The sequence below is a fragment of the Crocodylus siamensis genome, chromosome 9 (genome assembly GCF_052110815.1).
Source record: "Crocodylus siamensis isolate JL-2025a chromosome 9, ASM5211081v1, whole genome shotgun sequence".
Taxonomy (NCBI): Eukaryota; Metazoa; Chordata; order Crocodylia; family Crocodylidae; genus Crocodylus; species Crocodylus siamensis.
This window is the reverse complement of record NC_143403.1, coordinates 7,285,061-7,400,380: the sequence shown is the minus strand read 5'-3', so window position 1 is coordinate 7,400,380 and position 115,320 is coordinate 7,285,061. Positions and strand designations below refer to the sequence as shown.

General features: G+C 44.4%; 2 protein-coding genes across 2 annotated transcripts; one reads left to right on the top strand and one right to left on the bottom strand.

Annotated features, from left to right (window-relative positions):
• Window positions 1-14,916: 14,916 nt before the first annotated feature.
• PLCG2 (phospholipase C gamma 2) lies at window positions 14,917-101,567 on the top strand. Its single transcript, XM_090062969.1, has 33 exons — window positions 14,917-14,955; window positions 19,465-19,703; window positions 41,141-41,281; window positions 44,691-44,784; window positions 46,661-46,708; window positions 52,393-52,477; window positions 53,297-53,380; window positions 55,013-55,056; window positions 56,361-56,433; window positions 59,907-60,008; window positions 60,186-60,304; window positions 62,712-62,797; window positions 64,183-64,303; window positions 65,397-65,565; window positions 68,207-68,311; window positions 68,530-68,619; window positions 72,481-72,659; window positions 73,388-73,588; window positions 74,436-74,555; window positions 76,119-76,299; window positions 76,730-76,798; window positions 77,952-78,061; window positions 80,092-80,188; window positions 81,699-81,765; window positions 82,431-82,588; window positions 85,186-85,288; window positions 86,496-86,705; window positions 87,730-87,875; window positions 91,177-91,291; window positions 92,515-92,682; window positions 93,586-93,674; window positions 96,181-96,365; window positions 97,974-101,567. The coding sequence occupies exons 2-33, from the start codon at window positions 19,508-19,510 to the stop codon at window positions 98,014-98,016; spliced, it is 3,798 nt and encodes a 1,265-aa protein (XP_089919095.1). The 5' UTR covers window positions 14,917-14,955; window positions 19,465-19,507; the 3' UTR covers window positions 98,017-101,567.
• A 3,564-nt stretch (window positions 101,568-105,131) lies between these two features.
• SDR42E1 (short chain dehydrogenase/reductase family 42E, member 1) lies at window positions 105,132-110,826 on the bottom strand. The gene is made up of 3 exons (XM_090063321.1): window positions 110,691-110,826; window positions 108,965-109,076; window positions 105,132-108,021 (listed from the first exon to the last, which is right to left on the bottom strand). The coding sequence occupies exons 2-3, from the start codon at window positions 109,030-109,032 to the stop codon at window positions 106,914-106,916; spliced, it is 1,176 nt and encodes a 391-aa protein (XP_089919447.1). The 5' UTR covers window positions 109,033-109,076; window positions 110,691-110,826; the 3' UTR covers window positions 105,132-106,913.
• Between the last annotated feature and the right edge of the window lie 4,494 nt (window positions 110,827-115,320).

Sequence of the window (115,320 nt, the reverse complement as noted above, 5' to 3'; positions counted from 1 at the left end):
ACACAAAATACAGAAGCACTTTCCAGAGATGGTTTCTACCTTTGGCTTATATCACTCGCAACTCCTTTTTTGTGTCATCAGTGTCCTGTGTCTGCAATCTTCCCCTTCTTCCCATCTCTTTTGAAGTCTGTGCTTATCATTGTCCAATGGCCTTTTCCATTGTCTCCACTTTTGTTTGCTGTGCCTTTTTGTCTGGACATTTGCAGTACAAGATCTGTGGCTTCCCCATGTTCCACCTCCTCTAACCATTTTCCCTGTCTTCACACACATGACTGAAAACAGGTCATCTCGCCTTCCTCCTCTTTAGACACCTCCACAAACTCCCAGCACGTGCAGATATTTATACATCAGGAGAAACTGAGAAGACCAGCACTATATAGATTAGGAAGTAGATGAAAAAGATGCTAGTTGGGTCTCACTCTCTTTTTTTTCCCCCCTCAAGATAAAAGAACAAAGTGACATCGAATTGCTTTCAAAGACGATGCATTTACAATTGATAAAAGGATTTTTTCCCCTTACACAACACTTAACCTGTGGAATTTATCACCACAAGATATTGTTGAGGCCAAGAGCTCAGTCAGATTAGATATTTCTATGGATGAGGAAAGCCACAGGGTACATCAGAGGATAAAACATTTATAAGGGATATAAGGCCTCATGCGTTGTAGATGATGATAAGGATTAGGAGGAAGGTATCCCTCCATTAGTCTGGCTGTCCCATTGTAAGGTTACCTGCATCTTTCTTTGCAGCATTTGTTACTGGCTGTTGTCAGATTCAGGATACAAGGTCTCATCTTAAATGGGTCTTACATTCCTATGCATTGCAGGATCCAGTTAAAAAAGGTCCCATTTTTTTTTCAAAACCATCCATGACCCTGTTCTTCATCCCTTTGGTCCTCTCTATATTTTTCCCATTCCTTTGGTACTAGCCTCCTTTCGATTGCATACGGCACAGGCCATTAGCAGAATCTGGCCCGTGTTGCTAAGCGCTCCCTCCTTTCTACATCTTTCTGGGTCACCGATTCTACCTCCTGTCTAGCTAGCAACACATCTTCTCACCTTGCCCAAATCTTTCAAATGTGTCTTGCCAGTGCTGGTATGGTTTAACTTCATAACTTTACAATGTGATGGGATTTGTCCTGCACAGAAAATGATATCCTAAAGAGGTTGTGCAGTCCATAACACTTACAGGAACCAAGTTGTCAAAGTAGCACGCAGAATTGTTCTGAGACTTATCTTCTGGACTTTCAGTTTGTTTGTCCAGGTATCGCGTCTTTCCTAAGTTTGTACTTTAGTTACACTGACGTTAAAGACATGCTGATTAGGGCTTTGTGTTCCAACCGTGCCAGTGCTTGAGAGGATAATGAGCCTAACAGCTAATCTTAACAGTGTGCATTTACCATGTTTTAGTTTATATGGCAGCACAGAATCGATGCCGTATACCGTCAATACCATCGGTTGAGACTGGAACAGGCAGAGTCAAGGTCAGCTCTTAAATGGCTTTAAACAGTATACAAGAGTATACTTCTTCGTACGAAGTTCCTCTTTTGGGCTGTGCTTGAGTTGATAACAGATGTACCAATATTAAACGGGACCCTTGTGTTTGCAACACTTCCTCTGTATATCCTGGTAAGGCTCCCTAACTTACGATATGATATCTTCAGTGGATAGCATACCTTCTCCCAATCCTGCCCGATGCAACGTTATTCTCAGTTTGCACAGAGGCCAAGCCATGGATGTAACATCAAACATTTATTTTTATTACAATCATAATAAATAGAGATATAAGATACCACAAGGGGTGAAAATAAGGCAAAAAAATTGAAATGAGGCCCTTTTTTACTCTCAGAATTTTGTCTCTGTTGGTAAATTAGGAAAACTTCTTGGACTACGTGCAGTCCCTGACATTGGAGATGGCAACTGGAGACAAGTGAATCTCAGAGGCCCATAGCACAGCTATGCATACAAAACTCAGGCAAATATATGCAATGGGCCTGGAGAGCGCCTGGGGGATACTGTGGTATGAGGTTTCCACTTCTTCCTGGCCTGGTCAGACTGGGGCTATCTCACCAGTAATTATTCATTTGATACTTGTCCTCCTGCTCCTGCTTGGAATCAGGTGCCTGAAAATTTGACAGCAATTTTCAAACCTCCGTGATAGTTCTGGGTTTGGGATTCATTTAAAGGTTTAAGCTCACTTGTATTTCTGTGCTAAAAATATGCCCTGACCTGAACTCAGCCACATTTGGTAAAAGGTGAGCATAGGCACAAGAGATGCAAGGCATCTTTCCTTTCATGCAGCCCTCTCAGACAAGATGACATCTGAACCAAATATAAGCCTTGTAAAGCATGCGCACCCTCGTAGCAACGGGCCCTGATGGGTACAGATATTAAGAAAATAGCAATTGTTGCCGAGCCTTGTAGTATTACCCAAAGTCTCATGATGTCTTGTTTCTTCCCCTCCCCCTTAAAAGCCCAGTCGTTGGATGTAACAAGATCCATGAGACTCTCAGCTTTATTCCAAGAGGTAATTTTCTAACTCTCCTGATTGCAGAGGGAAGCTTGAAAACAGGAAGCAAGCTCAGGAACCAAAAGCAAAAGATCCCCAAATCTGTTGTTCCAGGAAACCTCTCATGACTTCTTTTTTTGTCTTGAAACCTGGTTTACAGTGTTTGGGGTTGTCAGGACAGTAAGGAATGCCAGGGCCCAACCTGCAAGGATGATAGCAAAGGGGAAATTATTACTGGTTGGCTGGACGTGCCACGCTTTGGGATTAGTGATATGGTCTCTTTTTTATCACTTCCTCTTTTTCTGTCTTAGCAACAACCATAACAAATTCTGTCTTTGGTGAACACAAGTTTTAATCATGTGGAGCAGCACAAACGGTGGAAGTGTCTGAATATTTTAAAACACTTTAACACAAAGTCCCCAGTCAGTGAAGACATCGCAGGTCTTGTGTGCTTTGACAACAACTGCCATGGGGAAGTTGGGGGTACAAAGAGGAGGGAGCCTCTCTAAGGATATCTCTTTAACTTCTTGCTGCAGGGGTTGGCAACCTGCAGAGGTTCATCTGGCCTACAAAGATGGGATATCATCTATGCTCATTTGGCACTGGGTTGTAAGCAAGGCAGTGGCAGCTTGGAGCTGGGGAGAACTGGCAGCATGTTGCAAGTGTGCTGGTGGCAATTCAGGAGCCGAGAGACTTCACGGCAGCATTGGTAGTTGGCTCTCCAACCTGCCTGGGACCAAGTTGCTTCATTTTGGCTTGCTGCTCCTAAAAGGTTGCTGACCCCAGGTCTACAGTATCTCAGCAGTACATTGTTCATTATTCTACAGAGGATGATGGGAAACTCCCTGCCTTTTGACTCAATAGGGCAGTTATCTCTTAGGAACTTGGTTTAAGCAATTCTTTGTGGATGGCATGAAGGTGTGGCAGAGAAGACAGCTGAATTTGGATTACATGGTAAAGTGGAATACCTCCCATGTGCCCCACTCTTCTGGCCTTTATTCAACGTTGTTCAAAAGGGGAATTCTAGATGGAGGCGGTAAGGTTTGACTCATGAAGTAAATAAAAGTCTCCATGGAAGACACCCACATTCTTAGAAAATGTCTAAAAATCATGGTGGTCTAGAAATGGAAATGTGACTGCATGCACTGGGAAACCAAGTGTTTTGTGGGATTGTTGACTACTGTCCAGATTCTTGGGAAACGGTTCCCTTACAAATAGCAGCAGCCTCTCCCAGAGCTGCAAAGTTCAGTTTGCTCAATACGGTATGACAGTGGACCAGGGTTTGAATGCAGAGAATTCACAGCATCAGCAGAAACCAAATATGCACGTCCTGTCCACCTTCCAGCCACGGGACGTGACCATAGCGGCCACTGCTGCTGCTGTTTGCACGGCTGATACAGCTGAGAACAAAGCGTCCAGGCTATGTAAGCTGTGCAAAGGCTGGTCCCTGCCAACAGCCTCTGAATCCTTTAAACGGAGTTGCAATGCAGACCTCACCTGCGATAACTACTTGTCCTGTTGCTCCCCACTAAATGTTACTTCTTCCAGCTACAACTGTACATGATATCATGCCTCTTGCAGTTGCTTTCCTGTATCAGCTCTTCATTATGTTAAATATTAAGTGAGATTGAACTTGATGCCAGTGACAGTGGACCATGACTATTTCCTCCCAGTTCAGAATAGAGAAGTTTAAGGCCCCTAACTATTTTATATAAAAACATTTATCATTATGAGCGAAGCTGAAGTTGTTGGCCCTTTTACGTGCCATTTTCAACAGTGGTTAGGGTGCAGCAGTGATGTGATGGCAGCTCCAAAAACGATTTGCATTGTACGCAAATGTGCTAATCATACAGTTGGATCAGACGGGTTCTGCGCTTCTTTCTCCAGCACCTCTCCCGGGACAGAATAACCAGGGCTGGCTTCAGCAAACTATCCCTATTCAGAAAATGACTCAAATACAATATATGCATTACTCTAAAGTAATGTTCCTCAAACATGTGCTGAGTTTTCAGGAGAATTACGGATGACATGCAGAGCTATCGTCTGTAGCTAGTTCCAAAACTGTACTGTGGCTGCCTGCTGTTTCTAAACCTTTCGCATACTGGGAGGTAGACAAGGCCTTTGCACATGGGAGGTTATAGGGCGATGCAAAGACCCTTCCCCTCACTCCCGTCTGTGCCCTGCAGGAAGGCCAGACACAGTCCCAGTCCCTGTGACCAGGGGAGCAAAGGGACCGTTTACCCTGGAGAGAGCCAGCTATAGGAAAGAGAGCATTTTCTGCTGTCCCAAAGCATAGTGCCATGCATGTCTACGGATAACAAAGCACTTGAAAGGCACGATCCTACCCCAGGAGGGTGATTCTATGTTGCCCTTGGTGCAGACTAGTGGCCGTATGTCACGGTGGGGCGTTGCTTGTTTCCATTTGTCCTCCTGTACTAAATACCCTCTTCTGGTGACTCAGCTGGATAACGTGCAAGAGCAATTCCCACTCCAGAACGTCCTTCCAAGGCTAACAGCTAAGAAAGGAAAGGATTGAGAGGTTAGAGAGGGGAAGATGTCACCACATGCCTGCTGAGTTATAAGGCAATCAGGACTCAGAGTAGAGATGATATCTTTTATTAGACCAAGAACAAGATTTTTGCAAAAAAAAAAAAGTCTTTAGATTGCTGAGTTACAAAGTACTTTACTGGAAAGTACCGTCAAACTTTCTAGTCATGGCCATCTGCCTCCACTTTTGTTTTTATGAAAAGGTTTTGCTTTGCCAGCTTTAATAAATGAAGGAGAAAAACATTTGCCATGTCCTCTGAAAGGTTTTTATCTACCTTTGGTCACTGTGCTCTTCAAAAACCAGGGTCCAGTTCTCTCGCAGCCTGTCTGGGGAACGCTCCTTTTGAACTCCCACACCTTTGTCTAGAGAGTATGAGGGTTAAGGAGGCAATTACTTATTGATTCTTTAGAAGGCTCCGAGCCCTGATCTTCCCCTTTTTGATATCCTCCAAAAGGCTCAGGCTATCTGAGTTCATTCAAAACTGCCTGCTGTCCTTCAGTGCTCTCATTCTTCTTCCTTTGAGGCCTTGATTTTTTTAAAACTTAAAATAGCTTACTGTTGATGCTACCGGTGGCAGCACTAGTAGAGAGCACCAGGAGCTGGTTTTAGCCGTTGTGGATATCTTACCCCAAGATGAAATTGCAGCTCATATACTCATAGAGAGAGTTTGAATTCCAGCTGTCATCCCATATGAATTCACCTTACCATTGCACGCTCCGCGCGACAAAACTGAGTAGAAACAGTTAGAAGAGAACTGACCGTATGTGACAGCAGCCCTTTCAAGAAGAAATAGCCACAGTGAGATCACATTTAGGTGTGAGCAGGTAAAATGTTCCCATACTTCTCCGGAGGTTGCACGAGAAGCAGAACCCACAGAACCACAGCAGTGGGTTCACTTAGTCTTATTTGGAGATCTGTCTCTTTGTGCTGGCTGTCTCAGGTGGACAAAAGGTATGAATTGTAAAGGATGTGTATATGTGCTGATACACAAACCTGGCAGCAGGCCTTGTTAGGTTACTAGGTTTTCCATACTGTAGTAAAACCATTTGTGGTGAAACCCTGATTTACTTCACTGCATGTTGTTCTACCTGAAATTTTGGAGGTTAACAAATTTCAGCTTGTGGATAAAATCATTTGCTTTTATTTATTAAAAAAAATATATAAAAGAACTCTTTGACCTAATAATCTTTACTAGATAATGAATACTAACAATGCATAGATAAGTGGAACACGGGAGAACAGGTGTGACTGTAGGCAAGTCCTCTTACTTCTTGATGCCTCATTTTCTCCATCTTGAAAATGGGGAGAATAAGTATCATCCTTTATAAACCGCTTTGATATCTGCTGAAAGAAAGTGCTACAGAGGTGCTAAGGATCATTACGTTGTGTGAATACAATGTGATCATGAGCATTTGTACAGAGGACAGGCATTCCCCAAATTTTTATGGGAACAAGAAAACCCCAAACCTGCTCTCATGAGTGTTTGTAAGTAACAAGAAGATGGATGAATTGAGTATTTAGGATTTAGAGCAGAGTCCCAGCAGGCAGAAAGCCAGTCACTGAAAAGCATGGCATCTATTCTCTTTCATGTTAACATTGCCCTTACATGACTTGAGTAGTGTACTTTAAATCAATATTTACTTTCCAATATTATGATTGAGCAACAGAGATTTTACCAAGACTGAAATGTAACTCTGATAAGCACAGAGCCAAAAAATATTAGAGCACTTTAAAATAAATTTTCTTTTTTGTTGGACACCTGGATTCGTTCCTGGTCAGGAAGAGTGGTGAGAAAGTACTGTAATATCCCAGGTTATAAGCACACTGACACGTGTGCAGTTGGCTCCTCTCAAGATACCTTGGTAGAGGTCCAGCTGACCAGAGACATTATAAAGATTGCTAGGCTATAAAAATCACAGTGCTCAAGCTTTTAAGAGAAGCCTGTGGATGACAATAATATGTGATGTGGGGTGGAGGAAAATGAACATCCAATAAGAAGGATGTTCATTAGAGAGGTAAGAAGTCACAGGACTGATGGCAATGCAGTTATGGGAACAAAGAAACCCTGAAGTGAACGAGTACATGGACCATAGCTAGAAACAAACCATGCACCTTTGGTTGTTATTGGCACCCAGGATCCGAGTAGCACCAAGCAATTCTGCAAAAAGATCCTACTCTCTTTAAGGACTCTGACCCCAAATAAGATTATCAGATCTCCTGAGTTTCTTGCTCTGTCCACCTGCTAAGAGATTTTTTCCCCCTCATTTATTGTAACTCTCATTTTTTGAGATCATGACTTGGGCAGAGGGACACCAGCCATCAAGAAGTCACCACCCCCCGCTGTATCTCAGAGATTCCCCTTATGTCTTGGACCTTTCCAAATAATGCCAGATATGGGGTCTGAGTCCCTTGTGACCGAGTCAAGTTGCGTGACAGGCCTGCTTAAATGAATTGCTGACCTTATTGACAAGCCTTGAGCTTTGCTCTTTGCTGTCACCATCCGTTGCCCTGACTAGGCTATCTTTCTCCTGGATGTTTGGATAGGATGGCCAGACATCAGACGGCTCCCTTGATTCAACCATCTCCACACTCTGATGCAAAGCTGGATTTAAATTTCTCCCTGAGGTCCATGTTGTATTTGGCAAGGGTTTTATAAAGCGAAGAAGACTCTTTTATATACAAGTTCCAAAGTAAAGCAACTTAAAAATGAAACCGTGGCTGTACCTTTTGCTGCACTAATCAGACTGAAGATCTAGCTGAGCTAACATATGCCCATTTGGAGGCTCAAATCCCATGGCGGTTTGCAAATACTTAGATTAGATAGTCTATCACTGGTCTTCTCTAAAAACATGTGGTTTCTAACTCGCATTTTCATAGCACTGGCTATGCCTCAAAATAGAAATTGATAGGATGAGGCTATTCAACTTCTGTCTTCTACATAAAACCTATATTTTCTTTATAACTCCCATGAGTAAACGGTGCCAATTTTGTGATGATAGTTTATTATATCCATTGTGCCTCCTAACCACGGCCCTGAGATTCTCTTTCACGTTTTACTTTATTCTTCAGGTGAAGTCATCAGTATTTCATACTGAACACTACAATGGGACAGAACTGACGCTTGTAATACTGTAATTATAGAACGTGTCATGATATACACTTTAAAGCCCTATTTCTGAGGGATTTATATCTCAGATACAAGTATGTGTTTCCAGCTGAAAACAGCCATTCCAGATTAATTTTGGTTAATTTTCTTTCAAATTGGCTCATAGATTTTTTTTTTTTAAGTCCTAGGAAGGGGATTAGGCTAGTGCATACTGACTTATTTATCTTGAACTTCAGCAGCTACCTTCTTTCCTTTACTCTTCTCCTTAAACACATGGATTAGACCAGAGGTGGGGCAAATGTGGCCCATGGGTAGCCCCTAAAAAAAATTCAGAAAATTAATATTTATCTGCCCCTGGCTGCATGTCATGCAGCCCTCGACGGCTTGCCAGAACTCAGTGAGTGGCCCTCCACCCAAAATAATTGCCCACCCCTGGAGTAGACACATTCCGGACCTAGATTCCTCATCTCCTTGCATTTTTCCTCCTCTCATTGAAAGCCAGCTGGCATGTAATGGGGATCTTGCCAATAGGTATATCGTTGTCCTCTTCTAAGTCTTCACTGATATGAACAGGAGGCCTAGTGCCCAGCAGTGCAAAGGACTTGTTAAAAAGTAGCAATAAGAGCTAGAGATATTGATTTAGAAAACTGTCTCCAGTCGGAGGAATAATAGGAGGACAATTCGGTTTGGAAAATACCAGCCCCAGAAGCTAACGATTCTGAGCGAAGCTTAGAACAATTTTTTTTCTTTGTAGGACAGCCAACATCATCTTCATCTTAAGTGTCATAGATATGCTGGTTAAGGGATGACTGAGGGTTAGGGGAGGGGTTAATATCACTGGTATGAGTGGAAGGATTGTCTGTTTTTTGAGTGATGGAGAGGCGATGCTAGTATTTGGATGCACACGTATATCAAAAGCAATAACAACATAAGTAAATGGAGTAGAAAACCCTGCACTAGCTCATTCTGCAAGTCGGGGAGTTGTTCCGTTTTGTCATTTGAAACTGTATCAGTTCTAAAAATACGTGTTCTTTTGAGAGTCATCATCTCTATGAAATCTCATCTTGGTTTCTGATTGATAGGGTTGAACATTTTTCTTCACACCCAACAAAGCCAAAAATCCAGCATTATCATTCTCAGTGTAGCTATGATTCGTCTTTCCTCATCACCTATTGTATTTTCTCTGACTACATAATAACTTTTCAGCCTTCAGACAAAGCATAGATGAAGTATAGTGGGAGTGTTATCACAAGATAAGCAGGGAGAGAATGAACCAAATGCTTCTGCAACCAACGTTGGTGATTCAATGGGTGGTAGTCTTTCTTTTGAGCAACTGAAACTGAATTTAATTTATTTTCTGCTACTCCACCAGTTTCCATTGTTTACATCTTGCAGATTTTTTGCACTGATAATGTACAACTGCATCACAAGATGTTATCAAGGGGAAAACTAGATTTTGGCAGCTGGAAAAATGTAGGAGGCAATTAGCTGAATGTTTCCGGTCAAATTGTCATCAGTAATACAATGAACAATAAATAGTGAGTTTTCAGTGCTAACTTGAAATTTTGCAGTTAACACCCATAGCCCACACCTCACCTAGAACACATTTGGCATCCTCTTGTCTGCAAGAGACAGTGGATATTGCAGCCTATGATGTAGATGGTTTGCAGTGTCTCATGTGACTGAATAGTTCAATCTGAGATTTACATGATCTGGGGCAGCAGTTACAAGAATATGCATCATGGTTGGGTGGTTCAGGAGCTTTTTGCTTCCTACAGACTCTTTTTCCTTCAAGATGTTGGAGCCAATTCCTGTTGTGGACCTTGATACCCTGGTGGAGACACTACCACCACTTGCTTGCCTGCCGAGGTTTCCCATTGATCAGGATCATTTCCAAACGCCTTCATATATCACTTGTGTGTGTCTTCATAGCAAAGCTCGGGACATCCCGTTATTCTTGTTCCCTCCGATAGTTTCCCATATAGCATGTCCTTGGGTATATATCCACCTTCCAGTCTGCTCAGATGGTCTAGCCAGCGCACTCGTCTATGTTTGAGTAGGGCTGTCTCCTAGATTCTGTTTCAGGATGGCCGTAACTTCTGGGAGGCAACACTGCATAGGTTTATTTAGTTCAAAGTTTTTAGGTATTCTTCTTTTGTTGCAGTTTTGTTTGTTGAAGGTTATACAGGCATACCTCGGAGATATCGCGGGTTCATTTCCCGACCACCGCAATAAAGCGAGTCACATGAATTTTTTGGTTTCCCAGTGCATATAAAAGTTATGTTTACCCTATACTGTAGTCTATTAAGTGTGCAATAGCATTATGTCTAAAAAAACAATGTACATACCTTAATTAAAAAATACTTTATTGCTAAAAAATGCGAAGTGAGCAAATGCTGTTGGAAAAATGGCGCTGATAGACTTGCTAGACGCAGGGTTGCCACAAACCTTCAACTTGTAAAAAAAACGCAATATCTGCGAAGCGCAATAAAACGAGGTATGCCTGTATAAACCATAGACCCAGAAGCATAATTCTGCAGCAGAGGAGGAGCAATTATTGAATGCCACAGTAAATGCTACACTCAGAGGGCCCTGTGCTTTGGGGTGCCATTTTTGAATGAAATATCCAATAACAAATAGCCATTAGACCTCATCTAATGGGTTACTGGCCAAGGGGTCTAAGACATATTTTCTAAATTGTTGCCACAGTTTTATTCTTCTTCTTTTTCTGACCTAAACTTCTGTATAATATCGCTGATGGTGCATGTTCTAGGACTGCTGTGGTGTCCCATTGCAAAGATAACTGTATTTCAGTGGTAGGTGAATGATTTCTGCATGAATAGGAGACTGCAGATGGAAAAAAAAAATCAAAATAATTGTTCAGTGATTTTTATTCAGCTATGCAGTGCTGGTCACAGTTGAGATAAAATGTTCCCTCAATAATTTAGGGTCAGATTGTGGTCTTGCTGGTACAGTTATATTCCATTACTACTTTATGCCAGCTACCTAGGCCATGAGGATGGATGACATGGAGAGAGAACTGCTGAGCTACTAGTCAAAGGAGTAGCAAAGGGCAGGATGAATTCTGGCTCTGCTTCTACAATGTCCTGGGCGGCCCTCAAAGTTCATCTGATTTGGGAGACGCTGCTGGATGTTCCCAAGGCTTCCACGAGCTGATGTAAACACTGAGCCCCAAACATCTTGCTTTGGTTGCTGGGATTGGGCACAGTTTTTAGCACTGTTTTGGTTTTGAGCAACTAGGCACCCCTACTCAGATCTTGTGTCTAACCCCATTTTGAAAGAAGGGACCCCTTCAAATCCTTATGCCCTAAAACAAATGTCGTCCTTCTCAATACTCCCTGGCAGCTCTTGCTCGTTCCAAGTTCAACTTTGTTTTATGCTTGCAGTTTTCTCACTCCCCAAAAGCCAGCTCTGTTGCAGAGATGTTTGAAGACTTCAGGCACCCCGTTGTCTTAAGGTGGCCGGGACACACGGCTGAGACTCTGTTGGGAGCTATTTCATTACATTTTCCAATGAAGGGCTACGAGACACGTACACGGTCTGGCCAACGTGCCAAGGCATAAATGCAGCTGGCTGACTTGCTGGGCCACTGCTATTCCCCCCGGAGGCTGCATGCTGCCTGCGGTCCCATATGTTGTACACCCCTGGCCTAAAGTTTCCACATGAACAGACGACCATTAAGGTGATAACAATTCACTTTTGTCCCCAGTCTAAGATGGATCTGACACAGCCTTCACCGGCAGTGCTGGATTCTGTGTTCACATACAAGCAACAACAGATTTTCATTAAAATAACTTTATCACTTTAGCTGGTCTTCCTAAAATGTACGTAGACAGATTCTTCCAATCATCCTAACGGCAGAGTTATGTCGATGTGCACTGCAGCAGATATTATGGATATGCAATCCTGCGGTTAATATCCTCCACAGAGTGGTGGGAGAGTAGGGAATGAGATTGTGGCTCTTTGATTAATATCAGGGGAGATGGTTGTCTCACAATCTGCCCCTTATTGTATTACAGCAGGCCAAAATCCATCACATTTATCATTCCTAACATATAATTCATTCTCTTCTAATGAAAAGTTAGAGAAGCATTTGGTTTTTTTGGGTTTTTTTAACCTGGAAAAGCAGCAAATAAGTTTAAGCTAGTTTTTATTTGGTATGAGAATGGAGTTTTAAATTTTGGGATTGGGCAGGCATGTCAAATCAAACCCATAATCTTTAACTATCTTTGCACACTGAATTTCCTTAATATAAGGAAAGTGGGAAAGGAAAAGAGGAATAGTAAATCCTTCACTGAACTAAGCTGCACTACTCAAATGTCTAATTGACTAAAGACCTACTATAATATGGGCCCTTCATAAACTCCAGTGATAAAGATGCCTGCAAAGGAGACTATTACCTAGTTGTCCTATCCCATATCGTTCCTTTCTCTCTGCATTTTTCCACTCCTGCAAAAAGGAAAGGTATAATAAAAAAAAAAGGATGTCTTAATGTATGCACGCAACAGTAGTTTACTTGTGAAATGTTTGTGGGTGGAGGCGTAATTAATGTGTGACAAACTGGTACTGGTTAGAGAGTGATCCTATTTCCCAGCTTTAGTCACATAATATGGATTCCATGAATTATTCATAGCATTTTTTGGTTAACTCGTTCTTTGCCAGTGTCCTGATGCTGCTAAGTTATTAGGCTAAACCACCGAAAGGATTTGATGTGGAGGGATACAATAACAAAGTGGCCAAAATGAAATGCCTGTTATGACTTTCATAAGGAAAAAAAGACCAATCCACTAATTACCAGTAATTTTTTTCAGCTTATTCAAGCAAATCTGGGCCAGACCTGAGCTATAGGTGATCCAAAATCCCAGGTTGTTCCTCATCCATCCTGTTTCTTCCACATATTGCATACTCAGGACTTTAAATTTCATGTCCGTGTCCACACATGGCCAGAATAGGGCATCTCATGCTGTGTTCCTACACTTCTAAATACCTGATTAGGCATTATATTTAGTATTTCTGACTCATCTGTGTGCAGCATTGGGGCATAATGTCCCTTGTACTGGATTCCAGCATCTGACGTGTTTGTCATTCTAGTTGCAATACGTTTTTGTCTTTTCCACTGGCCTTGTATTTAAGGAACCTTCGAGCTTTTCTTCAGTCATTTGTGATTCTCAATTGAGCTTGTCAGATTTCCTCTTGAAGATGAACAGCACTTGAAACGCATGTACTTTAAATCTCTGCTCCTATTTCTTGCTTTTACTAGTATAGGTTCTTTTGAAAGCGCATCTGTTCTGTTTTAAGAAGCTTCTTTCCAGGCCTGCGTTTCACAGTTAACAAGCATGGTGACAGTTTACTGATTGCTTGCGGAAGTCCAGCGACTGCTGTCCAAAAAGAGTCTTTGTAATATGACTTCCACTAATTTACGGCATGTTTCTACCTGACACCATTTAGGCCTATAAACATATTGTGACGAATCCACTATGGACTAGGATGGGCTAGTCTGACCAATGCGCTAGGGAGGCACATGCAGCTGTTCTCCTGCTTACGCTGCCAAGTCGAAAGTTGAGAGACGCAGCAAAGGCTGCAGACGTCTGAAGGCAAGTAGAAGGCAGGGTCGAGCTGCGCTTTATGGATTAACCGAAGTAGAGAGAGAGACCGCCAGCTTTTGTAGGACGAAGCTCGCGTCACTCGATGCATCGGCTTGCAAAACCTGTCTGTCCATCTCGACCTACCTACTCATCTGTCTGTCCATCTCGACCTACCTGTGTCTTTCTCTACCTGTCTATCCATCTCTCACTTGCTACCTGTCTATACCTTTCTTTCCATCTTCTCTACCTTGCTACGTGGCTATTTACTTTAGTCTACAACCTGTCTATCCATCTCTACCTGCCTGTCTGCCTGTCTGTCCATCTCTATCTACCTACCTACCCCTCTCTCTATACCTCCCCACCTGTCTAACCATCTCTCCCTCCCTCCCTGCCTGTCAGTGACCCTACAAGCGTTGCCCAGGCTGTGGGAGAAGGATGGTGGACAGCTGAGGCAGCATCCGAGGCCATGAGGGGACTGTGGCAGCTAGCCTCTTCCTCCCAGGTGCCTCCAGAGCATGGTGTAAGTGCGGGGGCACACTTTTACCACATTCCCAGGTGCCTCCAGAGCGGTGCAAATGCGGAGGCACACTTTTACTTCATTCCCAGGAGCCTCCAGAGCATGGTGTAAGAGTGGGGGCACACCCTTATCGCATTCCCAGGCGCCTCCAGAGCGGTGCAAGCACGGGGCACACTTTTATCTCATTCCCAAGTGCCCCCAGAGCGGTGTAAGCGTGGGGCCACACTTTTACCTCATACCCAGGCGCCTCCAGAGCGGTGCAAGCAGGGGGCACACTTTTATCTCATTCCCAAGTGCCCCCAGAGCGGTGTAAGCGTGGGGCCACACTTTTACCTCATACCCAGGCGCCTCCAGAGCGGTGCAAGCAGGGGGCCACACTTTTACCTCATACCCAGGCGCCTCCAGAGCGGTGCAAGCAGGAGGCCACACTTTTACCTCATACCCAGGCGCCTCCAGAGCGGTGCAAGCAGGGGGCCACACTTTTACCTCATTCCCAGGCGCCTCCAGAGCACGCTGTAAGCGGCCGGCCGCGGGGCTGCGGCCCCAGGTCCGGGAGTCGCGCGACGGGAGCCCGCCCTGCCCCGCCCCGCCCCGGGCGGTCACATGGCCGCGGCCTCCTACTCCCCGCGCGGCAGCGGCGGCGGGAGCAGCGCGGCGGAGCCGGCTGAGGTGAGGGGCCGGGGCCGGGGCCCCTGGCGGGTGGCCGGTGGCCCCCGTGTGGGCTGCAGGTGCGGCGGGGCGTCGGAGCAGGGCGGGCGGCGCGGGGCCCGCGTCCCGCCAGCGAGACGTCCCGGAGCAGGTCTAGCGCCGCGTGTCTGGTCGGGTTCATACGTGCCCGAGCTTCATGCGTGTCCAAGCATCCCGGCTTCGTACGTGGGTTTGAAGTCCCGGGCAAGCCGGATGCCCTGGTCTGTGCCGGGGAGAGTGGGGCGCCGGAGGGTCGGGCTGTGCGGGGCGATGCTGGGCACCCTGGGGCCGGGGGGAGGGTCGCCTGTCCCCGAGCCCGGTGTCGTGTCCGTGGGCCTGCGGCGCAGGTGGCAGAGATGCTGCCGTGGGCGCCGCAGGCTGAGTTTTATTTCTGGGGAGCTCGCATTGTGCAGCGTGGTGGGCACGTGGGGCCGTCATGGGTGTGTGCAAGAACGGGGAGCCTCGGGGGTCTTTCCAGCTTGTCCTGCGTGACCAGGGACAAGTCCTCAACCGCGCCTTTCCTTGCAGTACGCGGCTGTAAAAGCATGATAGCGCTGCCTTGCATAAGAAGGGTGTCCGATGCTTGCGTCCATTGAGATCTATTTTTTGAGGTACTTGGATGCTGGGGGCGACAAACATGGATTCTTACATTACGATGGGGCTGAGGATAACAAGGCCGGGGAAGACTTTGGCATAGGGTGTCTTTTGCCCACAAAAAGCTATTTTATCAGTACTTTAAACCTCAGAAATAAGTTAAGCGTGGACATGTGTGAAGCCTAACGTACCAGCTACAGACTTTGTACAAGGGACTGTTCTCACTAGACCGTTTTCTGTATTAAGAGACCAACCCCAAGCCATCCTTCAAAATGATGCTTCTCCATTTCTGGTTGAAGGCCACTTCTGTTAAGCCTCAGGTTTGGTAAGTCCCTTGCATGGACAATTAAGCCAGATTTCAGTTTACAGATAGCTTGTCTTTTCCTACGGCTTAGGTCTGCGTTCTGTTACGAGAAGGGCACTTATTTGGACGTCAGACTTTATAGACTGCCGTGGAAAGAGAGCGCGCACATGGGTCAGCAATGCAGATCTGAATTGCAGACTGATCCATAATAACGCAGCTATTAATGAAGGAGGGGAAAAAAAAGTAAGAGCATTAGTTCATTTTTGAAAATCAAATCCAGACCCAGGATTTCCTTTGATGATTTTTCTCCCTATGTCTTCTGTCACTTGAAGACGCTGTAACAAGGGGTTATGACTAGATCATTAGATGCGACTGCAGAGTGATTTAAGCCATGAATTATATGATTAGTCCTGTGGAGACAAAAGGATAAGTTAGTTGCACTTCCAGCTCTGCTCTGGCTATACAATGACCCTCTAAATAATTGGCCACTTGTTTGCTGAGGATCTGCCATTAGAGTTAATACGGGAATTTTTCCACTCATCTTTTATGTGCCTCCAGCATTAATAAGTAGGTGCTGGACACCTATGTAATACTTTGAAAGCAATGGACTGCAACCTGGTTGTTGCTCTGCACAATTTATGATGTACCACAGGCAATATAAGAGAGGGCAGCAGCACAGGAAGAAGACTGTTTTCTCTACCGGCGTGCTATAAGGAGTCATACACAACTAGGGGGAAGTTGGCAGACCAGGCACCATGGAAATGAGTAAATGGTGAGATTATAAAAGTTAGCCAGTGCTGGTAAATGTGAGAGATAACAAAGAAGTGGCCTGAAGGATGATCAGCACGGAGCAGGTCAGAACATGGTGACTGGGGGAATTAGGAAGAGGTTACAGAAGAGAAGTGAGAAGCAGCGTGATCAAGTTGATTATCAATGTGGAAACTGAAAGTGTTCTCAGTGAAAAGTGCTGGACTCAGGAGAGAGGAAGGAGAAGCGGAGGAGACGGTGGCTAGTGCTCGAGTGCGTTTTACTGCTTTCTGCTCTCGGGCTCTGGCCTGGGAGGGTGGTTGGGAAAGATGTTGCAGCAGTCACTGCTACTTCGTATCGTTTACACACACTTCCTCCTCCGCTCCTGGACGACAGGATTGGCACCAGAGCGTCCTTCCTGTGCATGAGGCTGAGGGGGAACCCCGGGGTGGCGTCAGTCTGCTGCTGCAAGAATATCTGGGAGACGCAAAAAAATCTGCTGGGTTCACGTTTCTAGGAGCATTTCACTTCCTGTGCCCTCGCTGGCTTCTCCAGTCGAGGGCTGCCTTAAATTGAAATGTGTCCCCTGTCGCAGATGTGAGAGGAGAGCGGACTGCGTGCAGATGCAGCTACCATGTGTCTGTGGAGCCTTCACAGTGCAAAGGCTGATTTTTATTGCAGTATTGCTATGTGCTTACATTTTCTCTTGTGGACTTTCATACTCCTTTCAGGGCTTGGTGATTACCAAAGCCCGGCTAGTGTCATCATCTGCCCGCGCTCCGCTGACTTAAACAAAGCTCTGGCTATTGACACCGGTTGAGATTCTGGCCTGTGATGGCATTTTTCCTTGCATCACTATCAGGCCTCAGTCGCTGTTCTCTCTGTTTGTTGTCACGGGAGAGCAGCTGCAATACTAGCTGTCATGTCTGGTCTTTCCTGGACCTCTTACATAGAGATCAGAGATCCCTGCAAGTGACGGTTCAGAACTTCTTTATGGGCAAGATCAGGGACAAGACTTATTCCACTTAGAAATAATTGAAGCGTTTGTCATGGTAATTTGGAGGCAACCTATGCACTGGGAAAAGTCTGGACTTATAGCTTAGGATCATTTCTTTAAGAGTGGAAAATTTGTGGATAAATTTGAATCAGTTGCAGATACCTGCTCTACCAGATCTAAGATGGTGTGCTGTGGTACCCAGATTATAAAAAGAGCTTGGAGATTTCTTTCAGGAGTAGAAATAATAGCAATATCCTGGTTTTTAAGTTCTCATCTTTCAGTTAGCACGTCCAGCTCCTAGAAACTCATGTGGGATCTCAAATATGCTTGCGTGCTACAGTGAGAGGCAGGTTGTAGGAAGAGAAGTTGAGCAGCAGTCTGAAGGAAAAGAGCTGATCCTTTTTTGGTGTCTCTCCAGAAATGTAGCTATGTGCAGTTTCAGTGGGATACCACTCCTTATAAAATCATGCTGATACATTTAGAAAAGCAGTTCTGCTTTTTGGAGAGAACTGGGTCTCATCGGGAAGATACTTGTTGTCCATATCAGGTGAGGCCACACACAGTGTCCGCAACCAGCTCCTTTCCTTGTCCATTGGATAATGAATTTGTCAGGTTGAGACCATGTTGGATCCTCTAGCGAAATGTGTAGGTCTCCCTCTAAAACCGAGTTGTTTATGTGAAGGATCTGGAGCTTTTCTTACATCCTGGTGTTGATGAGACATCTCTGTAGCTGTTCAAGATGTGGTATGGAAGGACTCTGCATGTGCCTTGTATGGAAAAGGCTTTTGACAGCCGACATGGGCTCCACTGATTGCTGTGCAGCTCGGATCTACGTTTTAGGCATGCCTGTACTAAGGCTTGCAGAGAGTGATAGAAGATGAACCTATATTGGCAAAAAAAGGATTTTTGCTTGTTCGGCTTGTAGGCTTGATCAGTGAAAGAAGCCAGTGAGAGAGAGCAGTTCTGTGCTATATAGGTGCATTGACACCACTGTGTCTTTTGTAGGCACGGAAAGGTTGCAGGAAACCCAACACCACTAACCAGGATGGCTGCACCAGCAGAACTGTAGGTCTGATCTTCGAGTTAGACCTGAACAGCCCCTCACAAACTCTTGACCTTTTATTCTAAGCAGTTTTCTTTAGTATGAGTCAGGCCCAGTCCTCTCTTGCATCTCCTCTAGTTTCTGGTGCTCTTTCCTTGCACACAAGTACAGTATGTCACAGCCCTGCTTATATTCAGCAAGTCTTCCAAGTCACCTTTTATTTTTGCAGAGACTAGTTGTCTATAATTTTGAGCCTCCTGCCTGCTATTGCACATGCGGTTTTACAGATGGAGGCCTGTGTTTGTGCAGGTGTGCATGGACAAGTCAGGGATTTTGTGTATTTCCCTTTTCTTTCCATGTTTGCATTCCCATCTTTCCTGCCTGCATTGGGAGGAGAAGGGAGCACGTTTGGGCCAAAAGGGTTTGCTTTAAGCCGCTGGGGAACACTGTATGGTAGTAGGAGAGAGGGAGCACAGCGATGATCAAGTCGAGGAGTCACAGTCCTATTTCATTCCCAACCAAGCCTGCTCCTCCCACTTTGTTGTTCTGTGTGGACTTCCAAATCATGCCCCACTAATGAAAGGAGCACCGATTCCTCCAGCAAACCACTTTTTTCCCCAAGACATTGCAGCCTGAATCAGACTGTCCAGGTTAACCAGATAGCTGTGATGCGACTTGTGCTTATATCTGATGAGCAGCGATGCACAATGATCCCCTGGGGTTGTTGTTTTTTCATTAATTGAATACAAATAAAATTGTATGCAATGTTAACTTTTCCCCTTTCTATCACTTTTTTTTTCCCCCCAGCACATCGGGAACATATTGGTTTGATTAAAGCTTTGATTTAAAAATGCCCAGAAAAAGCATAGACTATGGGGCGCTCCCAGAGTATGAGAAGAGCCAGATCAAGAGGACCCTGGAGCTGGGAACAGTTATGACCGTGTACAGTCTCAAGAAGTCTAACCCAGAAAGAAGGACCATTCAAGTCATAATGGAAACCAGACAGGTAGCGTGGAGCAAGACGGCTGACAAGATTGAGGGCTTCTGTGAGTACCTGCAAGGCATGGCGGAGCTTATTAATGCTGATTGCTAATGTCCAGGGCTGATATAATGAGCCTTCGTCAATCTAGTTATGGTTTTTGCTGAAAAGAAGCAAAGTGCAAATCTCTTGCTGTAAACGCTCCTGGTATACTGAAATGTAGACAAGTATTGCTAATTAGGCCTGCATCCTTGATGATTGCTAATGTTAATGATGCTGACGTGCTTTTCTTTCCAGTGGCTTGTTCTCAGACTCAGGCTTTGGAACTGGATCCGTTACCTTGTACGTGAATAGTGTTACTGGAGTCAATGGGAATATTACCAAGCGAGGGCTGTTGCACGTGATCAAGCATTGTAGAACTTGCTCCCCCAAAATTAAAAAACCCCCCAAACACGCTTAAATAAAAAAAGAAATAATGTGTTGAAACTTGACTCGGAAGCTCTTGCTTTGGGAGACCTTTCCCCTGCCTCCCCCCATCTCCAAAAAAACAACAAAACTTTCATTCCATCTAGGATTGTTGTGCATAAGACCATTGGTTGTTTTTCTTTATAGATAACCAACCAATTTATAGTCAGGTGATTTTCAGTCCTGATTTGGGGGAAAAAACCTAAACGGATCTCTTCTGGGTATAGATGGTAATGCATACACTCAAAGGATGCTGCCAACAAATGGGGATTAAAAGGTAAGGGGAAGTAAATTCCCAAGTCCTTTAGTATCAAGGCTTTGTGGTACTTAATTACTTTCTTGTTGTGCAGAGGGGAGGCCCATATGCCCGGGTTTGACTGGTGTCTGCCTGGTTAGTTTTACTGACCTCAGTGAGCCTCTAAGCAGGTGGATTTCAATTGGGAGGCTGGAGGTTATAATAGGGAATTTACAGGTTTGTGTAACTCTTCTTGATGTTTTCTCCTGTGTTACCATAGGGGATCTCGGATTGGATATAGTTAGGTGCATATACTTTGCTAATGCAGTACATGCTTCTGTAATGGTGAAAACCACAATTTTCTGCCTAGTAGATGCTGAACTCTTGGCTGCTTGTACTGTGTTGGGGAAGAGTCCCCTGTGGTTCAGTGGTAGCATCCTTGTCTACCCCACAGGAAACCTGGGTTCAAGTCCCAGGCACCAAACATCTGGACTCAGTTTAATCTTTGGATTCTGTCTCAGTGGCCTGATGGAAGATCTGCTTTTCCAAAAATTCCTGCCTAGGCACGTGCATCCAAGATCCAGGTGGCCCTTATCCAGGAAGATTGATGGTTGCCACTATATTGAGGGTTGTCTACGCTCCAGCGTAGCACCAACATTTCAGAAATCTCTTTAAACCTCCTAGCTCAGTACTGGTAACAATCTGATTGTGAGGAGTTCAGTAGGACTGCAAAATCTGCCAGAGAAGCAGGTTGAAAATATTTTGCGCTGAGTCAGACGCTGCTGATACTAGACTGCTACAGTGACCGAGGGAGTTGGTTTAAAGCCTGCTCTGGTCTCATGAGGTTTCTGTGACTGCAGTGGAGAAATACCCTAGGATAGTTTGTTTTCATTCTGTGGCAATTTAAAATGATTATAAGAGCTGCAATGGTAGGAGAGATGGGTGACAATTAGACAATCTAAATAATCCTTCCAGAAAACATGCACTTTGAAAAGTTGCATTTAAAATAGAATTGAAGCATAACTGTGTTGATCCTGAACAGGTTTGTAAAATGAGATATCCTGGCCCGTGTTTCCAGTGGTATGTGGAACTTCAGATTGCTGTGGAAAACGTTTATGGGCCAAAGTTAGAAAATACAATGTAGTGTATTTTCAGTGTACACCAGTGATGTAGTGATTGATACTGTAGTGTCAGGGACATGGGCCATAACCAAACTGATAAGGTTAGTTTCACGTCCAGTTGGAGTGAAGCACAGCTAGTGTGGATAAATGCTTTCCCCCCATTTTCTTTTCTTTAATAATTGAGAATATTTTTAATTATACAGGTAAGGAAACCAAAGTCTGATGTTATGCTGGTCTGAGAGTGATATCCTGCTGATATACAATGATGTAATGATAGTTAATAGTACTTTGTGAGGTTTAAGTATTTGTGAACTGCTCTGAGATGAAGTCTGCATTTTGCTCTGAGATGAAGTCTGCGTTTTAGGCTGAGCTAGTACAGTTCTTCTTATTAAACTTCCCTGGCACTTCCTGTTATTAAATCTGATTTTTAGTTAAATTTAACTTTGTCAACTTTCAATGGTTTGACCTTAAATTTTCCATACTTGAATGTCTGCTTGCTTGAGCCTGATTTTATTTTATTGTGTTGAGACATCCAGTCATTTGTGAGAAGAGGGTTGGGGGAAAAAAATCCCTGTTTAAAAAAAAATAAAAATCCTGGCAGCCTTGTTTGTTTTGTCTTTCAAAATTTCCAGTCCCCATCTATTTTTGAGCAGGGACTTGATATTTGTCAGGGAGGAAACATTTTTTGCCTGGGATGGGTCTTTGGCCATTCCCATGAAAATCTGCTCCAATTTATCCCAGTTCTGGTTCTAGTTCAGGTCTCTCCTTGCTGGCCCCATGCAACGTGGAGGAATAAGGTTCCTTCCAACATCTAATGGGAATAGAGCTATGACAGGGGTTGGAAATACGGAGGAGTGGATTAGCATGAAGGGTGTGGAGCAGCACAGAAATTGTGCCTGTAGCTGTGAGGAATTGGGAATCTGGTTCTAGTGGTTGGGATGTTGCATGATGATGCCTAGGACTGGCTGGGCAAGGTGACTGAGAAGGAGTTGGCAGATGGAGTTGGAGGAAACCGAGACTGGAGGAGGGCTGGGAATGGGGCAGGACTGAATGAGAAGCCTCAGGAGATGAAACTGTCTGGCTAGATGAATATGGGACTAGGAAAGGAAACCAGAAGAGAGAAGACTGAACTAGGAAGTGATTAGAACAAGGGTGTGACACTGATGAGGAAGAAGGGAAAGAGTTTGATATGCAAATGTGCTGAGCACTTGCAGCTGCAGCAGAGCTCAGCGAGAGCTGTGTTTTGAACCTAAGATGTGCTCTGCAGTGCTGCGTACTCACAAGAGCGAGGGCCTGGGTGTCTCAGACTTCACAGATACTTTGATTTTAACAGCTCTGTGCCTCAGTTTTCCCATCTGTAAAATGGGGAGAAACCCACCTTCCTCATAGGATGCTGGGATAATAAGTTCATACTCCACAGTGAGGAAAACCTGCTGCAAAAGTCCATGAAGATGTTAATAATTATGTCGTGAGAACAGGGTTTGAATACTGTTCAGTAGATAAGGTCTAACATGAGATTAAACAAGGAAGTAAGGTAAAACAAGCTAGTGAATAATTGCTAAATAGGTGAAATTTGTATAATGGGCAAGAAAAACAGTATGCAATTACATCACTGAAAAGTGTCATAATGACTTCACTCAAATGCACCAAATTAAGGATGTGTAGAAAACAGGAATTTCCTAACGTTGGGATCTATTCTTTAATATGGTTTCTTTGTGCATAATAATAATGCTGTCTATTTATATAGCTCTTCTCACACCCTTCTTTCAAAACAACTTGGAAAAAGTAGTTAAGCAACATTATCCCCATTTTACACATGGAGAAACTGAGGAACAGAGGCATCTTGTGTCTTGCTTGTGGGTGCAAAATGAGTCAGCAGGAGTCATGGTTCTAACTTGAATCCTGTGACTTATTCATGAGGGAATGCTGCTTCTCTCGCTGTGTGGGCAAGTTATATGCTTGCAAAGTAGAAGAACCGCTGTGTAAGTGACTTCTTGTAATGCCGGGAGGTTGAGGATATGGAGTCAGGGATGTAAATAATGATTAATAATACATTGGTTTAGTCTGTTGTAGTTACAGCAGTTAAACAATCGGTATGGAAAGCCCCGGTCCGCCCATGTGGGGACCTCTGGCCTGGCACTAGCCAGGTGCTTCCAGCCCCCCAAGGTACAGTGCGGACCCAGTGGCTCCCCAGGGCTGTGCCTTACAATGACCTGGGCAGGTAGGCAGGCAGATCCCCTCCAGGCCTGGGTCTGGGCATGGATGGGTTGGGGTGGGTGGGCAGGGTGCACTTCAAGGCTGAGGCACAGGCCTGGGGGAGCCACCTTGCACCCTCTCTTACCTCTACCTTGCCCCTGCCAGGCCCTGGTCTGTGGATGGGCGCCATGATGCTGGACTCGAGCTGTGCTTTGGACCACAGAATAGGCGGGAGTGGGGACTAATAGCGAGGCTTCATGTACCCCAGTGCAGGCACTGCTTGCTGCAAGCAGCCTGGGCTCCATGGCGGGCAGCGGGGGCCTGCCCAGAGTAGCAGGCAGTAGGGAGGCTGCGAGCAGCTGCACCGGGATCTGCAGAGCCTAGTTATAGGTACTAGACCCGCTTTCCCCTCCTCTCTCCCTCCCGACTGCCCTGCTGCCTTTCAGTTCTGCTGGGACACCTGCCGGACTGCTCTCTGTCCCACGCTAAACAATATCCATTAAGCTGTAACCCAGGGGAGGGCAGTTATTTTGGGCAGAGGGCCACTTACTGAGTTTTGGCAAGCCATCGAAAGCTACGTGACAGGCAGCTAGGGGCAGATGAATATTAATTTCCTAAATTTTTTAGGGATAGAATGGCGTGGCGGGCTGTATCCAGGCCGCATTTTGCCCACCCCTGTAATAACCGGTTGTCGCTGGGCTTATCGGTTAAACGATGAATCGTCTAACGGTTCACCTTCCTGTACTGAGTACTTAAGACTTGAATTCTTAATTAAAAAAATTACAGGATTAGTTATGTCAAATGTGCTGAAAAGTGTTTGTTTCAGTTCATGACAGATTGGATTTGATCTGCTGGAAATACAGGTTCTTGTAGTTGCAGCTTGCTAACGTTTCTACTTGAAAGGGAGGAAACCTGGTTTAATTGAAAGTTGTGCATTGGTTCTTTTCACAAAATAGGCCTGTAGATTTCTGTTTTGTTGAAAGAGTAGGAAGAAACTTATGACTCTGAAGTTTATGTGGCAAAGTAGTTAAATGTCACTGGTGCTCAGAGTCCATCCATAAAATTACAACTTTTATTTCTATGGAGCTAGAGTGTGGAGATCATATCCACCTTGTGATAATAACTATGCTTGCCATAATGTATGTGCTTGTATATAAGCTTGCTCACAGATTCAGTGACAGATTGTGTTAATGTTGTTTAAGAAAACCTATACCTGGGACATTCAAAAAGCTTATCTTAAACATGCTGAAATACAGTCCCAGATATTAATATTGATGTTGCACGACTTATGTCTTTTAGATAAGGAGTATCCTGATAAACTTAGTGGCACGATGGATGTCTTTCCCATCTCTAAGTTCTGAAATCCTGTAAATATTGAACGAATTATTAAGAATAAATGGCCTGCTAGTATGTTGGTACATACTCCTCATGTTTTGGCCCAGCGGGCAGAAATTTAACTTAACGAGCAAGATAAAGTAGCCGAGGGGAAGGTATAGAGTTAAAGGGGTTAGTGCTATGCTGAAGTTTGGGATAATGCCACATAGCATCCACCAATGCTTTCTCTTTCTGTTGTCTGACTATCAGTAGTTTTCTGGAGCGGAGTATTGAAGCCCTTCTGACATTTGCTATATATGTAGGATCTGTTGAAAAGCAACAAATGCTTGCTCAGAAAATATTATACATACGTTTATACATTTTTAAGTGAAGCTTGTTGATAGCCTCATGGGACACCTAAGATCTGTGGCAACTCATCGCTCGGAGTGTACAGTGCCCAGGACTGGTTGGTTGCAAACTCCACAGTCTGAGGTACCTATGATATGGATATTCAGTATTTCTAATGTAAACTGTTGAAGGAATAGAATAGTCTTAAGCATTGTAAGCCTTGAAGTCAATGGGAGTTTCTATATTGCGGTCAGTGGATTAAGACCAAAACCAAGGAGTTACGTGGGAAGCACAGGAGATACATGCACGTGTAGTTGTTTCCTGATCTTGCAGGAATGAAGTTTTGTGGGAGTAAAGACTGCAAGGCTGGACCCACAGTTATCCCAGAACAACATGCTTAGAGTAAGTGTGGCCATGTACCACTTGCAAGGTGCAGGTAGAGCTCTGCAGAGAGGGCGGTTGGCAGCAATGCTTAAGAGGGATGTGTTTAGAAATTCAAAGGATGGTTTTGTAAATCATTACATTCCTTATCTATGTCATTGGGCAATGGCGTCTCCATTCCTACGGATAGCCTACTGCTAAACAGCTCCATTGTCATTCTTTTCCGTAAAGAACGTGGCGCTCTGGTATTTATTTGGGTATCTTATCTATCACTGTTTTACATAGTTTGCATGCTAGCTCTGAGTTTTTTAAGTGGGATGGCAGCTGTTATGTGTCTTTCCCCTGCCCCCCACCCCCAAACAATGTGCTCAACATTGCTGGCGTCTCTCCTACAGTAGCTAAGGTTTTGTACTACTGTTGGTTTTCCACCTTTCTTCCAATAGCCATTTAAACATACAGTTGCATAAATAAGGGATATGTGTAGACATCTCATGATTTGCCACTCCTGCACATGCAATCTTTAGAAGTAATTTTGCTGTTATATTTTGAAACGCGCAATTCAGCTCCCCAGTCACCTTCTCTTCCTCCCTTCTTCCTCCATCTGTCACTCTGCACCATGCTAAAATCCCCTGCTGTTAATAATTGCTCCTTTTTCCATTTTGTTTCTCATTTTTTGGGTTAGTCTTTGGAATTTCAACTGAATGAACAGAAAAAGGTGGAAGCGAGTTTGCTCAACACTTGGATGCAGGTTATTTTTGTAACGGTTGGTAAGCTTTTGTTTTGTACATACACACGTGGGATGGGTAGCTGTCTCTTGTCCCTCGTGTACCCTGGTGCACACGCTTGCCTCGTTTTTGTGTCCGTCCTAAAGAAATGCACTCCTCTAGACAGTATCTCTGCATATGTGCTAAAGGCTTGTCTGCATGAGAAAGTTATACTGGTATAAAAATAGTATGTGAATTTTTAGCATTACATTTATACTCCCTGGGTGGACTCCCTTAATCTGGCACAAGAGGACCTACTGTTGTGTTGCTTGTGGCTTAAACTGTGGGCCTCACAAAGCCACTCTTGCTCTAAAAGAGGTGGTGCCCACAAAAGGAGGGGATGGACTAGTGCAACTGTACTGGCATACATAGAAAAGGACTGATTTGTAATTGCTTCTGCTGATGTGTTGTAACATCTTACCGTCTTAAATGGAGTAGCAGAGATGCTACAACTCTCTCAGCCTAATGCAAGAAGCTGTCCTTGGTTTTAGAGGAGAGATGATCTGGAGAGCCTGAAGGCACAGGTCTTCCAAGTGGTAACAAACTGGGCTACACACAAAGGCTAGACCAGCGATTCTCACCATGGTGCTGTGGGATCCACTGAAGGGTACCACGGGGCTTGAGGAGGTATAAACACGTGGTGGTCCAGGCCCTGCTTCTCCCCCCTTGCATCTAGAAAGGTCGGGAACTGCTGGGCCAGACCACCTCTGTTTGCCACCCTGCAGGGCACTGAAATTTATGGCTTTGCCCTGGTGTAATACCTTGCCTGCATGTTTGACTGAGCAAGGGTTTCACACTGCGATTCCAAATGCTGATGCCACTCTGCCCAAAGGGGATTTCCTAATAGGAATAGATTTTGGTGAAGCCTCTGTTGGCATTTCTTTGAATCAAACCTACAGATTCTTTGTATTTTCTTGGAAGGAGTGTCAGTGAAAGATCTTGGGGCCAGGTTTTCAGCTGACATGAAATCAAGTAAATCCATCGACTGTGCTAGAGCCTCATGGGTTTTGATCCACTGAGGATCTGGCTGGATGTGTTTGCCTGTTAGCCTGCTGCTTCATCCCTTCATCTTTCTGGGGGAGGCGAGTTCCTAGGGCTGGCCGATAACTTCACAATCTGCGCTGCACAAGGGACACTCTGCTGCTCTCGCGTTTCTGCTTCCCTTTGCAGCTGGAGAGATGAGGGCGGAGAAAAATGAACCGGAACAGTGTCCTTGCCACCCCATACCAGTTCCCCCTGCTTCCTGCCTGTCTGCTCAAGAGTGGAGGAAACAGCCTGGCAGTGGCTCCTACACCCTCCCTGCTGCAGGGTTGAAGGATGCCGGGAGCTCACGCAGGGGATTAAGGCGTTCCTGACATGCCTCACTCCCTTGGGTGTGCAATTGCACCCATTTCAGGAGAACTCCTGAACGTGCCCATACATTTGCTGAAGGCCTTGAAGTTTCTAGTATTTGTACTAAGACTTTTTTTGTAATCCTCTTATGCAGTCTGGATTTCCTTGTGTTCCTGATGGATGCTTTTTGTGTCTAAAGCTCAATTTCTCCAGGCCCAGAAGGAGCTTGATAAGAAGCACGTGTGTGTGTGTGTGATGTCTGTTCCTTCCCTTACATAGCAAGATTAGCAGGGACTTGGGTAGATTGGCTCCTTGCTTCCCCTCTGCGGTCATGTTCTCCGTTGTGCTGACACTCAGGGCTTGCTTCTGGTTGCAAAGTGAGAGGCCAGCAGCTGGAAATCAAGCTGATCCCTGCCCTGGGCTCCTCTGTTAGGTGTGTTGGGGCCCTTAAAGGTTTTGGGGACCACTGTTCTTTTTGCAGGACTTCTTAGGGTGACCCCTGCCACCTGCACTGCAGAGCTCATGGGGTATTTGTAAACTGGACTGAAGGAAATGTCACACCTTTGTGAGAGCAGCTTTCACAGCAGGTGTCCAGCACACAAGATTTCCTGAGCTTCTTAAAATGAACAGCAACAACATCTGCATCCTTAGGTGGCACTGCAGGGGGTTATGCAAATGTCTGAGCCAGCAAGGGGCTGCACTCATCCATGCATGGCTGATTTTTAGCCTTCTTGCTATTGTTCTTCGCGCCAAGCCATTTTGTACATTCTCACTGAGTTCTCCAGTATGCAAAACAACAAGCTGAACCTCCCTTAAGAAAGAGCCTTTCTTCCCAGTCCCCTCTCTTATTGCATGGTATTTTTATAGCATGTCAGATGATCCTTTGTCACTTTGGAGGCCTTTTCCAAAGTTAGGGCAGCTGATCCATAACAGCCATTTCATTTCTTTAATACTTTTTGGAGCTCCTTTGAAGGAAAGTTTTTGGTGACTTGCTAGGTTCAGTGGAACATATTGCATTGACTTTTCCCTGAATTTCCACTGCTGATTCACAGCTAGGAGAACTTACACTCGGATGAGTTCATGGTGCTTTCTTGGAACGTGGAGAAAGTGTACTCGCGTGTGTAATAAATACATGCAGGCGAAGATTTTAAGGCAATAGGGTGGGTTCATGAACAGGGACTCAGAGCGTAACGGGAGACTTTGGCCAAACTTCCTACCTTTTGCTGACTGACTGGAACACAGGATGCATGGGATGCTCCTGGTCCTACCCAGCATCACTTATTGCCGTCGCCAACCGCAGCATTAAGTACCGCGGCTGTTAGGTGGAGTCTCTTTATGTTTGTTGTGGCCGCTTAGCAATTTTGAGTGCCTGCTTCAGACTTACCTTTGTAAAATAATTTCTGCAATTTTTTTCATCCTTTTTTTTCCTTTAGAACCTGAGAGGCTAGGCATGTTTTTCAGTATTCTTGATTTCTTCTCTTCTTTTTTAAGCAAACTAATTTTCTGCTGTGTTCATATTTATAGAATGGGGCTGTGTCGCATCTTCTTACTAAGGTCTGGGGTTAGGGAGTGGAGAAAACATTGGGGAGGGGACCCCCTTCCTTCCTGCATTGACTGGCTATTTGCAACAAGTGCTTGGAATAAATCCCAATCCCATAACCATGACCTGGATCAACCCTCTTCTGGGTGCCCCATCGTTACTGTCAGCTGTCTAAATTCACAGTGACTTTACAGCCTTCTGCGTAGAGGCTGATGGATCACTTGCTCCCAACAGTATGTATTTGTAGCCCTTGATGAACGGATCTATAGGATACATAGGTTTTGTCCTCTGACAACTCTGAAACGTAATTGGGGTTGTTTGAGATTGGGATGCAACAAGTGAAATAGCAGGAAAACTGGTTACAGGAGTCAAGGGGTGGCCAGGGTGCAGACAGGGGGGTTAGCAAGTGCAGTGGAGAGGAAAGCTGGGGATGAAAGGAAGAAGAGATGGGACTGATAGTGGGAGAAAGGTACAGAGATGGATGCAGCTTGTTGAGGTCTGGGCTGGGGGGGGTCAGTGATGGAATTATTGACGTTTAACATATAGGGAGTAGATATTTGAGAAAGAGCTCTAATTGTGTAGAGTTGGCAGAAGAGCCTGTCAGAAGTAATGGCCAGCAAATCCGGGCTGAGCAGAGGACAATGGGAGTCACCCAAGGAAAGGTAACAACTGAAGCCATGCAAGGGGACTGTGCTGTGGTGGAAGGAGGAGGAAGCCAGAGAGAAGCCGAAAGGAAAGATGGTTTTGTAGATGAGGGTTTCTGTCTTTTTTGGCTGCTGTTTGTTTCCCCATGTGATTATTAAAAGATCTCTCTTTCCCCTGTGCCCCTCTTCCAACCTCCATCACATCATGGCCACTAGTTTTACTGTCAGGACCTGCCAAACGCCAGGCCCGTAATGAGTTTGCAGGTACAGACGGTCCTTGACTTACAACGTTCCAAGTTATAATGTTTTGCATTGACAATGGTTATAAATTGACACCATCTCAACTTTCTGATGTTGGTTTTGACTTTACAACGCTTGATCTGATGCCACGCCATGCCAGTGAACAAGATTGCTGCGTCGCCCATCTCCCATCTGTCCAAACTTCCTTGGACACTTTCTTTAAGAAAGCAGACAAGACTCCAGGAAAACCTGCAGCCACAACTCTTGAGAAGACTCCAGCAGAACCCTTCAAAAAGTCCAGCCAGGTCACCTCAAAGAAGTCCTTCCAAATCAATATGGTTGCTATTTACAATATAAATACATTAATGTAGCTATGTTACTCATCTGTAATGCATTGAGTACAAAATTCTGGGTTATTTTTAGTGAAACTAGGGTATCGGGCCTTCGTTCAGGAACAAATCCCCCATTTATAACGTTGTTTTCTATGGGAAAATCGGTTCCAAGTTGCAACGTTTCGACTTAAGACGCAGGTCTCAGGAACCAATTGTGTCATAAGTCTGAGGACTGTCTGGACGCCTGTTTTGCCATTTGCACCTCCCAAACCTTTGGTTTGTCTTCTGTGGCCTACATGGAGATGGGAGCAACTGGAAGCTCACGGAAGCCTGTTTTGTTTGGAGCAGAGTTGAAGGATCACCTCCAACTCCTCTTTTTTTCTTATCCTCTTTATTACGTGCGTTGCAATACCCCTTGGAGCCCAAATCAAAGCCCCGAGCCTCATTGCGTGAAGAACAGTAGAAACTCATAGCAAAAGCAGTGGGGTACAGACATAAAGCTTACTGTATAAGGTGAAACAATAAGTAGACAGAGAAACTGGATATGGGAAGACAGGACAGCAGCGATTAGGAAGATAACCAGTGGTCCTGATATGTCAGCGGTCAAGCCACTTTTTTTGTGGTAGAGCTCACATCGGAGGAAAAATTCAGGGATAAGTTGGAAGGAGGACAGCGGCATAGCTTTGCTGTGGTTTTCATATTCCTAACATCATTGTCTGTCTTTGACAGTGAAGCACCCAAGTTTGGGAGTAACAGAAGCGAACCCCCAGAGACCATACATGCTTCAAGGGCTAAGAGTAGCCACGCTCAGAAATACAAGCTCTCTGAGTTAGCTTGTCAGTGTATGCAGTAACCATTTCCTCTTTCTTCAGCCTCAGCAATACCTTGATGCAGTGTGAGTATGTATCCTGCTTGCTACTACTTCCTTCATTTCTGGTCGAAAGTGACTGTTGCAGAAGATTTTAACACTAACTAAAATGAGATGGTCATTTAACATGATATTTCTGCACCTCAGTTTATACACCTGGGAAAGGGACGTAATATTAGTGGCTTACCCCCAAAATAATTCTAGTTAAGGAGAAATTTTTCCGCAGTCTCCCTGATTCTGTGGTGGCCTGTGAATACTGTTTGTGATGTGGGTTGTACATTTTTGAAGGCAGTTACTAAATCCAGAGTCGACAAATCTTAAACCATGTTATCTATTGTAGACAAATCTCATACCACGTCATCCCTTCACCATGTGGCCTTTTCTGGGGGCCTACACAAAGCATTAGGAGCTGGATTGTGCAAAACAACCAGGCAGTTAAATGGCTCGGTTGTTCTTACCTCTCCAGCGTTGAAACACCGAGTAAAAAGCAGCATGCTCCTGTCCTGCCTAGAAGAGGGAAATCTGAATTTCTGTAAAGAGGCTTTCACCATTCTGGAGGAGAGGTGGGATTTCCACATGCTGAGGCTGAGTTTAGACTGAATGAATCCTCGTAGAGAACTAACCTGGGATAAAAATGCTACTGGCAAATGCTGCTTGTGTCTGCTGGCTCTGCTTATGAGATTGGATCTGGAGGAAAAGCATTCTCCTTTTGGATTACACTGCACAATAGGAACCTCTGCCTGTACAACTTGTCTGTCTGGCAGATGGTTTGGCACTTCGAGGTGAAAGTTGGATTAACAAGGTGTATTGGAGCAACATTACAAAGCAGCATTTCAGGTGTAGGACGGCCATTGGGTAATAGCGTACTAGATTGGGCAGCCATCAGATTTGACAAGACAGATGCATCTCATAGATGGCGATGCAGTTGTATCCATAATGCCACAGAAAGTGCTGACATAATTGTGTAGGGATTTATTTAATTTATTTCTTTTCAATTAGGCCTCCATAGATCACGATCATATGTTACACTATTGTGAAAATCCTTAATCTGAAAATTAATTTTTTGTGCATCGTAGTTTGAAAACACTTGTTGCTGGACGTCCAAAAAGACAACAGTTAGGCTTTGCACACCTTCCCAGGATCCAGAGGTGTGTGCAAAACACTATTTATACTATTTTGGTGCCATTTTCTGAAGCGATTTCAGGCATGTCTGTGCTGTAAACCTACCTGTGCCGCCTCAAACCTACCAATCCGCACTATGGGGTCTGCCTCCTGGCCTGCCATGTCTGGGCAATGCTGTGAAAAGGCTGATTATTAGCACTGCCTAGTAGGGTGAGTATCATGCAGGCATCACCTGGAGCCACCAGGGATCCTGGCTTTCTCTGATTTAAAAAAAAATCCCTAATTTTTGGATTAAAAAAGTAACCCCAAATCCACATTTTCCATGATAAAAATGAAACACCCATCTATCTATCTATCTATCTACAAATCTCCAATTTTCCGATTAAAAAACCCAACCCCAAATCCACATTTTTCTGCGATTTAAGATGAAACATTGCTAATACATATCTGTAACTATATTTAAATCTATAGATATAGATCTATAGATATATATATAGATCTATGTATAAATCTATAGATATAGATATATATTAGTGATGTTTCATTTTAATTGCGGAAAAATGTGGATCTGGGGTTACTTTTTTTTTTAATCAGAAATTGGTAATTTTTTTCATACCGGAGTAAACCAGGATCCCTGCTTATGACCAAATCCTATTTCACCTGCAAGTGCCTAAGTGCTACTTACATAGCTGCGTGTGATTTTTTTTTTTTTTTTTTCCAGCGCGTGCTCACCTTTTTGTTCTGCATATGCTTGCACAGCTATGTGTGGGAACCTAGGTGAGGGTGGGCCTAAAATCTGGATCTCCCACTATATGGGTAAGTGCCCTAACCACTACGTTACAGAGCTAAAATGTGGGAGGGTCTGCTTCTATTTTACTTACAGCAGGTACACACATCCCTGGGTTATCCTCTTCTGCCACGAGTGGAAGAAAACTCTAAGCCCTGCATCAGCACCAAAAATTGTGCTCGTGTGGCAATCAGGCCCACGTAGGCGCTTGATGGTAAAATAGGATTCTGCCCTCTACTACCTAAGAGTCATTGAAAGGCCCCATGCTTCAAGAAGGATGTGGACAGGTGAGAGAGAGTCTGCGCTGGGAATCAAGATGCATGAGGAAAGGCTGAAAGAGCTAAGAATTATTTAGTCTGGAGAAGAGGAAACCGAGGGAGGAGTTCATAACTGTCTTCAAAACCTGGAGAACAATTACAGCAAGGATGGAGATGGGTTTCTTTCTGTGGCTTTAAGGACAGAGGGGATTTAAGGATTTCTCAGTGGCTTAAAGGAGTGGCAGGATTGGGAGCAATGGCCTCAAGCTGCAGCAAAGGAAATTTAGTCAGAGATTAGGAGGAACTTTCTGACTATGGGGGTGGTTGAGCATTGGGACGGGCTCCGTAGAGACACTGGAATCTCCATCCCTGGAAATTTTCAAGACAGGGTTAGACAATTGGCTACAATAGTTTGGTGAGGGATGATCCTGCCTTGAGCAGAGTGCTGGACTAGATGACCTCTCAAGGTCCCTTCCAGCCCCACTTTCTTACCCTCCTATGAAAGTGGTAAAGTCACTTTTGCTCATTAGACTTGGATGTCAAAGTCACCGGGGTGTTTCTGAAAGTGGTAGTGATGGGAACTGGCTGTGATGGGGACAATTCTCATCTCTTCTCCATTTAGATCTAAAGACTAAAAATAAGCATTCATGCTATCTATGCCCCTGTGGAAAAAGTGATGAATATTTTGCATATTTTCCTATTGAAAAGTGTTAAATAATGAAGTGCTGTTTTTTGACCAAATGTTAAATTTAATCACCTTGATTTTTTTTTTTTTTTTTAATCAGTAACTCTTATTTGTTTTTTATCACTCTCTGGCCTATCTGAATTTCTTTCAATGTTGTTTGCATAGACATATGGGAAACACAAAGCATGCTGAGGTCTTTAAGCTTATGGTTTGTTGCTTCCTTTTTCTTTTGCTGTGCATATCCTGACTGGTGACTGCTTGCTTAGTGTTAGCCCACCATAAACAGCAAATTCACTTTTTTTGTTTGTCACAAAATAACTTTTGCAAAGAGATATTAAAAATCATGTTTTTCTCTTTAGAAACTGAACTTTTTCAGTTCTTGCTCATGGAACTTTTAGGTGCTTTATGCATTTTTTTTTCTTTCTTTTCTCAGCTAAGTATTTAGGGCTTGGTTTCTGTGGTCAAATGAAAAGATGAACATATGTAGCCTTTAACTGCGCTCGGATCATTTCTTCCCTTTAACAGCTCATTTGCTCTGTGTTTTAATACTTACTTACAAAGGCCAGACTTCCTGTCATGGTCAGTGAGTAAAACAGGGGCAGAACCAAGTGAACTTTGTAGCGTGCTCAGTCATAAATATGATTCTAGTATGTGCTGAAACTCTATAGTACCCAGTGACTTCAGACTGTATTTTATTCTCCAAATCCCAGGTTTTATTTTAAATATATATTTTATAAATAGATATATTAGAAATATACACACACACATATGTATACACACACAAAAAATACACATACATGTATTTATACATGTATGTATATAAATTAGAAATAGAAATTTTATATAATTAGTAGGATATAATATGTGGAAAGGGCTAGTTTTATATATAAAAATGTCTGGTATTTAAACTGTTTTGCATGTATGCAAAAAGTACATAGTAGGGTAGAAGACAGGGCAGGGTGGCACCTTAGGCCAGTGATTCTCAATCAGGTTGCCACAATATCTTTTCCAGGGTGCTGTGGGATGCCAACCAATGTTAGCACATTATGATTCATAGGATAAACCTGGGTAGATTTCATATAGAAATCTTGTGGGGGGTTTTTCAGTGCTTCACAGCAGAGAAACTGCTCTATTGTTTTTTTTCTCTAGGCAAAAAAAAAAAGAAGAAAACCAAGAGCTGGCATTTTCCAAGGGGCACCGCGAGTCTGCTTAGAGGTCTGAAAAGGGTGAGAACCACTGCCCGAGACAGGTCTCCATTCATAGCACCCAATGAAGCAGGCTGTAGCCTACAAAATCTTATACCCTAGTGATCAAGTTAGTCTCCATGGTACCCTGCCCTTCCTTCTGCCTGACCTCAGCCTGACATGGCTAACCACCTCTCTGCTCACACTTGCCATTCCACTGTAAAGATGATTTGGGTTTTTAATGTCAAACCATAACCTTTTCACATTTACTGCTTTTTTTCTTTTTAAATTATAAGATCCCCAGCTGGAAAAAGTTTATAAATTGTTTAGTAAAGTGTGTTGCTGTGCATAGTGAGAGGTTTTCAATGTAATGACCAGGACCACATTTGAAAATGATACCTTCTTCCTGTACACGCGTATAGTCAGTCGAGGCTGGCTTCATTGTCAGGGTAGAACTAAAGTGGTAGCACACATGAGCACATTATTAAGCGGGGAGCAGCTGAGCTGTACAAGATGAACAGCAGGGACTAGGGTCTTGATACAAAGTCCCCTGAAATCCATGCGGACCTTTCCACAGACAGATTTGGGTTCAGGGCCCAGAAGTCTTTATTCCCTGTGGTGGACAAGGGAAGCAAGTGGAGACACTAAAGGGCTTGTCATGGCCAGGACAAGAAGTCAGGGTGGTTTATGTTAGGAGCAGTATTTTGAAACACTGACCCAGGTGGAGGAGAGCCAGTGGCGAGGTTGTGGCAATATTTACATGAGGGAAAAAAGGTTGGTTCAGGAACTTCAGTGGTGTAGACAGACCAAAAGAAAAAAAGTTTGTGCTTAGATTGACCCTCTACAAACAAAGGATGGTTTTGCTTGCAGCCAACATCATTTGCATGCATTTGAGAACTGTTTTTTGAAAAAAAAATGTTTGGTCATTTGCATTACAAAAATTTTCAGAGGCGGTTGCTGTTTTGGAGAGAGAAAGAAACCTGATCTGACATGAGACGTGCATAATCTCGCAATGTAGGAAAGGGTGCAGGTGATCCCCATCGGATGAAGGGTGCAGGTGATCCCCATTGGATGAAGAATTAAAAAGCCCTCAGTTCCCTTTTGCAAATAGACTCTGGTGTGGTTAGTGACGACAGTCGCCTGGTTCGAGTTTTGCAGAATCTGTGATATAACTATCAAACGTGGCTGACAATGGGAGCTATTGTGTCCTTTTTTGAAACCTGGGTATTAGTGTGGTGCGTGGTGCGCAGAGCGCAGGGCGGTGGTGTTGCTTACAGACTGAAAATGCATAGTCACCTTGGGAACTGCAGACACCTCCGAAATCTTACAAACCACACTCTAGATGCAGCGTGGAGGACAGCTTGACTCATAAGGACGGTAAAATCTAACGAGAGACACTGGTCTAGTGGACCTATCAAAGATTATAAAACGCAAAATTATTTCAGACACAGTTACAAAGGCTCCAGATGTGAGACAGTACAACTCGGAAGACAGGCCAGGCTCTATTTCCATAGTCACGTGGACAATTTAGCCGTGTGATGGACTGCCTGCTTCTGTGCTTTGTTAAAACCCAAGTTTTAAAAAAATCCAGGTCGTTCAAGAGTCTGGTTGCATATTATATAACAATTCATTTTAGCCAATATTTTCTACAAAAGAAGAACTCTGTGAAAGAGTCCATAAAACCACAACTCTGCTCCTTTAAATCCTCTTTTAAGACCCTCTTCTGCCATGAGTCTACTGACTATAACTGGATATGCAGCTTCCAAGTGGTGTTTGAAGTTCATCTTATTATAGATGAAAATAAGTACCTCTATCAGACTCGGGGCCTATTAGCCAGAGACAGCTGTCTCTTTCTAATGCATGTTCTTATTGTGTCTGTTCCTTTCCAGTTGCAGTCCTCAATCTATTTAAGCATTTTTTTGCTTAGCCACTTGGTGGAGAAGAAATAAAACAGTCAGAAGTTTTGTGCCTAAATTTAGGGCAATCAATATATGCCCTGCTATGGTAGAGCTCTGGGAGATGTGCAAGTAAGCCAGGTGGCACCTCTTCAGCTGTAGTGAAATGAAGTGTAGACATTTGCTGGCTTCCCCTAGACTGTACAACTCCCGGGTAGAGCTGGGGTTGGAATCTGGGAATTCCTGGCTCTTGGCCACTTTCCCAGACCACTATACTGCACGTCCAGCTCTGATCCTGAAATAGTATGGTAAATGAAGGTCCTTCCGGCTCCAATCCCGTCGAGCAGCCACTTAAATGAGTTGTCAGAATCAAGGGGATACCTTGCTTGCCAAAGTAATCCCTTGAACCCCACGGAAATAACCTCATAAAAGCCTGGGTGATCCATAAACCAGAAGCCTGAAAATGGCTTTGGGGTTTTGGCTTTCCAGACTGGCATGAGGCTGACTAGACTAAATGGAAGTCCTCTCTTGGGTTACAGTCTGTTGCCTTACGTGGTTCATTTTGAGGTTGACATGTTTCCTTGGGCAGTGCGCAAGTTATTTGGTTTTAAGTACTGCTTGATGGTTAATAGGGAGTCTGCAGTTGTAAGCATTTGGGGCCTGATTGGTCTTGCTTCTTTTGACTTCAGTGGGACTTAGTCGGGCTACCTGTGGCCAAGCCGATCCATGCACGTGCCTGCTGGGTGCAGAACTCCTGGGTGTGCAGCCCCTAACCCTAGCCTTTCTGTCCCTGACCCTCCCTGGCTGTCTACAACCTTCCTCAGGGAGCCAGCATCCGGTTCAACTCCTGAGAAAGGGATGTTAGGTCACCAAAGGGGAAAGAGTACATCCCAAGATGCAAGTAGCAAAACAGACAGCCAGAAGACCCTTCCTGCCTCCAAAGGGGTAAGCATTCTCTGTCCCTGCGCTATCCCCTGGAGTACCCCTACAGTTAGCTCAGCTATTCTCTCTCCAGTCTGCACACCCCAAGATACCCCAGATGTTCCCTTGCTTCAGCCTCTAGCTTCCCAGCAGAAACCCTGCTTTTTCCAACTTCTTCCTCCATCGTCAAGCATATCTGCCCCTCCTCCTCTGGACCTCTTGGGTGTCACTTCTAGACCCACCTTGTTGAAAATATCTGTTCTTGAAATAGCTATTCTTTTCCTTTGTTGCTTGTCTTGTCCATAGGGAGCTCTGGGACTTCCGTTCCCTGTGTACCAGCAAGTTAGGGTAAACTGAGGCATGCAAGCTTATTGCCACCACGAACATATTTAAAACAGAGTCATTGCAATAAAACCCGTAGTCCATCCCAGCACACATGCACGCACAGGCATCAAGAGCACAAGGAGGAAAGGGTGAAAGGGTATGCAGAGAAAGGAAGTTGTGTGTGTGTGTGTGTGTGTGTGTGTGTGTGTGTGTAATGGAGAGAACACATTAAGCAATTTTGTGTCTGTTGTAGAGGTCAGTATGAGGTAATAGTCACTCAAAATGGCAACAACAATTAGCCTTGTGTAACTTTTATTTTTATCTCTGCTGTAGGTCTTAGTGGGGGGTGTTCAACACCCTGTAAGGATATAGGAAGTCGGATGAATGCTTCCCTATTGCCTTACTTTTCAATGAGATCCAGGTTTCATATTTTGACTTGTCTCTGCCAAAACGTGGCGAGTGAGAGTGAGACCGGTGTTTTTGGATGTAGCTATTTCAGGATGAGGACCTAAACATGGCCAGAGGACAGAAGCAAGGTGTTGGATTGTCAGAGGGCTGAGCAGTCACTAGGAGTTGTTGGGTGCTGGGTGTTGAGACACAGTTAGCTGTGTCAGACTGAAGTCAAGTAAAAGTCAGGGTCGTTTTGTTCCTTATAGACTAACTACAGTAGATGTAGAACAAGCTTTTGTGGGCTGAAGTTCACGTGATAAAGTTCTGTAAAAAGGAGAGAGACATTTGAATAGGAAAGCAGAAGGTAGGGATGGAGAGAGGGGAGGGAGGGGCAGGAGCAAACACTCAGGCAATAAAGCTTGGGAACAAAGGAGTCACAGAAACAAACCCAGGTCCTGGGAAAAGAATATGCCGGCCCTATTTAAACCATACTTAACCCAATCCAGTCTGTGGGTGTTTTCTTGTTCCACAATTTCCTCTTTTAAATCGGTTTCTAGAGGTTTGCTGCCTGAGAACAGGGAGGTTGAAGTGCTCTGCCACAAGCTTGCATGCCTTTCTGCCATTGATGCCAGATGGGAGATCATTCATTCTGGTGTGTAGGGGGGGCATTTCCAAAATACAGGCTGCATAGCTAGGCATCCAAGTTTGCAAATCTTGGAGGTTGATATTCCCCAGGTTATTCGTATGCGAGAGAGCAGAAAGGTTGCGAGGGTGCAGCGGCTTTCTTTTGGAGAAAGCTCTACTGAGGGAATAAGCGTCCTGCCTGGGTCAGGAACTACGGATTTGCTCTACTACACTGCGCAGCACTTCACAGCTAGGCTCTGCCTCTTCTAGGAGCTGGGAAGGTCCCTTCGTCTGTCTGAATAAACACTACCGAATGCAAGGATGTGTTTGGCCTGGGGTAACGGGCAGAGCCCAAGGCATTCCTAGGTGTGGGAATATTGCATTCTCCAGGCTTTGCTGATAAAACCCCTTGCACTCCCAGCCTGAAAACTCAAACCACATACAAATTCATCATGCCACATATCTCAACTTTAAAAAAAAAAAAAAAAAAAAAAAGGTGGGGTGGGAGTAGCCTTTCCTCTGTTAAACTATAATTAATTTCTCACTCTGCTTTATAAGCCACCATCTACTAGCACCAAAATGGTTATCTTAAAATGCATTGTCTAGATCACTGAATTGCAGAACCCCCCAGTCACTTTCCTCTGATGCTTTATGATCTGATAGACACACTTCGAGAGCCACTGTGCAGTTTTTTCCCCGCCCTTCACTCTTCATCTTGTAACCAATAGCTTTTGACCTGTCAAAAGTAGGAAGAGCCATGTATGCTTCTGTCCAGTCCAGGAAGAATAAAACCACTTCCTCAGTTTTCTAATAAGTATCTTATCGTACAAACGCACATATTTCTATTTCAGTGCTGCCTCAACTATTATGCAGACTTGTAGAGTAATGCATGAGGACTTGTCCAGGACTGACTCCACAACGTGCATCCGAGCAGCGTTTCCATTTCACAATTCTTGAAAGTGAATCTGTGCTCTTTTTTTGGGAAGTAATACAAGTAATATCACAATAAAGTTTACACTCAAGCACTGAGATCTGTTTGGATTTAAGCAGAGCGGGGTTGATATGTGTCTTAATGGTCACATTGAAGCTTAGTGAAAAAACCGGCTGAACTGTAAGAGTGTAGGTTTGCTCGAAATGTTTAAGTTTTCATGGTGGAGTTGGTGACGTGTATCCTGGATCAGTTATCGAGGCAAATGCCACTCATAAAACTGCTTGAACAGCTGTTGACGTTCCAGGTTTTGGATAGGAGTTATCCAGTAGAGACAATAGTGGTCACACAGGTTTTGGCAAAGAAGTCATATTTCTGTTCCCTTTCCCACTCCCCTGGCCTGATGTGCGTGGCACCTTTATTAGCTTGTTTAGATGATCTCACAAAAGTTGTATGCTCCAAACTGGAGAACTGTGAAACTTGTAATCTGTGGTTAATATGATCTTAATAATAATAATCATGTAATACTCATTTGTCCTCCTGCAATGGGTTCTTTTGGGATGATGCAAGTACAGTGTGCAGTGACTTGCATTCTCTTTCTTTTCAGTGGATTTGATGGAAATAAAGGAAATTCGCCCAGGGAAAAATTCAAAGGACTTTGAGCGTGGGAAAGCAAAGCAGAAAGATGAACATTGCTTCACAATTTTTTATGGTACCCAATTTGTTCTCTGCACATTAAGCTTAGCAGGTAAGTCTTTTCTTTTTGTTTCATAGACAGTGAACCCTGTGGACTAGGAACATAGTGCAAAGATGGAACAGTAGTGTAAAGTTTATGGTGTTCCTAGTATTCGCTTAGTGTTTAAAACCAGAAAGAATGCTTTTACCCTTGCTGCCACTAATGTCCTTGAATGGCAACGTCTGTACTTTAGGCTTTAAAATAGCTGGTATGGAGTCTTCTCTTGTGTTGTCTAAACTGATCATTTTGCTTAGTTTATGAAGCAGTCATTTCAGATGTCTGGATTGTGTCAATCAGCCTTTTGCTCCGCCTGACATTTGTCTCTGTATGTTTTGGAATGATGACATGCCTGCCAGTTGATGCAAGACAGGTTGTCTGAAAGCAATATATATAGCAAAAAATTAGTAGTAGCCTCTGGATATATTTTTAATAACCCGCTTCTTTGTGCTTGCAACTTCCCAAGGCCTCTCAAAGATTCACAAAAATGTATAGACACACTTAGCATTTTTTCTTTATGTGTAAACCCTTTCTGGTTAATTATCTCAGCTGAGACTTTCAACACTGAAGATACCGCATGCAAAATTATCTCCGTTAAAGGGACTGGAAGTTTTGGCATTGACAATGAGGGAGGCTAGCCAGGATTTCACCACTGAGTTTCAATCCAGTGTGGGTCATAGGTAACACTGAGTGCTGGAGCTACAGCTATGACTTTTCTCGGTGTGGCCAAATCACAAAAACTTCCATGCAACAGAAAATGTCTCTCTACTTAGGAAAGTGCAAGGACTAGAATAACAGATGAGCTACAGGTTGAGGTGCCATGCTAGGCCTGCGTATGTCACTTGACTTACTAAGTCTCATCTAAAGGAACAAAGAAATATTAATCATTGAAAGGTAGTGAATCAAAAAATAATTCAAGAAGAGACTTTTTTACATAACCCAAGTCTCTTTGCTTCAGGAGAGCTGTGAAGCCAGGAGCTTGGAAAGATTCAGACTAGAATCAGCTATTTTTAATGGAAAATGAGATTGTCCGGAATTGCTGTTAAGGGTTATTTAAATAAGAGAAGAGAGAAACATCTCTAATGATGAAGCATCCTTGAACCTTCCTTTGTACAGGACTATGTGGACCAATGGTCTGATGTAGTGCAGTAATTTTCTTGCTTCCGCATTTGTTGAAGCCGGTAGTGTCCCATTCTGGAGCACTGCCTCCTTTTGCAAAGCTGCAATAAGTTCAAGTCATTTAAAAAAGAAGTTCCCAGCAGAGCAGAGAAGTGAGTGGTGCTTTTTTAATGTAAAATCGAGGTGCTTTGTAGTTGATGCACTTTCTCCATAGTGTAAGCAAATGCCATATTTATATGCTTGAACTAATTGCATGTACACTGTTGCACTAAATTGTGTGTGTGTGTGTGTGGGGGGGGGCTGTAAATGGTATGCATGATCTTGGGGGCTGGAAAGAGGTTTCTTGTGATTAGTTTGGTCCCAGGTAGCACATTTTGATGTTTTAGTTAAGAGGTGAAGTCCAACCTATACCTGGAGACTCAGAACGTTCAGTGTGGTTGGCACGCTTTAAACATAAATGTGCCATCCACACTGAAGGCTGCTGTTTTTTCTCCCTTTCTTGCTGTTGTCAAAAACTAACCTTTGCCACTATTTTGAAAACATACCCTGTACCAGGAGCTATGTTGCCATAACACTAAATCATAGCCCAACTTGACTAATGTGATTTTCAATGAGGGGGAAATCCTTTCCTTTGTTAAAACACTTTGTCTTGGTTTCTTAGAACAATACAGAGTAACTGTTACTGAAGGGGGAAAAGTTTAACTTTTTTCAGGTCCAAATTGCCTTCAGGGAACAATTAGATCGGCACTGGGTGGTGCCCGTTCCTCTCCAAAACGTAACTAATTGTGAGCAAGTTCCACTGGGATCTGTAGCCAGGCTCTAGCCGGGGTCCCGGGGGACACAGTATTGTTTAAAAATATATTTTTAACTTATATAGCCTTGCATCTTTTTGGAGAGATCATTTTTGTTTTGCAGGATGTTGCGCAGATGGCTTGAATTGGAGATGCGGGTGGGAAACCAGTTGGGAGGGAAATTGTTTCGGGTAAAGAAAAGCTTTGATGTCAGAACTGAATGCTTTAGGGCAGGGGTGTCAAACATATATGATCTGTGGGCCAGATCAGTGTGTAGAGCCAGGTCATCCAGCTTATAGCCTCGCGGGGGGGAGGTGGGGAGGATGGGGACCTTCACAGCTGTAGCAGCACTTCGGGAAGAGGCCCAACACCGTGGCTTATTTCCATGGCAGTAGCCAGGTGCCTAGGATGTCAGGCCTCTTCCCACCAGGTCCCAGACTGGAAGGGGTGTGGGTCCACGGAGCCATTCTGGCTCCATTCATCCAGCCCGTGGACAATATTGTATTGCTCATCTGACTTGCAGGGCCAGACAAGTTTGACACCCCTAATTTAGGGCTTTCCAGATGAGAGCTGCAAAAGCTTTACCTATTCTGAAATGAGGGGAGGGGAAAGGAAGTTTACAGACCACCACCCTTACTTTTAATACAAATCTGTGTCACCCAGGCACTGTGGATTCCAGCATACAGCAATTCAGCCTTCTCCAGTGGGATCTCAGTGCCCAATGCAACAGGCCTTTCTGATTTGTGGGTACTGGAAGTATCAAGTCCAACATTTTTCAACAAGACACATCTCAAACCTTTTGCCTTACAAAAGTAATCTTGAAAACATAAACCCGTGATCAACTGGCTGCAAGGTGGTCAAGGAACAAATAGCTGGTCTTTCATTTTGCAGCAGGATGGGAGGAACTGCAAGACGTGCTTCTTTCACCCTGTAATGTGTGCTGCCTTATACAAGATAAATCAGTTCAATTAACTCAGTTCAGAGTAATCAGTTCTTAGTGGTGTGATCATAGCAGACTAGACTTAGTTCTTTGCTTGCAAAATTTATTTCACAGGTTACGCAGAAGTGTCAAAGGCTACAGTTAGAGCCCAGCACAATGGGATCTGTACCATCCACAAGTTGCACGTTCGTTCGGTAGCAGAAGGTGACTCCGGGATGCTCTCGTGTCTGCTTTGGCCACTTTTGGAAGCAGAAGACTGAAACAGAAAAATGTCATAGAGAGAGTGTAGTGGTAGGTCAGCAGCAGCATCTCAGAAGCTACAAATCTTCATGTGATCTGACGAGCGAACGTTTAAAAAGAGACAATTTAACAGGTCCAGCAGGCCGTTTTTGGGGGGAAAAAAAGAGTTATGAAAACTAACTAAATATTTCCTTTGCAGCATATAACTCTGAAGTAACATTATCAAAGGGGCTGGTTAACCACTGTGTTTCATACACTGGGGCTTATCTGAACATCAGAGTTTTATGTCTTTGTTTGGCGTCCATGTTCCTCATAGCATATTCATCTTTTTCAGCTGATTCTAAAGAAGATACCGATAAATGGCTGTGCGGCTTGAATATCTTGCATCAAGAGGTTATGAGTGCTCCCACACCTGCAATCACAGAGAGGTAAAGTGGAATTTTTACCCTTCATTTCTGAGAAACTTGTGACAGCTAGATGCTTCTTCTAGAATATGATGGCAAAAGTCTAGAAAGGGATGTTTAAGGTAGAGAGGTCTCTCTCCCTTTTTAGGTGAGGGTTATCTCCTAATACAGGGGCGGCCAACCTGCCACTCAAGAGCCAAGTGTGGCTTTTCAAAAGATAATATGCATCTCCTTGAATCTTTGCACAAGTTAATATGCATCTCCTTGAATCTTTGCACAAGCGCATGGCGACCAGCTTCCATCTGTAGAGACAGGTCATCCATCCGTCTGGAAGCTGGTCACCGTGTGCTTGTGCAAAGATTCAAGGAGACGCCTATGAACTTCTGAAGAACCGCATGTGGATCCAGAGCCGCAGGTTGGCCACGCCTACCCTAATATGTATTAACTTCAGTACACCACAACAGTCCAGTGATTTTTTTTCAACGGTTGTAAGTGAGTGCGTGATACTATCCTAAGACGTTCAGGGCAATGCCTTGCTCAGGTGTGTGGTGACCTTGGAGAGAGTTCAGGCTACACTGAGTTTCTGAGGACCCCACACCTTTAATATCCTGCTGAGTCCCCTGGTTGTAAATGGGCCTTTTGCTCCCACCCCATGCTCATGCTTTTCTGTAACATGCCTCTTTTTCTCAGGGGGTGTGTGCATGTCCTACCTATGGTCTGACTGTGTAATATTGCATGGTACAGTTTTCCTATGCACTGCTGCTCTTGTGTTGCAGCAGTGAGCAAAGGCAGGAGTGCTCAACATTTTGGTCTCATGGCCCAAATGACTGGGATGAGGCCGGTCCAGTCTGCTGGCCAGATGAATCCTGTGTGCTAGGATCAGGCCCTGGGCTGAGCATCGCCCTCTCCCTGCCCCTTCATGCTGGGATAGGTCCCTGGGGGCCCAGCACTGCCCCCTTCTACCCCCTTCCACTGGGATTGGGTCTTTGGGGCCTGGTGCTGCCCCCACCTGGCCCTGCACAACAGGATTTGGCCCTGGGATCTGGCAACATCCCTCCCTGCCCTGCATGCTGGGATCCGGTGTCTAATCCAGTGCTCAGGGCCTGGGCCTCCTAACGCACCTGGGAATTTGGCAGTGGGGGAGTTGTGATACGGTGTTGTAGGCAGGATCTGGCCTCTGGGCCAGGGCTTGAGCACCCCTGAGTAAAGGGATTCCTGCGTTTTATAGACTGAGTACAACATTTGTTAATGAAAGACAGTCACTATCTTTTTGAGATAAAAAGTGTTCCTGTATGTAGAGCTTCCCTACGCAAGAAATTTGTACAAGTTGCACTGTTTCCAATACAGTTTTGCAGGAATGCTGTTTGCTCCAACTGAAACTTGCCTGATTCAGGTTTCTTTAAAAACTCTGATTGGTATAAATGTGCAATAGCTGAGAAACATGAAGGGGAAAACATTTTTCTCTCTTTTTACATTTGTCTACTGTCTATGCATGTGCCCATGTTTGGGTTCAGTTCTTCAGCTGGGCATTGCTCAGTCCTACTGCATCCAGCACAGCTCCTTGGACTTAGCGGGATTATGCTGATTTACACCATCTGAGGACTAGGCCCCTGTGGTCCTGTTGTTTCCCCTGTTTCCCATGGCTGGGTTTAGTCATTTCCCACTGTTGTTCATGTGGCTCTGTCACTGCAACATTTGGAGAGAAACATTTACTGAACAATAATAAAATAGGACGGATACATTGGTGGGGGCCTTGAAGGGTGCCCTAGAAATACTTGTTAATCTTTCCAAATGACTTGATTTGAAGCATAAATGTTGTTCTGCTTGGTTTCGTCACTGACACTGTTATATGGAGTAGGCTTGGTTCTTAATTCTCAAAATAACCTGTCTGTTTTACCAGCTGGCTGAGAAAGCAGATCTATTCAGTTGAACAGACAAGAAAGAATAGGTAAGAATCTCACCCTTTGTATGTGTCCTTTAGTTTTTTCATGGCCCATTTTTCTATTTTATGCATTTAAAATGAAATGTAAACTACCTTACAGGTTGTTTTTTTTATCTTTTCATAAGAGACGCTTACTGTTAGTGAACATACATGCCCTGTTTTATTTGAAGAACATCAAGCATGTGACATTCAGCGACGATCAGACATAGTATACTTTAACCAAATATATCTTCTTCCTTTTAGCCCTCTCTTCGTGGCGGGTGTTAGCATAGCTGTAATTGTAATCAAGGAGGTGCCTTCCCCTCAGCCCAGCTTTGAGCTCCCCAGTCCATCTCGTGCCCCACACCACACACCTGGATACTTTCTCTACAAAGGCTATTGCCTCTCTGTTAATTGAGTAAGAGCCTGTTGCTGGGAATCCCTTTTCCAGCCTGGGCCATTGCTCTAGCTCCTGCCCGCACAGCTGATGGGATGTCTATGGCTATGTCTGTGGCTGCCTGAGATGAGCTCTGTGCTGCCACGACTAGCTTGCTACTGGTGCCCTGGCTGGCTCAGATCTGTCTGAACCACACTACCCTCAAAGATGTCATCACGACATGGCAAACACAATGTGAGTGCAGGGAGAGTGGCAGGTAGGACATAGACTGGCCTAGTCCAGCAGCAGCATAACCACTGTCCTTCCTCTTTGCAGTGACTCTGAGTCTAGGGGAGAGATGTTGTGTGAGTGGGGGCATCAGAGAAACTCTGGGTGTGGGGTACCTTGCAAAGGAGGAACAAAAGCTGCCTTGGGAAAGTGGGATGGGAGGAAGCCAGATACCGGCAAAATATCAGAGGGCTCACAGGTGTCATTCGCAAGGACTTGCAGTGCCGTGACATTGGCTTAGTCATTGCTCTGCTCTGCATTAACGGAGACCTAGACCCAGGAGTGAACTCCTAGATTTACACATCTCGGCTGAGCAGGCCCAGCATGGTGTCTCCCAGCATGGAGCCAGTGTATTTGGGTAGGGACTGACCAGGTACTTGCTGCAGGTCCATGCATAAAGTGCTAGAGATTTGCAGTCTGCAAGACCTCCTCTGTGGTGAGTGAGAATCCATGTTCTGCCAGTCAGGGCAGAGCAGGAGTGAAATGATGGGCAGGTGAGTGGGGGCATGAGCCCCTGGTGCTGCCTAAGATGTGGGGGAGAGCACCAGAATAGAGCTGGGGGGTACCTCAGTCTCCCAACCTCCTTTCCCCCCGCCTTACAACGTATTTGCATCAGGAAGGACAGGGAATCAGACTCAGGTGGTGCAGGAGCAGTGGCTGGAGGGGAAGATGTTGCCTCCTTTTTTGCTGCTGACAACTGGTGGTTTTTTGGGGGCTTTTTGGCCTCTTGACACATGAGTTGGCAGCAAAAAAAAAAGCAAAATCTCCACCAGCAGCATCAACCCTCCAGCCATTGCTTCTCTGGTGCTGCTCTGCCATCCCTGCTGCCAGAGCAGGGAGGATGTGCAGGGTGTTGGGGAGATCGGACAAGAGTGAAGTACTGCCTTGGCATAGCACTGCTCAGCTGTGCCTTTGGTGCAGAGGCTGCTGTCTTGTGAATTCAGTTGTATGTTTTCTCACTAGCCTTGATGGAAATTCTCCAGTGCTTTAAGGAGGAAATGCAATCCCTGGGTGCTTTGCATTTTACCACGGCTTATCTAATGCCCTCAACCTCTCTGTGGTACTCCCATTTTTATGTACCTCTGCTTCAGTGCAGAAAATGACGCGCATTTCCTCTGTTAGCCTTTTCCCAAAGAGCAGAATAAACCGCGGTCTCGTGTGAATGAGACCATGCTATTGCAGGAAATCACACCGTTCTTCAAACAGTCCTTGCACTGGGCAGCTGACTGCGATACAAAATGAGACACCCAAGATCTGGAACAGACTTGGGTTCCCAACCACACACATGGGCTCCGAGAGGCTTGCTCTGTCTGGGGTGGGGGGAGGACAAAGTGTACCACCTGCACTGTTCTTTACTGGATGCCAGCTCAGGGCCACTGCACTTGGCACCTGCTCTCTTGATGTGGTGCTTGTTCATCAAAGCACAATAAGAACCACACCACAATGGAAGAGCCTGGTGCAGAGTAGCTGCTGTCACTATTGTATATCTGCTTGAGATCTCCTTGTGTTTTAATAGTAGAAAATAGAGGTGCACTGGTACATTGGTCTGATATTGGATCAGTACTGACATAAAAAAGATTGACTGCATTGGAAATAGGCCTGATGCAGCTGATAATTTGGCCGGTAAATGCCATGCGTGCACGCAGCACAGCCCTTAGGAAGTGAGGAGCACAGCTCAGTAGCGTGGAGAGCTGCCGCCAGCTGGTAAGTCTGTTGTGGTAGAAGGGGTGGGGGAAGGGGTGTGGAGGGGCAGATCAGCCCCCACCCCACGGTGAGGGAGGGGGCAGGGGCAGGTGCTGCCCAGCCAGGATGAGGCAGGTCATGGGGCAGGTCATGGGACAGACCCACGGCTTGTGGGGTTTGGGGGTGGCTCCTGTTGCTGCTTCTTACACGCTGAGAGGACGTGGGGGGGGCGGGGGAGAGTGTGCCCCCCAGAGCTGTGTGGGGCAGGGCGGGTGGGCTGCAACTGCGGCTGGAGCTGGGGCTGTGCCAGGCTCTTCTTGCTGGGGGCTGAGCTCGGGGCGAGGGCTACAGAGGGGGCTGCAGCCACCCCAGATTTCACTATAGCTCTCTCCCAGCACCACCGTGTGCCCAGAGCAGCCCCAGCTCTTCCTGGTACACGGGGAGAGGTGGAGTTTGAGCTGGGAAGAGCCAGGGCTGCGCCAGGTGCGTGGCGGCGGTGGCACTAGGAGGGAGCTATCGTGAAATCTGGGGTGGCTGCAGCCCCCTCCTCCCCTTCCACCACAGTGGATTTACCAGCTGGAGGCAGCTTTCTACACTGTATCGGAAATCAGATCTGTATCAGCCAATATGCCTGCTTAAAAAATTGGATATCAGTATTGGTCTGAAAAACCTCTATCGGTGCACCCCTAGTAGAAAACAATACAGCTGGTCCTCTTTGAACCCAGAGGGTTTGTACTGTGAAGTGTTAGTGTGTTCACTTTATGGGTAGACAGTTCCTACCTGTGGAAAAATCCCAGGAAAGAAATGTGGACCACGCTTAATGGACTTCCCTGAGTTCCAGTCTTGCCTCAGATGCTCATGCCCTCTTTGGCTCTAGATAAGTTACTTGCGGGTTTTGCTTCTTTTTCTGTGTGGAAAACCACAACGATAAAACCTGTTATGTGAGTGGAGTTTAGAAATCACCTTAAAGAATCAATTTGGTTTTTACTCTGCTAGTTACTATTGTTTTTGTGCTCAAGTGACCCTTTTTGGCTTGCAGCCACTTTAGCAGCAGTTGGGATTGGAGACCTGAGTAAACTTTAACTGGGTCTCTGGTTTTTTTTTTGGTTTTTTTTTTTTTAAGTAGATGCTGTATTCTGTCCACTTTATATTATTTAACTCTGAGATTCTTGAGATATGCTTGAGATTAAATACTTGCAGGATCACCCATGGCTCTTTGCTTTGTGTAAGAACGTAGGGGCATGTGTAAGATTGATAAACTGTATTTTGCCTGTAAAACCCTAATGTTACAGGATAGTGATACTGGGGTTTGGACTGTCTAATGTTTGAGGTCTCATTCAGTTATGTCACTGTGAAAAACATTTGAAACAAAGGGGGCAAATTTTCAAATGTTGCTTTCTGTTTTCCATTACTAAAGTATGTGCAAAAATGTATAAGCAAAGGTATTTGTTTGTGTGTAATTGAAGAAATACCTATTTTCTGTATGCAGGAGGACACTTGTATATTCCTGTATGTACAGACATGTACCATCTACAGACTTTCTGGGCCCTGGAACTGACTGGAACTATAGTTCTTGTAGTTTATCTTTGATGCCATTTGCCACAGCTCCCCCCACCCCCGCCCCTGACAGTTACTCAAATATAAGACTACCTGTCACTAATTAGATTTGATATTTGATAAAATTTTCTAGGTATGGAATCTAATTATTGGAGGTTTGCCTTGAATTCATCCCCCTCTCACTGCTACAGCAGGGAAAATAAGTCTGGGGAATCAGACAGCTTCCTTGCTCTTTGCCCCCCCCCCCCAACTTCTTTCCCCTGCAGCCTGTTCCCCACCACTGCCTTACTGTCAGATCCTGCTCCACTGAGCATGTGGAAGTGAGAAGCAAGTCTGAAAACACTGACCTAGAAACAAACATACCTGTAGTAACTTGCACATAGGGAAATTACAGGTACCCAGAGCCTTAATTCATCCCGAATTGCTGCGGTTTATCTGCTTTGAAACTGCTGCAGATTTTGGCACAGGTACTCCATAAATATACTTTTAAGCAGCACTTCTGTACCTACTTGGATATATTACAAACTATGCATGACATTATTCCAAAGCCAAAAGGCTGATGATTTACCATATAGTTCATTGGGCTGGGCCCCAGCAGAGACAACAGCAGTTCAAGCCATGGTGACCCCACACCTCAGAACTATTTAGTATGTGTAGGTGCTCCAGATATCCACCCCACCCAAAGGAGCCATGTGCTAATTAGCCCCACCCCTCCCCACCCATGACTGGAACCTGGTGTTCTTGTTATGAGTCCTGGGATCCTCCAAAATTTTTTATGCACATGAGGCCCAAGGCAGCCTGGTCCTGCTCCATTTCATGGAAGGCAGGGCCGCACTAATCATATGTGACAGGCTGAGACAAGGGGCAGCAGAGGGATTCTGGCAAGCTGTTTGGGGCCCCATTTAGTGATGCTTGCTAGACATTAAAGGCTGGTTAAAAATAGGACTCATTGGAAATAGGAAAGAAAAGTGCAGCTCAGCTGTGAGAGTGAAGAGGACAATGAAATGTATTCAGTATAGTGGCTCACCATGACTCGAGTCAGTGCTGAGAGGGACTGAGTCCAGTGGGCACTACCATATATCTTACTCAGGCTACACTAACCTATCCTTGTGGTAGCTCCCATCATGCTTGCCATTTATTTGTGGAGTAGCTGAAGTCCCAGACTGATGGGTATGGGAGGGAGGAGACTTGACCGGTAGTAGAGCCACAGACTTGATGATTGAGCTGGGCTCAGTCAGTTTGGAATTCAGAACTAATTTGGTCTTAAGCAAAAAAAAAAAAAAAAATGTTTCCTCCATATGGGCCATGTGTTTTATAGTTGTGCTCAGTGTTGGCTGCATTTAATCAACTTTACAGTTGGCTTCTGTTGCTGAACACATGCTGCTTTGGGCAGGAGCTTAATGATGGACAATATACTTAGTGAGGTTTCCTTGTACGCGAAGGTAAGGCTTTTTCTCCATGTTGATTGGGAGAAAAAACCTTGTCTTTATATTTGAGTACATATGCAGTGTGTGTGTGTGTGTGTGTGTGTGTGTGTGTGTGTGTGTGTGTGTGTGTGTGTGTGTGTGTGTGTGTGTGTGTGTGTACGTACATACACACACACACACAGAGTTAGTGCAATAAAATGGTAAATATTCTTTAAGACAGCAATCTACTGGCCACAGCTACCAGTTGTAGCTGGATGGGAACAATGAACAAAAAGTATTTAAACTGTACTAATATTTTAACTTTTGTGCTGGTGAAGAATACATGCCAGCTACTTGTATACTAATAAAACTGCTGTTTTTTGCTTTGTTTTTTTTTTCAGTATCAGCATTAGGGAACTGAAGACCATACTTCCACTAGTAAACTTCAAAGTAGGCAGCATGAAGTTTTTGAAGGATAAGTTTGTGGTAATTATCATTAAGTACTTGATGTCTGGCTAACACTTGTAACTGATTCCTATGTATGGTATTTTGTCTAGATCTTTAGCTTCTTTCAATGTGAATTAAATTAATTATCACATTTTTTATGTGTGTGTTTAGATCTGGCTGTAACTCAGCAACTTCTTGTTTTTCTTTTTAAACTTATCATCACTTTTATTCCAGTTCCTAATATTGCAGTACTGTGGAAAGCCAAAATCAGGTTGACTGTCCTGTTTGTGGTACTGGGCCAAATTCCAGTCTCCACGCTGTTTTAAACGGAGAACTCTTTTGCCTTATGAAAAAAGCCCCAACCCCTTAGACTTGTATTTCAACTTTCACTACTATTCATAACATTTTGAGGGCCATTGGTCCTCCCAGAACCTTAGAAATCTTTTCTGTGTTGTTCTTGCCCTGTAATTTCCACCTGCAAAGCCCTAAATACCATTACTTCTACTAACAAGGAGTCAATGGGACACCTTCCCTTATACTTTGCGAGAGGCAAGTGAATTAGCCATTGGTACCCCGGTCAGCGATAAAAGAGTCAGAAGCCAGAGATGTGGATCAGAAACAATATACTATAAACAATGTACTATAAACCAAAACATCTCTTTTTTTTCATGTTACATATAACCTTTATTTTAAGAAATTACTTAACTGGCATGTCAAAATAGTTGATGTCAGGGCACAACAGCCATACATATGCATGGTTGGGCACCGTGAGGCAGCTAGTAAGGTAAGGACATGTTTGTTGCCACAACAGAAATCAAAGAGGAAATTCTAAATATGCTGTGCAACTTTCTCTCACAGGAAGTGGGAGCACCCAAGGAAGAACTGAGTTTTGAACAATTTCACTTGTTCTACAAGAAAATTATGTTTGAACAACAGAGATCGGTAAGTTCATCTCAAAATAGCCAGTGAGCATGCTGTTATCTTGCTTGGGTTGAATGAAAAGTGAATCGGGACCTTCTGCCCTCTACCATAAAATGCTCATTCATCTTACTATATTTGATGGATCGGTGACAACCAGCACCGATAGCTGGTTTAATAAAAGAAATGGAGAAATTAGTGTTGCTTCTTGGCTGCTCATAGTGGAAGTGTGCAAACACCTAACGGGGCTTTTGGGAGCAGTTTGTCAAGCTCATTTGTCTGTGCCGTGTGTAGGATGTTCATGGATTGGATTTAATTAATGGATGTTCAGTATAATGAGGGTTTTGTTCTTGCATGATTTCCTGATTTGATTTATCCTGCATCCAAAGGAACGTTCTTTAAACTTTGCTTGCATGTCCTGGTCACCAAATGAGGGCAGTCATTGTCATATTTTCTTTGGAGGATGGTGCATGCATACAATTGCTTACTGCATGCTATGCCTGTGACAGCCCTGGCACTGTATAAATGGCGTGGCTCTGTATTTACAGATTTACTAAGGGAACAATTTGGTCACTGCAACCAAAAAAGTTCATTGCATCCAGAGTCATGAAGTTGATGGGAGCTCCAAAAGCTTCGTGTCACTGAAAATCAGGGTATTTACTTAAATGTGTAAATGTGGGTATGAGGGCCAGATTCCAGGAGGGATTTCCGTGCTTAAATCCTATTGATTTCAGGAGGTCTTCAGCACCTAAATACCTTTCTGGATCTGGCTCTTAAGTGCTTAAATTTCAGCACCCAAACTTGAAGATGTTGGTACGAATGGCTGAATGGTAGTAATTGCATACCGCTAATTGTGTCTGCAGAAATGCAAGCCACTGTTAATATTCAGGCCGCTTCACCTCAGTTGACACAGGAATTGTTTGTTCATAGTTTCCCCTTTCAGTTTTGTAGAGTAAGCATATTTTTAATATTGATCAGTCTGATACAAATAACTGTGCTGTAGGATATTGCTTGCTGAAATGCCTTATTTGTTCAATTTGCCTTGTTAAGTGCTCCTTTTTCTAGGGTGAGTCTAGCTTTTCACCTTAAATATTAAAAAGTTACTTAAAGGGAGAGTAAAGCACAGAGCATCTGACCTCCTTTGAACTCTTGTTCTCACACTTGGTGGATTATTTTAAGAAACTCCTCATCTTGCTTAACAATTCTTTTCAGCTAAGTTGGCAACAACTTCCTGAGATCTGTACCTGTGCCGATCCAACCTGGAGGCAATTTAGTCTAGATTTTATACCTAGATGAATAGAGATGATACAGTATATGTGTGCTTACAGGTTTTGCAGGCTATCAAGCAATAAAAGCTTCCAGGGAAATTGACTGCTTGTGTTTTATAATATGAATTATCAAGGTCAAGTTTCTTGTTCGAGAATTGTGTGCTTCTCCATGGACAATTCCTGACATGTACCCACTAGCTTTGACAGCTTGTTTCTTGGACATTTGAACTCAGACTGCATTTTGCTAACTTAAAAGGGTAGCATATAAATCAATAAAAAATAAATAGCTATACAGCATGTAGAGAGCACAAACCACTGTAGATATTATTGAATGAAAAGATGTAGATTTTTTATTGTGTATCTTTTCTGTTTTTATTCCTATCTCAAGATTCTTGAGGAATTCAAAAAGGATTCTTCTGTGTTCATTCTTGGGTGAGATTTTCTATTAATACAATTTTATACGTGTATGTGTGTGTGTGTGCGCGCGCATGTGTGTGTCTGGTTGTCATGCAGCTACACTTCATAGTCCCATAATCAATGATCTAGTTTAGGGGTTCCCAAACTGTGGTACACAAACCTTGCCAGTACACAAGACGGTATGCGGGAGAAATTGTGTAATTTAATTTTCATTATAATAATTGGCATATAAGGGGTTAAAATATAAAACGTATGCTGGTAGGGGTATGCTGGCAGCTGGTAAGTCTGGAAGGGGTATGCCATAAGAAAAAGTTTGGGATCCTCTGATCTAATGGAGCCATTTATTTCTGTTCTTTGAAGTGATGGCACTGTTTATGTGTTATGGTACTTTAAGTGAAGAGAGAGTGGATTTCTTATTGCTGTGCTGCTTGATGAGAATTTATCATTGAAACATGCCCTACCTATACTTTGATATTCATTTTAATATCTGGCATGAAAAGTGATTAAGGGCGATTCGCTGTAAGAACTAAATTTTTCCTACTGATGAACTTCAGTGAGAGCTTTAATGGAAGACAACAGCTGGCTCTCTGAATGTTTGCTTTGGGAGTTAAACCCGAAGGGAAAGGAGTATTGTGGATTGGTCGAGGCAAAGCAGAATTTGAACCCAAATCATGTCTTGATTTCCTTGTCTGTAATAATTCTCAAGTTCCCTAAGCAAATAAGGTACATGCAACATGTTGAAGAAACAAGGGGCCGCTGAATATAAGTGAGGAACACTTACGATTTTTCTAGGTAAAGCCAGTTTATCCTGACTTTGCATGTTGCATGTAAGGAACTTCTTAAGTATCTTAAGACTCGCTGCCCTTGATGTAATAAATTCTGTGGTCCTTACTCATAATGAGTGCGTGTATCATTTAATAAAACACATGGCTATGCAAATAATTTACAAGAACAATACTTTCAACAATACCCTAATTAAGCTTCACAGCACCCCGATTACATAAGGAAATGTAGCTCTCACATTACAAAACGATAAACAGAGAGAGCCTAAGTCACTTTTCCAGCCTTATGTGGTGAGTCATTTGGCTGTGACCTTTGATTCTGAGACTGAAAATCCACTCCTGATACCATCATCCACCCATTACCTTCAACAAGGTTTCGACTAAGTTTTGAGTTTTGAGTCCATGATCTGAATAGATTCAGTTCTGTAGCCATATCCACCTGAGGCCCTGACTTAGCTGATATTTGTTCTCCTTTGTCCTGCTCTATTCAGTAACCATCAGGAAATTTGCTAATTTTTTTCTTTCCCTCTGCTCTAGAAATACTGACCATCCAAATGCTTCAGCAGTCCATCTACATGACTTCCAGAGATTTCTGCTACATGAGCAGCAGGTGAGAGGGTCAGAAACCCAAGTGCCTCTTTATCAAGGCTTCTAGCATTAGCGCATTTTGCAGAGAAGTCACGGACTGACATAGAGTACAGCAATGCTAATGGTGACATGGAAATTACTAGTAATATTATGATAGCCCTACTGGTCCCGGGAATAAAGAGCAAGTTTTGTGAGATGCAGTAATATCTTTTATTCGACCAACCTATAGCTGGGAGAGAGAAAAGCTTGCCGAACATCTCTCCCAACTAAAAGTTGAGCCAATAAAAGAGATGATCTCACTTCATACTTGGATTTCACTGAAATCGATAAGCATCGATATTACTGATTAAGCATAAATTGCAGCTCTATGATAGTTTATTCTCTGTAAAGAAATAGTTCTCTGTAAAGAAAATGAGAGGGAGATGCTGCAGTTAACATGGTTTTGTTTGGTTTCTGCTACATAAATGGAAGTGTGTGACTGATACTACATAGATATACTACATAGATATCAGGAGTGACATCCTGGCTCTGTTGTGGGTGACACCAGATAATCATTTGGGGTGGTATCCTCACCATGGCCCCATGGGGCTTGGCACCATGGAAAGAAACAGTGTATTGAGATCTTGGCTTCAATTGAGTCAAAGGGAATTTTAACAGGAGTAGGGTCTGCCTCCTGGCAGTGATCTGGTGAGGACAATCAGCATTCACAGGTAAGACAAGATCCTGTTTGACATAGGTTAGTTTAAACTGTGTGTTTTATCCTGGTTAGACTGTCTGATTAAAGTCCTGGGTTGATATAAAAAATAGGGTATTTTCCAGGTGGGGGTGTGATAAAAGAATATCTTGCAGAACCCCCCTCCTGTTACCATGTGCATATTTTTGGAAAGCCTGGCATATCTTCTGTATGTTCAAGCTTTGATAATTCATAGGCCCTTTTGAGCTCCAGGTTTGCAAATCTCATTGAACAGTCAAATTGAACACAGACATTTGTGTATTCCCTGAATGAACTTGATTTTTTTTCTTGATGTGACCATTATAGTAACACTAAGGCTGCGAAGTGAGTCATTCAAAAGTTAGGAAGTTAGGCCAGAATCAAGATTACCTGCCTTGATGGGGTCAAGATTGCATACATTGTGGTTTTTCCTGCCCTGAATATAGCCCCTGCCTGTGTCAGGTTTATACTAGAGCTGAGGGCTTCTTTTATCCCTGAATCGGCATATAGGCTTTCCCTTATGTAGAGTTGCATTATTTTGAAATTAAATCTGTTTTTTGGGGAAAAAAATGATGAACCTAAATTACAGCACATACATTCATAGAATCATAGAAGTCGGGTCGGAAGGGACCTTGTAGATCTTCAAGTCCATCCCCCTGCCTGGGCAGGATTAAAAACTGGGCTCAAATGATCCCAGTTAGGTAGGCATCAAGCCTCTTCTTAAAGACACCCAGGGTAGGAGCCAGCACCACTTCCCTTGGAAGTTGGTTCCAGATCCTAGCCGCCCTGACTGTGAAGTAGTTTTTATGGATGTCTAATCTAAACCTACTCTCCAATAACTTGTGGCCGTTATTCCTTGTTATGCCAGGGAGCGCTCGGGGAAACAAGGTTTCTCCCAAACCCTTCTGGTCCCCCCAAGTGAGTTTATAGATGGTCACCAGGTCCCCCCTCAGCCTTCTCTTGTGATGGCTGAACAGGTTCAGGTCCCACAGTCTCTCATTGTAGGGTCTGCCCTGTTGTCCCCGGATCATGCGGGTGGCTCTCCTCTGGACCCTCTCAATGTTGTCCATATCCCTCCTGAAGTGGGGTGCACAGAACTGGACACAGTACTCCAGCTGTGGCTTGACCAGTGTTGCATAGAAAGGGAGGATCACCTCCTTGGCCCTGCTAGAGATGCACCTGTGGATGCACAACAAGGTCCAGTTAGCCCTGCCAACTGTGACCTTGCATTGTTGGCCCATGTTCATTTTGGAGTCAAAAATGACTCTGAGATCCCTTTCTGCCTTCGTGCTCTCAAGGAGGGAGTTTCCCATCTTATAAGTGTGCTGCTGGTTACTACTGCCCAAGTGCAGCACCCTGCATTTATCAGTACTGAAGCACATCCTGTTTTTGCTAGCCCACCCCTGTAACCTATCCAGGTCTTGCTGCAGTCTTTCCCTCCCTGCTAGCATGCTCACCTCACCCCAAATTCTGGTATCATCAGCGAATTTAAACAGGGTGCTTTTCACTCTGTTGTCCAAATTGCTGATAAAGAAATTGAACAGCGCAGGCCCAAGGACCGAGCCCTGGGGGACTCCGCTGCCCACTTCCCCCCAGGTCGAATATGACCTGTCCACCACCATCCTCTGAGTACAACCCTTGAACCAACCTGCAATCCATCTGGCTGTGTAGGCATGAATACAACAGTCACCCAATTTTTTTAATGAGGATGGGGTGGGAGACTGTGTCAAAGGCCTTGCTGAAGTCCAGAAAGACTACGTCCACGGCGACACCTGCATCCATTGCTTTTGTGACCTGATCATAAAAGGCAGTCAGGTTGGTCTGACATGACCTGCCCCTAATGAAACCGTGCTGGTTGCCCTTGAGCATCATCTCCGAGGCTGGCCCAACTCTTTGATGATCTTCTCAAAGAGTTTCCATAGGACTGAGGTAAGACTGACGGGCCTATAGTTGCCCGGGTCCTCCCTCCTCCCTTTTTTAAAGGTGGGGACCACGTTGGCTATCTTCCAATCATCTGGGACCTGGCCCGAGCACCACGAGCGCTTGTAAAGCCGTGCCAAAGGCCCTGTAATAGCCCCTGCTAGCTCCCTCAACATCCTGGGGTGGAGAGCATCTGCACCCGCTGATTTGAACACGTCTAGCCCCTCCAGAAGCTCTCTAACCTGGTCCTCCCCAACCTGAGGTCTGGAGGCATTCCCCTCAAGTCTGTCTTGCATCACGGTGGGGAAGTCCCAGTCCCTGCCCAAGAAAATGGAGGTGAAGAATTGGTTAAAGAGGTCTGCTTTCTCTTCTGGCACAACCACCAGATTGCCCAGAGGATGTTGCAGGGGCCCCACATTTCCCAGTGTTTCCTTTATCCTCCCTATATATTTGAAAAAGGAAAAATATTACTTCTGCCTTGTGTGGGGATCAAACTCACAACCTTCACATTATAAGGCTGATGTGCTACCTACTGCACTAATGAGATAGCACCAGTTAATGTCAGGTGGCCAGAGGGATTTGCAAAACCTCTGAGTGTGCCAGTTTCATTCACTCTTTGGTATGTGACTGCATTTGTATGTGATCCCAGACATCATCATTTTAAGTACAGCTATAGCCCGAACCAGGCTGGATGGGTGAAACAGAAGATACAGCAACTAACTATAGCCAGATGAGAGCCATTCAGTTGATTGCTGCTCTGAAAGTCTCTCTCTTTTATTTTATATAGTATACACATAAGGAGCATTATTATGCTTTTGGCAGTGGAAACAAATGACGATAACTTTTTCTTTTTTCTTTTAAAGGAATCTTGGGCACAGGATATCAGTAAAGTCAGAGAACGAATGACAAAGTTTATAGATGACACTATGAGAGAAACTGCTGAGCCTTTCCTCTTTGTAGATGAGGTGAGATAATATGATAATTTCTTTTAGTTATCTATATTTTCTCTTTTTATTTCCTGTAAATTGTAGTTTGCTGATTAGAGAGCAAGTTCTGTGAACTCTGCTCTTTTTAATGTTTTGTATTCTTTTCCCTCTTGCAACCAAATACATTTACATCCAGTCTCTATCTTTATGTTTTAGTTCCTGACTTACCTTTTCTCAAAAGAAAACAGTATTTGGGATGATAAATATGATGCAATAGATCCCCAGGATATGAATAACCCTTTGTCCCACTACTGGATCTCTTCCTCTCACAACACGTAAGTTTTTTTAAATACCTTGGTCTTTTAGTTCTGATCAGATAGACCTGGTATATATTAAGAGAAAAAAGTCCAAGTTATGCCAGGAACATGCAGTCTGGCTTTCTGAAGACTCCATGGGAGGTTATGCATATGCACCTGACAGTGGTCACTGACCTTTTTCTGAAAACTTTAAAAAAAAAAAAAAAGTCTTGAGAAGTAGTGAATTGTATTTTCAAGAAATACAAAGCAAAAAAAGCCTTTCCAGGAGAAAATGGAAGAGAACTGTAGCCATTAGTCTATGCTCAGACTCTTGCTTCCTGTAAATAACTCTGGGGGTGTGTCCAGACAAGTGTGCACATGTGTTTTCCCCAGGGACAGATAGTGGCACAACTATGTGCCACTGCTGTTTGTGCCTGGGGAATGCCCCTGCACGCATGTTCTGGCTCTGTGCTGCAAATATGCAGAGTGAAGAACCTTTCAATGTGTTTTGCAGCACCTCAGAAGCCTTTGAGGCCCTGCAAAGCGCACGTGCATGCTCATCTAGATGTGCCCTAGGAGTCAGGGCTCTTCAAAGAGCCCTGCACGTACTGCCCAGTTCAGACCTAGTGTGTCTAGGTTTTATGAGACTTTAAGAGGCAAATCTTAAGCCACTTCAGTAGTGGGACTTTTGTCTCAGTGCAAGTTGCAGAATTGGGGTAAAAGTTCTTTCTGGGATGCATGTGTCTTATTGTGTATTGTATATAAGGGGTCAGAATTGTACTGGTATTCCTTATGCCACCTGTACTGCAGCATTGTAGTCAGCTGTGCATGCATCTTTGTTTAAACACAGCTCTAGAGAAGGATGGTGATAGTATTTCAAACTTATATTGCCTACAGTTTCAAAGGAAAGTTGTGGCAGAAACCAAGAACGGAACCCAGGAGTACTGGCCTCCAGTCAGTTTCTAAAACCAGGATGTAATATTGCTTTAATGTGGCCAGATTGTTTTGGGGTGGAAAATGCCACGACCTTTGTGTGACTGGAAAGGTGACGAGTGCTGTGCTGAGCTCTGCCAGATCCGGAGGGAGTGCAGGGTGCCAGTGGGGAGATGCTGGAATACAGACTGGGGGTGTAACAGTTTGTGCTGTTCCAAAGTGGAAAGGGTTGTTTCCAGTGAAGGAGATAAATGTGGCTGATATGGGTTGTAGAAACTGAGTGCCCGTGGGGCATGCCCGAAGATGTCAGCCCTCACTCTGATCTTCAGAGAATCACAGAAAGGTAGTTTTGGAAGGAACCTCAGGAGGTCACATCTAGTCCAACCCTCTGCTCAAAGCAGGACCAGCCCCAACTAGATCATCCCAACCAAGATTTTGTCTAGCTGGGTCTTAAAAACCTTCAAGGATGGAGCAGCCACAACCTCTCTGGGTAACTTGTTCCAGTGTTTCACTGCCCTGCTAGTGAGAAAAGTATTCTTCATATCTAACCTAAACTTCCCTTGCTGCAACTTGAGCCCATTGCTCCTTGTTCTGTCATCTGCCCCCACTGAGAACAGTCCAGCTCCATCCTCTTTCGAACCCCCCTTCAGGTAGTTGAAAGCTGCTGTTAAACCCCCTCTGTCTTCCCTTCCCTAGACTCAATAAGCCCAGTTCCCTCAGCCTCTTCTCAGAAGTCATTTGCCCCAGACCCCAAACCATCTTCATTGCCCTCTGCTGGACTCTCTCCAACTTGTCCACATTCTTTCTGTAGCGGGAGGCCCAAAAGTGAACACAGCACTCCAGATGTGGGCTCACCAGTGCTGAATAGAGGGGAATAATTACTTCTCTTGACCTACTGGCAGCACGCCTACCAGTGCAGCCCAGTATGCCGTAGCCTTTTTGGCAACAAGGGCACACTGCTGGCTCATATTCAGTTGACTGTCCACTGTACCCCCAGGAACTGCTGCCCAGCCAGTCACCCCCAGCCTCCACCAGTGCATGGGATTGTTCTGTCCTAAGTGCAGGACTTCGCACTTGTCTTTGTTGAACCTCATGAGATTCCTTGTGGCCCAATCCTCCAATTTGTCTAGGTCACTCTGAATCCTGGCCCTACCCACCAGTGTATCTACTACTCCCCACAGCTTGGTGTCATCTGCAAACTTGCTGAGGGTGCAAGTTTCCTTGTTATTAGGAGTTTAAGTTGCTATCAACTCTTCCTTAAACATAAAAACCTTTAAGAAATAATGTGGCTGAAAATTTCTATAGTGGGGCCTGCCTTACTCTTAGCCATTCTGGTGGGTCTTTCAAGATTTGTTCTTTGTGAACTCTAAATAAGCAGACTCCTAGCCCAGATAATAGGAAGCAGGATTTTCTATAATAGGAAAACTATCAGTTATCAGATAGAAAAGGGGGGCAGGGGGAACATGTTGGCATCGTTGCCTTTCCTAACTTGCAGTCTCATTTTTCTGCTTAGATACCTCACCGGGGACCAGCTTCGAAGTGAATCCTCCACAGAAGCTTATATCAGGTGCCTTCGCATGGGATGTCGCTGTATTGAGTGTGAGTAAGAGGCTCGTGGACTGGCATGTGATGAAAGAATGGTTTTGTTCCCCACCTAGGTGGAGCTTCCTCTGATAGCTAAGCACAGACACAAACAAGAGCTCTGGGGGTGGGGGAGGGCGGGTTTAAACACAGGGTCATGCATTTCTTGTTAAATGATGTGCTAATTCCTTGAACCAGCTTTTGCAGGAGTGCCCATGTATTCCACTATGCACTTGTTCTTTTTCTTTCCTTAGAAGTCTAACTAGCCCTTTTCAAACCTAGCTCAGGGTATACACCAGTGACAAATTGTCACAGTTACCAGATGAAAGCAAATGGTTTAAAGCCCAGTAAATAACTTTACGACGAACATTTATGATGAAGGTTTGCAGCTAATTGATGCAGTTATGCTGATGGACATTTGTTTCATGAGCACCAGGTTGCAGCCCCTCTGTGTTGGTATTGGTACCACACAGAAAATAGTGTCAGCCCAGCTAAGAGTCTATAAAATTAATTTCTCCAGTAACTACAAGGATATCCTCTGAAGGGTTTGTCCACACTTTATGGTATTTTATGCAGGTTGTTTGGCCAGGCACTGCTCGGCACCGTTCAGAAGTTATCTTGCTACTGGCTGATCAGCCGCTCTCTTCCTCTCTCTCTCCCATAGTTACAAGAGGCCCCATGGTATAGTTATTAATCTGCTAACTGAGCACCTGTATAAAGTGCTGACTTGAGAACTGGGATAAGCTGTAAATGGAGAAACTTCCAAATAGTAGGAGCAGATTTACTACTTGTGAATATAGGTAGTAAACAGTCTAAACAACTGTCTAAATTCCTTGGGCATTTATACACATACTTTTTTCCCACAACATGCTGGAGATCGGCCGCTTCAGAGTAGACTTGATGAATCAAGTTTGCTCTGCAGGCGAGCTGAGGTGAACTGCGCTGCGCTGCATACAGGTGTATGAACAGCGAAATGCAGGTCAGCGCGCAGAACATGGTGGTGGTACGCTTTTGAACTAAAGCACCTCCGAGGTATGTTAGTTCAAAACCACGCTGCCGCCATTTTCTCTGCGCTGACGTGCATTTTGCCACTTATACAGCTGCAAGCAACACTGCGCGGGGTGCTTTTCAAAGTGCCTGACACTGTGTAAGAACGCCCCTTGTTTCCTGGTTTCTAACTTTTGAAAATTCTGTGTTATGTTCTGTGTTTGATACTTAAACAAACTTAATCTTCTCTGTAAGGAACATCAATCTATTTCAAGGAGCATTTTAACAAAATATAAAAGTATATGATGAATTGTATAGAACACTTGGAGGCACTGGATAGAGTTGGGCTATACACATTGGAGTTGTTTAAATAATTACCTTGCCTCTATTTTTTTCCCTCCTGCTGTGCTCATTAGTGGATTGCTGGGATGGTCCTGATGGGAAACCGATAATTTATCATGGATGGACTCGGACAACAAAAATCAAATTTGATGATGTGGTGCAGGCCATCAAGGATCATGCATTTGTCACATCTGAGTAAGTTTTTCTTGACTTCACAGGCTGGTGTTTCCTTACTGTTCATGTTGGATTCATGAAAAGGCCAAAATGTCTATACCTTCCATAGCGTGGTTTCTGTGATACTCCAAGAGACACAAATCTTGGTATATTTAAGTTGCAGGAGAGGGCCCATAACATTTCAGGGTGCTGCTGGGAGAGCTAGAAAACACAAAAGGGGCTCTTCATCTCCCTGCATGAGACCTTGCCTGTATAGACAACCTTGTGATACCAAATGTTTTCAATAATGTGATTTTTAAACTATTGGAAATGTTGAGCAGTGTTAGTGAGATGGAAACTCAAAGCCACTAACTTACTAGTGTAGGTGAGTTCCTTAATGGAGAGATGGGGAAACCTTTCTGTGAACTTCTGGCTCTGGTGACCTGAATTGACAGCAGTGTCCCAGCTTTGCCTTTCCAGTTCTGTGCTGAGATACCTCTCTAACCCTTTTCTTATCTCTTGATTGGGAAGGAGCTAGGGTTGCAAGGCTCCTGTCTTCATTCCCATGTGGTGTAATTGGTTGGCCATAGAGAGAAGAAGACATTGTTCCATCCTCAAATGTTTCCCCTTGGGGGTTGAACAAAGACTGCAGTACTTCTGTCAAAGTGAAAGACTTCCTCCCCAAGCACCTGTTGACAGCAGTATGAGTCTTAGCCTGTACTCAGCAGCTACAACCTGGCAAAGGCAGTGGTTTATTTTTGGTTTGGCAACACTTCTGAAGTGGATGGGATTTAGGGAGCTATGTAAAGAGCACAGGCATGCCTTGAAATGCAGGGTTTTCCGAGTCTGTCTGACAGAGTGAGTTGCAGATGCGTATCATCGTCTCAGTGACTAGATGTTTGTGTCAACATGGGTGCACCCAAGCTTCCTGTTATACCATAAACACCTCAAACCACAAGGTAATGAGTACACTGACAATTTCCCTGAGTGCCTGTACTCTCCTTGGAGCATGTTGTCATCTAGTGGTTATGGGTGTATGCATTCCTCTCTCCATTTGTTTTGGCTTTCCCTCCCCACCCCAGCCCTTTTTTAGGAACAGATGTTGAATGCTGCCTCTCTGTTCTCTTTGTCCCAGCTTCCCTGTGATCCTCTCAATTGAAGAGCATTGCAGTGTGGAACAGCAGCGACACATGGCCAAGGTGTTCAAGGATGTATTTGGGGACCAGCTTCTGACAAAGCCTATTGAAGCCAGTGCAGATCAGCTGCCATCACCAACTCAGCTGAAAGAGAAAATTATCATTAAGGCATGTTTCATTTTCCAGGATTCACAGTGTATTGTGGTACCTTTAAACAGGATGGTGGGAACCAAGACTCTGGATTCCTTTCCTGGCTCTGCTGCTTTAGCTTTTATGTGACATTGGACAAGTCTGTAGTTGCCACATATAAAATGAGCAAAACCTGGGTTTAATTAACTAATGTTTATAAAGCATTTTGGGCTCCTCTGGGATGGAAGAGGCTGTTGCTCAAAGTGCATGTTACTAGCACTTGGCAACATTTTATGGAGTTTTGATAAATTACATACTAAATTGCTTGCTATTTGATTTTTCTTAGTAATTAATGTGGTTGATTTAAGTGCAAGAAGAAATGTCAGCTCTTTTCTAAAGGTCTCCTTTCAGCTTCTAAAATGTCACCATTCAATTTCAGGAAGGTTTGCTGCTACCAGTCCTTATCATAGACTCTTTGCACAATTACATCCTGCATAAAAATGTTAAGTACGCTCTTGAATGGAAAATAATATTAATACTATTAGCCAGTATTTATATAACCTCTTCCATTCCAGTTGATCCCAAAGCACTTTACAGACAGACTATAGACTTCATTTTCCAAAAGATGCTGCTCATTGAACATTGCAAAAACAAATGGCACTCCTGGCACACACACAGAATAAAGGTATGACTCACATAGGTAGATTTGTTAGCAGCTTTGAGAACTTGGGGTCTTACACTCAGATAATCATAGTAAAGTATGATCACAGTAAGGGTCCTCATAAGGTCAAATAGTCCAGCCTTCTGCCCAAGGCAGGATCATCCCTTCCTAAACCATCCCAGCCAAGCGCCTGTTTAACCTGCTCCTGAAAATTACCAGGGATGGAGATCCTGCAACTTCTCTAGGTAGCCTGTTTCAGTTTTTCATAGTCAGAAAGTTTTTTCTGTTCTCCAGCCTACATTTTCTCTGCTGCAGTTTAAGGCCGTTGTTCCTAGTCCTGTCCCTTACAGCCGCAGGGAAACACTGTCTCCAGCCTCTTTCAGGGATTTGAAAACTGTTATCAAATCCCTCTCAGTCCTCTTTTCTTCAGACTAAAAGTCTTCCTTAATGTCACTCTTTGGGGCCACATCTACATGAGATGTTTACTTGCCTACATAAAATGGAGCTGCCTATTTAGCAGGCCCGGGCTCTGGCCAGGTCCTTGTCACCCACCATAGAGTCCGGGCTGCTTGCAGCAGGCACTGGAGAGGCTGCAAACAGCCAAACCAGGGTCTGCGGAGTCCTGGTCTGGCTTGTTGCTGGTGGCAGGTGCACATGTGCTGCTGGGCAGAGGAGGGGCCGGGATTGTGCTTCCCTGGGCGCGTGTGTGTGTGTGTGTGTGTGTGTAGCTGCAGCCACCACCATGCCAGAGATCTGGACCCTGCAGCCTCCTGACTGCCTGCCACATCTGGCCTGGGCTCTGGGTAGCTGCTGCCTGCCCAGGCTGCTTGCAGCAGGGTTTGCAGCTTCTGTACTGCTCCCAGGCTCCATGAATGGTGGTGGCAAGTGCCCAGAGCCTGGGCCTGCTGAGGTGTGCCCAAAGCACGTGAAAACAATGTGCCCATGGCACGTGAGAGCAGTGTGCATGTGAGGACAGTGGTCTGGCACGTGTGCTGGGGGTGCCAACCCCTGAGCTAATTCTTCTTTCCTATACTGCCCCTCATAAAATATCTGGGCTGCTGCCATTTCACCTGTATTAACCTACCCTGTGGCACTGGTCATAATGACTTATTCTTCACTTGGCTTTCTCTTTGTTCTGTCCAGTCGTCAATGTCTCTGTGCTGCTCTGGGATGGTCTAAATCTCTACACCTTTTTCATTAGAAGGGAAGACTTTATTCTGTAGATAATCATTGGAATTACCCTTCTCAAGGGTGTTGACGTGTACTTTTCACTTATCAGCATGGCACCCTGTACAAACTGAAAGTCTTGGCATGTGTATCAGTAATTTAAGAATCATTTTCTCCTGGCTACAAGCACCAGCATTGCCCTTGTACTCCCACTATGTGATACCTTTCGACCCAGTCATTGTGCAATTGCAGTGTCCTTGCCATGATCTCCTGGAGATTTGCATTTCAATGGACTTCCCTGGGTCCTGCCTCTCTTGCTCTTTGCACAATAGAACTTGAGTGCTTCTATCCCAGGGAAGAATTATACATTTGTGGGAGGAGAAAGCGGAATTTGGGTCCATTTGATGCGAAATAATCACCTCTGTTTCTTTCTTGTGGTCCTTTTCTTGGGATAAGAGATTTCCACTCCTCTTAATTAGTTTCCTTTTAGCTGTGTTCTTTTTTCTCTTCAGCCAGAGGTCTGACAACCTCTTCCCCCTTTATTCTCCTTCCTTTCTTCTCACACAAAGGTAATTTTAATAATATGTGTCCTCTAATGAATGGTAGGCTCTCATCCTCCGAGTTGTTTCTCTTTATGCTTGATTAGTGCCTGCTGCCAGGTAATTAGAGGAACACTCAGATGAGATTGACATTCAGAATAGAAAGCTGCACCTCCTGCTTAAATCCACATATAACCTCTGCATACAAGATACCAAACAGAAGTCAAGTGGAGATTTGACTCTTATGGTATTGTTGGTATATGCTCAGGAAATAGGACTAGAATCTATCATTTTTATTTAAACCTTTTTTTAGCACAAAAAGCTGGGACCGAAGGGAGACGTAGATGTGAACACGGAAGACAAAAAGGAGGAGAAAAAGCAACAAGGAGAACTTTACATGTGGGATACTATTGAACAGGTATAATTTCTTTGATGCCCGCTGCAGCTTGTTAAATCTCAGATGCCACAGAGATTTAAATATTAAAGGGGCATTCTTAGTAGGCAGAGGTAGTAATGTTTGGTCGTTGCTGTTTTGATGTGTGTGTGCATGTGTAGAAGAGAGGTGCTCTGCGCTTGGGTTTAGCAGTTTTGTCTCATCATCCTGTTAACAGTTCTAACATCTGTCTTACTTCCCAGAAATGGACTCGACACTACTGCGCTGTTGCTGATGAAAAGCTTTCATTTGGCGATGATATAGAACAGAACCCCGATGAAGATCCACAAAAGGTAACGGCTAGTCTTTTTGTGGTGTTCATTTTTCAAGTTCACTCCCCCTGGGTGAAAACTCTAAATGGGGTTTTTTCATGTTGTGACTAGACAGGAGAAACTAAAATTCATCCTGCTTGTTACTCCAGACCTCCAGAAACCCAGGCATTTTAATCATCTTCACTCTGGCTGTAAGTCACACACAGGCTTTTACGCAGAGGGTTTTTGAACAGAGGAAGGAGGGCGCTGAGGTTTTCTTTCGGTTTCCATGGAATAAGTTTGAAGAGAGCATCAATACAGACATGATATATGCATGTCATAGTCCAGTGCTTTGTATTAATTACATACCCTGTCTGATTTGAATTCTGTGTTACACATGATCTAAAGGAGTGTCACTCTTCCTCGTCGGCTGCTTGATGTCTGGTGCCTATGGGAATACCATGCTCACATCAAGAGAATAATAAATGATTCTTCTCTCTCTTTAATTTTAAACTAAGGGGATGAATTTTACCTGAAGCTTTTTCAAGTTGAAAGTCAAAATCTTCCTCTCAGACTGCCTCTACAGTGTTTGCAGATGGGTGTGTTTACACTCCCTAGTCGTTTGCACACTCGATTGCTCTGCTGCACATGCATCTGTAGAGAATCTGTCTGATAACTGGGTGCAGGTGCAGATGTCACCTGATGAAAATTTGGGCGTCTCTTAACCACTTTGACAGCCATTTTTTGAAAGCGGAATAAAATATGTGTAGTGTATGCTAATTTAGAGCTAAAGAAGTGTATACATAGGGTGACCATATGGGGCAATGTGAAATTCTGGACGCTGTAGGCAGGGGTCCGGCAGCGTGGTGCAGCTCTGGTATTATACTATTCAGGCAGCTAAAGGAGTCAGTGACCCATAGTTTTTTACCTTACAGGTGTTAACGATCATCTCCACTTTTTAACACTTATTCCAGTAATCAAACTAACCTATTTTTGGGCAGTTTCCTATTTCACAGCTGGTGCAGTTCTGGCTCCCCATCCTGTGCCCACTAGCTGGGATGTTCGTTTTAATTTTCACCAGTCAGCCTGGACTGGCCTGCAAAATCTGGGACTGTCCCAGCCAAACTGGGATGTACAGGCACCCTATTTATGCAGGACAATAAAATAGCCTTTTTTGATAGTAAAGCGCTATATAACAGATGCGTTGAAGTGGTAGTCCAACTCAGCTGTGAGTTCTGTGTTTCAAAGCTGATTTTAGATGGATGCTTTTTTTAGAGAGTCTGAAAAGTAACTAGAAAGTTGCTCTGCCATTTCAGAAATACCTGCTGATATATTATTCCATGTATAGACATAGTACTATGGGATGCACACACACTGAGTCCTGACTCCTAATCCTGTATCTTAGCAGAAGAACACTTTATCTTTGAACCAGAGCATAAAGACTTGAAGGTTCTGCTTTCTTGGATATTATAGCTATGACCTTTTTGAGTAAAAAAAGAAAAGAAAAGGCGGGGGCTTTGTCTTGGGGGGAAACAGAGAGACTCCAGAGATTTAGTGTCGGTGCTATTTGAAGAAGGACCTCATTATATAATGCAGGGGTGTGATGGCGTAAATTCATAGATTCATAGATTCATAGATGCTAGGGTCGGAAGGGACCTCAATAGATCATCGAGTCTGACCCCCTGCATAAGCAGGAAAGAGTGCTGGGCCTACATTACCCCAGCTAGATACACATCCAACCTTCTCTTGAATACCCCCAGGGTAGGGGAGAGCACCACCTCCCTTGGGAGCCCGTTCCAGACCTTGGCCACTCGAACTGTGAAGAAGTTCCTCCTAATATCCAATCTAAATCTGCTCTCTTCTAGCTTGTGGCCATTATTTCTTGTAACCCCCGGGGGCGCCTTGGTGAATAAATACTCACCAATTCCCTTCTGTGCCTCCCTGACGAACTTATAGGCAGCCACCAGGTCGCCCCTCAACCTTCTCTTGCGGAGGCTGAAAAGGTCCAGTTTCTCTAATCTCTCCTCGTAGGGCTTGGCCTGCAGGCCCTTAACCATACGAGTGGCCCTTCTCTGGACCCTCTCCAGGTTATCCGCATCCTTCTTGAAGTGCGGCGCCCAGAATTGCACACAGTACTCCAGCTGTGGTCTGACCAGCACCCGATAGAGGGGAAGTATCACCTCCTTGGACCTATTTGTCATGCATCTGCTGATGCACGATAAAGTGCCATTGGCTTTTCTGATGGTTTCGTCACACTGCCGACTCATGTTCATCTTGGAGTCCACTAGGACTCCAAGATCCCTTTCCACTTCCCGTGCCACCCAGCAGGTCATTTCCTAGGCTGTAGGTGTGCTGGACATTTTTCCTCCCTAGATGCAGCACTTTGCATTTCTCCTTGTTGAACTGCATTCTGTTGTTTTCTGCCCACTTGTCTAACCTGTCCAGGTCTGCTTGCAGCTGTTCCCTGCCCTCCGGCGTGTCCACTTCGCCCCATAGCTTAGTGTCATCTGCAAACTTGGACAGAGTACATTTCACCCCCTCGTCCAAGTCGCTGATGAAGACATTAAAGAGTATCGGTCCAAGCACCGAGCCCTGCGGGACCCCACTGCCCACACTCTTCCAGGTCGAAACCGACCCATCCACCACAACTCTCTGGGTGCGACCCTCCAGCCAATTCTCCACCCACCGGACTGTGCAGTCATCCAAGTCACAGCCCCTTAACTTGTTCACCAGTATGGGGTGGGATACCGTATCAAAGGCCTTCCTGAAGTCCAAGTATACGACATCCACCCCTCCTCCTGCGTCGAGGCGTTTTGTGACCTGGTCGTAAAAAGAGACTAGATTGGTCAGGCACGATCTACCTGCCACGAACCCGTGCTGGTTTCCCCTCAGCATAATTTGTCCTGCCGGGCTCTCACAAATGTGAGCCTTGATGATTTTCTCAAAGATTTTGCCAAGGATGGAGGTGAGACTGACTGGCCTATAGTTACCCGGGTCCTCCTTCCTCCCCTTCTTGAAAATGGGAACCACATTGGCCCTTTTCCAGTCCTCCGGGACTTGACCCGTGCGCCACGAGCGTTCAAATATTCCCGCCAGTGGCTCTGCAATGATGTCGGCCAGTGCCTTCAGTACCCTCGGATGGAGCTCATCCGGGCCTGCCGACTTAAAGGCATCCAGTTCCTCCAAGTGACCCTGCACCACCTCAGGGCCCACGCATGGAAGTCTGGTGCCTTGCTGCTGCCTCCCTACCCTCCCAGTGAGAGACTTGTCGTGCCTCTCGCTTAGGAACACTGAGGCGAAGAACTCGTTGAGGAGTTCAGCCTTGTCCCCTCTGTCCGTCACCAATTGTTTCTGCCCATTTAGCAGAGGTCCTATTCCTCCCTGGGCCTTCCTTTTACTCCCTATATATCTAAAAAACAATTTCTTATGGCTAAAATAGAAGGTGGTTTTATTGGTGATATGCATTATCTTTGTAAGTTATTTGGTTATTATGCTATGTAGTTTTAAAAAAAAAAGTTCTGGGCAACGTGTAGTAACAAGAAACTCCTGTTTCCACATGTATTTTTCTTTACATTTCTGCCTGTAGACCATAAGTCCTTGGGTAAATCTGAGGAGGTGGAAGACATTTTGCCCAAAAGTAACCTGAAAAGACCTGATTTGCCTTTATGCATTCTGTGAAAATCTGGGGAAAAGGGCAAGAATATCTCAGAAGAGTGTTTTGTTTTTTTTTGGAGGACTCTTCCTAGTCACAGCCCTGCCCTACCCCCCTACAACATGTCCAGGACAGCACATCATATGTCTGATCTTTGTGATGCATGTTTCCTTCTAGAGGGTAACAAAAGTTCAAAGAGGCTAGAAAATTGGTGTGCGTTGATCGTGAACATTTTTCTTTTTTCCATCTAGGAGGTGAAACATACTGAGCTGCACTTACGTGAGAAATGGTTCCATGGGAAAATGAAAGAGGGGAGAACCACTGCCGAGAGGTTGCTTCAGGAATATTGTGCAGAGATGGGGGGCAAGGATGGCACTTTCCTTGTTCGGGAGAGTGAAGCTTTCCCCGATGACTGCACTCTGTCATTCTGGTACATTGGCTGCTGATCCCGGGTGGTGGTGCGGGCTCTTTGATCGTGCAGGGGGTATTGCTTGTTCTGTCTTATTGCTGAAGAAGAGCTCTTTAAGCGTGTGTTATGACAGCTGAGATGAGCAGTAGAGACTGGGAAATGCCTTTGTGAAGCGTTATTGGTACAGGTGAGGAAAGATTGTACTTTTGATTAATTCCGCAGTATTTCAGTCTCACATTGCGAGACCTGATTTAGGCTTTGTATGAGGTTAGCCTGTTGATCAGTAGCCTGTCATGGGCTGATGGGTCTTACTTTTCAGTTCTCCAAAGCAGTGGGAGCCTATGGGTTTTGTTGCAACGTGCGGTCTGAGGGTCCAAATCTGACCCCGCATACGCTGGGGTGTAATCATCAGCTTGAGCAGGTAGTCTTTTGAGTTTGATCGCTGCTAGTAAAAATGACCATTTTGATAATAGAGAATGCCCCTGTTGGGGAAGAAGTAAAAGATTTTTGCATGCTTTCTTCAAATTGGGCGTTATGAGTAACAGTACATCCGATGGATCAAGCAGTAAGGGGGCCTTCAGAGCGAATTCTGTAGTGGTATGAGTTGCTACTTTTGGGTTTTGCCTCTTTAAGGAAGCAGCAAATTAGCCACCACTTTTACAAATTTTCAAAAATAAGTTAGCCCAGAATAGGTGTGGAAACAGCCTTAACCTTACTAACTGCTTTTTTTCAATCCCTTTTTCCTTAAGGAGGTCAGGTCGTGTCCAGCATTGCCGCATCCGCTCTTCTTCAGAAGGGGGAGTCATGAAATATTACCTGACCGACAACCTCATCTTTGATAGTATCTACAATCTTATTCAACACTACAAGGAAGCCAACCTGCGATGTGCAGAGTTTGAGTTGCGTCTGACCGATGCTGTGCCCAATCCCAGCCCCCATGAAACTAAAGAGTATGTAGAGCTGAAGGGAAGTGGGAAGGTGGTTGTTTTGGACTTTTTTTGTTTTTTGATTGTCATCTCGGAAGAAAATGGATTTCCTATGGAAAAATTAAAATGGGCTATATCGTGCTGCACTTGGTTGTGGGTGTTATAGAAACAAACTTAACTGATGGTTAAGGATCTTGAGACTTGCAGAGCAAGACCCTGGTCCCCAAAGAGGTTAATGATAAAAGGGGAACTTCTTTACAATTGTAGGGAAATCCAAAGAGCAGGGTGAGCTACAGATCACCACCTCCCTCTTCCTGCTTCCCTTCTCTGCTCACTACTGTCTTATGCTGTGTAGACATATTCTTCTTTTTATGGTAGCGGGTGGAGAATTGTCCTAGCTCCACTTGAATGAGATGATGGTCATTTAAGATGAGACTTTGCCATCATTGCTTGTGTGGAACAGTTTTTCTGCAAGAGACAGAATCTGGTTCTAAATAAGTATATTCCCTCCACCAGTGTTTGGGCTTTTCCTCCAAATCTGCCATGCCAAAATGACTACTCCAGTCTGCCATTTGATTTTCTGTAGTTAAGGCAGCTTTCTGTGCAATTGTTCCAGGGAGACAAGCTGATTTATGTTCTATTACTTTGAGCAGACAAGGTGTTCTGATGTTTTGCTGATGGCTTTACCCCAAATAAGCTGATGTGTTACAGAATTTTGCAATAAGCTGCTGTCATATGTGGCAAGATGGGAAAAATCTAATGAATAATTTATCTTGTAACATGTTAGTAACATCTCCAGTTACTTTCAGTGAATGGCACTTTGACAAGCTTTGTAATGGCTTTTCCATTCCCCCCCCCCCATCTCTTGTAGCTGGTACTACAGTAACCTGAGCCGAGGAGAAGCAGAAGACATGTTGATGCGAATTCCTCGAGATGGAGCATTTTTGATTAGAAAGAGAGATGAACCTGATTCGTTTGCTATGACTTTCAGGTAAGAAAAGGCGAGCTTGATTGCTTAACGTACAGGGCCATTTGTGCTCTGTTTTATTCTCCAGAAAGTTCCTGCTGTACTGCTTTGCTTTCACAAACCCTTGCAATTTGGGTAATTGCTCACACCATCTTGAATGTGTGTACAAATACATGAAGATGTGCGTTGCAGTGCGCTGGAGTCAGATGCTCCTGGGCACAGTGTCTGCATGTGCACCCAGGACCACAGCAGTATGAGCTGGGGCAGAGCCACCCTGGGCTGGCGGCAGTCTCGTGGGATCAGCCCCAGGCTCCGGGTGGTGTTGGTGGGTGGCAGAGGGGCTGGTTGGGGTACGACAGCGCTAAAGTGCAGGGCTAGGCAGCAGGTAGTTCCCACACTGTAGCACCTTTGTGCCCCAGGCATCCCGTCACCCTCTATATGTAGATTCTGGCATACATTATTACTCCACCATTGGATAGTAATGTCCCCAGCAGTACTATCCTGCGGTGAAGTTAATTAATTTACTGTGCCCTAATACCGGTGCACATGTAGATGGTGATTGATTTACTACAAAGCTAATAGTCAACTCCACAGTAAATCACATGTGTAGATGCACCCACCTAGTTTGAAGGCAGGTAAAAATTTGTCCTTATATTTGATTAAATGATGCCTGGGTACTCCTGTCAGGAGAAATGTGTGTGGACTCCTTTTGACTTCCATGATCTTTGCCCTGGTGTAGTGATCCTGTCATGTGGTCCTCTGGGTAGGATCAGTACCACACATCCCAGGTCTGATGGCCCGTGGACCACCTAGCTGGACTGCATAATAGTCAGAGGTTCATTCAAAATCTGTTATATTGCACACTTAAAAAAAATGAAGCTTCTTTTTGCTTTTCAGTATTTCTTACCACTGGAAACTGCTTTATAACTTCAATTTCACTTATAAAACTATGCATGTTTATAGGAACTGTAATGTACTCTGTCATTCCTTTTGAATTCTTCTTTAGGACTATATCACACTACAATATGCAAAGTTGCCTTGGGTACATGCTGGCTTTTATTTACATACCTCACTTTGTACTGAAGTTGTTCAGAAGTCTCAAGTCTATTCTACCCTGGTCTCTCCTTTCTTTTATTGATGAGATAGGTATTTGAAGCCTATTATGCAGCTGAATCCTTATGAAAAGATTTCAAAGTCAGAAAAAAACAGTAGACATTTCAAAGTCATTGCAGGTTTGAAGTGTTGATAAGGTGTCTTTTATGTCTAAAAAGGCTATGGGCTGGTGATTGTGAAGCTTAGAATAGCTTGCACATTGGAGAGAAAATAGAAAAGTCCAAGTAGATAAAAAAACCAGGGAGGTCCCTAGCTCCATTAATGGCAAAAGAGTGAGAAAATTCCTGAACAGGTTCCTTTTTGTGGAGTCAGCCATGGGATGGCTGAAAATAACATGGAGCTCTGGAAAAGCGGGGAGCTCTTTTACAAACTGAGTATGTATTCAGGGATTGCGATCCATATCGTAAATGGGGTTTTGTTCTGCCATGTGCCCGTGTCTTTTAAAGTGTCACAGCACCCACGTTTATTCCACAGAGCTGAGGGGAAAGTGAAGCACTTACGCATTAAACAAGAAGGCCGCCACTTTTTGCTTGGATCCTCTGCCTATTTTGAAAGCTTAATCGAGCTGGTGACCTACTATGAAAAGCATCCGCTGTACAAGAAAATGAAATTGCGTTACCCTGTGACTGAGGAACTGTTGAATCGCTACAGCACGGCAAGTGATTATCTTTGTAATGGAGGCCATGTGGGCTAGGGGGTAGGACATTGAGCCAGGACCCTGCTCTGTTCCCAGTGCTGCCTCTAGCCTGCTTGGTAACATTGGACAAAGCATTTCTCTCTGTGCCTCAGTTTCTCCATCTCTAAAATGGGTACTTTAACACCTAAGGATGAAAAGGGTCCTATAAGAGCTAGTGAAGTGGTTCAGTGAGGAAGCGACAACTTCCTTGTGAACCCACTCATTTCACTGTTGAATCAGCCTGAATGACTATTCCTAAAGATGTGCAGGGGTCTACAAATGGGCATATAACACAGCTTGGGTTAACCCACATGTAACACAGGGAGGTGCCCTCATTCTGCCAACAGCAATCTTTGAGATTTAAATATATTTCCATAACCTCCCCTTTTTTCCCCCACTCTACCTTTAGGAAAAAGATATTAACTCGCTGTATGATGTCAAGATGTACGTGGACCCCAATGAAATAACCCCTGCAGTGGTATGTATGGGCTCCAGGTAGTTTGTGTACAAAACTACCTTTTAGATACTTGAAAAAGCTCATGATTATGTGTGTTAATTTCCTGTTAGAAACATTGCAAAGTGTGGTTGAATGTCTTGGCAGAACTGGCGTGTGGAGGAAAGTAAAACTGTAGAGGGTGTGATTTTTTTTTTTTTGTATGTAAGTCTTCCCTCTCCGCTTGCACCTACAAACGCTGTATTGATTTATGCAGATTGGAACATGGGGCACCTGGGTATTGAGTTTGGCTTGGCATGCCTGCTTCTGTGGATGTAACTGCAAAAGGAAGGCCCCAATTGAAAGTTCAACCTGAGAGGGTCAAATCTGCACGTCAGTAAAGTCTAGCCTACAAAGTCCCAATAATGCATACATTTGAACTGGTATATTCGTGTATGCGGTTACAAGTATGCGGTTGTGAAGTAAATTCACAAATGTGGTTACTGGCAAAAGTAGGTGCATAGTCATGCATACGTTTTTCCTATGTAAAAGTGAGCTTTTTATTGAACATTTAACTATTTAAATTAGATTTTATTACACCTTTTTTGAAGATGCATAACATTTAACATATAAAAGCAAGTGGGATGGTAAACACATTTATCTCTAACTTTCATAAAAGCGTACTCAGCTCTAAATGCATGTTTAGCTGTAATTCTTTGTCTCTGTGACTGATGGCTTTGCTTCACGATGAAAGAATGCAGGTGGGAGTGAATTCATGGTAAGGAAATTGCTTGTAGTGCTAGGAACTAGGGTTTCCTAGAGGAAATTTGATCTGTAGTATTGCTGATGAGGTTTTGCGGAGGATACAACTGTTGGACTGCGTCCAAGTCTTGAGACCCTGATCCTATCTGCAGGCATGTAAAGAGGATGCAAAGGTGACAGTTCAATGTTCTCTCTATTGTTTGACCATGTCACCACACCGAGAAGAGAAATCCTTTGTTGCGAGGGCTGGCTGAGCAGTAGATGGTTTCTGCCAGTAGATGTCGCTCAGGAACTTTGGTACAAAGCTCTTGGAATTTAAGGAAAAAAAAAAAGAAATCCAATTTCTTTTCTTCTCTTTTCTCTTTAAGATGGATTTATTGATCGTATTGCTGACCTGTTCCTCTCTTTGACCCCTTTCCCTTTGTTTTTCTTGAAGCCTCAGAGAACAGTGAGAGCCTTATATGACTACAGAGCCAAAAGAAGTGATGAGCTGACTTTCTGCCAAGGGGCTCTAATTCATAACGTCACGAAGGAAACAGCAGGATGGTAAGGACAGGGAATCCTTAAGAGAGAGCTTACGTAGAGTTAACCTGACAGGAAAGTTGGTTCAGCTTTGGGCAATGGTTCTTAAAACTTTTCTCATTTACTGTGCAGTTCTAGGTTGCATTAACCGAGGTGTTGTGTGGAAGACATAGGAGGCAGTAGTGCCCCTCAAACCTTTTTTGTACCGGGACCCATTTGTAAACATAGATGGCCAGTCCTGACCCAGTGCCCCTCACTCCTGACCTGCTGCCCCCCATCCCTGAAGTGTATGGGGAGCGGGTGGGTGTGTGGGGCAGGAGGGTCCCCAGATAGCCCCTTGCAGCCTAGAACTCTACCAGCCTGCAAAGGAAAACCCACCATTTCCCAAATTAGTCTTTTTTAAAGGAGAATCCATTTTTAAGGTTAGTTGATCCATTTTTAAAATTTGTTCGCGACCCTTTCATATATTCTTGTGACTCACGGGTTGAGAGACGCAGCTGTAGTCAGTGCTGGTTAGGCCACACCTGGAGTATTGTGTCTAGTTGTGAGCGGCACATTGTAAGAAAGAAGTTGCAAGTTTAGAGATGATCTGGATTTAGGCAACAAGTGCAATAAAGGACTTGGAGAGCGAGCCATGTGAGAGACATTTGTTTAGTTTGGAGAAAAGGAGAATAAGGGAGGCCATGATAGCAGTTCTTAAATATTGGAAAGGCTGCCGTAGAGAAGAGGATGAACAACAGAAAGTGGGTTTAAACTGCCTTTTAGTAGATTTAAACTAAAACTCAGGAAGGGCTTCCAAACTGTATCAAACTGCTGAGGGAAGTTGTAGAATTCCCCTTTTCCAAAGAGAGACTGGATAGGTCTCTCTCTAGGATGGTTTGGAAATAGCACATCCTGGATCTGTGCAAAGGATTGGATTAAGTGACCGCTGAAGTCCCTTCCAATCTGATGGATTCTGTTGCTGTGCTTCTGTTTCTTAGGCCCACCCTTATAGATCCATTAAATAATGAAAATCCCCTTTTACTTTCCTCAGCTTCCTCTTTTGACACTCACTTGGCTTGTGTCTGAGTTTTTGATGTGTTATGGGAACCCTGAAAGCTTCTGAGCGGAGTGACCCTGGGCTTGCAGCATTTGATTGCTAGGCCTGGTCCCTTGCTGGTTGGGCTCTCTGCCCTTTTTAAAAGGGCGCTTGTACATGTGATGGGGGTTTAGTCCCCTAAGTTGAAACAGTGGGTTTTTAATTGCGATGGTTAAAAACCCACTGTTTGAATTTAGGGGCTTCCATTACTGTTATGGCGAGGAGCCTGATTGTGTTTTGGTGGTTTAGTTTGCAGTGTAACAAACTCATTTAAATTGTAAAAAATACGCTTGCACATGTACAGCATGATGCAATTAAACCTCAAAATGGGCAGTATTTGTCACATGTACAAGTGCCCTTTGTTCCAGCCTCAGTTTCTCTTTCAGTTCTTTACCATTCTGTTATGCTTGTGCCTTTTCCCATGCCAGCAAGTGAGGCCTGATGCAGCACCATATCACAGTGTGTCAGACATCCACCCTCTTGACTTTCTATTCTGAAAGTCTCTTCTTTCAGGAGGCACAATGGTCAGCTAACCCCATCTCACCAGTTTGCCACTGCCCCCCTCCCAACTTTGAGTAGGATGCCTCCAGAACCAGAGACACGAAATATTCCCACCCCACAAGTCTTCATAAGTATTTTCTTTCCTGTTTTATAAATTGATGGAAAAGCTTAGGGATCTAATGTTTCCCAGTAGTTTCCATAAGGCAATCAACCACGCAAGAGTATTTTTAGTACCGGAGGGGAAAAAGCCTCTTCAGTCATTAATTGCAGTTTACAGTAGCTGTAATCCCTTTGAAATCGTCCGTTACCACAGTTAACGATCACTTTGTTAGAGCTTTTAGCTACTTCATCACTTTTATTTTGGTGATAGTCTGCTAGCAAACTGGTCTTGGGTATTAATGGCCAATTTCTTGAGGATTATTGCTAAATTAATGGCCTGAGTTGGAAGGCCTTTTTCTTTTTGTTTTCATTTTAGGTGGAAAGGAGACTATGGAGAAAAAGTCCAGCACTATTTTCCATCCAATTATGTGGAGGACATGTCATCTGTTAATGCTGCAGAACTTGAAAGCCAGGTGAGGCCTTTGAGACTTGGCTGATAGCTTTCTATCACAACGATGCTGCCTGCTGGACCAGTCTCTCTGGAACTGTAGCTCTGCATGTTTTGTATAATACAGTCGTACTGCACAATGAGAAACTAAACCCACTGTTTGCTGTCCTGGATGTTGGTAGTCATGTTTAGCAGGACCTATCATATTTGGGAGATTGGGTATTGATTGAGTGGGTAAGAATGCAGGCAGAAGATTATTGTGGGTCTTCTGATTTCTTTTTTTTTTTTATCTGTGCTTTAAGATAATGCCATTCAGCTGATGGCCCACAGGCTGCTTGTGGCCCCCAAAAGGTCGATGTGCAGCCCCCAGCTGCCACTTCCCCTGTCGATCTAGCTGCTCCTGCAGCCAGGGTCTCAAAGATCCCTTCCTTCCATTAGCTTCTGCTTCCTATTCCCACCCCAGGGGGTTGGGCAATGCAGCCCACATTGCAGGGGAAGCCCATGGAGCAGCGCAGCGAGGGAGTTTGAGGTGGGGGCAGCTTACACATGCAGTGTGGTGGGGGAGGGTACCACACAGGTGCTGTGCAACAGCAGGGAAAGAGCTGCACACATGGTGCAGAGGTACGGCGGGGGTACACTGGGTGGTAGGGAGGTAGGTGGTAGCCTGAGTACCCATGGCTCTTACTAGTGCTGTCTCTACTAGTGTGGGCTAGGCAGTGTATGGCTCCTGACTACTTAGAAGTTGGACAGAACTGCTGATTGTATTCTAGGAATTGCCTGTCCAAAGCATGCACCTAATTAGCTTATATAGGTTCTGCATTGATACTTGCAAATAGGAAAACTGGTTAGATAAATACATCCAGCAAGCTATCTTCATGTTTCATTACCCAGTTTTCGTACACAAAAAGCCCAGTTATGGCTGCCAAAAGTATGCAAAAATCTGGTTCAAAGTCTTGGACAAGGATCAGTTTAATCTAACTTAGGTAAACAAAACCCAGTTATTAAACTTCCCAAGTCTCCTGGTTGTTTAAAAGAATAAAATATTGAATGTTCTTGTTGCTTTTATTTCCCTCAAACCATTTTTGCCATGAGTGGTTGGGGGTTGGGTTCTGTGCTTTAAGTCTTTATGGTTATTGTGACTTAGAGCAAAGGAAGGCTACAAAAATGAACAGTTCCAGCAGGACAGAATCTTTGGCCTTGTGGCTTCCAAGTTTTAAGCAACAATTATTTTTATAAGGAAAATTAAAGTTTATTTTGGATTCAAGTGCCAGATTTTTTTTCAGATTCAGAAAGGGTGAAATGACAGTGCTACAGACCAACAGTTACTAAAACACTCATTGAGTTATTTCCAGCCTCACTCTTCATCGCTCTCGCATAACGAGAAATTCTTGTAATAAAACTAAACTTTTAAATAGGGCTGCTTGGCAGCTTTTCAATGAAATTGCGGTCTGTATTTATTTTTTATATTAAGAGTCCTTTGAATGTTTTCTTAAAGGGAAAAGACAGAGTGAAATTAAACCCATTGTTTTTCACAGATCATTGAGGACAATCCTTTGGGAGCTCTGTGTCGTGGTATACTGGTCCTCAATACATATAATGTTGGTATGTAGACTCTAGAACTTTTAACTGGCATCCTATATTTTCTATATTTATTAGAGCAGTTACCCCTTTAGCAGGAAATATTAGTGAAACGTGCTTGTGTTCAACATTGGCATAATGGTGTTGGGTGATGCTAATTGTTTGGTCCCGCAAAGAGAAATAGGACTATGAGGCCTTTGACAGATGTTCATTTAAATGTTCTATGGGCTCTTATCTCCAATCCTCAATCCCTGCTTGCCAGATGCTCAAAGGTCTGGGCCTGGGGCCCTGATAGTCTGGCAGGGGCTGCACTGGGGTTGGTTCCAGACCCTGGTGTGAGCCCCAATCCAGACCCTGGTGCAAGCCCAGTCAGCAGGTTGTTGGCTTGGCTCCATGTTGAATTTAAAGCACCATATGATCCCCGGTACTCTTTCCTGCCATGGCAGGGGGTTGGACTTGATGATCTGCTCAGGTCCCTTCCAACCCTAACATCTATGAAACAGCCATAAAATTGTTCTATGTTATATGTGGGACACTGGTGTGACAGGTTTGTCATTTTCAGGTGCCTTGAATTAGGTGCACATAGAGCACCCTTGTCATTCATGCTGTTCTTACACACATCGCATACAGAAAGATTTAAAATATTTATGGATTTTAGTATACGTGTCTGTTTCTTTGTTGTTCAACAGTGAAAACGCTACACGGGAAGTATGATAAGCCTTTTGTCCTTGTGCTGGAACCGAAGAATCCAGAAGATCCCCCTGTTGAATTTGCGACTGATACAGTGGAAGAGTTATTTGAATGGTACCAGAGTATCAGGGAAATCACGTGGAAAACAGAAGAAGAGGTAAAAAAAAAAAAAAAAAATTAAAAAATGGTGCTATAAAATAAAGAAATAATGTGTATTGGGGAACTATCCATCAGTTCTCCAAGCCTTGTTCTTGTCTGTCAAGCCCTCTTGCTTATTATTAGCTTGTTGACTTCAGGGAGACTCTTTACATGAATAAGACACCTTGCCAAACCAGGTCTTGTCTAAACTTTCAGACATAGTAGGAGTATTTGAAAGCTTTCAGCATAGTACCCCTTCCTGTTGATGTGTCTGGTGCTCCATCTCCTTGTGTAGCTGTGTGCACCAGTACAAAAGGGAATACCAAAAGAATCACAGTGGTACATGCAACAGAATCCTCTGCGTGAATATAAGGGATGTCACATCTGTTGCATGGCAGCAGAGAAACAAGTACCTCAAATAGGGTACACTCAGTACATTACCACTTGAAAGCTCAAGGGATAGGTAGCTTGGAAGAATGGTAGTATACACCTTTGCCTAAACTTTCCTTCATAATCTTGTGTCCTTCCTCTGCTGTCCAGCAAACCTCTGAAATAATATCCCAGTTGTACCAAAATGTGTTATATGTGACTTAAGAACCCTACCCTTTCCATGTAATAGGAACTTCTCCATCTTCAACAACTCACTGTTTCAGATGTTTGCCACTACTTGAGAGAGACTAGTTACAGATATTCTGCTTGCTTTTTCCTTTTTCTTCCCCACTTCCCCTTCCAGTATTTGAAAAGCCTTTGACACCATCAAGAAGATTTTGTGGAAACTGTTTAGAGATTCTCTTTCCTGCATTCATTTTCTTTGCTTTTTAGTTTTTACCTGCATTGTTTGCATGACAAAAGGATTTCTGTTTCCGAGCATCTCTTTGGTTCCTGCTGCTTATCCCTCACCTGAACAGAAAAGTCTCTACCTTCTGTCACCAGAATCCTTTTCACATCAAACAAACTTGATGTCACAAATAGAGGATTGGAAATCCAGCTAAGGAAAGAAGTAGCAGGAGCTGTTGACCTGTTTTGAAACAAAAATCTGGTTTTCATGCCTCTGGCTTTAGTTCAGTACTAAAAATGAGAGAATGAAAACACAGCCGATCAGGAACGTGTCCAAATAGGATGCTTTTCATGAGACATCAGCAGCTCTTCCTGGGTTTGGTAGCTTTTTGTCCCTCTTTACAGTCAGGTAAGTATTAAACAGTCTGCAAGTTCAAACATCCTTTCAAACCCACTCTGTCAATCAGGCGACTCACTCTTTACTACATTACCACTTGAAAGCTCATAGGATAGACAGCTGGGAAGAAATGAGTTGTTTGCCAGTATGATGAGCAGTTTACGCTTGGAGGGATGACGGGAGGTGGTGTGCGGGAAGGACAACATAATGGTATATTGCAAGTCAGAGATGTTACCAATAGGAATTTAGGCGCTGTGCACTATGTGCAGACTGTAAAGCTTTGAGGATTTAACTCTTGGCTTTATCTGCTTTGTTGCCTCTGTCTGCTGCTACCATGCCCAAGAAATTATCCACTTTTGGGTTAACCATTGCTAGAAGTCACTGCTTGTAAAACTGAGCTTATAGCACCTGCAAATGCTCCTTTGCTAGGGAAAGCATTGCTGTCTGGAGGTCATCTGCTTATTGTACCCTGGTGGCACAGAGAGGTATGATTAGTTCACACCTGTGTTACTCTGAGGCCATTTCCATTAATGATGCTAAATTCCTCTTTGCTTTCCTTAGACCACAGCATATGGTTTCTGGCCTGGTGACTACTTCTGGAAAAGTATGTCTCTGCGGGTCCTGCTTTCCCTCCTCCTCCTGCTGCTGCTGGGAGAATTCCTTTGGGAGATTTCCTGCTGCTTCATAACCTTTTCTACTGAAGCCAATAACTGTCCAGCGTGCGACTCCTCCTCGATACTTCTCATCCTGCCATGACTTCTTGTGTCTGAAAAGCTTGTTTGTAATTACAAATGCCTCCTGAGCTCTTGGTGCAGGGCCTCACATTGACTTGCCATGAGCTACTGCTGCCTGCCAGAGAAAGGAAGAGCAGGGCTTCCTGACTTCTGTTCACATGGGTTACATATACCCTCATTCAACCTCCAGACCTAAATCATCTAGTGTTGTAGTAGGTCATGGTCTCCTTAGTAATGAGGCCTACTTGACAGTGTGTTATTTTTTTATACCTGGGGCAGGAGGTTGCTTTGCAACTGGTGAAGCGCTGAAGCAGTTCTCTGTGCGTTTGGAAGCAGCTGGAATACAGCCTTTTGGGAGTCAGAAGCAAGGGCTGAAGCCTGCTCGAGATCATAAATAAGTAGAGGGAAACTTCATTATGCTTTGCTTATTCTTCTGTGTGTGTTTGCATGGAGCCAGGAACTTAACTGAAATGGTGTGGTGCTCCATAAAGACAATAATTCAGCTGCCAGACTTTGAAGCATGACTCAGATTCACTGAACCAATGCAAAGCTGCTTTCTTAAATAGGACTGGTTTCCTGAATTGGGACTTAAATATGTCACATTCATGTGGGTTTCTCAAGTGGATTCAAGGAGCAAGTAAAGGTTTAATATACTTTCTTTGGAGTCATTATACCATACATGTAATAACTTATTTTTGTCTGAAACAGGAGAATAGGAGGAAGTATTGGGAAAAGAATCAATTAATTGCTATTGAACTCTCTGATCTGGTTATCTACTGCAGTCCTACAAGCAAAACCAAGGACAATTTAGGTAATTTTTAAAAAATAATCTAGTCAGCTTGCCGCTACTCTTCAAAAGTTTGTTTAAAAGTATGTTTAAAAGTTTTTAGAATTGAAAATCGACTGCATCTCTTCTCCACTGGGACACTTCTGTCTTGCATGCAGGACGTGCAGTGCCAAGTGGGAATTGTGCACTGCAGAGTGCTTGATGCTATACAATTATAAAATGTCAGGTAAAGTCCAGTGATTGATCAGAATTGCTTGGAGCACATATCTCAACCTGCCAGGGCTTAAGCACAGGACTAAATGTAGAGCAGATTACTAAAATGTGAGGGAGAAGAAACCATGAGCAAGGTGAGAAGAATAATTGGGAAATAGTTTGTGCAGATTTTCTTTTTCTGCATTGCCAAGGTTAATAAAATCGCAGCGACAAAGGATAGGAAGCTAACTCTGTTAATGGGGTGAAGATGTGTTTTGGAATTGTGGGAGATTTCATTTTGGCTTACCTTTCCTTAACATTCAATAACATTTTAATAATGAAGCTCACTGAAAATCCATAGGTTACTCTGCTTTTCATTTTAAGCGATGAGATAAGGCTGTGTCTGACCTAGGATTTATTTAAAATAGACTTGTTTTACATTACAGAATATTTTACAGTAAAAGCTGGGTTGTCATTTATGGGAAGGCCCCTTTAAGCTTTTGAAGCAATGTAGCTACCTTGGTATAAATGAGAATTGAACCAGTATCTGTGGCATCCTTAAGCAGATGATGGAATTGGCTGCTTGCTGGCTTTTTATCACTGTTGCCTGGTCCGTGGAGTAGCTAGAAAATATGTCCTTTTTACTTAAGATTCTTTGCAAACATTTATAGCGAGCTGTCAGTGTGGATAGACATTATAATTGCAGTCATTGTCTGAGGCGTCGCTAACCTGATTCACCCTCCCTTTCCCCATGTACGCCCAGGAAAGGACGTCTTATTTAAATACGTGCTTCACTGCTCATTATTAGCAATGACGGGATGAGGACACTGTTACAGCTCTCATCTGTCCCACCACAATGCACAATTAGAAGACTTGTCAGGCAGGCAGGTTATTTTAATTTTCAGATTTGATATTCAGCCAATTTGCAGCATCTGCATTAAAACATAGTCAATTATTGTGTTCAAGGATGAGGAATGGAAATGGAGAAGAAACAGTAATGTTTCTTTTTTTATCACCTTGTTCCTCCTCCCTTGTGTAGAAAACCCTGATTTCCGAGAAATCCGTTCTTTTGTGGAAAACAAGGCTGAAGGCATTGTTAAGCAGAAACCTGTTGAGCTCTTGAACTACAACCAGAAAGGACTGACGCGGGTCTACCCTAAAGGACAGAGGGTTGACTCATCCAATTACGACCCCTTTCGCCTCTGGCTTTGCGGTTCGCAGATGGTGGCTCTTAATTTCCAGACTCCAGGTAACATTTTCTTTAAAAAAGGGCTGCTTCTTTCTTCACTTTACCATGGAGGAGCCGCCCTTTCCACTTTTCTCTCTTGCCCCAATAACTGCAGGTGCCTTTACCTAGTGCTAGGAGAGAGGTGAATGCTTGAGAGAGCAAGTGGAAAGTGTTTCAGGCCTGTGACTCTCTGGGTCTGTTCTCAGGAAAGTTATCTCCTTAAAGCCCTTCACGCTCTTCCAGCTTTCACTGAAATCAGTGCAAGTCTTAGTTCATGCTAATAGGGGTTGAATTGGGCAGATCGGGCAAAAGCACCAGCTGTAGTAAACTGATACATCTCTATACGCTTCATTAAAGACACTAACTGGCACAAGATGAGGATCGGGCTTTAATACATCACATGTTAAAGAGCTGTATTAGTGGAGCAATGCTATTTAGCAGTTAATAGTTATCAGCCAATGTTGAGGATTGACTTTGTCATGCTCTTGCTACTCTGGAACAACCCTGATGACCTGGCGGTCGCGTTATAGCTGCATCCCTCTCACGGGATCAATCTTCCAGACGACCAGCATCCAAAAAAACCAGTGCACCTAACCAGTGCATCATCTTTTTGGTTCCTCGGCAGCTCCTCTTCTGACTCCCTCCCATCATCTCCGGGGATAATGGTTTGTGGTTAATAGAGCTCTCTCACAGTTTATAGGCTTTCCTGGTCTTTCCCAACTGGGTCTAATATCTGAACAGGGCCATCTAATTCCCAGTTACTAAGAATCAGCTGGGAAGGTGGCTGTTCTGTCATAAAGGCCACCCAGCCTTTGGCATATTGCTAGGAAGTTCAGCATGAAGGTAAATCTGCCTTCCAGAAGGCCATCCAGAGCATCCAGGCATTTTAATTATGGAAATGAAATGATTGATGTGAAATGCCACCCCCTCCCAGTAAAAGTGACAACCAGTGAAAATGCCACTGAGACTAGTACTTGGCATTAATCCCTTGGGATTTATTAACGTGAGGATCTTTACTATCACGACTATTTAATTCTCTCTATAGATAAGTATATGCAGTTGAACCATGCCTTGTTTTCGCTTAATGGGCGGACTGGATATGTTCTGCAGCCTGAAACCATGAGAAATGAGGACTATGATCCAATGCCAAGTGAATCAAAGAGGAAATTACAGATGATTCTGACAGTGAGGGTAAGTCTTTCCTTTCGTAAATATATTTTCGTTGCAAGCAGCAACAGCAAGTCTGTACGACAAAAAAATAAAGCTATTATATCTTCAGAGCCAGAGCTGTGACAAATTGCCAAAACATTTTATATAAAGAGTCAGAGTATATATAACTATAAAACTAATACCATCACCTTCCCAGAAACAAAATGTGTTTCTCTTTGTCCTGTTAACAAAGCACGCACTGTAGAGCAGAAGCAAGTGATGTTCAAGTCATTTATATAATAACTATTAAAAAAAATCAAACTTACATTGACCTCCATTATTTTTCTTTGGGAAAATCCAATTAGAGACAGGTTAGCAACATTTTTACTAGGTTTCCAGTGTGACAGAAATAAGTTTTTAATGAAAGAAAGTAACTGAGAAACTAAAAAATGTGACAGGATTGGGCGGGGGGAAGGGATGTAGCTATTTTGGTACACTCCATCTTGTCAGAATGTCATTTTTCATGAAGAAAAGGAGTTTATCATTTGAACACTACACTGTAGTGTCTTCTGGTGCCAAATGGAAATTGAACTTGTTTCCTTTCTCAGCTGCTATTCAGTAGGAGAGATGTTTTTCAAGATAGCATTTTTTTATAGGAAATGATGTCAAGGAACAGATGCATTAACCACTTCTCACTGCAGTTTGGAGGAGAGGTAAAATCAGTTTGTGAAAGTGAACCAAAGTATAAGTGCTTTCTAGAAATAGTTATAAGGGCCAAAACCGGAGAACAGAGCTCCACTGTTACCTGCTCAGCTCGAGTCCAACGGGGCATCCTATGTAAGCATCCTTATGTAAGTTTGTGAGTTGGTGGAGGCACTAGCTGGGTTTTCACAGTTTTGCAGGCATGTTTTTACACCTGCAATTATTTTTGCCCTTGAATTAGGCAGAAATAAAGGTCTGTCGTTGATTGCAAATGCAGTCAAGGACAAGCATAGATACGAAACCTTGTTGGCCCTTTCTATGGGCAGAAATACTTATTGGTGCCAAGCTGCATGTCCAATTTGTTATGCTTGCAAAACAATAAAGGGCCAATTAAAAGCTAGTAGAAAATTTGTCCCATACGCCTTTTTATACAAGCCAGTCCAAAGAGAGGAAACAAAGGGGTGTCTATAGCTACACATTTTTAACATCCTCAGAAGTCCGGTGTCTGAAAAGATGTTAAAGGTATAAAGTCAAACTTAAAAAAAAATTGGATTTTACTGTATTAAAGTTGCCTGTTTAACCTGAATTCATCTCCCGCTTTGAGAGGGGATGATAGGGTAGCCAACCTGTAGCACATGCCAGGATGCAGCAGATTGGGAAGGGAACAGGCAGCGCAGCAGCAGATAGGGCAGGGAGCAGAAAGCAGAGCAGCAGATCAGGTAAAGGAAGGGATTTGCTTTGGCACTTGGGGAGGCACGGGGCCAATTCATGGCAGGCCTGCCCAAAAGGTTGGCCCTGCTGCAGTATGATACAGTCTCTGTGTGATCCTGTAGTATTTTTCCATAAGAACTGTGCCGTCTTCAGAGAGGGGGTAGATAGGCAGCGTTTCTCTTTATCCTCCTTGTTTCATGAAACACTGTATTTTCTGCAGTTCATTCAAAACCTAAATTACGAATTTCTTCCTGGGCACGTCTTCGTTGCTACCGTGGTAGTTCAGTGCGTTGCATGTGCTAATGACTTTTTCTTTACCACTTCCCTCTGAGATTATCGACATTAACCCCATTCCCTTCCTGATAAACCAAGCTTTGCCAAGAGTAAGAGCAATACAGTCAATAAAAACAAATTGCGTCTTCATCTTATGATGCCTAGGGCTTGATTTCCCACCCCCCCAGTAGCTTGAGTCCTTCATAATGCGTAACACCCAGTCAATGTTAAGTGGTTCCATGAAGGCCTGTTACTGTAGCGTATCTAGCTGCAGGTGTTTGATGCTGGGTACCCACAAAATGAGTAGTACAAAGCTATCGGCCAGTAGTGGTCATTTTGGTTTAAATGACTTGATACTTCTGCCTCTGCAAAGAGCTCCTGCAGGATGCTAATCTAGTCCATTGCATTTCTTTCACCATGAAGTCCTCCTTTTCCTGCCTCTTTCACTCCACACATTCCAACTTCTGCAAGGTGTGAAGCAAGGGTCCAAGGACAAGAGCCTTGGAAACTCTCCTTACCTTCCTTACTTTCACATCTAGTGGCTTCCTTTTCTCTGCTGTCCTGGGTGCCAGCAGTGTGCAGAAGTGATGGTCTCTGGTTTCAATTTCTGGTCCTCAGCAGACTTAAGGAGCAGTTGCAGAAAAGCCTGATGCAGCCCCTCAATCGTGGGTTGGGAATGACCCTGGCACCTCTCAGTTGGCATGTAGCTGCGAGGGCACGTAGCATGCTCCATGGAGATGGACTCTTCTGAGAACTTGGCTGGACAAATTTTAAGAAGTCTATTGAGTCTATTGGTGGAGGCCCATAGCATGCCTGTATCTGGGCTTGCTTTCACAGGGTACATCCCTTCTACGAGGCTAATCCTTGTGCTATTTTTCAAGTGCCAGCTGCAAAGTAAAGCAGTGCCAGTGTGTTTCTCAACAAAATGGTTCTAACATAAGAAAAAAAAATGTTGTCCCTAATTTAAGTTCTGGGGATGGCCAGGCTACTTAAACTGAAAGTTTTATAAATAAAAATCAGTCTGAGGCAGCATGGAAAATCACTGCCAGACCATGATGTTTGGCGGAGAATTAGCAACTGAAAAGGGTCTTATAATGGGGAATGTTGAACCACCTTAATTAAAGATGTTTTTACTTGTGTCAACAGCACATCTTATGTGCACACTTGAGAGTACATGATTGTATGCCCTCCTGAGAGTTGCTTCATAAGAAAATTTACCCCCTGTCCCTCCCCATTCATAGTTTCATAGTTTCTAGGGTTGGAAGGGACCTGAGCAGATCATCGAGTCCAACCCCCTGCCATGGCAGGAAAGAGTACTGGGGTCAAACAACCCTGGCGAAGTGATTGTCAAGCCTTGTCTTAAAGACCCGCAGGGTAGGAGCCAGCACCACTTCCCTTGGAAGCTGGTTCCAGATCCTAGGCGCCCTGACAGTGAAGTCGCGCCTCCTGATGTCTAATCTGAATCTCCCCTCTGCCAGCTTGTGACCATTATTTCTAGTCACTGCTGGTAGTGCTCGGGGGAACAGTGACTCCCCCAATGCCTGCTGGTCCCCATTGGTGGAACTATATTTCATAGATTTATAGACCATTGCTTTATGGACGAAAGGTGACTTGTATCTTTTGGAAATGCTTTTGTGACCTGCCTTTTCCCGTATAGGTTTTAGGTGCTCGTCATCTACCTAAACCTGGCAGAAGTATCGCCTGTCCATTTGTAGAAGTGGAAATTTGTGGAGCCGAATATGATACGAACAAATTCAAGACCACGGTTGTGAGTGAGTATCTGCACAGCCTTCTGAGTTGTGGATGGAGTTGTACTTCTAGACAATTCAAATCGAGTAAAGGATGCTCATGGTTGCATAACTATAATTTACCAATGTATGCAGGAGGGATAAGGTGACTTTATTGCTCTTGACTGATTTGCCTTGGAGGCATTTAATTTTATAACCTTTGCTATACGTCAGATTTAGGCAGGGAAACACACAGGTCTTAAACTGTAGCGCAGTTCATAACGAGCTGCATTTGTTAAGTTTCTGGCTATGTCTGAGCTTGTATAATTTACACTTTGCCAAAAGTGTCCCTGAAGATGCTCATCCGTCTGCTTCCAAAGATGCACTCCAAACAGAGAGAATAAGGCGATGTTGAGGTCTCTGATTTAGATTGGAGTTCAAAGATAGATAATTGCTTTGTGCAGGTTGGGCAGGAGGGGCATCAGCATGCAAAGCCTGGTCCTGAATCCAGGAAATGGGTATATTCCCAAAGGACCTTCGGACAAGGTTCTGTGTCTACAAACCAGGTTCATTTGAACATACCCAAGCTACAGTGACCAATTTATGGTGAGCTGATTGACCTTCCTTTTAAACCCTGACCTGGTATTTTCAGAGGCAGCGTGGCTCCTGGGTGTCTCATTATAGCTCCTGTTGCTATTCAAACTAGGGAGACCAATGACATGTCAGTGGAAGATCCTCCCTACAGAAGGATGCAGACTGCTCAGTGGGGCTCTGCACCCCCATTAGGAGAGGTGTGGTGTGCCCTAGAGAAGACTATTGAGACCTTGATGTTTTATACTGGTGATCAAGTCTGTTCAGACTCCAGCATGTGTTCAGACACACATGGGATCTTGTGCTACTTTGCAAATGGCTATACAAACTGAGTGGTCCCAGATCTTCCTACCTACTCATTTTCATGCTAATGTCTGTTTCTTTATGTTGAAACAGGGTTTGGAGTTTGTTAGGCAAAGAGAGTTCTTAGGCAAAGAATTCACTCCTTAAAAATATGTATGTGAAGAGGTTTTTTTAAAGTATTGAAATGAAGGGTTTTTTCTTTATGTATCTGGCTGCCTCCCTCCCTTCCTCCCTAAATAAAGTTATTAAAGTAGGTCTACAAAAAAGAGACAGATGGGGTACATCTGGAGACTGCCCTAGGATATATTCGTGTCTACGTGCAAAGAAAAATGATTTGCTGCCGATCCATTGCTGAAGTTTCCCGTTGTTTCCAGATGACAATGGTCTAAACCCAGTATGGGCGACGTGTCCGGAGCAAGTGAAGTTTGAAATTTATGATCCTAACCTGGCATTTCTGCGCTTTGTGGTTTACGAGGAAGATATGTTCAGTGATCCCAACTTCTTAGCCCACGCCACCTTTCCCATCAAAGGAATCAAGTCAGGTAAAGATCAATAGGTGTGTTAAGTCCTTGAGTAAGGAAATGTAATCTTTAGCACAGTTGGCATCGTGCTTCTTGCTTTCAGCTGGAGTGCTCTTGGGAAAGACCTGCCTGGAATGTAAATATGATATTGCCATTTTTATGTGGGTTATTGAGCCTGTTCAGAACAAACTTTTAGACAGATCTCTCCCCACCACCAAATTCTTCCTATTTCTTGCATCTCTCTCCACTAGCAAATTCTCCTTAATTCTTGCTGTAAGAGGAAAGGATTATGTAGAACAAATTCCATCATCAGTAACTGGACAACAGGTAGGGAGCTACTATTGCTACAATGCAGCTAGTTCCCCAGCAGGTGTTAAAAGCAGCTTCAGTGCCCTAAGACTTATGAGTTGTAAGAAGTGTGGATTTAATTCCCCTCTCCTGCAGGTTGATGGCAAACGCTAAAAGAGGCCAGTCTTTCTCCTACTGTCTTTGACTCTCAGCCCATGCTTTATTCTGAGGGATGTGGCAGCACTGGTGCTGTGCTCTTCATGCCGCTCCTTCTGTGATATGATTGTGGCACAGGTGTGACAATTTAGTGTGTTTTGCTGCAGTCTCCATTTCACCGAGGGGAGCGAGTCCCTGACTGAGTTCTGATGAAATCCCTGCTAAATACTTTAGCTTTTCTCTAATGGCTCCAGATGCGGACATCCCTTGAGTTAGTTTCAGACTTGCCCACCTCCGGTTGGGTTTGCAAGGGTGGGTGAAACAAGAGATCATTCTTGTCTTCCTGTTGCTTTCTTGGCAAATTCCCAGAAATGGAGCGGGTGGATGAAAGGGGGTGGACGTACCCAGTTCTGTGAAGGTACAACTGCACCAGCCCCACAGCACTTCCACTTTAATTATTTTTGCAAACCCTGTCCCCAGGCTATAGGTCAGTCCCTCTCAAGAATGGTTATAGTGAAGACATAGAGCTGGCTTCCCTTCTGGTTTACTGTGAGATGCAGCAAGTTCTGGTAAGTGCAGAACCATTTCCCACCTCCCCTTCCTCTTATGGCTTCCATCGGTCTTCTTTGCGATGACTGAGGTGATGATTTAGCTACTTGTGCCTGTCGCATGGTGACTCCGAGCACTCTCCTCCATTCCAGCATGCTTAGTAACCTCAACTCGGTTGCTGTCTAAGTGGCGGGATGCCTTGCATAGGCAAGTTCTGCGTATGCGGTAGCACTGTTGCTGGTCTCCGGCAGTGGTTATGACAGTGAGCTGTTACCCCTGGGGTTTGGTTGGGTGGTGCAGTGCCAAGCACTGTTCAGCCAGCCTTTACCATCACTTTACACACTGGGGGTGGATATTGTTTTTTAAGTACATTGTTAATGTCTTTTATCTGAGATCTGTTTCAGAAATTCAGCCGGTTAGTTGCCTGGGGCCGGAGTGTCTTTTAAAGGGCTGTTCATAGCTGCAGTGCACCTCTCAAACCGTCAGCACCAAGGCGTTAGCTCATCTCTCACTCTCTTGTGCCCCTTTCTGCTTGTAAAGGCTAAATGGAGATACAACACAACTGTCTATTTACACTGACTGTCACCTTGGGGTGGTGATGCCGGAGCAGGAGAGCTTTCAGAGGGTTGTTTTTTTTCACAGTCTGCGACAGAGAGAGACTTACCATGGCCATTAAACTCTTACAACGTTGGCCAAACCAATCTAGAAGTGTCATAAAAAGATCAAAGCTATGCCCATCTGTTCTTCTGCTCAAAAAATCCTTCCATAAAATGTTATAATTTAATAAGAAGACTGTTTATATAAGCCCATCTGCATACACTTAGAGAGAGAAATGTAACGTTATTAAAGGGATTACAGATGGTTGTGGAATTTGTCAAGAAACAGAGATGCCTAAATGCTATAAAAGCATGTGCATGTATAAATTATCATATAGGACCATATCTGGCGCCTCTCCATGTCCGCTGGAGTCTTTCCAGCTATTGTAGGAATGTAAGCGCATTAAGAGAGTTATTAAATATAGAAGCATATCTTATTCTCTTGCAAATTGATTTACTCGCTTTGGAAAGTATGAATATTTTTGAAGCAGTCTTTGATTACAATCAGTTCAACTCACACCTGTGTTTGTGGGCTGTTAAAAATCTAGCTTTGCTAGATACAATTATTTGTGAGATCTAGTGATGACAGGCAGGTGTTGCAGTGATTACACCTGTACACCAGTAGTTAGGAATCTGCACGTCCCCATTTGTGACCAAGGGAGCAAGGATGGTCCCCTTAAAAAGAAAACAAGCCCTTGATTTAGTGTATTTTTAAAACATCCTTAGCTAGTTTGGCAGAGGGCTTTTCTTTTACATTGCAGGCAGGAAGCTGCTGCAGGGTGTGTGCTCAGTGAGGTCCCTTGATTTTTGAACTCTGTTAACCTTGCAGCAAGTTGCAAAGGTCATCTCTTTTTCTCAGCATCTGGGGAGTTGGTGGAGTAAGTGATGAAAAGGGCTTGATTGGCTGTGAAAGTGTCTCACCTGATTCTGTTTACTGATCACATGTTTGGTGAAGTGGGATAAGCAGTTTGTTTGCTGTTAGGGTAGACCTGAAGACCCCAGACCTGCCAACACTCATGCACATGAGTGATTCCTGGGAGAGACGGTTCATATGCCTGAGGTCTTGCAGAAATAGTTCCCCTTTTCAGAGGGGTGTCTCAAGGTTTGATAAATCTTTGTGAAGAGCTTTGAGGGCCCCTTCTTTAGAGGGCAGCATACAGCTACAAATACTCAGGCAGATACAGATTTCAAGCCCAATCCTGCAAACACCAAGGGCCAGATCTGCCTGTTCTGTCTTGGAAGAGCACACACCACCTGCAGATGCTTCCTCAGCCTGACAAAGGGTTTTTATACCCAAAAGCTTGCTAAGAAAATTTTTTCCGACTATTTAAGTAGGTCTAATAAAAGGTTCACCCAAACAACCTTGCCTGCCAGATCTGCCCATGTTATAAATGAGACCAGCAGAGGATCTGCCCATTTAGTTTATCACTCATTGCCATTAATGGTTCCACTGACCAGTCAGTATTTTTGGGATCTGCTATTTAAATAGCTGTTTAATGAGAGAGAGGGCTACCTGAGCACAAAGCACCAGGCTCAGTAGTGATTGCATGTTGGACTCTTGTGGATGTGACATTGAAAAATGGAAGACCTTTTTCAACCTTTTTCAAGACTGTTCCAAGATAATGGCCATCACAATGTGCTGCTTCCCTCTTTATACTCAGCGGTATGGCACAATTACTGGAATACTTGTTTTCTCATTTATCTCCTACGCATTTACATTACACAGACGCATGCTATAGTCTTGGCAGGGGATTGTTTTTGACAAGTTTCTTTATTTCTTTCAGCAATTTCTCTCTTGTTTCTAGATACGTTTTATTAAAACAGACTAAATTTGATGACAAACACGCTTTTGGGCAACAAGGAAGTGGTGAGGGAAGGAGAGGGGGAAGCGGTCACGTATTGCAGTGGTTTCTTTTCTTTTTTCCTGAAGGAAAGTGAGGAAGAACTTTACTCCTCATGTCGACAGCTTCGGAAGCGCCAAGCAGAACTGAACAACCAGCTGTTCTTGTATGACACCCATGTGAATTTCAGGAACCCGAATAGAGACACCCTATTGAACGAGTTGAGTGCGAATGAAAACCAGCTACAGTTGTACCAAGACACGTGCAACAGGAGGTAGGGTCCCCATCTTTATCATGGTCAGGGGATACCAAACAACATACCTCATACCTAAGGATAAAGTATGGCACAGAGATCTTGGCTTTGTTCAACAATTGATCGAGTGTGCTAAGAATTGGAGGAGGGAGGAACAAGAGTGTTCGCTGGGAGAAGTAGCTGGATTTGTCTGGCCTGACCATGGCAAACCTTAGAGTAAAAACAGCCAACCCAGCCAAAACAGTAGGCTTGTACATCAAGAAAGGGAATTTGAGGCCCTGGACCAGCCTGATCATCACTGCCAGTGACAGTCTTAGTCACACTGTACATTCCTGGGAGCTTATTCTTCTCCCTACTTTTCTGTCCAAACAGCCAAATAAATGACCCTATCTCCTGCAGTGAGGCCTATGTAAGCTCTTAAAATCGCGCTATGTACATATTAAAATGTGCAGAATTAGAACATGATTCTGGTTTGGGCCGAGCCCAAGAGAAGATGCAGTGGTTAGCCAGAGTGACAATGAGAACTTGCTAGTCCAAGATCAGTACAGCATCCTGAGGAAGAAAGACCCCTTACTCCAAGTCCAACTCTCAGTTCAGATCCTGCTTGCTTCCCAAACTAGAAGTTATATTTTTGAGTGGGGTTGCTAGTAGGATGGGCAGCCCCGCAGAAATGCAGTTGCTGTTGAACTCAGTCTTGCACTAGGAGTGGAGCTGAGCCCGAAAGTGGCACCATCTGCTCAAAAGATTGGAAGCTCCTGAAAAGATCTTTGCTGCTCCTAAAACAACAGGTGGGGATGGGGGAATATTGTTCCAGTCAGTCGGACGTCAACCTACCAGGGCTCTTCTGAGAAGTGAGCCCCAGGGCATAACCCAAATCAGAAGTATGGCATGACTGATCAGTAGCAATAGGACTCCTTGCCATCTCCCCAGAGAAGACTGCAGAAAACAGGCTGGAAGTCATGGTATCACCCTGTGGATAAGGTGGGATGGAGACTTAATGACTGACCCATTAGGAATGGGTGACTAAGCTGAGCTAGTATTATTAGCTGGCATTTGGAGCATAGAGCTGGGAGCTGGGAGCTGAGTTTCTTGAGTTGTTTCTCCATCTCTCATGTAAAATGTGTGCTCGTAATGTTTTTGTGTATTGAATAGAGACAGCTCCTTGGGGCATCCTGTTTTTGCAATCCGTGGATGGAATGCATTTTAAATATATGTCATTATTACCACAAAGAAACTTCAGGAAACATTTTCTGTATGGTAAACACTAGGAAAATGGGGAGAATTTGTAGGCGTATATTCAAAGATTAGGTAACATGGATGTACTCAAAAGGAAACATTTTTACATGCAAATACTCTTCCTTATGGCTAGTGGCTAGTTCCAGCAGCTTGTTTTTTATACTTTTCCTTGAATATTTTTCTTAGTATGTGTAGAAAACTTGGACCATACAGAGTGCTGCATAAATATGAAGTATTTTAATGCTCAATATTTTGTTTTATAGAAAAATTGAAATGCGTGGACTTGTTGATACACTGTTTACGGTTCTCAGCTAAGGGAGTTGAGCTTTGCAGGGATCTTTTCCCCACCTGAATATCCAACAAAATTAATTACTTTATTTTTCTATTTTGAAGATTAAAGGAGAAGAAAGTCAGTAACAGCAAATTCTACTCCTAAGGAAGGTAGTCTCTTCGTTGCACCTTTACTAACATCACTCAGGAGGTGGCATTCATTTGCTCCGGACATCCTACTCAACATCTTGTCAGGCTGAGAAGAGGACGGACGGGTTCCCGTAATCATTCCTTGTTATGAGAGAAAGTTGTTCATTTCAATTTATATTCTGTACTAAGTGTACACACCTTGCAGGCTAGATTTGCTGCATATTCAAGGTATTATTTGCATCCAGGATAGCAAACCTCAGGGTGGTGAGGAAGCAAAGGGAGAGATTTTTAAAGTTCCAGGGCACGTGGTCCTTCTCACGCATTTGTGCGGACCTGGCTTTGCCTTGCAGATACCTGACGTGTGAGTGCAAATTGTATTCAGCATGTGTGCACCTCGGCCATAGGCTAGGCATTTACAACTGTTTGCATGCATACAACCCTGCAACAGCAGAAACCTGGCCCTTTGATTGACAGGTAGCAAGTTTAATTTATTGAATGCTATAAAGGCACTTTTACAAGATTGAGACATCATGTATATTACTGTTTGCGAGGCAGAAGATTGTATCCCCCACAGTGTAAAATATTCAGGGTAATTTGTAGCTCTTGCTATACTTTTTCTTGCTAGAAGTTCGTTACATTTTTTTTAGCACCTGTGAATGTGTCAGTTTTTGAAAACTAAATATCCTCCAAGACTGTTAACTGGGGTACTTGATGGGCTTCATGAAAAGCTTTTAAAAAAGCGAGAAAGAAATGTGAACTTATTGTATCATGTAAATCTGTTCCCTCAAGGCAATGCAAGAAAATATTTTAATATGTGTGGTAGCAGCTATCTGTTGCTCACAGGAAGGAAAGGTGTTTTAGATTCTGAAAGGATAATTTACTTTGGTGTAGTATCATTTTGCAAGTCCTTTCAGTTGGTAATGTGCATAGAAATGAATTTTTAGCAAGCTGCCTGTCTATACTTTTACAAACCTTCTTAGAAGATACTGTCAAACAGCCCTGCATTTTCTTAAATGTAGACTGTTTTCCTAAAATGTTCTTTTCCCACGGCACAGCAGTGTGCAAAAGTACAAACAGGTGTGTCGTCATTATGGCTTTAGTTAAAAGAACAATTACAGGATTTTTAGATGGGGAAAACCCTATTAGATTGTATTCAGAAAGTTTGTTTCCTTGCAAGAACAGAATTGCTTTCCTTGGTTGACATATTGAAAACCAGATGTCCTAATTTGTGTGCGCATCAATTCTTCATGTTAGCAGCTTATTATTCATTAATGTGAAGTTCCTAGTTGCTCTCTCCATATGTGGGTGGAATTTTTTTCAGTCTGTATGTTTGATTGTGCTTCTCAAATAGGTGCAGAGAGAATTACAGTCTTCTGTCTTTTACGTAACAGCCCAAGGCTTGAAGCGATTCATATATAATACTGTCTCTCTCACCACAGCAAGCTGGCTTGGTTTGGGAGATTTGCTGCCCAGCAGAAAGCCTTAGCAGTTTTCAGTTTCTCCTGCTCCCCGTGCTACCATTTCTGTTGTTTCCAGATTCACTTCCCTGATACCACTACACATTCAGAGGACGGTCCAAGGAACACTGTTAGTTTTGCTTTCTTCAAAAAGGCTCATATGACTTCAGATGGAAGTGTGTTAGTAGAGACTCAGTAACTGCTAAGGGTTGGGCTTCAGATTTTGAATACAACTTCTCCTGAACATGTTTTGCAAATTGAATACCAGGCAGCCTCAAGGGGGAGAGGTGAGGGCAGCGAATGCAGCCTCCTGTTCTCTTTCCTGCAAGGTCAAAAACCCCTTTGATTGCGGTGGGATTGGGCTCGACGGTCTGTGGCTGAAAGAAGAAAAAAAATTGAATCGGATTTCTTGCCCATCCTGCATCCCATCAGATCTTCCCCACAGACAGTCTTGTCCAGTGCTGCCTCGGGGGAGCCAACACATCATTGGGAGCCAACCTTTTTGGCAGGCATGCCATACTTTAGCTCTGCACCCTCCCCAAGTGCCACTCCAATCCCCTTCCTCTGCCTGATCTGCTGCTCTGCTTTCTGCCTCCTGCCTGACTCTCCCTGCCTGATGTGCTGCTCTGTTTCCTGCTTCCTGGCATGTGACTGACAGACAGACACCCCGCCCCCATTTGCCATGGGTTGGTCACCCCTGTTGTCAATCGCTGGGTGCCCAAATGTTCTTCTGAAGTTGTGGACCCAAAAGTCCCCAGATCCCCTGCAGGCTTTTTTCTTTTTGCCTGGAGGACACCCTTGAGCAGGCTTTTGGATCCAGGTGCATGGTAACCTCTGGGCATGACACGTGGTGAAGAAGTTTCCCATTCCTTACACCAAAGTATTTTCCTGCAGCATTTTGATTGATCCAAACCCTGCAGGTGAAATAGTCCCCTTGAACTCTAGAGTCCAAGAGCACTGGACCCCAAATTTTGAGTATCAGTGATTGTGTCTGAACATAACTTGTTCAAGTGGCCCCTTTTCTCCCATTATTATTTCCTTTCCTTGCACAGAGCAGTATGTGTGTATGCGAAGCCAATACGCTGTTACTGCATGTGTATGTAGGCATTGGTGCATTTCACAGTGCTTCGAAGCGGCCCTTGAAAATCCTCGGTGTGTGCGCCAGGTTGCAATTGCTGGTGGGGAGAGACAGCCCTTCATTGTGGCACACACCAAATTTTTCTTAAGTATTGCTTGGTACTTGAAAGGAAAATAAGCAGACTCGATATTCAGCTGGCATTCAGACCAGGTGGAGCAAGGATTTTTTTTCTCTCATTTTCAGTGTCCCATGTTTGAACAACTTTCAGGCCCCCAAAAGGGATTGGGATTTGTTGGGATTAAGTCTATGCCAGCGCTTCGGCGTCCTTGCGACCGTTCCAACGCTGAAGTACTGGGTTTGAATGTGCGGGCTAATTTTTAATCTATGCAAAGAAAAAAAAATCTCTCAGATTTGCTCACTATAAAAGCTCTTAAATGTCTGTTAAAAATTTGTATGTTGTTTTCATGGACCCGAAGCTATTGTAAGTCTTAAAAAAATAACTTATTTTTTTAACGTATGGTGTACTTTTTGATACTGTACCCGTTACATGTCTCTGCAGCATCTGATCTATATTTAAAAATACATATTCAGTAGAAGTTATCCTAGTGATTTCTGAGGTGCGCTTTTCTGGATTTGGATCTTTGTTCTTGGAATATAAAACTAACCTCCCCAAGCTATTGGGAACAAGGCCTTTCATCAATGCAACCCACCAGTGCTGAAGAACAATTTAGTCGTGAATTATTTTGCAAACTGCTGAATGAAGCCATCCACCACACAGAGGAGAATGTGGGGATGTTGAGAAGCTGGCAGAAATGAAAGGCAGCTTTGAGGGGAAATGCCGTTTTTGGTTGTCACATAGGATCAGAGGCTGTAAATTTCCATTCTGTGCTGGCGGGGTAACTGAAGTTTAATTTTTTTTAAATAAATACATATATACATCCATGATAAGTTTCAGCATGTTTCATGAGTACTGTATTTTTACAAATGTATCAGTTACTTCCCTGACATTAAACAGTTGCCGATCTAAATCAATTTCTAGTTGGTTGATTTTTGTTTTAAAAGTATCAGTTTTGTTCTTCCTCCATTTAAAAGGTTTAGGAAGGGAAAGGAGGCACCTGTTTCGAATGTGACTTCATCTGAGGATTCATCATTATTGCAGCTGTACTGCAATAGGATTTCAGTAGCTGCTTTTTCAATTTTTAGCTGCCCCTCTGGTAATTCTTGTGTAGGAACACAAATAACGTACTGGGATTTGGCAACTTTCTGGTACAGCGCTCAGTTCAAGTCATGACCTTCATTGATCTTGATCAAAAAAAAGAATGAAAGAGGCTGGGGGGAACCATGGGATTATTGTAATAAAACACACTTAGAAGGAAACTTTTGTAATAGATTTTTTTTTGAGGAAGTACATTTTCAGGTGTATTTGGAGTGTTTTTTGAAGCTACCCGTTTTTAACTTGGTTTTGGTCCCCTGTTCTGCTGTCAGGCCTTTGCTTGGCTTAATAGGTGGAGCTGAAAGTCGGAAGAATTATTGAATATACCAATGCTGCTGAGTTGGCTAAGCAGTCTCACAGTTTGCTGTCCCTCACCCAAAGGTGGCGGGGCTTTTCCTCAAGTAAAAGAGCCAAGTCTGGCCCTATGTGGGATCTGCTGTTAAGGAAAATCCTGTCCTTGTCTCTTCAGGTCTGGACGTTCCTCCCATACTGCACCATTCATGTGGGAGGAGGTGACTTAGGATTTTGGGGCAAGTAGGGGGTCGGGGAAGAACAAGTGTACACGTGTCTGCCCATTGTGCAGACGAGTATGTGGGGAAAGAGGGTCTGCCAGTATGTGGCCCTCTGCGGGGAGGAGAGGGCCCCAGGGCTAAAGATGCTTAGGATGAAGTAGTGCTTAGGATAAGCTCAGGATGCTTAGGATAAAGGTGGGTCTTTGGGAAGCAATGAATGATTCCTCCTCCCTGCTTGCTTCTGAATGGTTCTGCAGCATCCAGCTGAGCTCCATAGGCTGGACCAGAAAAAATCCTCACTGCCCAGCATATGGTGTTTCTTTTTGTGTCCTGAGCTGTGTGGGTTTTTGTCTCTGTGGAGGAAGAGCTGATCTCCCTTACGTTTCATAGTTTCTAGGGTCAGAAGGGACCTGAGCAGATCATCTAGTCCGACTGTTCTGGATGAAAAGTCTGAACCTGATCCTAGAGTCCTTTCATGTGTAAGTAATTCAGCCCACTAGCACAAGAAATGGCCACAAATAATCATGTGCTATCCTGTATTGCCTACAGAGCCAAGAGGGACTTTTGCTTTAGTCAGCATTAATTTTCATGCTAATGAAGTTGGCACCTCCCCATTGGGTTCCCAGCAAAGATGTCATTGAGACATAAATACACCTCCTTTACCTGTCTTGATTGGCAAAGCTCTCCAAGGGAAAGCTTGCTTAGGACTAGGATTTTTAGACTTGTATTTTACTGGAAGATTGTCTTCCACTATCTGCTTTTTTTTTTTTATATATATATATATATATATATATATAATTGGCTTTGACTAGTTTCATGAGGGGACAGACCTCATGCTCTGCACCGTTTGCTCCTGTTGCTCTCATGGATCTGTTAATGGGCTTGCCCACCTCTTCTGTTCACGTTTCTGTTTCTCCGTCTCTCTTAATGTCAGGTCAGCGGTGCAGGGATCGGAGTAGAAAATAACCTACCAGTTTGCATTTGAAGGATGCTCCGTGCTTGAAAGGGGCTAGGCGTTCTGCAGGTCTGTAAAGTCACAGCTGCCACCAATCCCCTTTTTGTTTTAAAAAAGGAAATAAAAGGGTCCCTCCCTGCCACAAACAATGAGGCCTTTCCCTATTTCCCTGCCCATCGGGGGCCTCGAGACTTGCAGCGTGTGCTATGGGCATAAAGTTTTGGAAGGTGGCATGTGTTGGGGAAAACACCAGCTTTTGTGAGAGGGCGGCACTGTCCTCCTTTCCTATTAAAGGAAATGCAAACAGCTTCTCAACGGCCCAGTTGCTTTGTCACTGCAGAGCACTGTCCTTCAGGCTGTCCGTCGCTTTGGCCGTTGTCGTGTGTTGCTTGTCCTTTGTTTTCAGTGGAAGTGGTACGGGATAGTGCAGTGCATGCAGCCTGCTTCTGTCCCTGGAGCCTTTGACCCTCCACTGGGCTTGTGTTTGGTTGATAAAGAGCCCCAAACCCTCCTGCCCACTTGTACTAGATGCCCCATCTCAAACATGGGAACATACAGAAGTGATTCTCACCGAACACTAGCCTCTAACAGGGAACAGACAAAACCCCTCATTTATGCCTGGGGAAAAACACCCCTTAGCTTTTCCCTCTGATGAAGTCCAATGGTTTGATGCCACTAATGTCCTTAAATGGTTTACGGGGAGTGGGGTGGGGGGGTGATACCACAATGTAATTATTTTGGGTAGAAAGCAGGGCAGGGTGGCACCCTCAAGACTAACTGGTTCAGAGAGGCATGAGCTTCATAGGCAGCCTGCTCTGTCAGATGCTGTGCATTAGTTTAGGTGTGCATTCACCCTGGTTTACACCCAGCTTTTGTGCTGACCAGGATTTTGCTGCGGGGTGTGATTTCTTCCCCCTCCCCCACTAAAATAGTTAAACCAGTGTAGACACAGTAAGCTGGCACAGAGATACCTCTTGCTATTATAGGTTATTGCTCATCTTTTACAGCATCCAGACAAGGGGGTCTGTACTGACTGATTTAACCTTACAGAATTTGTACCACTTTTTGCGTAATTTTTTTTTGGAATCGAAAACAAAAGGGCTGTCCTCATTCAGCCAAGAATGCCAAAATCTCCAGTTCCCAAACACAGTTTGATTCCTGCTGCAGTCAACCCCCTTCATGCTGGGATTTTTTTTTGGAAATGCTACCAAGCAGCTGCTTTGCTTGCTTTCCTCCCTTCTCTCTGTGTTCAGCTTGGGCTTTGTGTATCTCCAGCTTATAAAACAGAGAGGCTATTTACAGAGTTTTTATAAGGCACACTGCCCTTCAGCTGTAGACATAACACTGTTGTTCCCCAAATCCTGAATGTTCAACTGTCAGTATTGCTTCGCCTATTAAATTGAAAACTAAACTTTTCAAAATCAAAGGGATTATGTGATGTGGAGGTTGGTGGCGGCAGGGCTGGACTCCACGACCCAGAATGCTCTTTCCAGTCTGACGCTTCTAAAAGTGCTGTTATCAATGCAGTTGCAAGGTCCATAATAATAAATTGCTTTGTTTCCAATACAGAGCCAAAGCTTTTCTCCAGTCACAGAGGGTATTAAGGGAAATTCTTCTTATTTCCAAGTTTCTAGGCGTGTATTTTGAGCAAAGAAACACAGAAATAATGATGGTACCTGAGGGATTACTAGTGGCGTTAACTATTCAGCAATGCTGAGACCTTCAGTTGTGGAGAAAATCATTGCCTTTATTTATTAATGCACATTTTAATCAGCTCGTTCATTTTAAATAAGCATGTTTTACCGTTAGAAAAAGCCTACAAACCAGTGCTTCAGACGGAGTACTTGGCTACAGTAACGGTTACAAATTAGCTCGCTGTAGAAGTGTTTCAGAAATGACACTGCAGACACAATATATTTAAAACATAAGAGCACGTGGAAAATTTCTGTCCGTTTAGGTTTATTTCAGTATTTTTTCCATTAGAATCATTATGCTTTTTGTTTTTAACAGTAAATCCATCGAGTCAACTTCTACCTTGAGGTAACTTCTCTGAATACAATGTTAGGCATGAGTTTGGTTTCTGAATGACATGGCTGCTGCACCAGTGGCGGATGCCTTGCAAACCTCCTTTCTATTAAATTGGTAGAACTGGAAGGTGAGCTGTAAGGATGAGAATTAAAGGATTTCAGGAACAACTGCATGCTCGCTCTCTGGTTATCACCAGTTTGTCTGATTACGACATGATCAAAACTAGCTGATGCAGTTTAAACTCCTGAGCCGGAACTAGAAACCAATGCGTGGCTCCCATTGCTGATTGCATACTCAGGTAATGCTCCGTCAGGGTGACCATTTCAAACTCATGAAAGGACTGTCTTATCAGAGTACTTGTGATAGTACAAGCGATCAAGGTAGTCTCTGTCGCACTGACTCCAGATGAACATTGGCTCTTGTTTAACAAAAGTTACTAGCAAGTAAGGTTTAAGCAGTTAGGCTTGTCCTTTGTGGATGTTAATGGAAACCCTCCCTGGGTGAACAGGAACTCAAGTGGATTTGCCAGCCCATAGGTATGAGGCCATTTTATAAAAACTTCTTATCTCCGTACTGTAGACCACAGTTTGGCTGGCCAGTTCTCTGTGGCTGGGAATGGACAGTGAATGAACCTGGTTTTCGAAATACGCTTGCTTTTGAGCAAGGTAGAGCATTCTCTTCTGGGCCACGAGCCACGTATTTGTTAAGGAAGAATCAATAGCAGGGGTCACGGGTATAATCCGGGCAGTGTGAAAAGGGTAAGCCTGTTCCATAATTTGCAGCTTGCTGCTGTAACTGCAAACAACATGCCATTAGCAATCATATTGATCTTTCTCCTGTCTGTGATTACCTGCTAAAGGGAAGTGCTGCTCTCATCTGAAAAGGGGCTCTCTAGAAAAGTAGCATCAGCAGTTCTGTTCCCCCAGGGTATTCAGAGCCACTGTTGTTTACCCAGGTGACACAGTTAGAGCTGTTGTGCTTTTACGCACCAGTTTCTCCAGAGCTCAAACGAGGTGAACACAACCCTATCCCCCATACACATCACCAACAAGATGCTTATTAATCTGGATCAATTGTGCCTCTGCGAGCCTGCAGAAAACAACAGGATGTGGATGTCAGCAGTGGCATGCCTGAAATGGAGGCGGGGAACAAAGATGTGTCTGTGTTGGCCCAAAGGATCCCTAGTGTTTGTGGTGATCAGTTAGAAGCAAAGACACTGGGCTCAAACCCAAAGCAAGAATGCAGGCTGCTCGCTTTCTCACACCTCGCAGACAATGGAAGTCAACCAAACACCACAGAACTGGGAACTGTGTTACTTTTCAGAGTACAGCCTCACTTTGCCCTACAGATGACTATTAGTATGACGACTAAGTATAGTCACTTGTCTGGTAATGTTGTTGATCCATTTAATCTGAACAGTGCCGGAGCTGGACAGAGTGTGTTCTGTATCCATATGGCCACCCCCCAAAAGTGCTGGGATATAGCACTGTGTTGTTCTGGAATGCAAAAATAATAGATTTAAGATTTGAAAAGGACAGTTATTTCACTGCTGGTAATAATGGGATTTCTTCAGAGAGAGCAGGCGAGGTCTGGTTGCATCTCAATTCTCATGTACTGTGCATGTATTATCACTCGAAAATAGATGTAACAGGCTCAGTACGTTGTGTCTGTCACACTGATATTGCGATTGCCGTTGGAAGCCAGGAGAGCACCAATGCAGCCAGCAGCAAGACCAAGCCTCCGTCCCTAATGAGATCTTTTACCGTATAGTTTCTAAGCTTCCTCCCGTGTCCCCGTGACTTAAACCATTCGACCACTTCATTTAGACTGAACTGCTCGGGTGTGTACCCTAGCTCCTTCCTGGCCTTCTCCATGCTAAAATAATGTGTGATGCCTGTTTTGTAAACCTCGGCACGAGTGAGGAGAGGTTGAAAATTATATAAAGGGCCAACCAGGGTGTGAACCATTTCAGTTATGAATGCAAAGAAATACACGAGGGTGAGAGGAAGGCGAAGGGTTGGGAATCTGTAACCCAAGCCTTCAGCTAGAGGTCGGAAAAATTCGAAGTTGTTTACTGGCCTGCCATCTGAGATGAAGTAGGCTTGGCCAGCAGCTCTGTGCTGGCTGGTGGCTTTGAGTGCCTCAGAGGCCAGGATATGAGCCTGAACTAAATTATCTACATGCACGAATTCTACTAAACTGTGGGGATCCCCATACAGGAATTTAAAGAATCCCCTTTCAAGGTAGCTAACTATTCTTGGGAGATGCCTTTGTTCTCCAGGCCCATAGATGCCTGCTGGTCGAAGAGCACAGGTCCTTAACACTCCTTTGCCTTCTCCGAGCTCAGTGCCGTTTGCCTCCAGCACTTTCATCTCTGCTAGTGACTTGGTCCGGGAGTAGTGATCAGGATGGAGGTGAACAGGGAAATAAGGCAGAGATTCATCCCCATTTTTGATAACCTGGCCTCCGAACACGACATTGTACGTGCTTGTATAGACCAGTCTCGACACGCCTGCTTTCCTGCAAGCCTGGATGACATTTTCTGTTCCTCTCACGTTCACGTCTTCTATAAGTTTTCGGTTCAGTTGCTCCCTGCCAGACATTCCATAGGAAGCAATATGGAACACGCAGATAACATCGCGCAGGGCTTTTTCCACTTCAGAGAGATGGCAGACATCCCCCTCTACGAACTTTACTCCCTCTGGTACAGCCTGGATCAGCTTCCCGACATCAAACAGAATCACGCTGACTCCCTTTTTGCATAGGGCACAACCTAAACTGAAGCATGACAGATGCCATATGTTAGTGCTATATGTAGCATAACGATGCATAAAAGCATTTCACCTTGGGCTGAGAGAGACTCCTTAACCATTTCAGTGCTGCCTTTTGCTTGTCGGTGTTTTCAAAGAATCTGTGTACCCATTAAGGGGTCTGAAACGAACTGTCTGCTTCTACTTGCAAGATTCGGCAAAAGCTCACAGCGGAATTTGATGCAAAGCAGAAATATGGTAATTTTTTCTGTTTGCGACAAGCGTTGTTTCCATAACCCTTAGAAAGCAAATCCAAACCAAGCCCTGGGAGAGGGGATAAAAGATTTTCCCACTAAAGCGTAGTTGTGGTGTCAAAGAGTGTCTGTAAAAATGACATCTTGTCATGCAACAGATTTGTTCCTGTGTGAATCTGAAGTCATACTTGATTTTTGTAATGGCTAAAATAAATGTTTACAACTGTTTAGTCCTCTGAAACCTGCAGAACCAGCTGTGGAAGGGTACGATGGATTTGATTCCAATTTGTGCACACGGAAGGCCCCAGTCCTACCACACTTAGATGTGTGCTTAACCTTATGGACCAAAGTCGTCCCCCAGCTCTCCAATCTTCCATAACGTTAAATGTGCAAATAAATGTTTGCAAGATTGCAGCCTATGCACAGAGGGAGGAGCAGTTTGCGTGGAGCTGTTGGTAGGATGAATTCTCATTTAAGGGTTGCACAAAGTTAATGGAAGGCATAACATGGCTTGCAGAAACTTTTGAGGCAGAAAAATCACTACTTGGCTGAGGGTCCAGGCCAGGCACTTAAAAGAAAAACACTCAGCTGGGAATAACTAAATGCAGAACTCTGCAATTCCATTTTAACCAACCGATTTCTGAGAAGCAAAGCTGTTCCGCCAAGTATTTGCAGCTACAGTTATTTTAAAGCAAAGTTAAAATTGTATGCACTAACCGGAAACCAAAGTAACCACCTCCTCCAGTAATAAGGACAGCTTCCTTGGTGATATTTTCTGGGTCCATCCTTTTTTTCCTTCGGCACTATTTTCTTTTAAAAGCAAACTGACCTATAAAATAAAATTCATTGCAAAAACTGCATATCAAAATCGATACGGATGTTTAATACCTCCATATATTTAGCCATTTGAGAGACCATTTGTGTTTCAATTTTGGCAGACAAACCGCACTGTCTGTTAAGTAGGACTCGATCCTGTCCAAATAGTCTTATAAAGGCAATATGGGGGCGAACAAAAAAGGCTACTGTTGCAAAATAAAGGCAGTTGGTAATGTGGCTCAAGATGCAAGAGAGTTATTGATCTTCATTCATTGCATCATATTCTGCTGATAGGAGTATGGGTAATAAGAATTCAGAACAAAATTAGGTGGCATTACAGAAGACATGACTTTATAGAGTGAATTAACTAGGTGGGTATAATTTAACCGCATCAAATACCCACGTATCCACTTGCAGAGCAGTCAGTGCGTGGTAACAAAGCACCTCATATTTACACAGATCAGTGTGCGTGTCTGTGCGTGTGTGTATGTTCATCTAGAAACTACACCAAGTGTGATCCAACTTTTGTAAGTATTTATGCCTCACTCAAATCTTTATCTATGCACGCGGGTATGTCTCTGGCATCCTCCCCTAGAAATATTCCCTAACGCCCAAAAATTGAGAAGATGGAGGAAAAGAAAAATCCTCAAGCCTGGTAATGAGTAGATTTAATCATCACGTGGAGCTGGGCCTGTTTTCATGGCTCTCTACCAGTCTACACACGTCTGGGCCGGCTTTTTTTTTTTTGCTCAAACACAACTTTCCCAACAGAAGCGTCTCCAGCTGGATAACCCTCCAGACGCGCTCCCTGCCGATGCTGGGAGCGACTCAACCTTTACTGGATGTTTGTCAATCCTAATAGGTAGGGACCGACTGAAGTTGGGCTGAAACAAAGGGTTTTTTCTGCGGCCCCACAGAGCCGATTCTGTAGCGACCCCATCCCTGCTGCTGATTGGTGGGGGCGCCTTCACTGTTTGTATAACTACCATTTTTTTTTTTTTTGATTTTGCGGGAAATCGCAGCCCATGCCGGATCTCCCAGCAAACACGGACAGTGCGGTGTCGCACGAAACCACCAGCCCTACTAGTAGCCTGTTTCCCTAAATAGCAGGGTGCGACTGTGTGCTGGGGCTGCCCCAAACCAGCTTGTCGAGGGCGCTGGCGGGCTCAGGGCGCGGTGGTCAGGACCTTGCTCTCCACGGAGGGGGTGCTCCTCGTTAAGCTGTGCCTGCAAAGGGTTGAACCGGCGGGGCTTGTTAAGGCCGGGGCAGCCCCATGTGCTGGGCATAGTGGATAGGGCCAAAAGCAGAGCAGGGGACAGGGCAGGGAGCAGAAAGCAGAGCAACGGATCAGGGAGGAAGTGCAGGACAGAGCAAGGAATAGGGCAGGGAGCAGAAAGCAGAGCAACAGATCAGGGAGGAAGCGCAGGACAGAGCAGGGCACAGAAAGCAGAGCAACAGATCAGGGAAGGAGTGCAGGACAGAGCAAGGGATAGGGCAGGGAGCAGAAAGAGGAGCAACAGATTAGGGAGGGGAAACACAGGGCTGGGGAGCAGAAAGCAGAGCAGGGTACAGGGCAGAGAGCAGGACGCTTGGGGGGAAGTGCACAGCCTAGCCCCCGTCTCCTACCACAGCCAGGGACCCCGCCGCCGCCGCCGCCCCGCCCTCGCGCGCTGCTGGGCTTGGTACCGCCCGGCACCCGTAGGGCGTGTCCGGGTGCGTGTTGCGGGGGAGTAAGGAGGGGATTCCGTACAACAAGGTGGCGGCTTCCCTACGGCTTGGGGAGCGGCCTGTGCCTGAGGGCCGTACGAGAAGATGGCGGTTCTCGCGGGATGGGCGGGGATGCGGCCGGATAGTGGCGGCAGGAGCGCGGGGGTGGGGCCCGAAGAGCGGGGCAGGCGGGGCGCAGGCGCGGGCGCGGGCAACGGTTTGTCTCTGCTCTGTGGAGGTGCGGCGTCGTGTTTAGATTCAGCCCAGCGCCTTCTCTCGCGTGGTGCCTGGCGTCTGAGCAGAAACCGCAGCCTGCACGATAGCTCGCTGCTTCCACCCGCGTAGCTTCTTATTTCTGTTGCAGGAGTGTGTTGCGGCAAATCAGGCCTCCACAACTCAGGCTGGCCTCCGCTGCTCGCATCGCGGAAGCCTGGTTTTGTTTTTTGTTTTTGTTTGTTTCTTAAAAAAATTAAGAGAAAAATAGGCCAAACATCCCCCTCCCCCCCCCCCTCCATCTTGTTCAATTTGGGAGATAGCTGGAAAGGAGAGCGAAGCCCAAGTGTGAAACCATTCTTGATTTGCACACCCGTTCATTTTTTTTTAGATACAGGCAGTCCTAAACCGGTTCCTGGAAAAATGAAACGTTGCAACTGGGAGCCAATTTTAGGAAACGATGTTATAAATGGAGGATTGGTTCCTGAACCCAGGCCCAATACCGTATTTTCACCAAAAATAACCCAGAATTTTGTATTCAGTCAATTATAGATGAGAAATATAGCTACATCAATGTATATATTGTAAATAGCAATCATATTGCTTTGGAAGGACTTCTTCGAGGTGACTTTGGACTTTACAGGGCTCGGGGTTGGAGTTTTTGAAGGGCTCTCGGCTGGAGTCGTGTCTGCTTTCTTAAAGAAAGTGTCCAAGGAAATTTGGAGATGTTCTCTAGGGAGACAAGCAACTGGCGTGGCGTTGGGTCAGGCATTGTAAAGTCAAAACCGAGGTCAGAAAGTTGAGACGGTGTCAATTTATAACCATTGTTAAGTGCAAAACGTTGCAAGTCGAGGACTGCCTGTATGTATTATTCCACATCAGAGGGCTTCCCTTCCAGGCTTTGAAAAAATGTTCTGGAGCTTTATGTGGATGTTATGTCAGAAGCAAGTACAGCGCTGCTGGTAGTTTTGTCTGTTGGGCTGAAACATTTCTCTTGATTTCTAACGATAGGTATGTTCAGTGGAGATACTTTTGCAAACACCTTTCCATTCCTGTGATGAAATACTTGCAGGATTTGTCCCTAAGTGTCCAAGCATTTGTAAAATACAATACAGGGCCATGAATCTTCAGACCCCCATGTCTTCCTGGGGCTGCACAGGGGAGTCTGATGCCCGACTGAATAAAAGATTGTACTGCCCCCCGAAAACACTCTGTTGCATTTGCATGGCTTATGAAGCATTGCATTACTCTTAACTGGCTCTGACCTGTTGTGGAGGGAGAGATCCTTGCGCTTCTCACCTTAGTGGCACCTATTCGGGACTCCTGGTGTTGTGCATGCATATCATTTTGCAAGATCAGAAAATAAATGATGGTTTTAGTTTTCTTCTTTCCTAATTTTGAAAGGGGCTCCCTTGTATGTTAAAGGTCCTTACTGAGGGTGCAGGAAGAAACCCGATGTGTGAGAAGGATAGCAAATGTGGCAAGCGGCCAGCTTGGCTTAGCAGAGAACTCTTCAGTGAGCTTAAACACAAAAAGGAAGCTTACAAGAAGTGCAAGCTTGGAAAACACAACTAGGGAGGAGTATAAAAGCATTGCTTGGGCATGCAGGGGAGAAATCAGGAAGGCCAAAGTGCAATTGGAGTTGCAGCTAGCATGGGACGTGCACAGTAACAAGAAGGGTTTCTACAAGTATGTTAGCAACAAGAGGAAGTTCAGAGAAAGTGTTGGTGCTCTAGTTAATGGGGCAGGCACCCTAGTGATAGATGATGAGGAAAAGGCTGAAGGGCTCAGTGCCTTCTTTACCTTGGTCTTCACAGGTGAAGTCAGCTCCCAGATTACTGCACTGGCTGCACAGTTTGGGGTGGTGAGCAGCCCTCAGTGGTGAGGGAAGAGGTTAGGGACTACTTAAGAAGCTGGATGTATAGAAGTCCATGGGACCAGATGGGATGCCTCCGAGGGTGCTGAGGGAGTTGGCTGATGTGACTGCAGAGCCAGTGGCCATTATCTCTGAAAACTCATGGCAATCAGAGGAGGTCCCAGCCAATTGGAAAAGGGTAAATATAGTGCCTATCTAAGAAAGGGAAGAAGAAGGATCCAGGGAACTACAAACCAGTCAGCCTCACCTCAGTCCCTGGAAAAATCATGGCATAGGTCCTCAAGGAATCCACTTCTAAACACTTGAAGGAGAAAGAGGTGATTAGGAGCAGTCAGCATGGATTCACCAAGGGCAAGTCATGCCCAACCAATCTGATTGCCTTCTATGATGAGATGACTGGTTCTGTGGATGTAGGGAAAGTAGTGGATGTGATATACCTTGAATTTAGCAAGGCTATTAGTATGGTCTTCCACAGCATTCTTGCAAGCAAGTTAAGGAAGTATGGGATGGATAGAAAAGTGGCTGGATTGTCAGGTTCAGTAGGTAGTAATCAATGGCTCAATGTCTAGCTGGCAAATGGTATCAAGTGCAGTGCCCCAGGGCTCAAGCTATTCATTAATAACCTGGAAGATGGGATGGAGTGCACCTTCAGCAAGTTCACAGATGACACCAAGCTGGTGGTGTAGTAGATGCACAGGAGGGTAGGGCTAGGATTCAGAGAGATCTAGACAAATTGGAGGATTAGCCAAAAGAAATCTCGTGAGGTTCAACAAGGACAAGTGCAAAGTCCGTCACTAGGACGGAACAATCCCATGCTCTGGTGCAGGCTGGGGGCTGACTGGCTGGGCAGCAGCTCTGCAGAAAAGGACCTGGGGGTTACAGTGGACAATAGGCTGAATACGAGCCAGCACTGTGCCCTTGTTCCAAGAAGGCTAACGGCAGACTAGGCTGCATTAGTAGAAGCATTTGTAGCACATTGAGGGAAGTAATCATTTCCCTCTATTCAGCACTGCTGAGGCCACACCTGGAGTATTGTGTTCAGTTTTGGGCGTCCCATTATAGAAAGTATGTGCACAATTTGAAGAGTCCAGCCAAGGGCAACAAAAATGGTTTGGGGGCTGAGGCACATGACTTGTGAGGAGAGGCGGAGGGAATTGGGCTTATTTAGTTTGATGAAGAGAAGACTGAGAGAGGATTTGATAGCAACCTTTAACTACCTGAAGGGGGGTCAAAAAAGGATGGAGCTGGACTGTTCTCAAAGGTGACAAATGCCAGAACAAGGCACAACAGGCTCAAGTTGCACCAAGGGAGTTTTAAGTTGGATAAGAGGAAAAACATTCTCACTAGGAGGGTGGTGAAGCACTGGAACAGGTCACCCAGAGAGGTGGTGGGATCTCCATCTTTGGAGGTTTTTATGGCCAGGCTCGACAAAGCCTTGGCTGGGATGATCTTGTTGGGGCTGGTCCTGCTTTGAGCAGGGGGTTGGACTAGATGCGACCTCCTGAGGTCCCCTCCAGCCCTCATTTTTTATGATTCTGTGATCTTAGCTGTGTTTAAGTGTTAAGAAATAAATTCAGTTTTGCTACTGGTAGATATTGGTAAAAGCATGAAGCTGTAATGAAGACAGATTAGGCCAGGGGTTGGGAAAATATTGCCCATAGGCTATATCCATCCTGCTACTTGGTTCTGTCTGGCCCACGGGTGGACAGTGGGTCCAGCTCTGGCTTCTGTTGATGCTGTGGGGGACACTGGGCAGAAGCAGCCCTGTCTGCCTGGCTCCATGTGACAAGCCTGGGGTAAGCCATACTCAGGCCCTGGCTCCCCTGCTTGGGTTGGGCCAGTGGTGCCCTGCCTGCCTGTGGGTCAGAGCTGGTGGGAGCTGCCACAGGTGCTCCACTCATGTGCCCGGAGGCAGCAGAATTTCCCTAAAGCCTCCTGGCAGATGAAGCCCTGGTCTCAGCCCTGCTTCCCACCTTGCCCCATGCAGTGTCCCGAGCCAGCACAGCCACCTGCCACCTCCTGGCTGCAGCCAGCGTGGCTCCCATCCTGGCCGCCCAGGTTAGGCTGCCCCCAGCACCCTAGGTCTGGGGCTTCTCCTGCGGGAATGGGGATGCCTGGGCTGCTGGTGGGCACAGCTTGCGTGCCTTGGAAGGGAGCTGGGACAGGCTGGAGGGGGCTGTTGGGTTTGTCCAGGCTTTGTGGGGGCAAGTGTGGATGGGAATGGGTGGTGGGCAGGTAGGTTTGGCAGAGTGCAGGCAACTCTTGAAGGGCTTGCCGGGGTGCAGGCTGAGGCAGGAGCTCCCTTGTGATTTGGGAAGTGGCTGGGCTGTGCTGGGGGTTGGAGCGTCTTCTCTTGGCTGGCTGGTTTTCGTTCCTTTGGGAAACGTTGAGGGGGTAGGGACTGCTCTAAGCCGAGCTCCTTCGCCATGAAAGTCTACCCACAGGCAGAGGCTCAGCTTA

What these genes read in the sequence shown, in the direction of transcription:
- PLCG2 (XM_090062969.1), top strand. Translation starts at nt 19,508, where the DNA reads ATGCCCAGAAAAAGCATAGACTATGGGGCGCTCCCAGAGTATGAGAAG. An exon ending in TTCTGCTACATGAGCAGCAG is followed by an intron (nt 56,434 to 59,906) that starts GTGAGAGGGTCA and finishes TTTCTTTTAAAG; the next exon opens with GAATCTTGGGCACAGGATAT. An exon ending in TCTTAATTTCCAGACTCCAG is followed by an intron (nt 86,706 to 87,729) that starts GTAACATTTTCT and finishes TTCTCTCTATAG; the next exon opens with ATAAGTATATGCAGTTGAAC.
- SDR42E1 (XM_090063321.1), bottom strand. Translation starts at nt 109,032, where the DNA reads ATGGACCCAGAAAATATCACCAAGGAAGCTGTCCTTATTACTGGAGGA. An exon ending in GGTGGTTACTTTGGTTTCCG is followed by an intron (nt 108,022 to 108,964) that starts GTTAGTGCATAC and finishes GTCATGCTTCAG; the next exon opens with TTTAGGTTGTGCCCTATGCA.